General features: G+C 47.0%; 4 protein-coding genes across 28 annotated transcripts in view; all 4 read right to left on the reverse strand.

The window, feature by feature from the left end:
- Nucleotides 1-3,475, reverse strand: part of PCBP2 (poly(rC) binding protein 2) — a 24,736-nt gene extending 21,261 nt beyond the window's left edge. For all 21 annotated transcript variants that reach the window (XM_035100526.3, XM_035100517.3, XM_035100461.3 and 18 more), the window contains exons 1-4: nucleotides 3,210-3,475; nucleotides 775-912; nucleotides 294-317; nucleotides 170-202 (exon numbers count right to left, since the gene is read on the reverse strand). In XM_035100526.3, the coding sequence (XP_034956417.1) occupies nucleotides 170-202; nucleotides 294-317; nucleotides 775-843 (126 nt within the window). In that variant the 5' untranslated portion in view covers nucleotides 844-912; nucleotides 3,210-3,475. The remainder of the gene's footprint in view (nucleotides 1-169; nucleotides 203-293; nucleotides 318-774; nucleotides 913-3,209) is intronic.
- An 8,509-nt stretch (nucleotides 3,476-11,984) lies between these two features.
- PRR13 (proline rich 13) lies at nucleotides 11,985-21,043 on the reverse strand. 2 transcript variants are annotated; one of them, XM_035100604.3, is made up of 4 exons: nucleotides 20,989-21,043; nucleotides 18,440-18,486; nucleotides 15,423-15,838; nucleotides 11,985-13,706 (listed from the first exon to the last, which is right to left on the reverse strand). In XM_035100604.3, the coding sequence occupies exons 2-4, from the start codon at nucleotides 18,456-18,458 to the stop codon at nucleotides 13,668-13,670; spliced, it is 474 nt and encodes a 157-aa protein (XP_034956495.1). In that variant the 5' UTR covers nucleotides 18,459-18,486; nucleotides 20,989-21,043; the 3' UTR covers nucleotides 11,985-13,667. The 2 variants fall into 2 exon arrangements, with proteins under 2 accessions (XP_034956495.1, XP_034956486.1); XM_035100595.3 differs by having other exon boundaries at nucleotides 20,979-21,043.
- An 8,620-nt stretch (nucleotides 21,044-29,663) lies between these two features.
- On the reverse strand, nucleotides 29,664-59,951 carry AMHR2 (anti-Mullerian hormone receptor type 2). 3 transcript variants are annotated; one of them, XM_088661317.1, is made up of 10 exons: nucleotides 59,444-59,951; nucleotides 55,237-55,380; nucleotides 48,526-48,606; nucleotides 46,481-46,620; nucleotides 44,132-44,359; nucleotides 42,781-42,895; nucleotides 41,308-41,468; nucleotides 39,924-40,071; nucleotides 34,541-34,677; nucleotides 29,664-33,063 (listed from the first exon to the last, which is right to left on the reverse strand). In XM_088661317.1, exons 1-10 carry the CDS (start codon nucleotides 59,697-59,699, stop codon nucleotides 32,935-32,937), a joined length of 1,539 nt encoding a protein of 512 aa, XP_088517443.1. In that variant the 5' UTR covers nucleotides 59,700-59,951; the 3' UTR covers nucleotides 29,664-32,934. The 3 variants fall into 3 exon arrangements, with proteins under 3 accessions (XP_088517443.1, XP_088517445.1, XP_088517446.1); XM_088661319.1 differs by lacking the exon at nucleotides 55,237-55,380; XM_088661320.1 differs by lacking the exon at nucleotides 39,924-40,071.
- Nucleotides 59,952-62,939: 2,988 nt separating this feature from the next.
- On the reverse strand, nucleotides 62,940-93,305 carry SP1 (Sp1 transcription factor). 2 transcript variants are annotated; one of them, XM_035100617.3, is made up of 6 exons: nucleotides 93,152-93,305; nucleotides 90,476-90,564; nucleotides 88,169-89,606; nucleotides 73,970-74,138; nucleotides 72,304-72,503; nucleotides 62,940-70,398 (listed from the first exon to the last, which is right to left on the reverse strand). In XM_035100617.3, exons 1-6 carry the CDS (start codon nucleotides 93,156-93,158, stop codon nucleotides 70,085-70,087), a joined length of 2,217 nt encoding a protein of 738 aa, XP_034956508.1. In that variant the 5' UTR covers nucleotides 93,159-93,305; the 3' UTR covers nucleotides 62,940-70,084. The 2 variants fall into 2 exon arrangements, with proteins under 2 accessions (XP_034956508.1, XP_034956517.1); XM_035100626.3 differs by lacking the exon at nucleotides 93,152-93,305 and adding an exon at nucleotides 92,580-92,799.
- Nucleotides 93,306-143,224: the final 49,919 nt, after the last annotated feature.

Here is a 143,224-nt window from a genome sequence, read left to right on the forward strand (position 1 = left end):
TTGATATGTTCCAAGGTGATACTGGGCATGAATAACATCTTATCTTTCAAACTGACTGGTATTGCCTCAGGAAAATTGCCTCCCCACTTCTACCAGGTGGGGAGCCCCTTACTGCCATATGAAACTTTCTCTTGATTTGTTTTCACTCCTCTTATCCCCAAGAACCTACCTCCTCACGCATCTTCTTTACAGATTCTCCTTTCTACAAACACACAGAAAAAAAGAGAAACTGGTTATTAGTGTCACTAATCTGAATTAAGGAAAGAATATAATAATTACACTAGACCACTCACCTTCCCAATGATGCTTCCAACCTCCTGAAACAGCAAACATAAGAAAGATGTAGTTCTCAATCATTCTGACAGTCCAATATAAGCCCACCCTTCAGTGTATACACCATATTCTGCTTATACCCACCCTCTACAAACAAGCCTTCATCTGCATAACAGTGCAAACTTTGACATTTAAAAGTTGAATGTAGCATCCCCACTAGATGGTGCTTAGGGCAGCTTTATATATGATTGAGCAAAATATTGTAAATCTCTAATTAATTATATTTTAAGGAGGCAACTTGGTTGTTTTTCCAAGACACACCCAACCAACTTATTACAATATTATATTCTCCACTGGGGTTAACAGAGCGCTCTACTACAAAGAACATGGTACGCCAAGAGCAAACTGATGTTTTAATTTGATCAGACAACTGGGTTTTCCAAGGCATTTACTGTGACCTAGTTTCAGTCTGACGCAACCAAGATGAAGAAAAGCAAGTACCTTCCCATGCATAAGTAGGCGAATAGTAAGTGTGACATTTAAACCTCCTTCGATAACACCAGTGTCCATCTTGAGCTGTATTCAGTTAAGTCAGGCTTGAAAGTGGTCAAATCTTTGGTCGCTGGAAGGAAAATCAACCTATAAAATAAGAAGATTATCTTGTATGTACTGTCGCCACACAATAATTAACTCATCAATACTGTTTTCTGGCAGCATCTGAACACTGATGTCCTGTATTTGTATTTGTTCTCTTCTCCACACTGTACAGGCCTCAGCATTACATGTACAGTATTTTGCAGAAGATTTAATCTGAGCAATAGGCCCAGTTGACTGTCACCGACAAGTTGTCAAAGCCACAGATTTGCATGTGCTTACTGTCACTAATCAGTTGATGCGCCGAAGTTTACACCTCCTATGTATTTATTCACAAAATGGTCAGGTAGTACTTAGTAGCCAAATGTGTTAATGCCCATTGGAGACTACTGGTTAAAGACGATCCCCTGAACACTCATGGCACAGAACAGACATATCCCCTTGAACAACTTGACCTCCTCCTTCCTTTGCTAGGAGGCGATAGAGATCAATTGTCACTTTCAGTTTCCAGTTCCATTGCTCAGCAAACTACAAATAGCTTCAGCAGAAGCACTTCCCAGTCACTTTCACAGCTTCATCTGCACTACTGTATTATTATTTTAAAAAATCTGTCTATATCTGACAAGATGTATGCCTGCTGCTGAACTTCATGGTTCTTTTTGTTAACAATAAGTAACAAGAACCCATGCCACAAAACTTAACTTTAACCCTGTAAAGTAACAACTTTTAAGCATGAGCAGTGTTTTTTCCATACTACTGAACAGTGACAGGAAGTCACCTTTTAAGTACTGTAGGCTTAGGGATAATTGACTAACTAGAGAACATGAAGTCATTTTCAAAGCAAGTGAAAGTCATATATATGAAAGTCATTTTCTTTCATATATATGAAGAAAAAAAATAACAGCAAACAAAGCTGAAAACTATGAATCAGGTTAAGAAAATAATATTAACACTAGTCTAAGATCAAAAAGCAAAAATCCAAATAAAAGACAGCTCTTAAAAGTCACCAATAGTTTGCTGTTTCTGCAACATTGCACAAGTTGGTACTGTACCTATCTTTTAACAATGTAAACACTGAATTCTTATTTATCTCAACTAATCTATTTAACATCCAATATTCAATAAATTTATTTACTGGGATTACAACCTACAATAACACCTTAAACCATGCCATCGATTTAAAGTTAAAATGTATGGAAAGGAAGGTTGTCAACCCTAAACAGATTTTGGTTTTATAAAGAAGCCACACAGGCCAATCCTCCAGCCACCGGAAGCCTAAAGTTACAATTTTTCTTTAAGTTACCAGTGAAGTTCCTATTTACAGTATTTTACCTTCCCCAAGGTCTCAAACAATCTCCCACCCTAAAGCTGCCCACTCTAACGAGCAATGCACCACCTAGAATCAAACCTATTTCAAACTCGAGGGTGAGGGGAACGGGCAAATTAAACAGATCCCACATCCTCATACTAAAACTACTTTAAAAAAAAAATATCTCATTCCACCGGGCAGTTTAAAAGAAACAGGGCTCTATTTTAATTTTTATACTTTATTATTATTATTAAAGCTGCGCTATAAAGTTCTCAAAATGACTTTCCGCCAGTGTAGAAGAGCTGCCTAAAAAGAATTGAAGGGAGAGAACGGGGAAAAATAAGAAGGGGGCGCTGTATAGCTGGCGGGACGCGTTTTTAAATAACACGACGCAACTGTCCTGTTTTCTCTTCCCCACCCCTCCGCTTCCCACCCGCTCCGGCATGAGATCTGCCCGCCCGCTGCTGCTGCTGCTAAGGCCGCCGCCGGTCTTGCGCTTGGGCCCGCGAGCCAGGCCTCCTCCATTCTCTTACTCACAGCCGGCCGCGTTAGCGTCAACCTCCTCCTTCTCCTTCCCCCCCCCCGCGCTCAAAGAGCAATCTCCGCCCCTCTCCTCCTCCCCCCGCCATCACTCTCCCTCGCGCGCAAGAGGCCTGGGCCCACATCCCGCTCGATGTGACGCAGCAAGAGCGCCCCCCCCCAACTACATACATACACACGCACGCAGCCATCCAGTCCACTGCGCCCCCCCCCCGCGGCCGCGTTCCACGCGGGGCCCGCTCCTCCCCGATACGCAAATGGCAGCAACAGCGCCACCCCTCCCCCCACCCACCGACTCCAGGCGCTTCACACGCACTCGGGTGGGACCCGGCCGCAGTAGGCCGCAAGCGCATCCTCGGGCTCGCGTAGCGACCCGGCCCGGCTCGAGGCGCAGGGTCGGCGGAAGAGTGCAGCTACTCGAGGCCGGGGATTCGGAAGTAGGGGGGAGGAAAAAAAAAAGAGTACTTTCCGAGGGGCGGTGGGAAGCCCTTACCTGGCGGGGTGGCTGGGCCCGGCCGCTCACGCGTTCGTTCGCTCCCTCGCTGGGGCGGAGGAGGGGAAGGGGACGGGACGGGGGGAGCGGGAGGAGGGAGGGCGGGTGGTGCGCGGGTCTCCGGGGCGGGCGGAGGGAGCGGGACGGGGGGAGGGGAGGAGGAGAGAGCCGGGGCGGGCGGGCGGGATGGCGGCGGCGGGAGGAGGGCAAGGGCAGCGGGAAGGGGCTGCGGCAGCTGCTCTTGCGGCGGCGGCCTCGGCGGGTCTGGGAGGGGGAGCTGGAGAGCGGGGCGATTTCAACCCCGCCTTGACCCGGAAACGATAAGAGCCCTCCCCTCTCCTCCCCCGTGCAGACCTCTTCCGCGCTGGAACGACAGAGATGCTCCGGCCAGCGCGTCTTTTCTCCAGCGGACGTTGCAATGCCGACCATAGAGAGGGGGCCATTGGAAGCGAGCCGGGGGCGTTGGCTAGAGCGTCGCCCAGCGAAAGAGCGGCGAGGTACCCCCTGCAGGCCGCGTGCTGCGTAGTCTTCCAAAAGCAGCGTGGCTCTAGCAGGGAACTATGGAGAAGAGGAGGAGGAAAGGGATGGAGAGAGGAAGAAAGAAAGGAGGCAGCCATCTCTCGCGCGCTGTGTTTGTGCATATGTAGATACAAAGGCTGTTCCCAACATCCCTGCAGCACTGTAGCATAATTGAGAGAGGGGAACCAGGAGGAGGTGGAAGCAGTAGAAGCGGCTCAGAGTAGATCCTGTTAAGTTTTATAGGACAAAGTAAACTGACAAAAAGAGCTGGGACGGAATCTGAGCGGGGGCTGAAGAGTCCCTCGCCCCCGACCCTGTTCTCCAGGGCGCCCGTCAGTGCATTTGCTTCCGTTAGGACATGTGCTTAGGGACGCCTTTGTGAGGGGGAAACCTGGGACCCCACCGACTCGCATCCCCTTGTGACATATATTCCACACCCATCACCATGATGGTGTCTCTAGCCAAAGCACACAAGTTTTACCACTGACTTTTACACATGCGATGTATCTGAACTGTGTGTGTGTAGATGTAGCCTGGCTTACTCAAAAGGTTTGAGATTGGCAATGTGATCTAAACAACATAAAGAAGCATCCGAATAAAACGATACAGTAAAACTCTACCACTGCCAGCCCTTAAAAGCAGCTCTTCAATAAATGGGTCTTGCAGTGCTCCTGAAACATGCTTAGGCTCTGGCTAATCTCCAGGAGGAGAGAGCTCTGCCTTTTGGGGAGCAGGCTGCAAGAGTTGGCTACCAATCATCACATTTTAGGAGGAGAAGCCACGTTCTCTAAAACTCATCTTGGAATTCCACCCACAGCCCCACAGTGTGCTTTGAATGGGATTACTCAGTGACAAATGAGTTTGGGCAGAATCCTGGCATTTGGAAACATAATCCAAGTCATGGTCTTCATGACAGACTTGACAGCCATTCCCAAAATACCTGGTCTTGTAGCCTTGTTCTGCTGGTTTAGTACACAGATGGTACTGTATTCAATTTTACACAAAAATATGGATGGGCTTGAGCCATCTCTAGCCATCAGCCCCTTTGACCGGTAATTGAGATCATTACAGCTAGAGAGCTTTAAACTTTGAAGGATTTTTTTCAGTCATGATGCCCCAGGAAGGCCAGCTAACATAGTTGACTATTCCATGCAAATTTTGAAGAGAATTGAAGCTGCTGCATCTTAGATGGCTCCCCACCCCCACTTCTTATAGCATTTTAATGTTTTAGGAAGAGCGACATAATTATTTTGTTGTGTTTCCATTCAGTAAGTACATCACCTCAGGCAAGTGTAAAAAAATAAAATAAAACTAAGCAATTAAAGAATATTTGGTTGTATCCAGCATTATCACACTCACAATAGACCCAGTGGAATTAATGGACATGACGATTTTAGATTCACTAATTTCAATAGGTCAAGTCTAAGTAAATGTTAGTTGGCTACAGTTTTATATGAATCAGTTTGACGCAGAAACACTGTCCCCAAATCCCATATTTATGAAGGGCAGCAATGATTATTCAGTGATGAAGAAAATACTCTTTTTTAAATAAAAAAACCCTAAGGGACATTGCAAAGAGGCAAAACAGAATCTGAATTAGCCCTAAGAAAAAGATAATTTGTCCATACAATGGAACAAACACTCCCTTTGGCTCATAATAAAGGGTTCAGTAACAAAGTACTGATGGAAGTGGGCTCTGATCCACAAAAGCTACTGTCTGTTAGTCTTTAAGGTGCTTTTTGTGGCAAGCACCTCAGTGGTTCTTTCTTTTTTTTGGAGGGGGGGACTGAAAAAAGCCTCTGTGTTTGATTGTGCTGAAGACCTTTGTGTGAAATTGCAGCAAAATAGACATCCATGTGATCTGTACTCTTGCTGGTATACATTCGTTTCCCTGTGTGAACACTGCATCCTTGAAAGTCCCCAGTTTGCTTAGTTGTGCAAACCCGGGGGTGAATGTGTAGAAATCCATGAAGGAAACTAACAGTGACATAAAACTGAGATCGGAGTGTGAACAGCCCTCTTTATTTTAACAGGTGTTAACTCTCACTCTCGCACAATGTCGGTGCTATTTCAATTTGCTAATTTATTCTCAATCTCACAGGAACATTCAGCTATTCAAGGATACAGAGGTAAATCCTGGCTCTGCTCTGTGCCCTTGTTGCTAAAGAAAGGCTGTACCTGTTTTTATGACAAGGATATGAAAATTATCCATTAAAAACGGCTAGGAGGAGAAAGAAGTCCATGTTTCATAATGTGCATGCAAACAAGCCCTTACTATGTCTGCATATGGAGAAAATTATTTTAAGTTGACACTTGAGAGACAAAGGGATCTAAATAATAAAATTGCAACAAGTGCAGTTAAAAAAAGAAAACTATGGTTGTGCACTTGCTTTTACTTTTAAAGCAGTTTCAAAGCTCAAAGAATCCTGGGCACTAGTTCACCTCTCACAGAGTTGCAATTTCCAGGTACCCCTAAAAAAAAATTTGAGGGGGGGGGAAATGTACTTTTAATCTGCTTTAAATGAATAATGTGTAAGAAACCTAAGAGATAAACTCAAATCAGTCCCTCCTTAGCAGCATGTATTCATTCTGATTTGTTTGCAGGGAGATTAGCCAACGTTGGCTTATTTAATGAGCATGCACTCAGGGAGGTGAGGTTATTTTGCAAGTCCATTCCAGTACATTTTCCGCAGAACTTTACCTATCGCAAAAAGTCCAATCTTTTGAGGAGTGGGTTTGTTTCACAAGACTGCCTTATCAACTGTAATTGCGTAACCTGACATTTCCAGTACTGTATGTGGCTGAACCCCAACTGAAAATAGTGAGAGTCTGGAAGCAACCCTGTTTGGCAAGAGCTTGTCCAAATCAGTGCATCTCCATCTTTCTGAAAAGCAATAGTATGAACCTGATGGACCTCTGTGGAGTGTGAATACCACAACAAGGGCACAACTGTCAATAAAGATTAAATTGGTTAAAAACGGTATGTGCAAAGATAATGTGGTTTTATTTTAAACAGGGCTCGTAGAACCCAGTCTTATGCATAAAAAGGTAAAGGGACCCCTGACCATTAGGTCCAGTCGTGACCGACTCTGGGGTTGCACGCTCATCTCGCATTATTGGCCGAGGGAGCCATCGTATAGCTTCCAGGTCATGTGGCCAGCATGACAAAGCCGCTTCTGGCAAACCAGAGCAGCACATGGAAACACCGTTTACCTTCCCGCTGTAGCGGTTCCTATTTATCTACTTGCATTTTGATGTGTTTTCGAACTGCTAGGTTGGCAGGAGCTGGGACCAAGCAACGGGAGCTCACCCCGTCACAGGGATTCGAACCGCCAACCTTCTGATCAGCAAGCCCTAGGCTCAGTGGTTTAGCCCACAGCGCCACCTGGGTCCATAGTCTTATGCATAGCTGTAGCCAAATCGATTCCAGTCTTCCCTGTTGTGTGAAAAGATAGTTCAATTGACTCAGCTTCCCTTTTTTAACATTCTGGGTGGAGGGTGGGAGAAAAAGAAGGGGCAGTTCTTTTCAGAGCACTTGAAAACAAACTCCCATCCCACCAGCTTCCTAAACACCCAGGATTGTCGCCAGCAAGATCTCGCAGTTTCCAGACAGAGATGCACAATCAAGCCGGCTAGAGAACACCCCCCACCTTGCCTTCATTTGCAACACCTGGCTGGCAGATTACAATGCCTTGCAGGTGGGCTCTGCTTCTATCTTGGATGGTTTTCAAAAGGTGGGTGGGGAGCCTTTTTTCCACTGCAAAGGTTGCATTCCCTTCCAGGCTGTCTTCAGAGGACCACATGCCATTCATTGGTCAGCAGGGACAATTAAAGCAGATTTTACATTTTTTAAAGTGAGCCTTTGTCTATATACACACTGTGCCCCCCCCCTGCATCCTCCATCAAGACAATGAGTCCTCCAGAGAAGCGGACACAGAACAATGGATTCAAACTACTGTACAAGAAAGAAGATTCCACCTAAACATTAGGAAGAACTTCCTGACAGTAAGAGCTGTTCAACAGTGGAACTTGCTGCCAAGGAGTGTGGTGGAGTCTCCTTCTTTGGAGGTCTTTAAGTGGAGGCTTGAAGGCCATATGTCAGGAATGCTTTGATGGTGTTTCCTGCTTGGCAGGGGTTGGACTGGATGGCCCTTGTGGTCTCTTCCAACTTTATGATTCTATTATTCTAATGAGAGGCATTATCAGAGAGTTCAAGTACACATTCCAGCCAGGCAAAAACACCTGGAATGGAGCAGCGTCGGTGAGGGAGGGATCAAGGGTCAGACAGAAGCCGGTGGGGGCTGCCTTTGACCCCTTAGGCCTGAGGTTCCTCACCCCTGCTTTAATAGAAAATTCCTGATACAGTTTTGCCAATAGCTGCTAACAACGATGGCTATGGAATATAGAATACAGTGGTACCTCGGTTGTCAAACGTAATCTGTTCCGGAAGACCGTTCGACTTCTGAAACATTCAAGAACCGAGACGCAAAGGGCAGTCTTAAATAAATGGAGAAAATTGAAAGAAATGCAGCAGAAGCCGTTCAACTTCCGAGGTGCATTCGAAAACGGAAGCATTTCCTTCCGGGTTTTCGAAACCCGGGTGTTTGAAACCCAAAGCGTTTGGTTTCTGAGACAATCGAAAACCAAGGTACCACTGTATACATTCAAAGCACCGTAACTAACAGGAAACTTAAAATACTGTCTTAAAAGATGTCAAAATAAAACATAATTGAAGGAGGTCAAATATAGAATGCACCTTTAAAACAGCACAGTGGCTCGTGCCTTAGTAACCTCAAGGCTTGATTGCTGTAACGGGCTTTTTGTGGGGCTGCCCCACTGTCTGGTTCAGAAGCCTCCATTAGCCAAGGTGCTCACAGGAACAGGGGGCTAGCAACATTTTATTCTGCTGATGAGCCAGCAGAGCAGAGCAGGGGATGTGGGGTTCCCCACACGCCCCGAGGGTCACTTGGCCGTCACTAGGGATCGTGACTTGAGTGACGCAGACCCTGCAGTATGGAACTCCCTAAGAGTTGAAGACGTGGGTGGCGCTGTGGTCTAAACCACGGAGCCTCTTGGACTTGTTGATCGGAAGGTTGGCGGTTCGAAACAGTCACAGTCCTCTGTGCACCAGTAGCTGTTTAGTCCTGCTGGCCACATGACCTGGAAAACTGTCTGTGGACAAACGCCGGCTCCCTCGGCCTGAAAGCAAGATGAGCACCGCAACCCCATAGTTGCCGTTGACTGGACTTAACCGTCCAGGGGTCCTTTACCTTTTACCTTTAGCAGAAACCATCCCTGTCTTGCATGCCTTTACAGCATGCTCTCCCCAGAGAAGCTCGCCTGGTGCCATTGTTACATGTCTTTTTAGGCACCAGGCAAAAACATTCCTCTTTCCCCAGGCCTATGGCCGTTAAATCATCTGTGGCCTCTGAAAGTGTGGGACAGAGGTGTGTTATTATTTTAGTATCTGTCTTCCTGTCAGTATCATTTTTATTATTGATGTTCTGTAATGCGTTTTTAATGTTGTGCAACGCACTGGCATCTTTTGAGAAAGGGCGGGGGGTATATAAATTGAATAGGTAAAGGTAAAGGGACCCCTGACCATTAGGTCCAGTCGTGACCGACTCTGGGGTTGCGCACTCATCTCGCATTATTGGCCGAGGGAGCCGGCGTATAGCTTCCAGGTCATGTGGCCAGCATGACAAAGCCGCTTCTGGCGAACCAGAGCAGCACATGGAAACGCCGTTTACCTTCCCGCTGTAGCGGTTCCTATTTATCTCCTTGCATTTTGACGTGCTTTCGAACTGCTAGGTTGGCAGGAGCTGGGACCGAGCAACGGGAGCTCACCCTGTCACAGGGATTCGAACCGCCAACCTTCTGATTGGCAAGCCCTAGGCTCAGTGGTTTAAGCACAGCACCACCTGGGTCATAAATTGTAATACCTGATAATAATTATGATGATTTTCTAATTAATTTTAAACCAATCATTATTGATGTTCTTAGGGTTGTTGTTTTGAAATAGCCTTGTATGTTGTACTGCACAGCTTATATGAGCACCTTGCTATTTTTTTTTAATAGAAGTACAGATTATAAATTTGTTAACAAACAAATAAAATGGGTCTGAATCTCAAGCAGGAGTTTTCTGTTGCTAGGGGTCTCAAACTGAGGAGGCCTGCTTTAGTCACTTGGGTGTGGTAGCAGAAGAGCCTCTCAGCATGCTTTTCTATTTTCATCCTGCTATTTAAAGGTATATATATATATATATATATATATATATATATATATATATATGCAGCTCATCCTGTCATCAGTCCCTTAATGTGACTTAAAAATTTAAGCCGCTCTAGGGAGAACGGTTCAAAAAATTGGGAATTACCCATCCAAGAGAGTCCATCTTATGACAGGCTCAAGTCAATGACCCGTCTTTCTAAACAACACAAGTCACGGGGGAGCAGGTTTTTGAGCTGGTGGGCCGCTGGGCTGGGCTGGGGAAAGAGGACAGCTGTCTGCAGCGAAGAGGCGAAGGTTGGCAGCCAGCCATATATATATATATGGAGATTGTACATCCATGCCACATATTTTGATATTATATCAGTTTAACAATCATGGCTTCCCCCAAAACCTTGAAGTTTGGTGAAGATGTTGAGACTATTCTGCTAGAGATTTGTTAGCTTCTACTTGAAGGAAGAGGGAAAGGGAACCTCATAACTAGGACCCAAACGCAGGACTCCCTATGTCTGCCTTACCTGGCCACTGGGAGTCTCCCTAGGTCACCCTCTCTCCCTCTTCACACCCCTCACCCATCCCAATTTGCACCCTGCTTGGCCTGTTTGGCATGCGTCCTTTGCCACTCATCTGTTTATTCTGCTGCTGCGCTGATGGTTTGGCCTTGCATTTTGCCTGAACCCAGACCCACAGTTTAGCTGTCTCCAGACAAACCACAACCAAGGTTTGTTCCATAGTTTACCGCTCGTGTGGTTTAAAGGGAGCTAAACCACGAGTCTAGAACCAGACCACGTGCTAAACCAGGCACCCCCAAACTTTGGCCCTCCAGATGTTTTGGACTACAATTCCCATCTTCCCCGACCACTGGTCCCGTTAGCTAGGGATCATGGGAGTTGTAGGCCAAAACATCTGTGGAGGGCCGCAGTTTGGGGATGCCTGTGCTAAACCAAACCATGGCGTAGCCACGCCGAGGAGGAGCAAGCCAACAGCCACCTCCTGTTTGGGAGCCCACAAATTTGCAGCTTGCTCATATTAAACCATGGTTTGCCTTAGCATTATCTGCAAACAAGGTGGTGCAGCCAGAGCCTTTGTTTTCATAAACACAGTGCTTTGCATCGGTTATGTTAGAACAGCAGCAGAGGGCTTTGGGCATCCCTGCCATTCCCCTTCTCCGATGTCTGACTTGGTACGAGTATCTTCTGGAATGGGCCTGCACAAACTGTGCCACATCAGGCCTTGCACAGCCACATCCACAAAAGGATACTATCCCCAAATAAAAATGCTTATTAGCCTGCTTACCTACACATATCTGTGAACCTAAAAGCAGGGGGGTGGGTAGAGAGAACAAATGTCTCCCTTAACAAAAGCTGAATAAACTTGCCGGGTTACCTCGAGACAAGTCTAACTCCCCACAGGTGATTAGGCAAATTGACTCTTTACAAGCCTCATTTTAGGAAGGGAAAGGGGATTTCAACTTTCACGTTGAAATATTCTAGCCTTCCTACTGCTGGACCTTTGGATATAAGGCGGGATCGGAATCTAAACAAATAATTATGCACTTCCCATTTTGGCTCCACAAACGAGTCCAGAGGGTGACATTTGCATTTATTGGACCAGTTTTAAGAGACTGACTTGGGGAAGGCAAATGTACTTTTTAACCACAAATGTTGTTGTTTGCCAGCAAGATCCGAGTGTGGAGATTGTGTCAATGTACAAAACAGTATCTGCTTTACACCAGCACAGGATCAGGCCCAGGATTAGCCTAGTCATTTTTCTAACTGCCGTTATTCAAATGCTGAATTATAATAGCAAAATGTCAAAAAGGAAATAAGCAAGCAGATGATTCATCCCGATACACAGTAATTAGCATGTTGACAATTATCATCTACTAATGTGCACTGGATATTGCAGAGCGATGCTCCCCCATTCTTTGTTGAACAATCTGGAGAATCCCCAACACGCTTAAACTTGCTGTTTATACTCCACAAAGCTTTCCTTCGCACTATCAAAACATGCACCAAGATATTAAAGAACCTTTTAAAAAATTATTTATTTGGAACTTTTGTAACCCGTTCTTCCTGCAAAGATCCCAGGGTGGCCTTTAATATGTATTTAAAACATATTAAACCAAAATACTAAAACACTAACAATTGTCAGAACAAGGAAGAGTTTTAAAGGATAGCTGTGTGAAGCCATTTTGCTTGTAATCTCTTTGCACTTTTTCACTGGTTGGTCAACTTTTATTCTCCAGGCACATCTGGTCGTTCCCTAAGTAGCCCCTTTCTGCAGGGGGGGAAAGCAATTGCGAGTTAAAAAGAGAACATGCTCCCTCCAAGTGCAATGGCTTAGAGCAGGCATCCCCAAACTTCGGCCCTCCAGATGTTTTGGACTACAATTCCCATCATCACTGACCACTGGTCCTCTTAGCTAGGGATCATAGGAGTTGTAGGCAAAAACATCTGGAGGGCCGCAGTTTGGGGATGCCGGGCTTGGAGCATTCTATCATTACAGGGGAGGGTGTGCGATCCTAGATTTTATGCAATTCATTAAGATACTCCAGCCATCTTGGATCAGACACCCCCTTTAATCCACCCAAAATTGTGCCCATGGTTATAGCATTACAATTAAACATGACGCAAACGATCGATGTGTTATTTCCCCATGTTGAAGTATTTAAGCTTTCTGAAACATGCCCCTAACAAGATTTTCATCCTCAAGTTATATTAAAAAAATGAATCATGCCTCTGAAATAATATAATAAAGCTACTGAAATGTTCACACAATGGAGCATAATCATTCCTGATCATTTTATCTGCAATATTAAGAAACCTATCATTCAACCTTATATTAAATAAGCAACACACACTTTCCAAATCTCTTTGCTTCTATCTGCCATTTCCCCAGGTAGCACAGGAAATATGATCATATTGAGGAGCGGGAGCCATTTTTTGAAAGTGCTCGGGCCAATTTGGATCCATCACCTCCCGTCCAACCTCAGCCTAAACTAAGGGTGTCTATGCTTTGGCACTCTAGATCAGGGTTTCCCAAACTTGGTTCTCCAGCTGTTTTTGGACTGCAACTACCATCATCCCTAGCTAGCAGGACCAGCGGTCAGGGATGATGGGAATTGTAGTCCAAAAACAGCTGGAGACCCAAGTTTGAAAAACCCTTATCTAGATGTTGTTGCAACTACAATTCCCATCAGTCCCAGCCAGCATGGGATGATGGAAGGTCTAGTACAGCACCATCAAGGCCCACTTCTTTGTCACTTCAAGCACATCTTATCCATTCAATTGGGCCCCAACTGCCTGAGGAAGCCAATCAGAAAGCTCCGGGGTGCCGAGAAACAACCTGATTGGTTGCCATTTTGAACAGCCTACATTTCAGAAGAGCAAAGGCTGGAACGAATTTTCAGATGAACTTTACTTAAGCCAACTGGTGGCCTCGCATTTGGACTTTCTTAAGACTCATTAGCTGATCTCACCAACCCTGTCTATATCATCAACACCAGAGTTCCCATCAGACTTTGAAGGAGGTTGCACATGCCGTTGGGATAAACTTTGGCCAAACCCTGCCAATAATGGGTGACCCGCAAGCAGCCCTCGTTGTTATCTGGTGACAGTTAAGTAGATCAGCGCTTGTTGGAAGCAGGAAGTGTGGCGCAAGGATCAGCGTTTGCGGGAAGACGATACGTCTGGGAGGCAGGAACAGGCCTCAGTCGGAGTCGCTGCTGCTGGAAGAGGAGGAGGAATGCTGCAAACAGAAGAAGAGGGGGGGGCTCATGAGACTTCAGTTCTGACTCAGTGTTACTGCTACCGAAATCTAATCAGGGCTTTAATCTATCCCAGAGCTCAGCTCAAGAAAATGTCAATTGGGGATATTAATGCCCCATTATCGGCTAAAATTACCGTTTCCTATGCACGCAGATTGGCTGAAGGAAAAGACAGACTCTGAACATGTACTGCAGGGGAGGGGAAACCCCCCACCCCACCCCACTGCGAAGGGCCGTTTGCCATGGACAAAGACAATTGGAGTTTGTAGCCCACGGTGGGAGAAGCCAGAGTTAACGGTAGGTGGAACTTGCAGCGTTGAATAGTGCTCCCCCCTAGTGCCACTATTCTCTCTCCCTCACTGCGGCTGCTTGGTCCATCTTGGTCCATTTCACTGACCCATCCCCAATTAACAAGCGGTCCAAACTGACTACTTGCAGAGGGCTTTCCCCACCCTTTCCATCCCTCTGTTTGGGATCCATTTCCATTTTGCAGAAGGCTTTCCCCCACCCTTTCCATCCTTTCCGGTTCCATTTTCTTCTTCTCCCATTCTCTCTCTCTCTCTCGGGACTCCTTTTCCCACCAACTGGCACAATGGCTGCTTTCTGAAGACGGCCAATACACATGTCCATAGTTTGACTGAGGACCGGGCTGTCAGAAGTCAGAGCTCTTCCCCGCAGAAAGGAGTACCTCTCCCCAACCACGCTATGTACCCTCCTCCAGAATAATTCACAGCTACACCCCAAAATAATTCTAATTACAAACCCCACAGACCCTGTCTAGTTCAGGGTTGAAGGCCCAGTGACCATTTACCTCAGACCACCAGGCATTCTCTCCTCTACCTCCATGGCAGCCTCCCTCAACATAATGCCCCCTAGTAGGGCTGGGCAATACCTGGTTTTCAACACTGTGATCAGGGCCGTCTTAAGCATACCTGGCGCCATGGTGCGACGGATCCTTCCGGCACCCCCACCCCACCCCGTTTCCCAGCGCAGCGGGCGGGCACAGCGCGGCTGCCGCCTGGAGGGCCGGAGCCCTGCGCAACCCAGCCTGGCCGTAGGGCTGGCCCTGCGCCAGGGGGAGCTGCCCTCCCCCTGTTGTGACGCCCCTGCCCACGGCGGAGGCGGCCCCGGGCCCGCGCGCCTCCGGAGAGCGGCCTGAAGTCACTGAACAGCTGAGAGGCGCGCCTGGGGCGGGCGCAGCGGCGCCCCTGGTGCCCTGGCTCCCCGCACCACCGGACCCGGACCTAGAGACGGCCCTGACTGTGATATATTGCCAGCTAAACATCACAATATACTGATATACTCACAATGCCTGTAATACACACACAATCACTATTCACAATGTATCACCAGGTCAAATATTATGCAGCTGATACCATGATATGGAATTCAAACTTGTTTTGGACAATATATTGCGCAGCCCTAACATACATAACGATTCAGGTCATATCGCAAGGTCAAAAATTATGATGCTGATATCACAATATGGAACTCAAACCAGTTTTGGACGAAATATCACCCAGTCCCGAATTCCAACTCCCACCAGCCCCATCTAGCATGGACAACGGTCATGGATGATGTCAGTCCAGCCAACATCTGAAGAGCACCAGATTGGCTAGCTTCTTGAGGCACAGCAACAAGTAAAGAAAGTCCAAGTTTCCTGTTCTTCCCCAACCCTCCCTTCCGCTTTCACACACCTTTCCATGCATCTTGTGGTGCTTGTGTGGCTTGTTCGTCTTGTGTGCCTTCTTCATTTTCTTCTTCATCTTCTTTGCTGCCTTCTTATCCATCCCGTAGGTCCCCACGGCAACGGCCCCGGGCAGCAAAGGATTCACCCCCATCCCTCCAGGCATACCCGGGGCAGGTGGTGGGTAAGGTCCCCCAGGGGGGACAGGGTAAGCAGGTTGGTGTCCAGGGTATGGGGGCAGGATAGGATGGCCTGGTGGGTATGCAGGTTGCCCGGGGATCCCTGCTGGGGGGCCAGGATATGAGCCAGCAGGTACTGGACCTGGGGGGAAGGCAGGATTCACAGGAGGGGGGTGGGCAGGGTTGAAGCCCGCCGGGTAAGAAGGGTTGGGAGGATAGGCAGCTCCTGGGTAGGTGCCTGGCTGGCCTAAAACAAAAAAGGGAGAGAGAGAGAAAAAAGAAAGTCTTATCAGTTGCAAGGCTAAATGAAACACGCAGCAACATGAAGCATCTTACCATTCCGTCTATATGTATACTAGGCAACATGAGCAAGACACCATCTCTAAGACATAGGAAACTGTCTTATACCAAGTCAGTAAACAAACAAACCCCCGTGTTGCAAAATATGACTCAGCAAAATCGAAAGCAACACAATGGCCGATGTGGGGATTACACGAGGAAATGGCGCTGGCATGTGTGGGAATGACTGAGATCTGGTGCTGGCAAGCCACACCGATCTTCGAGAGTGTGGGCATTAGCGCGGCAAACCGGCTAATGTCAGAATGGGAAACACGTGAAGAAGGACAGGTCAGAGGCTCAGGTCAGCAGGGCAACAGGTCACAACAGAGCTAGAAGGATCTAAGAGGATCTGGACGGAACTGGATGAATCAGGACAAACCAGATGGGTCAAGCCAAGGAGGGCAACACAATGGGAACGAGGAGGGGTGTTTACAGAGTGACATGTGCTTGGAGCATGGACAGAGGGCATGGCAAAACAACACATGGGCTATGGAGGATGTCTTAGGGAGTGACTGGTTGTGACGTTACAGGAAACATCACCTTGTATGGGACTGCACTGCTGTAATTGGCTAGAAGATTAACTGTCATCCTGAGCTTTCAATAAAAGGAAGCGCTCGAGCTCTGCTCTTGGTCGCTTTCCCATTGAGTTCAACCTGCCTTGAGTCGTGTCGTCTTTGCCATTACAACAGGCCAGAAACAATTACAGTATAGAAAACTTCATGAAATAATGCAAAACATCAAAACTATCAAACTGAAGTCTCTGAAAGTCCTTGAATAAGTCACGGTGCCAGACGTTACCCGGCAGAGATCAAGCTTGTAAAGCTTTGTATAATCGGCAAATGTCCAATACTGGTGTCCAACTCTGAACTCTGCTGAACAGTGTTTCCAGATAGCAAGTACTGTTTCGTTCAGTTCTTCACCAGCCAATTAGTTCAACAAACACTCGTAAGTAGAAAGATGTGTAATTTCTTCATTAACCAATCTTTTTTCTCATATACATGATAATGAAAAATACTCTGGAACAGTGCTCATGCGACGGTAGTTGCTATCCGGAAACATTGCTCAGCAGAATTCAGAGTTGGACATCAGTATTGGACATTTGGGGACCCAGGTGGCGCTGTGGGTTAAACCACAGAGTCTAGGGCTTGCTGATCAGAAGGTCGGTGGTTCGAATCCCTGCAACGGGGTGAGCTCCCGTTGCTCGGTCCCAGCTCCTGCCCACCTAGCAGTTCGAAAGCACATCAAATATGCAAGTAGATAAATAGGGACCGCTCCGGCGGGAAGGTAAACGGCGTTTCCGTGCGCTGCTCTGGTTCTCCAGAAGCAGCTTGGTCATGCTGGCCACATGACCTGGAAAAACTGTCTGCGGACAAACGCTGGCTCCCTGGGCCTATAGAGCGAGATGAGCGCCGCAACCCCAGAGTTGGACACGACTGGACCTGATGGTCAGGGGCCCCTTTACCTATTGGACATTTGCCGATTATACAAAGCTTTACAAGCTTGATGTCTGCCGGGTAACGTCTGGCACCGTGACTTATACCAAGTCAGAGCAGTGATCCATCCAGCTCAGAATTTTCCAAAACGAAGGGGTCTTTCCAAGCCCTACCTGGAGGTGCCATTAGGAGGGATGGAACCCGGGATCTTCTGTTTGCAAAGCCTGGGCTCTGCCAGTGAGCTATAGCTCCCTCAACTGGGCACATCCACACATGTTCCACTCCCAACCTCAACCCATCAAGCTTGCAAGGAGAAGCCCTTCTTCTTCCTTCCACATTTCTGCATGTTCTCCAGAGGAGCAGCCCCTGCGCTTTTGGCTACACAAGTTTCATCCTCAATCAACCCAAGGACTTCCAACCTTCGGATTTGCAAGTCTCCACTAACGGGAGAAGGAACTTCGGATTCAGGAGGTCCAAGGAGGCCATGTCCAAGGAGGCCACAGGGTCTTTCGAAAGCAACAACAGATCGCTTGTAACAACCAGCAGTATCAAACTGAGCCTTCTGCTGAATCGCTGAGGACAACCCACATGCAGTGAGGTCAGGCCAAACAAATGGCTGTCCCTGGCTTGAGGCAACCTAGTTCTGTTGCAGAGAGCAAGACCGGTCCAAGCCAATTGTGACTAGTCTTAAAATGCCTGCTGTTTTTCCTCTCGGCAGGGCTTCCTTCACAGAGCACTTGCAAGATCTTTGCCATGCAGGTGAGTTTTAATGCTGATCAGGTACACCAGCACAATGGCATGAGAGTTGCCTTGGGAGTTACCAAGTCAGCTCACTCTCTTTCCTTAAAAAAATAGTGTGGCAGCTATTTAATTGCATCGATACAAGCACATGACTCAGTAGAAAGCACTCACGGCCCTTTCTAGAGGCAGCCAACACCTATCAAAAAATGCCCTCCTGCCCAAGGGGAGCTCACATGCAACGTAATAGTTGCCACCTCTGTGCCCATCCCTATGCATATTCCCTAGAGAGGTCCCTAGATTGATGGATAAACCCATCAACCCTTCTTCCCACTTACCTGCATTGGGATCCCACATGGTTCTCTAGGAGGGAAGAATGTGTCACCTGGGTAGGGAAAGATATTGTTAGCATAAACTACGTAAATGCCATCAATTACTGCATAAACAAGCTCATAAATCAAGTAGGCGGGAAAGATTTCTACTCATAACAAAGTCCATACCATAAGGTCAAATTGCAAAAAGACAAGCGCTACAGGCTACACAGACAGAGCTACACAGATTCTACTACAGACAATTTAATTTAAGGCAATGATTATCCATGGACAATAATATGCGGTACACAGACTGAAATTCAAGTTTCTGACAACTTGTTTTTTAAAATAATAAGTCCCTAGCCGTCATGAATATGGATCTAGTTATGTATGTTTGAAAGCATGCAAGGCCCCACACTACTGGAAGGCAAGTGAAAAGTATACCGTGTATTTAATTTTTCCCTTCCAACTCACGTTTTTTTTCTAATTTGATTTTTCCATCTTTAAAATCAGTATGAAATTAGGTTTCTCTGCATCTTAAGTATCCAAATAAGGTTATTTTAGAAATCATCAGTGTGTTACTCATACAAAATTCAAGATTCAAAACTAGATAGGTCAATTATATCATTTCACATTTATAATTTCCAGGCTATCTTTCCATCATGCAACCCTCAAGGTTTATCTACATTTTAAATATGAAGTTTTTAAGATAATACTTTAGCTTCCTGTTAATTAAGTTGCTTTGAATGTATGCTTTATATTTGACTTTCTTTGGTAATGTTTTATTCCATATTGTTTTATTTGGTGTTTTAAACCTCTCTTGAGTTTTTTCCCCTTAAAAACATAAAGTGGTATAGAAATGGAATTAGTTAATAATAATAAATAAGGTTATTTTACAAAACTAAACAGTCCATCATCAGTCTATCATCAGTCAGATTATCAGTGAGATTATAATCAGTGAGATAATCAGTGAGATTAAAGCATTCAAACAATGTTACAAAGTTACTGTTATTAGCTCCCTTTCATAGGGTATCTGAGCATGCCTTTAAGTGGTGGGCCCTGCACCACGGGAGAGGGCAAAACCCAACACTTGGGTTTGTTTTATTTCAAAAAATGAGTGGGATAGCATTGCTGTCATCTCCACTGGCCATTAAGATCCACTGCCCTTCAACACACCCTCTCCTGAACACCCAAGTTTCACCTTAATGGTTCTTCTTTCCTCTCACTTATCAATATCTCTCTTCCCCCCCCCCTCTATCTTCTCTGCCTAACATTAGAGTCCAGTCACACTAAGCAAGAAGGCACCCAACATAATTTGCATAGCCTGTACAGATAAATGGGAACAGCAACCAAATGTTGCAGTGTTGAGTGGTCCTCTTCAGGGTTTCAACCAACCAGCTAGCTATTCTTTTTTTCCAGGATACTCTATTCCAGGCACCCCCAAACTGTGGCCCTCCAGATGTTTGGGCCTACAACTCCCATGATCCCTAGCTAACAGGACCAGTGGTCAGGGGTGATGGGAATTGTAGTCCAAAACATCTGGAGGGCCGAAGTTTGGGGGTGTCTGCTCTATTCCATCCCCCCACCTGTTTTCCAGTCGTCGTTCCCCCAACAATCAAGTCAGCAATGTGTTCTATGCCTACTGAGCATGCTCATTCATTGAGTTGTTTGTGGGTGTCCACATCCCCATTTATGGTTTCCCTCCCCCTTTAAAATGCTTGTACTCCTGCAGATCTTGGTATTTCCCCCACAGATGGTGCCATTTTGGCTACAGCCCAAATTCAGAGGATGAGTCTGCTATTAGTATATAGAATTTCAGCACTGACTAAAAGCGAAGAGTCTCCGAAGTGGTCCAAGAAGATCCTGATTCGAGTCTCACCTGGATCACGAACCCACCAGATATCTCAAGCCTTAACACCGCTGAGGCAAGTGAATGAAAAACGTTCCCACGCTACATGCAAACAAGTGATCTGCCCTTTTATTTATATGCTATTGATGAGCATTTTAGGAGGCTTTTAACTCTTATTTTTAAAAGGCCTTCTCGGTAGCGGCACCCACCCTGTGGAACGCCCTCACGTCAGATGCCAAGGGGATAAGTAACTATGCAACCTTTAGAAGACATCTGAAGGCAGCCCTGTATAGGGAAGGTTTTAATGTTTAATGTTTCATTGTGTTTTTATATATGCTGGAAGCCGCACAGAGTGGCTGGGGCAACCCAGTCAGATGGGCGGAGTACAAGTAATGAAATTGTTATTAATGATAATGTTAGTTTTTGTAAGCCGCTTTGAGTTCACCTCAAATAAACAAACTAATAGCAAATAACAAATGAAACAACAACAATAGTAAAAGTAGAAATGGGAGGCTGAAGATGGGATATAGCTCCAACCGTACATTAACTGCTGTGCAGCGAAGGCTCCAGCAAGAATACCCCTTAAAAGTTGCCTTTCCCTTTAAACTTTTTAGAGCCCATTTATACGTACATCCATACATATAAAATCCTTCCACAAATTGCAAAAAATTGCAAGAAATCCTACCAGATTGCAAGGACCCCGTCCCACCCACCTACCTTCCTTCACCTTTGCAACCTCTCTCCGCCTTCTGCCCTCACTCCCTTCCAAGTTCTGCAGCAGCGGCTACTTCCTGGAAACCTTCCTGGGCTGCTGAGCTCCGTTTCGCATGTCCCTCCAGCCCATTGGCTCTCGGCTGACGCCGCCAACTTCCCATAGGAGAGGCTGCGTGTCCATCAAAAGCTGCGGCTCAAGCAGGCGGGATAGGCGGCGCCTTCCACCAATGACTGTTGGGCTGCGCGGGCTGCAGATAAGGAGGGAAGGAAGGAAGAGACCAGCCTTGTTCTGGGATTATTGCAGACCCTCCAAGTGTCCCTATTTTCCAGGGACATCCCTTAAAAGAATATTTCATTCAAGCTGAGATTCTGTTTCTTTTCATATTTGTAATAATTGTAATAATTTTGGCATGCAGAATACACTTGGTTAATATATTCGCATGCGTTCATCAGAACGTTTACTTTTTAATTTTTGACGAAGATAATTTTTAATTATTATTTTAATTATTAATTTTTACTTATCTGACGAAGTGTGCATGCACACGAAAGCTCATACCAAAATAAAAACTTAGTTGGTCTTTAAGGTGCTACTGAAGGAATTATTTTATTTTGTTTCGACTCAGACCAACACGGCTACCTACCTGTAATTTTAATTTTTATGTAATGGTTGCAGTCAAAGATAGCTCTCAATGCAACTAGGCTAAACAGTTTGAAGATGAAAGCATTCTGTCTTACGGAGTAGAAGTATACATATTAACTGGGTTGTGGAGTTCTTTAAAAATGCTGCAGCAGTTTGAAACTTTCAAAAGGCAGCAATGGTTGTCTCGGGGCACCTCTCTTGACTGTCTCCCACCACCCCCAGGGATTCAGGCACTTTTGGTTTGCTCAATTACATTGGATTTATTTAATATTTATTGAATTATATACTGCCCTATACCCGGAGGTCTCATGGCAGTTCACAGAACAAAATCAGCAATGACTTGCCTTAGCACATGGCACAACTAATCCATTAAAAAAGGGATCAGAGTTGTTTGCGGTTTGAAAAGTGATGGGAGGAATGCACTGAAAAAGTGTGGGATGAACAATGGTGGGAAAATATATGACTACCCTAGAAGTAAATTAGGCTTATTGCCTTAAAACCGCCCCAGGACCCAAGGAACCCAGAATGGCAACCGACAGCAGCTTCTCGCCATTCAAACCAGCATCAGGAGACTGGGAAGGGTACGCCGCCCGTTTCAACTTCCTCCTGCAAGCGAAAGAAGTCACCAACGATGCCATGAAGAGGGCGACATTCTTCAGCGTCTGTGGAGAGGAGACGTTTGAAATCGCCCGGGCTCTCCTTGCACCTAGAGATGTCGCTACCGTCTCTTACAAAACAATAATGGAACGGCTGAAGGAGCACTTCTCACCACAGCCCTCGGTGGTAGCTTGCCGAAATGCCTTCTACGCAAAGCGGCAAGCCCCGGGGGAAACCATAACTGGGTTTGTGACCTCCCTCCGCCAAGCCGCCCGGCTATGCAACTTCTCAGAGTTGGAGAACATGCTTCGTGACCGCCTCATCGGTGGCCTGAGGGACGAGATGTTGCAACGACGCCTCTACGCAAAAAAAGACCTCACGTTCCAGATTGCTCTGGAGGAAGCCCTGGCAACCGAAGCCGCCGAGAGGTCAACGCAAGAGGCACGACCGGCCCCGCCATCCCAACCGAGGGTCTACCACGAAGACCTCACCGACGAATCCGAATCTGACAGGGAGGAAGTACACCGAGTACAGCGGCGCACTCAAGCAGCACACACACCACAGCAGCCTCGACGAGAAGGAGGGAACTGTGCAAGCTGCGGGGAGAACCACGAGAGGAGGACCTGTCGATTCCGCAACGCAGAGTGTAGGCAGTGCCGAAAATTGGGACACATCGCCCGGGTGTGTCGGGCTCGACTCACCCGTCGACAAGCATCAGATGACCGACCCAGGAGCCCCAGGTCACACGGCACCATGCACCAAGGCAACTCGACGGAGATCACGGACTACCAGGTATTCCAGTTACCCCATCCCAGCACAGAGAAAATTTATATAGAGGTACAGATAGAGGGAGCCCCATGCCGCATGGAGCTGGACACGGGTTCAACTCTATCCATAATCTCGGCCCGAACATTAAGGGAACTGTGCCCTAATGGGGGTCCCAAACTAAGGCCGGCCCCATTCACCCTCCGGGACTTCCAGAAACGTAAGGTCCCTACAATGGGGGTGGGGACCTTCAGGGTGCAATATCGAGGGCGAAAGCAACAATTGGACTTGCTGGTAGTTAAGGGCCCCTACGTTAGCTTACTGGGACTGGCATGGTTTGGACCTCTGGGGCTAGCCGTTACCGGGGTGAACCGCACTAGCTTACAAGTGGACGTGGACGCCATATGCAAAGAGTTTCCAGGGGTTTTCGATGGGGCATTGGGACGATATACAGGACCCCCCATTGCCCTACAGCTAGACCCCGCTGTACGACCCATCAGGCACAAGGCCCGCCGGGTCCCGTTCGCCCTGAAACCCCGCATAGACGAGGAATTGGACCGGCTCGTGGAGCAAGGAGTGCTGGAGCCGGTGCCCAACGCCCCCTGGGAAACTCCAATTGTCACACCCGTCAAGCCTAACGGTTCGGTCCGCATCTGTGCAGACTACAAATGCACCATAAACAAGGCTCTCACGGCCCATGCATACCCAGTGCCAGTGGTCAGCCATGTCCTCGCCACCCTGGCTGGGTCAAAAATCTTTGGCAAACTGGACTTGGCCCAAGCGTATCAACAGTTGCCTGTGGACGAAGCCACAGCAGAGGCTCAGACGATTGTGACGCACAGAGGGGCATTCAGAGTAAAGCGGCTGCAATTTGGCGTTAGCGTGGCACCAGGCATATTCCAGAATCTAATGGACTCTCTCCTTAAAGGGATTCCTGGCGTCACCCCCTTCTTCGATGATGTACTGATCGCCGGGCCCACACCAGAGGAATTTGAGGACCGCCTCCGCTCCGTCCTGCACCGTTTCCAGACGGCGGGCCTCAAGGTGAAGCGGGAAAAGTGTTTACTGGGAGTGCCGCAGGTGGACTTTCTGGGATTTAAGGTGGACGCAGAAGGGGTCCATCCAACCGGTGACAAGGTACGGGCCATTTGTGAGGCCCCAGCGCCCAAGAGCAAGCCCGAACTTCAGTCATTCTTGGGACTATTGAACTTTTACCATGCCTTCCTTCCCCATAAGGCAGCGGTAGCGGAGCCCCTACACAGACTCCTAGATAAAAGGGCCCCTTGGGTGTGGGGCCAGCGACAAAGGGCCGCATTCCAGGCAGTCAAGGACTTGCTCGTCTCGAACTCGGTCTTGGCACACTTCGACGAGAGGCTGCCAGTGGTGCTGGCATGCGACGCCTCTCCCTATGGCATCGGCGCTGTCCTGGGACACCAACTCCCGGATGGAAGAGAGGTGCCGGTGGCATACTTCTCCCAGACGCTTGCTGCAGCCGAACGAAACTACTCACAGATTGACAAGGAGGGTCTGGCAATCGTGAAGGGCGTAAAAAAATTCCATGATTTCTTGTACGGGCGGCCCTTTACCATAGTGACTGACCACAAGCCGTTGCTTGGCCTGTTTGCCCCCGAGAAGCAGACCCCCCAAGTGTTGTCTCCACGTGTCCTCAGGTGGTCAATTTTCCTTGCTGGCTACCAGTATGCACTAATCCACCGCCCTGGGAAGGCGATGGGCCACGCAGACGCCCTCAGCAGGCTACCACTACCAGAAACAGGACCTGACCCAGCGCCTGCGCAAGAGGTTATGACCCTGGAGCTGCTTCCCGACCGACCCATTCAGGCACAAGAAGTTGCGCACCATTCCACAAAAGATAGGGTCATCTCCCGGGTCCTGGACTGGGTGTGGCGAGGATGGCCCAGCAGCAGCCCCGGGCCAGAATTCGCTGGCTACACAAACCGCAAACATGAACTGTCGGCCCACAAGGGGTGCCTGTTATGGGGAAGCAGGGTTGTTGTTCCCCAGCCCCTCCGCAAAAGGGTCCTCACAGCCCTACACGAGACACACCCAGGGGTAGTGAGGATGAAGGCCCTTGCCAGGAGTTATGTGTGGTGGCCGGGGATTGACAGAGAGATAGAGGCCTGGGTCCAACACTGCCAGACCTGCCAAGAATCCCGCCCGGATCCCCCAAGGGCCCCAGTCCAGCCCTGGGAGTCCGCCCGACATCCATGGTCACGCTTGCACGTGGACTTCGCTGGCCCCTTCCAGGGAAAAACATTCTTCATAGTGGTGGATTCCTACACCAAATGGCTGGAGGTCGCACTGGTACCGTCTACTTCTACGGCGGCAGCCATCCGGGTACTACGTAAGCTTTTTGCAACCCACGGGCTCCCTGACACCCTCGTCTCGGACAATGGAACCGCATTCACGTCAGAGGAGTTCCAGACCTTCACAGCGCAGAACGCCATCCGCCACATCCGCTCAGCACCATTCCACCCTGCCACCAATGGCCAAGCGGAGCGCATGGTGCGGACCACCAAGGACAGCCTCCGCCGCATGACACAAGGGGACTGGGAATACCGCCTTGCCGCATTTCTTCTAGCACAGCACAGCACCCCAAGCACAACGACGGGCCGGAGCCCAGCTGAACTACTAATGGGCCGGCGCCTTGCAACTAGACTGGACCGACTTCACCCCGACAGAGCTCAGGATGAGGTAGTGGTGGGGAAAGGCAGGAACCCCCGGACATTTGTGGCCCAGGACGCAGTGTACGCAAAGAATTTTGGGGCAGGCCCAGCATGGGTACCCGCCACAGTCACCAAGGTGACCGGTCCCGTGTCGTACGAGGTACTAACGGAAGGGGGGCAATGTTGGCGCCGCCACTGCGACCAGCTACGGCGACGATTCCCAGGAGGAACCCGGGAGGAGAGCGGGACAGAGGGGTCCCAAGGGGACAGCAGGGCAGTGAGGCCTGTAGAGCGAGAGGGGTGGACAGGGGAAGCAGAAGCAGTAGGCACAGAGGGGCGCCCCGAGGCTGGAAGGACACCGGAACCAGAGCCACAACCTAGTGGTTCAGTGGCGCCAGACCAGACAGCCCCGGCACAGCCAGCAGCCTCGGAACACGAGCCAGAACCAGAACCCTGACCAAGGAACACCCCAGGCCACAACGCACACGGAGGCGGCCAGCAGACCTTGGGGACTACGAATGCAACTTCCCGGGCAGGACTGGAACTTAGAGGGGAGGGGTGTTATGTACTGAGCTGAATCCTAGAACAATAGGATTCAGAATCAGCAGGAGCTACCCAATCCAACTCCAGGTGGAAGTGAATCCGCAACCTGATTGGCCTGCTGGAGCAGCCAATCAGGCGGCTGGCAGAAGTGAATCTGCTACCTGATTGGCCTGTAGGAGCAGCCAATCAGGCTGCAGGCAGAAGTCAATCCACAATATAATTGGCCCACAGGTGTAGCCCTGAAGTAGCCAATCACGCAAGGCCCATTGTGTAAATAATGTATATAAGCAGATGGTTTTGGGAAAAGAGCCATTCTTCTTCTCCTTGATGACTATGAGCTGAATAAAGAGCATGAAATTCACTCTCGACTCCGAGTACATTTCACCGCCCATCAATAAAGGTTGGATATAGCGTATCCAACTCTATACATTATACATACTGTACACAATAAAAACCATGCAAGAAAATTAAATCACAGATCAACAGCTAACTGTCACAGATGTTTTCTTAATTGCAATCATAAGCCTGGCAGCATAGACAAATCTTTGAAGGTTAAAATGCAAGATGCCTTCTGAAACTTTATCGAGAGAGCATTCCACAGGACTGGGCAAATAACACTAAAGACTTGGTTTTCTGCTGATGTGAAATGAGCTTCACCAACTTGTGGGATGGCCAATGGTGCTCCAGATTGTTTCAGTAATTGAGCTAGGATATGAGGGCTCAGGCAGTCCCTAAGGTACCCCAGACCTAAGTTGTTCAGGCGGTTGTAAATACAATACACCCAACGGCAGGGCTCATGGGATGCAGTTGAGCCACCCACTTTGCATCTGGCTCAAAGCCCAGTCACTATTTTGCATGTGGGTGATGGGTTCTATTAAAAGAACAGGGACAAAACTGGTTTTGCAGTCCTGAAGTCTATCCAAACCTCTCATGTTGCTTTCAGGATGGGCAGCTGTACACACCAATATTTTGTCTGTTTGTTTGTTTAAAAGATTAATAAACTGTCCTTTAGAGTAGCTACCATAGAAGGTAGCTTCTAAAAAATAACACCACAAAACCTCACAAATCCAAACAAATAACAGGAACCAGATAGCAAAAAGTATTATACGTACTAATTACCCAGAAGAAGAAAATCCAGTCGTAATAATACTATTTAAAAAATTTATTCTGAGTTAAAACATAATATAACCACAGTAAAGGTAAAGGCAGGGACCCAGGTGGCGCTGTGGTTAAACCACTGAGCCTAGGGCTTGCTGACCAGAAGGTCGGCGGTTCGAATCCCTGTGACGGGGTGAGCTCCCGTTGCTTGGTCCCAGCTCCTGCCAACCTAGCAGTTCAAAAGCACATCAAAATGCAAGTAGATAAATAGGAACCGCTACAGCGGGAAGGTAAACGGCGTTTCCATGTGCTGCTCTGGTTTGCCAGAAGCGGCTTTGTCATGCTGGCCACATGACCTGTGCCGGCTCCTCGGCCAATAATGCGAGATGAGCGCGCAACCCCAGAGTCGGTCACGACTGGACCTAATAGTCAGGGGTCCCTTTACCTTTAAAGGTAAAGGTATCCCTGACCATTAGGTCCAGTCGCAGCTCTCATCTCGCTTTCCTGGCTGAGGGAGCCGGTGTTTGTCCACAGACAGCTTCCAGGTCATGTGGCCAGCATGACTAAGCCGCTTCTGGCGAACCAGAGCAGCGGTAAAGGTACCCCTGACCACTAGGTCCAATGGTGACCGACTCTGGGGTTGCGGTGCTCATCTTGCTCTATTGTACCCCAAAATATCCACAACTGGAATTGAAGCTCTGGGGCCAGCAGGAGGTTGGAACATGCATGCAGCTGCTGCGCTACCCCACACTCCAACTGGTAGGTGGGGAAGCTCAGCAGCCTAAACAAAACCCCACTGCACCTCTGGTCTTTGGGGGGTTTCCTCCGCCCTCACTGATGTCCTCTTCAGGCTCCTAGAAGGGTCTTCTCACGAACCACAAGAACTCCCCAACTCTTTCTTGCCGTTTCCGGGTTTGAATTTAATTATTTCCCAACGCCACGTGTATATGCAGTCGCACACCAGTTGATCACACGTAAGTTGGCGGGGAGATGCCTGTAATAATGCAAAGGTGGCTCCCATGTTAGGGGAGGACTCAAAAGTGGGTCCCAAGTCCGAAAAGTGTAACACAGGGTGCTGCCGGAAAGGCAATCTTCCCCTTCCTCTATACATGGCATCATCACAATGTCCCAATTCCCGGTGGCACACTAGGGCTGGGCGATATATTGATATATCGTCTAAAACCAGCTTGAAGTCCACATTGTGGTATCAGTTTCATAATTTTTGACCTGGCAATATACCACAAATCATGATGTGGGTGTGGGCGTGCTATGCAAAAGCCACAACGTGGGGGAAACCGTGAAGCCAGCGAATGCTTCCCTTGATTCCTGCAGCCCCTGTTAACTCTGCCTTCTCGGCTCTCCCCTGCCTCCTGCAGGGGCCAGTGAATCACAAGAGCAGGTGCCGGCAAAAATCACAATGCAGGGAAAAACATGAAGCCAGCCCATGCCTCTCTATAGCTCCATCTTTATTTCAGACATTGTGATATATTGGTACATCACAATGCTAACCTGGTGATATATCACAATCTTGAGAACCAGATATTGCCCAGCCCTACTCCAGCATGTGGGTTGGGGGAAAAGAAATGGGTGACATAATGATGCCAAGTGGCATGTTTCCCTAAGTTCACAATGCGGGATGAGGAGGGAGAACATGACACAGAGCTGCCATTTTTAGTAGCAACCTTATGTTCGTTCGTCATTGCGTCTAGTTATGCCCTTAGAATATGCCCTCTACATCACTCTTGATCAACTTCCCGAACAATATATATATATTTAAAATGTCCATATGCAACCTTTAAATAATGTTTGCTTAACATCGTCCCAAAGAGCATCCATTGGGGGGGGGGGAAATCACTGTGTGGAAAAGGCTCCAAGTCAAGTTTTGTTTAAAAAGTGACTAATCGACCTTCCCAGCTATAAATAAAGACACCAGGCTCCAGTGTGCAGAGCCAAGCCTGTGTGTGCAAGTGAGCACCTGTGCCAAGGACACAGGCCCTGTACTTCTGACAGATTCTGGCATGCAGCCAAGCAGCTCGGTGCATAATGTAGGAAAAAGCCACCCTTTCTCTTCTGATGAGGCTGCAGGAATGCAATTCCGCTTGACAGCTGAATGTCAAAAGGAGAACATCGCTGAGCAGCAGAAGCTTCTGCTCTCTTTTATTTCGAGCGCTTGAAGGAGCTCACAAACAGATCCTTTGTTTGATTCCATTTGTATCCCCATTCTCCCACCAAGGACACATTGTTTATTTGCACAACAACCCTGAGAGTCAGATTTATTGCCGATATTAATATTCCACACTTTGATGCATGAAAACGGACTCGTTTTGTTGGAAATAAAACATTGTCAGGGCCCATAAGTTTCATAAAAACTTTACTTGCAGAACATTCTTCATAACATAACAGAAACATCCAAATAATTCCACAAGACATATGCCGGTTCAATGCATATACGTTCAGCATCTTCTTACAAAATATGAAATAATTCCAAACGACCTAGAAGCAGAGGTCTGTCTCTCCCCACAGCCTGCATCCTGCCTTAGGTTGTCTGTCTCCCCGGAGAGCTTCATTTTCACCCACACTCTCACAGAGTCTGGGAACCAAGAACTCCTTCCAAGATGGCGAATTTGCAATTTAATACCTTTCATGTGATCTAAGGTTAAAACACCACGTCATAGCTCCCTGAGAACAATAAGAGTTAAGTATCAACCCATCAATGAGTTCAGAGAGTCCTTTTTGCTCTTAATTTAGCTGCAATGGAATCTTCCAGTTACACGCTTTCACCGATATACATAGCCATTCCCATTTTAGTGTTAATTAAACCAATTATACTTATCAAGATTAGGCTGACCTTCCCAAAGCTACTCCAGTGTGGTTCTTGAATGTGTGAGGATTTGAACCCAATTATTTCCTTTGCAAGTTTAAAACTCAATCCAGCACACCAGTTTTTACTTCCATTAGAGTCCAACTTGAAAGCAACTGAATTTCCATGTAAAAGGGCTGTCTTTGGGAAAATGTCTACCGTATTTTTCGCTCCATAGGACGCACCTGACCATAGGATGCACCTAGTTTTTAGAGGAAAACAAGAAAAAAAATATTTTGCTTTCTTGAATTGTCCTAGGCATAGCAGCCAACTCCTAGAGGCCTAGATGCCTTTGACTCCCCATTAAATATTTGATGAAGCTTCTTTTGCAATGGGGGAAAGCTGCATTTTTTTGAGGATCAGCTCACAGTTGTGCATCTTTTTTTGCAAAGGGGTAAAGCTCCATTTTTTAGGATCAGCTCAAATTTGATGAGCTTACTTTGCAAAGGGAAAACCCCTGTTTTTATGGGGTTCAACTCACAGTTGTGCAGCTTCTCTAGGAAAGGAAAGGGACCCATTTCTACAGTTTCCAGACAGATCAGCTCAAAGTTGTGCAGCTTTTTTACAAATGGGGAAAGCCCCTTTTTGGGGGGGGTCAGCTCAGAGTTGTGCATCTTTTTTGCAAAGGGGGAAAGCTCCATTTTTTTAGGAACAGCTCAAAGTTGCTGAGTTTCCTTGGAAAGGAAAAAATCCTGTTTTTATGGGGTTCAACTCACAGGTCTGCAGCTTCTCTAGGAAAGGGACCCATTTCTACAGTTTCCAGACAGATAATCTAATCAGCCAGTCATATGTCTCCCTCTGCAGACAACAATTGAGGCGTAGACAAGGGGCCGGGAGGGGCCGAGAAGGGAGCTAGCTCTCTTATCTCTCTCCCCAATCTCTTGCAATCAGCTGCTGAGCAGGTTCCTTTCAAGTGCTCATTCCCTCTTGTTAGCCTTTAGCTCTTTCTTAAAATAAAAAAGCACGATCTGCCTTTAACCCCTGGGCAAGTCTGCTCCAGGGACCACGCATTCGCTCCATAAGACGCACAAACATTTCCTCTCACTTTTTAGGAGGGAAAAAAGTGTGTCTTATGGAATGAAAAATACATACAGTATTATCTTTGCTCTACTTGGTACTATGTTTATTGCAATTATTGTATGGAATAGTATTGTACAAGTGCCGCAGCCACTTATTGGCTAGTGCCTGTAACATCAATATGACAAGTTAGCACATGCCCACACCATTTTACGTACTTTCTTAAAAGTGTATTGCCATTGTGAATGTAGTATAGTGGCCATGAGACTGAGCTATGAACCAGCTTCAGGCTCACCCGACCAACCTATGGTACAACGGAAGGAATGCGTTGTAATTTTCTTACTTAATTTCATTCCGGGAACATAAGCTACTAGCTGGCCATAAAATATATATATTTAAATAAATAAGATGATGCATGTGAAGGACTTTGTATATTTTATATTTTATTGATTTTGTTTTAAAAAGTGCAAACATAACAAAAAGAGGGAGAAAACAAAGAATAAAAAATGTAAACCATAAAAACGTCACAGCCAGGAGGGACAAAAGCACAAAGATGCAGCTCAGTTTCAGAGGGATAATAATAAAGTACTGGCTCATATAAAGATTCCCTTTACAAGATATATAAAAATAAAAGTATTCTCCACCTGGGAGTTCCATCATTATTAAGAATAAAGGTTCTACAAAGTCTCAGATGAGCCCGGCATTTTGCATATACCAGTGATACTGGGGGACAATGTGCCTCAATATTTGTATAAGAAATAAAATCATGTCGTATAGCAAAAAATGGTCATTCGAGCTCTGCCCTTTAGACACGTTTAGCTTACGAGATACCTTTTCAAAGAGGGCAGTTTGCCAAACCTTTGAGTACCAGCAATATGTGAAGGACTTTGAAGTCCTGGCAGCAGTTATCTGGGGTTTCACGCCCAATGGCTTGTATATTATTGTGTGTGTGGCAAATTTGCATTTATTTGTTTTATTTCTGCTGGACAAAGAGCGGCCAGAAGCTCCACTGAGCACTGAAGCCCACTCATCAGCCCTCCCTTAACTAGCCATTGCACATATCCTTTTAACTGCATGAAAGGATAGGGACTTGTATTTTGCTTGACCGAAAAACAGGCATTCAGGTATCTGAAGAAGTGTCCACGCACACGAAAGCTCATACCAATGACAAACTTAGTTGGTCTCTAAGGTGCTACTGGAAGGAATTTTTTTTATTTTGTTTAGACATTCTTAGGATACTGAATTCTGTGCCCAATACCAGTTTCTTCATTTGGGCGTCTTACATGGCAGTCCTATGTAGATCTACTAAGAAGTTAAGTCCCAGTGATCCTTACTCCTAGGAAAATGTGCCTAGGATTCGCAGCCCAAATCATTGTACTGTATATAAATGGCCTTTGCAGTGCTGCAGGAAGTGGTGTAGGAATGGGAAGATTTGAGTGATTGAGAGCCCAAGAATGGCTAAATGAGACAAGAGAGGAAGGTGCAGGTTGGGACCCCCTGGTAAACAAGTGCAATTCAAGTTGACTAAGTGGACAGAGCTCATTGAGTTGATTAAGTGGACAAGGTTTATAAAAACCAAAGGAAAAGAAACACATCTATTCCACTCTGATGAGGTCCAAAGCCATGGTGAGAAGCCATGCTTGGTGGGACTTTCCTTCGTGGCCGCTTATTCTTGACAAAAGGCAAAACAACTATTTTAAGCAAAGGATGATGTCTAGGTAAACAGACTGTGAAGCATAATGCGTTTCAGCCTCGTCACAACTCTTTCACGAGGCCCTCAGCATACAGCCTCTGCAGCCTCTGCTGGGCACATTCAGCTTGCAAGCGAGCCTCTGGTTCAGGATCCCAGCAGTCCTCGAGGAGCTCCTGTAGACAGACAGCAGCCTAAGGAGAAACACAGAGAAGTGCCAATTGGGGTCAGGAGACACAGAGAACTGGAAGATTCATTAGAGGGGCTGTTTGTGCTCCAGAAGATGAAATGTTGCCTTTAAACAGGCCTGCCCCCCCAAAAAAACACCATTTGTTTGCAAGTGAGATGTGCCTCTTCACACACACCCCACTGGCTTTCTTCCTCTTCTCACCTCCAGCTCTACAGTCCTTGCTTTTGCCTTCAAGGTTTTCCTCAGGCTTGTCCCACCCTCTTCCCATTCTTATCTCCTTACATATCCCTCCTTAGACCTTTGCTCCCAGATCTCTGCCAGCTTCAGCTTCCAAAAGGTCTCTGGCTGTCTTAAAATGAATGCTATTTGTTGAATCGTGGGGGAAAATGGACGAAGACACAGCTCTTAAAACAACCAGCTCTTTATTTCAGCTCTGAGTCCCGGACTTGCACAATAGTTTAGCCGGCTGGCTTATATAGTACTCAGTAACTTGCAACAGTAACAAACTTCCCCTAGCTACCCAATCCGTGAACAGCAGTGTCAATCCTTCATTTGCATGTTGTGGACCTGAGTGAAAACTGCAGCCACGGTGGCCGGAATGAGTACTGCAGTCAAACTTAATACATAATACATAACACTATTGTTCTCTTTTTGCTGACCTCAAGCTGACTCCAAGGTTTTGTGTTGGCCCCCCCTGCCACGCAAAAGGCTGGAACAGGAAATCGCTTAAATGTCCGGGAAAATCTGGTCATATGGCAACCGATGTCACAAGTCTAGATGTCTAGACTTTGGTGGATTTCGAGTTTTGCTCAACAACTTTGTGTCCGGATTTTCACTTTTGGAAATATGACCACCCTACTTTAATGGCTAGCAAGCAGGCTTATAAGTAACACAGCGGCTGCCATTTTATATACGGTATTTAAAAAGACTGGCAGCCATTTTGTCATACCCCTTGCAGTACCATAAACAACTCACATACCTCCATGTGGGCAGACGTTTTAAATAATAATAATAATTTATTATTTATACCCCGCCCATCTGGCTGGGTTTCCCCAGCCACTCTGGGCGGCTTCCAACAGAAGAATAAAATAATCGATTAAAGATTAAAAGCCTCCCTAAACAAGGAGTTTTTGTTTCAATCAGCTGCTAATATCGGTAAGCTGACTCGCAATGTTGCTATAAACTGTAAAAGATTACAAGTCTTTCTGCCTCCGTATTAAAAAACCCTTCCCTCCCTCCTCTCCCACCCACAGTTCGAGTTGTCATTATCATTCCTTAACCAAACACTGGGGCAAGATTTGTTGCCCTAGAACGGCAGAGCTCTTTGAATCCACTTTAATTGCGCAAACCCAAAGTTCTGGTTCGCAACTGAATCGCTCCCACAAAATACTGACGTTCTGGAGGTGCCCCAAGATTTCAAAACCCTTAGCAGATTCTCAAGCAGGACCCTTTGGGAGAGCAAAGACCTTTCTTTACCTTACCTGCCCAATTCTCCTCCAAGCAGCTGGAATGGCCGGCCGACCCCTTTCCACGACAGCCAGACTCCGCAGTTGACCATATGTAGGGTTGCTGCCCAGTTCTGCTTCATAGGCCAGCTGGAACTCAGGGACCCTGTTTTCTGGAGAGAGGCAGAAGCCAGTGAGGTCGGAGACAGGGGATTTCCGTCTTGTCGGCACAACAGGCTCACTGCACTACTAGCACCCCAAAATCTAGAACCTGTTCATACTTCAGGGGCCCCGCTCAGAGACTGCTAAATAATAAGAATAATAAATAATAATAAATTTTTATTTATACCTCGCCCTCCCCAGTCAAAACCAGGCTCAGGGTGGCTAACACCAATAAGATTACAATAAAACCTAAAAAGCAATTAATTAAAATACAGATTAAAATACAATATTAAAATTTAAAATGCAGCCTCATATTAAGTAGTCCATAAATCCAAGCCACGAGGGAGGAGAAAACAGGGGTCAGACTAAGTCTGACCCAAAGGCCAGGCGGAACAGCTCTGTCTTGCAGGCCCTGCGGAAAGATGACAAATCCCGCAGGGCCCTGGTCTCCTGTGAAAGAGCGTCCCACCAAGTTGGGGCCAATACCGAAAAGGCCCTGGCCCTAGTAGAGGCCAATCTAGCCACCTTATGGCTCAGGATCTCCAGAATATTGTTGTTTGTGGACCTTAAGGGCCTCCGCGGGGCATACCAGGAGAGGCGGTCCCGTAGGTACGAGGGTCCCAAGCCGCATAGGGCTTTAAAGAGATATTCTTTCCACATGGCAGCTGTAATGTCTGAAACGGCTATCAGTGAGCTCAGCCTAGCTGTGTGAGGGCGAGTGAGTGCCCATGCCAGCATCTCTCAGCCCTGCTGTGAGTTAGGTCAAATCACAGAGGTTATCCAGTGTTATAGTTACTGTGTTGAGTGCCACCAAGTGGAAATGATTATTTTAAAAAAAGCTTTCATGCAGGAGCTGCATAAAGTGCCTGTAGTCTAGATTTGGAGGCTTAATCACTCTACTAACCCAAATATCAGTGGTAGGTACAGGGCTGGATTTATGTTTGATGAGGCCCTAGAGCTACTGAAGGTAATGGGGCCCTTTATATGTCCAGCTGTCCTTTGTCAACAACAAATTGTGTTGAATATATGCTATATGGTAATTTATGGACCTAATAGATTTTACTTTCTTGGGTTCCATGATCACTGCAGATGGTGACAGCAGTCACGAAATTAAAAGACGCCTGATTCTTGGGAGAAAAGCAATGACAAACCTAGACAGCATCTTAAAAAGCAGAGACATCACCTTGCCGACAAAGGTCCGTATAGTTAAAGCTATGGTTTTCCCAGTAGTGATGTATGGAAGTGAGAGCTGGACCATAAAGAAGGCTGATCGCTGAAGAATTGGTGCTTTTGAATTATGGTGCTGGAGGAGACTCTTGAGAGTCCCATGGACTGCAAGAAGATCAAACCTATCCATTCTGAAGGAAATCAGCCCTGAGTGCTCACTGGAAGGACAGATCCTGAAGCTGAGGCTCCAATACTTTGGCCACCTCATGAGAAGAGAAGAATCCTTGGAAAAGACCCTGATGTTGGGAAAGATGGAGGGCACTAGGAGAAGGGGACGACAGAGGACGAGATGGTTGGACAGTGTTCTCGAAGCTACGAACATGAGTTTGACCAAACTGCGGGAGGTAGTGGAAGACAGGAGTGCCTGGCGTGCTATGGTCCATGGGGTCACGAAGAGTCGGACACGACTAAACGACTAAACAACAACAACAATAGGTATCTAAAACTATTTGCACGTAAAAAATATGCATTTTATCAAAGTAATTGTTGAACTGAAATACAATTGGAAATGTGCATCCAGGTTTTTTTTCCTTTTTTGGGGGGGGGGCAAGAGAGTGGGGCCCTAAGCTATAGCTTGTTTAGCTTATACGTAAATCCTGCACTGGGTAGGTAGGTAGAGCCAAAAAACACAGACATCTTCCCTCACGGAAGCAATTCAGCTTGGAGGATACGGCATGTTCCCAGCATTCAAGCTCCAACATATTTACTGGGATGTGGGGTGTGAGGAGTACTTCTTTGCCCCACTAGTGGAGCTGCTGTGTATTGCGGTTCCTGTCTTGAATATCCTTGGTGAGTGTCATGCACAAACATTGGATGGTACCTTTGATAGTTGTGGCCTGAAGCAGGGTAGTGTTGCTTACTGCTGGTAACCAAGAGGGCAAGGAATCCGGTGCGGTGTGGACACAGCAGCAGACCCAGCTGGGTACTCCTGCCACTGCGCTCACACCACACAGACACCCCAACCGCCACTGCTTTTGGGCCCTGATCCCTCTTAGCTACTGGCAGCAACCTGAACGTGGGGGAGCTTGATGAGCGCTACCATACGACTGGCCTTTGACATCACTGGTGCCATCCTTGGCCCTCCTGGGTACACACTCTGGGCCAGCTCCAGTTTTGAGAGGACAAAGTGCTCTCTTGGGACCCCTCTCCTTTGCCAGTGAGCAGGCCCAATGGCAGGCTTACCTGGTAGTGACGGGCGGCAGCTCACCAATGAGAACCAGGCAGTGCGGAGCGGCCGTTTAAATTTTCTACAATGCCCTTCCCATAGCAATCATTCTGGGTCACTGTAGGAAATTTAAGAGACCTGCAGATATAGGGCAGTATAGAAATTTAATAAATAATAAATTTAAATGGTGGCTCCACGCTGCCTGGTGCTCCCTGTGTGGGATGGGTTTTCATGGGCAGAAGAGGATCTATTAATTGCAATTTATCGCTTCAGGCACCTATGTGTGTGGGTTGAATAGTTTCAAAATCCCATCCTTGGCAGCAAAATTAAAAGCACAGGAACTGTTTTGAGCAAGTGAAGCTAAGAAAGTAATCTGGTTTCCTTCCCGCTTCTCGCCCTGCTTAACAAAGAATCAGGAAAAAACTCGTAAAGTAAGTTTAAAAGTAAGATTTACTTACTTTGTGCATTGGTTCACAGCAATGGCAGCAGTAAAACCTATGCAGGCAAAATACTTACATTTACAGTATAACCAGCTTCAGGCATGTGCCTGGAGATGGCGCAAGCACAAAACATGGCTGCCCTCATGGCTGGTCAAAAGGAAGTGAGAGAGGAACAGGAAGTACTATGTGCTCCTTCCTTTCCAGGAGAGAAGGGGAAATGGCATCACACAGAGCCCTCTCTACCAATTGTACTTCTATAGTCTGAGTAGCTGCCTATCAGTAAAACAGCTCTGCAGAACTAACCCCTCCTCATGCTAATAAGCAAGAATATGCATTTCTTAGGTTTGACTGATAATCTCCCACACCTTAAGCACTGTAAAACTGAGGCTCAGGGCAGGCTTTAGCGGAGGAGCCCTAGCAACAGGCCAGGGACTCCAGGTGACAACCACGTTGTGACTCAGCAAAGCCATGATTCACCAAGGCTGCTGAACAGGACAACTCTCAAGGTAAAGTGAGGAGAAGGCTCTTGTCAGGAACAATATGAATGTCTGAAGAATAGAGAGAGGGAGAGGATCAAGGAAACTGTGCGAGAATGGGAGATAGCATGAATACCAAGGTATAGGGTTGCCATATTACAAAAAGTGAAAATCCAGACACAGCTATTTTTAAGGAAATTCAGCAACATCTACACTCCCGACATGGCGATTTCTGATTTCCGCCCAGACACTGTTTCCGGCTATGTCCAGGAAATTCTGGGCGTATGTCAACCCTCCCAAGATACCCTCACGCCAGGCGCTCAATCCTCTCCCAAAAGCTGTGTGCGTGAGCAGAAAACGCTTGTTTTTTCCATCAACAGCATGCCGTGCCTTGGAACTGTCACCAGGTGGTAGCACAATCCACACCATCGCCCTCACTTCAGAAGCCATCCTGTTTCCCTGCATCTGGCAGTGGGACCTCGAGGGGGAAGTTGAGGCCACAGTCACAAGGCGGGAGCATCTGCAAGGCAGGTGGCAGTATGCCTCAGCGAGCAGAACCGCCTCCTAATAGTGCCAGCGGATCAAATAGCCGACAGTGCCAGCGGATCAAATATCTGTGGCCCTCTGGGTGTTGCTGGAGCCCATCATTCCTGCCCATTGGCTCTGCTGGTTGGGGCTGATGGGAGATGGAGCCCAACAGCATCCAGAGGCAGGGCTTGCTCTACCTCCAGGCAGAGTGAGGCAGCTGCCCGAAATTTTGAGGGGTCGCGAGAAAGGTGCGTCATGTGGTCTGCCCTGCAGCCCCTAAGCTAGCTTGCTGCCCTGGCATGGCCAGTGAGGCAACCCTCCTCGGGCAGCGTACTCCTCTCACCCCAGCAGGGCGTGGCCCAAGTCTTGCAGGTTCAAGCTTGCCTCAGGCACCTAAAGGTCTCAGACCTGTCTGGAGGGTACACAGGCTTGTCGCCGACGCTGCCGATGGCCAGTGTGCAAGAAAGCCAGACCACTCTGCAGCCAAGGCAAGGGCTTTAGGAGTTAAAAGAGCACTTGCCCCATGAGAGGTTTTTGAACTCCCCACGTGGAGCAGAAGCTGCCAAAACTGTAATGCTTTGTGTTCAGCCTCACCATTTGTTGGTTTGTTGCACTTGCGAAGAGATAAGCTACAAACAATTTTTGTGGAAGGACAGAGGCTGCTTCCAGATGACCCTTTTCCTTGGGCCTTCACCCAGACTTCTTTGCAGGGAGATTAGACAACAGTCAGCTATTGGATTCATTTGCAGTGAGGGTAGACGATGTGTTATCCTCCACTTTCCTGCTTGTTTCCCTGTGACTTTCCTTATTGCAAAATGTCTAGCCTTTTGGTGGCTCTGTTGTGACATACTCCCCAACTCGAATTTGCTGGTAAGTGACTGAATCCCACCCAAAAATAGAGACAGCCTGGAAGCGCCCCAAAATAGGAATATATTGATGATAAAAAGATGCATGGGGTGATGGAAAAAGGTAAAGGACCCCTGGATGGTTAAGTCAAGTCAAAGGCGACTATGGGGTTGCGGCACTCATCTCGCTTTCAGGCTGAGGGAGCCGGTGTTTGTCCCCAGACAGCTTTCCGGGTGATGTGGCCAGCAGGACTAAACCGCTTCTGGTGCAACAGGACACCATGATGGAAACCAGAGCACATGGAAATGCCGTTTACCTTCCCACCGGAGCAGTACCTATTTATCTCCTTGCACTGGCATGCTTTCGAACTGCTAGGTTAGCAGGGGCTGGGACAGAGCAATGGGAGCTCACCCTGACACCTGGATTCGAACTGCTGACCTTCTGATTGGCAAGCCCAAGAGGCTCAGTGGTTTAGACCACAGCGCCACCTACATCCTATAATGGGGTGATGACCTTTGGGGCTGTGGATGAGCAGTGCTAGGCTGCTTCTCTCATCCTCTCTCTCTTTTGCTCACCTGGGAAGAGTGCAGAACATCTCATCAGGCTTTCCCACAGCACCAGTGCCAGGGAATAGACGTCAGCCTGTCTCAGCGCCGAGCCCAAGTCTTGCAGGTTCAAGCTCTCGTCCAGAATTTCAGGAGCCATGTAGCGTGGAGCCCCTGCCTAGGGAGAATGTGGGTGAATTATGACACCAGCTGCTTTAATGCAAGCTTTGGATAGGAAATGGTTATGCTCAGAGTTGGCACACCCTGGGCCAAAGCTAAATGGAAGGAATTGAGGGAATGCTCTTCAAATTTGCAGGTGACACCTAACTGGGAGGGGTAGTTAATGCCGCAGAAGACAGAATTAGAATTCAAAATGACCTTAGCAGATGGGAGAACTGGGCGCAAGCTAACAAAATGAATTTCAATAGTGACAAATGTAAGGTTCTGCACATGGGCAGGAAGAATCAGATGCACAAATACAGGGTGGGGGATACCTGGCTTGCTAGCAGGATATGTGGAAAGGGGTTTTGGTGGACCACAAGCTGAACATGAGCCAACAGTGTGATGCAGCAACAAAAAGGGCTAATGCTATTCTAGGCTGCATCAACAGAAGGATTGTGCCCAGATCAAGAGAAGTAATAGTATGGCTCTATTCTGCCTTAGTCAGACCACATTGAAATACTGTGTCCAATTCTGGGCACCACAGTTTAAGAAGGATGCTGACAAGCTGGAACGTGTGCGGAGGAGGGCAACCAAGATGATAAAGGGATCCTGTTTCAGAGTTCTGTCTTCCAGCCAGAGAGAGACTTGACTTCAAACCCCTGCTGAAATGAATCACATGGCGATGATGGGCCTGTTCTGCTCTCTCAGCCTAAACTACCTCACAGGGTTGTTGTTGTTGCTGTTATCACTCCAATTTATTACCTGCCCTTCACCCTCAAGTCCCAGGGCAGGTTGCAGCAATTAAAATACAACAGAAGAGAAAACTGGGGCAACCCTGAGTGGATTGGAGGAAAGGTGGGGTGTAAATGTGAGAAGGAAATACATTCTGTGACCTGAATAAAGGAAGCAGACTTTGCACATTTTGAGCAATTTCCTTAGCCAGGGCAGCAGGCAATAGGTTTTTGCAAAGCACTGAGTACCCCCTTGCCCTACGCAGCCCAGTTCTAAGGCAGCTAATAGGTATCAATATTTACCGTATGTCACATGGCACAGAGCTGTGTCCTCTATCGCTTTGCTGCTGCTTCGTCCCCGCAACATCTCCCGCATGAAGCAGCTCCCTCTGTCTAATGGGTTGAGCAGTCCTGCAATTGCCACCCCCACTATCTTCTCGTGCCCCGATATTGCCAAGCCTTGATGCTCCTCCTCTCCAACCTGCTTCTCGTTCCGTTCAACCCCTTAGCGATGCGTGTACCTTGCGGACAATGCCTTCTGCGGGGCCCTCTCTCCACGCCTGGTGGCGCGCAGGCAAAGTCATGGCGAGGCCGAAATCCGTGATGACGCAGGTCCTGTCCTCCCGCACCAGCACATTCTGGCTGCTCAGGTCTCGGTGTGCCACCCCAGGTTTATGCAGGCCTGGTACCAAGAGGAAGGGCGTTAGCGGTGGTATGGCTGACCGAAAGCTCAGGCTTTACCCACCAGGAACTTATCAAGACAATGAGCAGCGGGGACAAAGGAGAGATAGAAAGAAGGTCGATAGCAGAGCACATGGGAAAAGGTTCGACCTCCAAGCATTCCCACTTAAAAGATCTCAAGTAGCAGGGGAGTGGAATTTTCTTTCTCCTAGACGGGCTACTTTCCCAGGTTGATGAGTCCCATCCGACTGTTATAAGAATTTTGAGGTCTCAATTATAGAATAAATATTCATAAATGGACACATATCTAAATATATGAACCATGTTTCTGAAATAGTATGGGAGAGCAATCCTGAAGCCATTTTGACTCTCCCAATGACCTCAAACATTCCTCTGCAGCAAGGGAGGCGAATGGGGAAAGCCTTCCCATTGTCTTTTTTGCTTGGAAAGCCTGTTTTAAGGGCGAATTTGTGTATGAATAGGGTGAGCCTGTGACCTGGATTCAGGAACTAAAATATTAACCATCACAAAAGAATGGCCAGTCTGCCCAGGCAATGCAATCAGTGACCATTATTAGGTATCCTGGCAAGAGGATTTCTGCTGTAGACCACCTCCTGTTATGTATTTCTGCTGTAGACCGCCTCCTTCTGTGATGTATGTATGATATTAGGGGGTGTGTGGTCTTGGGCTACAGGGTGGGCAATTTCAAAAGTCTATATAAGGGCTTGCGCACCATTGTTCAGGGTTCTCCTCCCTCCTGCGTGTGGTGAGTGAGCACCCTGTTGCAACAGTTCCTTTAATAAAGATCAGGCTTACTAGCCACTTTGCTTCTCAACATACTCTGGTTGACCTGTGTTATTTTCTCCTACCGATAGGGAACCCACTTAATAACTCTATGTGGGCTCCGGAATACCCCATAAGGGAAAAGCAGCAGTTTTTCTTATAACACGACCCTCATTTTCCTCTACAGCTCGTGCAGAAAGCGCCTTCTTGTCCATTGGACTCACTATTGGTCCCGCCCGCTCCTTCCACTGGAACCTGTCCTTGCATGCAGGGGAAGTCCCTAACTCACCATTTAAGACCCATCAGTTGCCCTCACCTGGTTTAGCCAGCTAGTCAAAGCTGTTCCCATGGGATGGCTGCTGTCGCTCACAGCTTTTTGGAGCCACAGATTAGAGCAATGAGAACATTGGTGGACGAACTACCCACAAGGAGCACGACATGTTCCCCACCAGAGGTACTACTACCCCTTCCCAATAAAACACATGATGATGAGGATGAGGAGGAGCACCCCCAGGCCCACTGCCTCTTACCTTCCTTCCACAGCTCCTTGTGTAAGAAAGCAAGGCCCTTGGCAAGGGAGGACCCTAGCTTGAGAGTGACGTCCCAGGAACAAACATGCTGCATGAGGAAATGCCGGAGGGACCCCTGTGAAGAAAGCACCATGCAACTCAATGCACGTAAACCAGAGCAGTCCAACAACTGCAAGCGTGTGAGAATTGCAGAACTGATTGGACTGCTGACTGTGAGAATAAGGCCTTAGCTGGGGACCGCTGTACTTCTTTAACTGCTTTCCCTGGCGTAGAGGCGTAGCAAGCCCAGGGGGTACCCGGTGCAGAATTTTTTTGTCACCCTCTCCCCCCACGCTGCTTTGCCGGGGTGCTGGCAAAGCTGCGTCCTCTTGGGAGCCACGGCTCCCGTCCGCCCCCCTCCCTCCCTCCCCGGGTAGCTGTAAAGCAGCAAAGCAGGAGCCACTTATGGCAAGCCAGGGAGGGAGGGAGGGGGAGCCGTGGCTCCCGCCCGCCCCTCCATGGCTCGCTGTAAAGCAGCAAAGCAGGAGCCACTTACAGTGAGCTGGGGAAGGAGGGAGGGGTGGGATGCTCTGCTCACGGCTGCAGCCGCGAACGGAGAATCCTCTACATGCAGCTGCAGCAGCATGATGGCTGCTCACGCCACCGTGGCGGGGCACCGCCTTGTCACCCCCAAGACGTGCCACCGGGAGCGCACCGCCCCCACCCCACCCCCGTTGCGACGCCACTGCCCATGCGTGACCCACAAGCAAGACCTGAGGGCTACAGCCGAGTTGCAGGATATGACATCTACAGCACAGAATTAATGATGCATACTAAGCAAAACCCACAGGATTTGTCTGCGCAACCATACATTCTGCTTCCGACATTCAGGCTCTCAGATAATTCGGGGTTCTTGTTTTGGTTTTGTTCTTTTGCAAAGCCTTGGAAATAGGCGAGGGATTTATAGAGGGTATGAGTGGGGGGTTACTGCTCATGGTTGAAGAGGAGATCCTGCAGCAGATCTCGCTATCCCTCCTCATTCTCCTCTGGTATTTGGAATTTCATGAGACACGGCCAACACGTTCCCAAACATTTCCCCATAGTCTTACGGTCTAGAAATGTGATTTTTTAGAAAGAGCAAGGTGAGAATTTTGTCCAGGAGGGATTCCAAACTTCCAACTTATAGAACAAGAAGGTAAGCCCGTAAAATGCACCGTGTTGTGCTTGTAATCAGGCAAATGATGTTTGTGCATTACTACGTATATGCAGGCAAATATTTGCTCCAGACACACATGTATAAATTGCCACTTGTGTGCACCATTGCTTGGGCACAACCTGAATCACATCACTAGTTCCTGCATGTGGCACTCACCAACGGGTACAGCTTCAGCACCAGGAGGCCCCCCTGTTCTCTGTGTGGTCCTCCACAGCCGGCAGCCACAAACTGCACCACATTGTCATGGCTCATCAGCGGGAGGCTGTGCACAGCCCACTCGGAGGCAAATTGCCGGTAGCACAAAGCGGGGAAGGCTTTGATGGCCACAGGCTGCTGGCGGAATGTTCCTTGCCACAGCTTGGAGAACTGCCCCTCATGAAGAACCTGTTGGGCAAAAAAGAATTTGGGTTAAGGAGCCTTCCCCAACCTGGCGCCCTTCGTGTGCTTTGGAGGACAATTCCCATCACCCCCATCTCGCATGAGGAATAGTAAGAATCGACCTTGTAACGGGGAGGGCTTATAGGGAACAGCTCCCTCCCCTCATCAGGAGCAGCCCATCTCCCAGCAGGAATGAAAGCGAAGGGTCGGAAGGGGAAAGTCAGGAGATGGAGAGGGAGTGCCAGAGCTCTGGCAACATCCAAGAGCCACTGCTCCTCATACAGGAAGAGAGGGACGGGGAAAGAGAGGATGGGACTCAGACGGGCCGGAGACCTTTCCCCCCCTACACCGGGATTAAGGAGGAGGAGAAAGGGGAGGAGGTTCGCTGTCCCGCGACTCTTATGTTGGTCAAAGTCGCAAAAGGGGGCAGTGCCGGATTCTGATTCGGACTGATGAGACATGAAACCAGCAGCTCACTTCACTGCAAATAATGTGCACCAATAAAAGTTCCTGAAAGACAAGCATGTGGAGGGTCGTTACTCAAGAGTAGTCGCAAAAACCCTGACAGACCTGGACCTTGCGATCATCATCTGAGGCCCTTTTTCATGTGCCTCCTCCCTGGGAGCAACAAGAGAACGGGCCTTTTATGTGGTGGCTCCCTGGTTGTGGAGCCTTTGTTAGATATTTTTAGGTGCCAGGCAAAAATATTCCTCTTCTTCCGGGCCTTTGTCTAATTAATTGATTTTAAATGGGGTGTGTGTGTTATTGTTTTAGTTTGTTACTGTGCTATGTATTTTTGTGTTTTCTTTCTTTTAACATGTTTATTGAAAGTTCAAAAAGTACATAATTATATGTGCGCTAAACATGGTGAGACGTTAAAAAAAATAGAGAAAAAACAAAATAGAAACAAAAGGGAAAATAAAGGGGGGGGGGACACCCAAAACTATATATTTTACAAGGTTGTTATTATACTTCACCTGATCTTAACCTATGACGGTATTTGTAAGAATGGATTCCAAATGTCACTGAGTTTGTCCATGGCAAGCCTGCGCTTATATGCAAGTGGTTCAGATGTTGCAAATTTGTATAAGCCTTTAATCCCATCGTAGAAGGGAGCCGCATTTTTATTATTTCCATTTCATCGGTATCAGTCTTTTCGCTGTGGTAAAGGCATGGAGATTGTCCGCATTTTCAGTTTTTGAAATACGGCAACCGTACTTTAATGTCGCTTGAAGCAGTTTGGATTGTAAGGAGAAGGCAAAAATGACACAGGTGCGTGTGAGAGAGATGTAGCATGGTCAGAGGCAAAAGAGAACAGGGCTACTGCTCCAGGGCCTGCCCACCTATGAAGCAAAGCGAGGCAACTGCCTCAGGCGGCAGGATCTACATGAGCAGCAGATCCGGCCTCCAAGAAATGCATCGCCTGTGCTGCCATGGTGGCAGCAACAGCTGCAGCACACGCCTTGGAGGCTGGATCTACCATCTCCTCAGTAGTGTTCCCCCCAATGCCGCCTCTACAATGGCCTCTTGGAATAATAATAATAATAATAATAATAATAATAATAATAATAATAATATAAAAATTTATTATTTATACCCCGCCCATCTGGCTGCGTCTCCCCAGCCCCTCTGGGTGGCTTCCAACAGAAAAACGAAATAAAACAATCCATTAAACATTAAAAGCCTCCCCAAACAGGGCTGCCTTCAGATGGCTTCTAAAAATCTGGTAGCTGTTTTTCTCTTGGGAGGGCATTCCACAGGGCGGGCACCACCACCAAGAAGGCCCTCTGCCTGGTTCCCTGCAACTTGGCTTCTCGCAACGAGGGAACCGGGAAAAGGCCCTCGGTACTGGACCTCAGTGTCTGGGCAGAACGATGCGGGTGGAGACGCTCCTACTGGACTCGAAAAGAAGAGATGCTACTGGTCTGCCCCCACCCTCTTCCTCGTGTTTACATTTATTGCCTGCTTGTTACTGCCGTAGATCTTCCCTCATCCCTTCTTCCCCTGTGGGGAGGAGCGCCATTTTGTGTTTCGCCTCAGGTGCCCAAATGCATTGGCGTTTCCCACGGATAAAGCAAGCAAACTAGGGTGACTCTCAGTGGGTCCATAGTCCCCCACAACTGATACCTGAAGGAACTGGAGATCTGGAAGCTCCTGTCTGGGCACTTGCCTCTCGGTTCTTGGCTCCGAGCTCATAGTGACCTCGGTGAGCTCACAGCTTTCTTCTGGGCTCAGGAGCACAGCAAGGACTTTCCACCGTCTTAGAACTACAAGGAAAGAAAAGTATATTTGCCCCTGCAGCAAGATACACGTCCCAAGATTATCAAAGTCCTGCACAAATGACGCAGGTGTTCATATGTTTGCCTAATTTGTACTGCGGGTCATAGGACCTGGGAGAAGCCAAGGTTCAAATCTTCACTTGAGAATGAAGGTCACTGGGTGACTTTGGGCCGGTCACTGCTTCTTAGCATAACCTACCTCACAGGCTTGTTGTGGGAATTAAAAGGGGATGGGGAGAATCACGCCCATCAACTTGAGCTCCTTAGACAAAAAGCAATCAGGGCTTTTTTTCAGCCTGAACTCACCAGAACTCAGTTCCGGCACCTCTCAGGTGGGTGCCACTGCCTTTATAAGACAACAAGTTCATGGTGAGTTCCAGCACCTCTTTTTCTAGAAAAATAGCCATGAATACAATGCATTGCTCGCATATCTTGGCTACTTTTAAAGGTAAAGGTAAAGGGACCCCTGACCATTAGGTCCAGTCATGACTGACCCTGGGGTTGCGCGCTCATCTCGCATTATTGGCCGAGGGAGCCGGCGTATAGCTTCCAGGTCATGTGGCCAGCATGACAAAGCCGCTTCTGGCAAACCAGAGCAGCACATGAAAACGCCGTTTACCCTCCCGCTGTAGCGGTTCCTATTTATCTACTTGCATTTTGACGTGCTTTCAAACTGCTAGGTTGGCAGGAGTTCCAGCACCTCTTTTTCTAGAAAAATAGCCACGAATACAATGCATTGCTCGCATATCTTGGCTACTTTTAAAGGATCACATTTGGTGAAGTCTTGGCTTGTGGCTGCCACATGAGAGTGTGTTTGCTTCTTAGAAAACTACACACACATACTCATCCTAGTTTAATGCTTGTAATAACGACAAGCACAGCGTGAGAGAGATCCTTTGAGAGGATCTAAGTGCGACAGTGTTCGGGATCATGCCAGGTTCCAGATTCTGTGGGAGCCTTCGTACATACGTTTGTACACTCGAAACTCCTCTCGATGCAGACTGTTTGACTGGCCGTAGACACAGATATCGGAGTTGGGGCTGGTCAGCACTCCCTACTGGTCTAGTCAACACAGCCCTGCTCCTGCCTCTCTCAATAAGAACACCAGAACAGCTGCTGGATCAGGCCAATAGTTCACGCAATCCAGCAGCCTGTTCTCATGGCGGACAACAAAATGCCTGCGGAAAACCCACAAGCAGGACCCAAGCATTTTGGCGGCTTCCAGAAACTAGCATTCAGAAGCATTGCTGCCTCCCATAGACTTCTCTTCCACGTGTTTGCCTAGTTCTCTTTTAAAGCCATCCAAGTTGGGAATAATCACTGCCTCCTGCGGGAGGGAGTTCCATAGTTAAGCCATGTGTTGCAGGAAGGAATACTTTTATCCAGTCCATATCACTAGCATCGCTACCCAGGAGAGAGCAAAGCAGAAGTCACTGTTTACATCAGGCACCCCCAAACTGCGGCCCTCCAGATGTTTTGACCTACAACTCCCATGATCCCTTGCTAACAGGACCAGTGGTTGGGGAAGATGGGAATTGTAGTCCAAAACATCTGGAGGGCCGAAGTTTGGGGATGCCTGGTTTACATGCTTGGAGAGAGCTGACAGGAGGAAGTGCAAGGCCAGTGGGCTTTGGGGAGGGTCGTCATTGGAGCCCCTGCTGAGTTTTGGGCATCGGCAGGTGCCCAGCAATGCTGACTCCTGGCGCCCGTTCTGTGTGTTTGGGTTTTCTATGCAAGAAGGCAAGCAGAGAGTCTGCTGTCGCCATTCTCTGAGCAGCCTGCAGATGTGCTCCCTTCTTCCCTCGCCTCTAGCTGAATGTTGCCGTGTAGCATCCCTTATTGCAAATGCCTTGCCCCCACCCCCGCCCCCACCCTTCCTCAAAGTCACAATACCTAGAAACGCCAGACAGCCCAGGAAGAGCAGAAGAATGCAGGAGGTAATGATCCAGATGTTCCCACTGGACAGAGGCGCAGCTGCAGAGATAAGAGGGGAAGGTGATCACAAACATCTCCATTGCGGTGGGAGAATCGGTTCAGCGCGTTCCACATTTCAGAGGAGGAGGAAGGAGAACAAACCATTTCTCAGGGTGTGCACTTCCAAGCCTCTTGGCTCCAAGCCTTGGGCTTCGATCCCATCAGACACTCCTCCATCCCTCCAGGTGCTCACAGGCCTCTGGCATGTCCATCTCCTAGACCTCTCTCTGCCCAACCCTGGCATCAGCTTCCTTCCATCTCCACGGCACTTTCCTCTGATGTTTTAATTAAAATTAAAATTGGGCAGGGGGGAAAGGACATCTCCCACTCCATAGGCAGCCCCCTTCTCATCTCAACAGCCAACATTCCTGCGTCCTCCCCGTTGCCTTCCCACGTTTGAAGGCCTCGCTGTGGTTACTGCAGTGCTCTGGCGGGAGGCAGCAGCAAGAACCGGGAAAACGCAGCCGCTGCAACACAGAACTTTGTTGGATTTTGCTTGTGCAAAAGAAGCAACAGTGCAAGGCCCTTACACATTCTGTCTGAGGCTGGCGGGAGTTGTAAAGGTAAAGGTAAAGGTAAAGGTAAAGGGGCCCCTGATCATCAGGTCCAGTCGTGTCCGACTCTGGGGTTGCGGCGCTCATCTCGCTTTATAGGCCGAGGGAGCCAGCGTTTGTCCGCAGACAGCTTCCGGGTCATGTGGCCAGCATGACAAAGCTGCTTCTGGCGAACCAGAGCAGCGCACGGAAACGCCGTTTACCTTCCCGCCAGAGCGGTCCCTATTTATCCACTTGCAGTTTGATGTGCTTTCGAACTGCTAGGTGGGCAGGAGCTGGGACCGAGCAACGGGAGCTCACCCCGTTGCAGGGATTCGAACCGCCGACCTTCTGATCAGCAAGCCCTAGACTCTGGTTTAACCCACAGCGCCACCTGGGAGTTGTACATGGTCCCAAATAGCTGGAAGGGACCTGCTAGCAAAGGCTTCAATTGATTGTAAAGCTTCTCGAGGGCAGGGGCCTGTCTTTTCCTTACGCTATTCTGCAAAGAGTAGAACGTACACTGTATAAAATAAAATGCAGCCCGGGTTGCACTCGCTGAAAAGCTATCTTCAGTTTCGCAAAGCAATGCTTACAGTTTCTTTCCTTTCTCTATCTCGCCAAGGCCTAGTGTAAGCACCCATGAGGGGAATGGAGTGTCTGTGTAATCCAGTTTCTCTGAGGGAACCTGGCTGTTTTCTTTTCTCATTCTTTTGTCTCTGGGGATGTTTGCAAAGCAGATTGCTTTCAGCAAAGCTATACTGCCAAGACGAGAGAGCCAGGTTCAGTTCCTCCCTCAGCCATGACCCTCAAGAGGATGGTTTGGGGTCAAATGCTGTATCTCAGCCTAAGCCGGGGTGAGCAAAATGTCGATCTGCTGCTGACATATTTCAGGGTGATTCGTAGTCAGTGCTTTCTTCTTTAAAAAAAATTTTTTAGGGGTACTCTCATTTTGACTCAAGAAAACCACCATTTTATTCTTCAAATCAAGGGAAATAAATACAGTAAATGGACAAAAGTACAAAGATTCACAAAATGTTTAGGGGTATGCGTACCCCTGCGTACCCCCCAGGAAAAAAGTACTGTTTGTAGTAGTGCCGTAATTGTTTCTGCACTCCCACTTGTTTAACAATAGCAACAACAAAAAGATTGGGTTTTTTTATTTCCAGAATTAGGTGGCTGAAAGGAGGAAAAATTGGGAAGTGGAGAGGACGAAGCAGGAGTGGTTTGTGTGTGAAAGAGCTGGGAGGTCAGTTCTGGTTGCAAAAACAAATTCCTGGGCTGAGCATGTGTTGTGGGACACCCTTAATTCTAAGCATGCAGAGCTCCCCTGTTCCATTGTTTTGCTCCTGTGACTGGTTAATGGATTTAAAAGTTTTAGTAAAACAAAAAACAAAAAAACACAAAACAAACCCAATGTAGATACGTCAAGCTTGAAATCTGCCTACTCCTGGCTGAACCCACCTCACAGGGTTGTTGCGAGGATAATATATTAGGCCATAACAATGCACACCTCTCCAAGTTCCTTGGAAGGGCAGGATAGAATTATAACAAATGAATAAATACTCAAAGATTCCCTGTTTAAAGCTTTCTGTTCATTTGCGTACATTATACTAGATTTGGTTCAGTTAAGTCAGGGGTCAGCAGCCTTTTTCAGCCGTGAGCTGGTCCACCATCCCTCAGACCATGTGGTGAGCCGGACTATCTTTTTGGGGGGGAAATGAACAGATTCCTATGCCCCACAAATAACCCAGAGATGCATTTTAAATAAAAGCACACATTCTACTCATGTAAAAACACACTGATTCCCGGACCGTTTGTGGGCCGGATTAAGAAGGCGAGAACTGATTTAAGTCCATAAAAGTAGTGGCTTTGTTTTGGCCTGAAGAAAAAAGTGTTCTCCATTTTCACAAACTGTAAGTCTACATGTTAAAATGGCACAAGAACAAGCTAGGACATTTTCCCTCCTGCTCTGGGGGATAGTATACAAACCAGTGGCTTCAGGTTACGAGAAAGAGATTCTGGCTGAACATCAGGAAGAACTCTGTGGCAGCAACTGTTGTTCGATAGTGAAACGGTCTCCATCGGAAGGTGGTGGACTTTCCTTCCTCGGAGGTTTTTAAGCCGAGGTTGGGTGGCCATCTGTCATGGTTGCTTTAGCTGAGATTCCTGCATTGCAGGGGGTTGGACTAGATGACTCTTAGGATCCCTTCCAACTCTACGATTCTGTGATCCTAGTCAACTGGCAACTCTAAGGCCTCTAAATATACCATGAATACCCTTATTTATCCCTTCACTCTCTCCATCCGCCTGCTTTGAACAGCTGACCACCAAGAATCATAGAATCATAGAGTTGGAAGAGACCACAAGGGCCATCCAGTCCAACCCTCTGCCAAGCAGGAAACACCATCAAAGCATTCCTGACAGATGGCTGTCAAGCCTCCGCTTAAAGACCTCCAAAGAAGGAGACTCCACCACACTCCTTGGCAGCAAATTCCACTGTCAAACAGCTCTTACTGTCAGGAAGTTCTTCCTAACGTTTAGGTGGAATCTTCTTTTTTGTAGGTAGGAGAACATCGTGTGAGGCAAACAGTTTGTTGTTCTATGATTGTTACATTGAGTGGATGTTTTATGAATGGATGTTTTATGAACAAAGGAACCAGCTTTGAAAATCCCTGTGTTACAAGAGTTCAAGGTCAAATTCAGGTTCAGAAGAACTCCGAGGAAGCGACCCTTTCAGGATTAAATAGCAAGGGACACCACATCTCAAGGAGTGGCTGTAATATGTTGACGTTTGTTTATATCAACATATTTAATGAATACTGTTATGGACCCCCCTAAACCCTAGAAAACCCTGGTAGGATTTTCGATTAATTGGGATATGGATGAAAGTACAAGCTGCAGAGCTGTGCCAGAGAAGGAATCTCTGGGCCGGCTCATGCAAACCAGCCCAGCTGGCCTGGTGAAGAGGAAATCTGTTAACATGACAAAAGGGGTTGGTGGGCCATCCAAGAGGAATCCTTTGGCCTGGGGAGACAGATGTTGCCAAGGCGATGGGATGTGTGTTTGAAGTGGTAGGAAAATAGAGTTTTTAGCAGGATGTTCTGGAAAGAAGGAGGAGGAAGAAAGACTGGGATCCATCTTGGGCAGGATGGCTGAAGGCAGGCTGGGAGAGATGCTTTTGACTCTAAGGCTGTACGACTGTCTCAAATACCAGAGTAGGACCAACAGTGAAATTATGTGCTTTTGTCCTGTGCATATGCTTGCCTGGGAGCCATGGCCAAGCCTAGCATTCTGTGCCTTGATCCCATGCAGGCGTTAAGCACTGTTGGTGTTGTGTGCACATCAAATCTGCAGGATTACATCAAACGTAAGACCCCCATCTGCCTTACCTTCCAAGTCCCGGACTGCAGAATTCGGGACCGGCAGCCCTGTGACACCGGAAGTTGCGTCGACGTAACTTCCGGTGTCACTTTGCCCTTCTATGGGCACCAAAAATGGCCGCCGCCGGCTTCGCTTCTACGCATGTCAGGAAGTGCGTCGTCGCAACTTCCGGTGTCGCTCTGTCCATCTATGGGCACCCAAAATGGCCGCCGCTGACACTGGAAGTCGCGTCTATGCACTTCCGGGCATGCGTAGATGCAACTTTGAAGCCGGCGGCGGCCATTTTGGGTGCCCATAGAAGGGCAAATCAGAAAGAAAAAAAATGGCCGCCGGCAGGAGAAAATAACGGAGAAAAACGGGAGACGAAGTGATATGGGGGACCACCGGGAAAAGGTAAGTAAAAACGGGGGTTTCCCGGGGAAAACGGGGTACTTGGCAGCTATGCCATCTGCACCATGCATTTCATGCCGAATCATACCACTTTGTGAAGTCATAGCTTCCCCCAAGGAATCCTGGGAATGTAGTTGAAGGGTGCTGAAAGTTTTCAGAAGACCTCTATTTCCCTCACAGAACTACAGTTCCCAGGTTCCCCGGGGAAGAGGGGTTGATAGTTAAACTACTCTTGAGAACTGTAGCTCTGTATATGTCTAAAAAATGTCATGGACGAAAAATGCAGGGCTGGCCCCAAGTCATTTTGGCACCCGAGGCAAACCGCAAAATGTCACCTCCCTCCCCGACAGGGAAGAAGGGGTGAGTGAAGATCTACATTAGGAGCAAAGGGAGAATAAAGTTCTACATGGGAATATGTAGCCCCTTTGTATCCTGCTGCCTGAGGCAGGATACACTTCACCTTGCCCCATGGCTGGGCCGGCCCAACCATGGTTCTAGGTTCTAAGACTCAGGCTTAGAATGTGTGCTCCTGCTGTGCTTACCCATAGACATCCCTGTGCTTCCAGCAGTAGAAAACCAGAGAATTAGAGCCAGTTCTGCCCTCCCTTCCATGAGAACCCCCCCAATATGGGTTCAGGACATTTCTTGGAGGAGATGTTTTGGAAGGGAGCCTTAGTCCCGCAATCTGATGGTTCCCATCGGAGCAAGCAGCTCCTGCTTCTCCAAATTGTAGTTATCGGCCTGACTCAGAAATGTGGTGTGCTCCCTCCCTGCGAAACTCTCAAGGTCTTTGCTGAGTGAGTGGGCCACCCCCACTCCTGATACGCAGGAGTGCACCTGTTGGTGGGATGCGGGAGGGGAAACACCATTTTTCTCACAGGGGTTTGGAGAAAGCCTTGGATGGAAGGAGGAAGAAAATGATATGGGGAGGGAATATTAGAGTTACACCCCAATGGCTGCAAGCCTAACTTCTCCAAAAGAATCACAGGAAGGGAACTGTAGTTTCAATGCCAAGCATCCTTAACAAAGTATGTTGTCCCGATCTTTTGTAGGGTACGCAATGTGCTTTCATGCATGTGGTTAGGATTGTGCTGTTAGCTTCTATTCTAGGGTTGCCATACGTCTAGAATTCAAATGATGGAAGTAGTCTTGTTTTTCTGGAGCTCCCTGGTGGCTGGGGGGGGGGCTTTGGGGCGGGGGAGAGGGGGGGAGGACAAACCCAATCATAAAATGGACCACCTTTGACTGCCTACTTTCATGGGACTCTCTCGTGGCAGGAGGGGGTCTGTGGGGGGGGGGTTGGAAGAAGGTGGATATATGTTATGTATGCTTTGTTCTTTAAATTTTTTTTTATGCAAAAGGAAAAGGAAAGTAGAACTGCGTCGTCCGCATATAAGAGTACTGGAAGGGGGATACCTGCCAATTTGGGGGTGGGTGGGAGGGCATTTTCCATCAACATATTTTCTGCTAGAGAGTTTATGTAAAAGTTAAATAAAATTGGTGCGAGGACGCACCCCTGTTTTACCCCATGGTAGGTTTGGATTTCTTTGGTTAGGTGGCCCAAACGGTCACACCTTACCCTGACCCTGGTGTTTTCATATAACCCACGAATAAGACACAATAAGCGTTTATCAATGTTTGTGGCACCAAGCTTTTCCCAAAGTCTGTCCCTAGGTATTAGATCGAAGGCGGATTTGAAATCTATAAAAGCTGTATAAAGTGACCCCCCCTTTTCTAGAGTATTTGTCCGCCAGATGTTGGAGGATCAATGCCTGGTCTATAGTTGACCGCTTAGCTCTGAAACCAGCTTGGACTTCTGCTAGAATATGCTCTCGTTCCATCCACTCCACTAATTTATCACGTAGATGGGCAGCATACAGTTTACTGATAATACTTAGTAGACTGATTGGTCTGTAATTTGCAGGCTCGGTTCTGTTTCCTTTCTTGAATATTGGAATGATAATTGCTAAACCCCAGTCCTCGGGGATAATAGCCGCTTCATTTATCAAAACTTAATAAAATTATTTTTTAAAAAAATCAAATGATGGAAGTAGTATTTTTTGGGGGGGGGGACGACGACGACTGGGAAAATGTCTGAAATTCCCCCCCGAAAAAGCTCAGCAACTTCTTTTGTGTCCGGATTTCCCTCACTTTAATTCTCGCTTTAATGGTTTTAACATTTGCCGCTCAGTTGCAATCCATGCCCTGCCTCCTCCTCCTCCTCCTCCTCCTCCTCCTCCTCCTCCTCCTCCTCCTCCTCCTCCTCCTCTCGACTTTCTATCCTGTAACTCCCCACCAACGCCCTGATCCCATAGCTCCTTACCCTGCCTCTTTCCAGGCCCAACATGGCTGATGTTAGCATTACACAAATCAGAGCTGCAGCTACAGGTCAAAATAACCGTTTTGGCATCCCTGGAAGATTGACACTCACTGGCTGCAGAATAGCAGGTATCTTTAAACCAGCAACCTGGATGGGCAGAAGACAGGGACAAGGAGGGGGAGGAAGTTCAGAGAAACAGTTTAATCAGGGGAACATCACATCTCCGTAACCTTGAGAGCTAGATTCCAAGCGGACCCTCCTTGTGTGCCAGTTTTATCTGCTTTGTTTGCATAGTTTAAATGTTATTTTGTTTTTCTGGTTTTCATGGATTTGCAAGCACCCCAGACAGCTATAAATTTAACAGATAATTATGGAAGGGGGGGAACATTAGAAGAAGAAGCATACAAATATAGCAAACAATGAGAAGGAAAAGGGGCTTCAAGTTCACCCTGCAGGTCCTTCAGTGTCTTAAAAATATATACTGTATGTCACTATGAAAGTAACAGAACGCCTTAGTAAATAGGAAAGGGACTAAAAGAGAACAGCTTCTTCAAGGCTATCCCAGGAAATCCATAGTGCTGGGATTTGAATTCAGGATCTGATTTCCGCAGCGTTCCTCCCATTTCCCCCAGCCAACCCTCACTTAGTCCTTGTGGGACCTGGGGTCCTCCTGCCACATATTTCGTAGGGACTAGAATTCAAATAAATTGATTTTTTTTGCATCTTGACTCCTAACCATTGGCCCATATCCTGATTCTCACCCTGCATTTGGACACCGCATTGTGGGCATGTCTCTCTCATCTCCAAGCATCCACACTGGTTTTCTTAGTGCTCAGCCCTAAGAATCACGAGAGAAGCCTTGAAATAACCCATAGCAGCATTCTGTGGAAACCAATAGCCCAGGCCCAAAGAGATGGGTGCAAAGTTGTGCTCAATATCGGTTCTCCCCAGAGCTACTGCTCCACCTCCTTGGGTTGCTGCTGGCCCACAGCCTGCAAAATCTGCCTGTACTTTTAAAATGTGTTGGGGAGAGGGGGGATAATTGGGAGGTTCTTGTTCTTGTTTTTATTACCGTATGCATTTTGTGATTTTATCTTGTGATTTTATCTTCTGAACTGCCCTGAGATCTGTGGGTATAGGATGGTATACAAATTAAATCCATCAACCCATCAAATATAGTAATAGTAATAGTAGTAATAATAATAATAATAATAATAATAATACATTAATAATTTCACTACTGCCCCCATGGATGCTAACAAAACTGAAAAAAGCTCAACAATTATGGTGCCCCCCCCCCAAAAAATCCTGGCTACACCCATGTTCCTCACTGGCCCTATTTTGCATTCTGTCTATTTTTGCTTGGCTGGAATATGCCCTTGAACTCTGATAGTACCTTTTGCTTCTCTGGATGGAGGAGGGATGGAGGAAGAGAAGAGAGACAGAAAGTTGTAGTAGTCTACTGAAAAAAGATATAGAGTGGCTTCGGTTTACAAACGCTGCAAAACCGGAAATAGTGTCCCGGTTTGAGAACTTTACCTCAGTCTAAGAACGGAATCTGAATGGTGGAAGGGCACTGGCGGCGGGAGGCCTCATTAGGGAAAGCATGCCTCCATTTAAAACCGGTTTCTGTTTAAGAACAGACTTCCAGAATGGATTAAGTTGGTAAACCAAGGTGCCACTGTAATTTACACCTAGTGCTTTGCCAACCAATTGCCTCTGGCCCCACTCACTACTGGCATGTGGCCCTTGGAAGGCTGCCTAGCAAGAAATGTGGCCCTCACTTAACCAGCCCTGACGCAAGGTTTTCCTTCAGGCCTGCTCTCTCTCTCACCTGCCGTCAGCTTTAGGGAGATGCCCCTCTTTCCTTAGATGCTCCCCCCGTAACATCCTTGGTAAGCCTGGGGTTGTTGTTTTTTTGGCAGAGCCGAGCAGGAGAACATTACACGTGTAGCAACGAAAGGCTTCCTCTCCCGGCCGAACTGCAGGAGGACAGGTGGGAGTTGCTGCTCTTTTGGTACACACTCGCACAAGGTGCGCTCTGACCTCATCTTCCTCGTCTCTCCCCATAGCAACCGCCAGCTCCCCAGCCCTCTTTGGAAGGGAGGGAAGAAGGGTCACCGTGTGTGAGAAAGCTGGCCGAGAGCTTTCCCTTCATCTTTTAAAACTTCATTTTTATCTTTTCAAACAGCTACAATGCGGGACTAAAGGCTTGCAGCCATACATTTCATAAACTGGGTCTGATCTATGTAGGCTGGGAGCGATTTCTAAGGCAAACACCCCCAGCTATCTGTTCTCCACTAGTTTTTTTTCTTCTCTCTCATATTCTGAGGAAGGAAGTGTGGAATAGTGGTTAAAGTGCTACTACAGCAGAGGAGAACCCAACTTCAAATTCTCACTCAGCCCTGAAGCTTCAGCCGGTCACTGGCTCTTAGCCTATAACAGGGTTGTTGTGAGGATAAAACGAGGTAGCTGAAGAAAAATGATGTTCTTGGAAGATAATGGGATGGAAAATGCAATGAATAAATAAATGAGGACTCCAAATGATCACTGGGCAGATCCACACCACACTTTTAAGGTTCCATTCAAAGCACACGACTTCCCACAAATATTTGTGGGAACTGTAGTTTTCCCTCACGCTCCTCGGCACCCTTAACAACCTACAGTTCACCGGATGTTTTGGGGGAAGCCACATGCTTTAAATGTGTGTTGAATGTGTATTAAATGTGTGGTGAAGTGCAACTCCTTCTGAGCATAACATGGTTAATGCGCAGTTTGTTTTGGGAAGCCTAGGTACCAAAATCACCACACAATGTAAAACTGAATACGAACGCAGGAAACGTTGGGCATGCTTGTAACCTGCCATATGTCAAGGTGGGTGAGTCCGGACAAGCATGCATACAAATGGAAAAGCCTTTTCACATTTTTAGTTAATCCGAAGGCTCTGTCTTAGCCCCTCAGCTGTGATCATTTGCCCTGACAAGCCATTGTGTGACGGTTGCGCTCATTCCTACATTGGATGCTTTTGCCGAGATTCCTGCATTGCAGGGGGTTGGACTAGATGACCCATGGGATCCCTTCCAATTCCATGATTTCATATCTTCTCACTTATTATCAAGCAGAGCACTTCGACCGGGTGGTGGTGGAAGCAATTCACTCATTCAGCTGCAAATCATCCGGATGATGAATATGCTTGCAAATCAGCCAGCAGAATCTACTACGTACACACAGAAACAGGCTGCACACACACATTTGAAGTGCATTCCCCCACCCTAGAAAACTGGAAATTGTAGTTTACCTCCCCCCCCCCACAGCTACAATTCCTAGCACCCAGCCGCAGAACTATGGTGCAGGACTGTATCTCCACCTCAACCCCTTCTCCAACAAATCAGCCTAGGAAATCCATCAAACCAGATTATCCCAGAAGCAGAAGGCAGCACCCCCCTCTGAAGTCACTAAATAAACTCTCAGATCTTTTGCGCTACAGTCCATGCTCCAAGGAATCGGTTTTGATGAATCTCCGTGCCTTTTAATTTGGCAGAAATCAACAGCAGCGAGTAGAGGCTGCTGTTCAGTTTCTCCCTTTCCCATGGTGCTAATTTTCCAGGTTTCATTTCCACCCCGGTGCCCATATATTTCTGCTTGAATATTAATTCTAGCACAGTAGTTTTTAAGGGATGGCAGGGAAGAGATCCTGCCTTAGGGACACTCAGGTATACTTGATGACCCTTTGATCTCTCTCTTACAGGCTTTTGGATCTAGAGATGAAATGCATGCATCACTGGGGAAAGCTGTAGCTCCATGAAAGCGCATCTGCTTTTCTTGCAGAAGGTCCCAGGTTCAATTTCCAGGATCTCCAGGTAAGACTGGGAGAGAACCGTGTCTGAAATCATGGAGAGCTTCTGCCAGGCAGTGTAGACAATACGGAACCAAATGGACCCATGATCGGACATGGCATAAAGCAAATTCCTTTGTTCTAAGCTTGTAGAGTCACCTTAGGCACCAGCTCATTCTCACACCATGCAGCCGAGTCCTTGTCTCTAAAACCTATGTGCTCTAAAATCCCACCTCCCTTTGGATCCGAAATCATGAGAGCTTTGGGCTGCTTTCCGTCTTCCTGCCAAACCACCGCATCCATTCCTGCCTCCTTTCCCACCCGACCCCCTAAGGAAGAATTGTAGCAGCTCCTCTGTCCACCTTTGGTCCTCACCTTGCAATGTGGCTTGGAGATGTCCTTGGGTCAGGTTCCAGATACCAAAGCAGCACTGGTTGGGAGGGCACTGGATGGTTCTGTTGTGGCGGTCCTCCAAAATCAAGCCCTTGAGAAGCTCAATACCATTCATCCGGGCATCAGATCGATAGGAGATGCAGCTGCGGTTTTTACTCAGGGCACTGGTGCTCATCTTTTGGCATCTCAGGACTAGTAGCCAGGCAGAGAGTCTCCAAAGCAGGCTGCAGGGCCCCATCTACCCTCCAAAGCACCTGGACTGGATATGCAAACCTAGCTCGCCTGCCTCGGAGTTCCTCCTCCGGGCCCAGGTGGGAAGGACTTGGCTGGCTCCAGCGTGTGGGATGGGGCTGGTTGCTTCCAATGCCACCATACAAAAACACCTCCCACGAGGCAGCAAAACAACTCCCTGCAAACTCAAGGAGGGAGATCTCAGATGCCCTGGCCTGGGGTAACTCCTAGGCAGCTCAAGGACAGTGTTTCAGATTTAAAGAATATTGGTATTTGGGCGGGGGGGGGGGGGACAAGGTGGTTTTCAGTCGGTGGAACAAGATTCTCAGCAATATTCATTCAAGGTCCACTCGAATGGGTATGTTCAACATAAAATTGAAAATGTGCAGAAACACTCAGCACTGCATGTTAAGATACTGTTGGGGTCATTTTTGTGCTTCGTTAAAAAAAAATGCAGAAAAGAGATCACATCAACACCCTCCTCCCCCACGCCAAGGAAAGGGATCTGTGCTATAGGCATTAATATATAGTGTGCATAATAGTTAAGGTGGCGAGAGGTGGGAACAGGCAGAATATTTTACTTGCACCCCATTGAATTTCCAAGAGGACAAAAAGTTTAAAAAGAACGGGGAAAATTTATATTTTATTTAAAGAGGCCACTGCAAGCAGATGAAATCATAAGGATTTTAATCTCACTTGTAATGTAACAAAATTATGGACATTATGGATTGATATAAAATATGGAATAAAATGTAATTGTAAATGTTGACAATAGGACCCATGACGGGGATTTTTTTGGAGGGGGGAGTCCCAAGATTTAGAGTAATCTCTGTATATGGATATGCATTTGGATTGTTATAAAATTATATTTGTAAAATCAAATAAAAATGATTTTTTTAAAAAGTATTTCCTTTGGGGGGGGCATATCGACATCCTTGAAGCCTTCCTTCCAGATGTTCAGGAGAGGGCTTACTTTTTATTTGTGGTGGTATGACAGCGCTAGGACAGAGCACATGCTTTGCATCCGAAGTTCAAACATCTCGAGTTCAAGGATCTCAGGCAGTAAACCAGGAAAAGATCCTTCCATCTTGAGAACTTGTGAGAACTGCTACCCATCAGAACAAATTATATTGAGCTGGAAAGGGGTTGAATCAACAGTCCGACTCAGCAAAACACAGCTTCATATAATCACAGCACAACACACTTGTAAATGCAACCCTACCGTATGAATGAGTGGGCTAAACTTTTGTGGGCTAAGGCACCCAGGGGGCAGTGGGGTGGGGGACTCACATGGGGCCCAGTAGGTGGAAGTTTACATCTCATGCAGAGTGTCTTGCCCTCTATGTCATCACCCCTGGGCTGGCTGCAGACTGCTGTTTTGTTCAGAAGAGCACCTTAAAACATTCTAGTGTCTCCACCAAACAATATCGAGCAGATGAAATGATAAAAGCTTCCGCTTTGACGGCATAGATTAACAATCATTTTGCAAACTTTTTCACCCAGGGCAGAGCAATTAGAATATGCAAATGCTCCTCAGCCTTCCGCTGTTGGTAGAGCATGAGACTTAATCTCAGGGCTGTGGGTTTGAGCCCCTTGTTGGGCAAAATATTTCTGAATTTCAGGGGGTTGGACAAGATGAACCTTCATGGCCCCTCCCAACTCTACCATTCTAATGATCCTATATTTAACTACCACCAGTACACGTCAGCAGCACTGGCAGTACTTGGTTGCGTAAACACTTCTGCTGGTGGCGTTGAGACTGCCAGCACCACCGCCAGGACTGCGGTTGACAACTTCAGCCTTGTTTTCAACATCCAGGCTGATAAAGGAGTCTCTCTGTAGACATAGCAAAGTCCACTTGCAGTTCTCAGCACAAGCGCTTCCTGGTTGCCTCTTATCTGCTCAGAAACAAGATAGATGTCAAGTAGGTGCATTAGCAGTACAGCAGATATAGGCTAGAGTAGACTCTCCCCCCTTCAAATCTTCATGGTCCATGACTGTGCTGTAAATTTAAAGCAGGAGTGTAGACTCAAGATGCTTGGTCACAGATTAGCTATGCTTTAGCTCTTAAGTGACCCTGCCTGTGCATTATTGCTTAAAAGCATTAGCACCATGCTCATGCATACAACAACATCTCACATTTATTATTATTATTACCACCCAGCCCATCTGGCTGGGTTTCCCCAGCCACTCTGGGCAGCTCCCGACAGAATGCTAAAAACAGAATAAAACTTCAAACATTAAAAATTTCCCTAAAGAGAGCTGCCTTCAGGTGTCATTTAAAACTCAGATAGTTGTTTATTTCCTTGACATCTGATGGGAGGGCATTCCACAGGGCAGGCACCACTACCAAGAAGGCCCTCAGAGCTGGACCTCAGTGTCTGGGCTGAATGATGGGGGTGGAGACGCTCCGTCAGGTATACTGGGCCCAGGCCATTTAGGGCTTTAAAGGTCAGCACCACCACTTTGAAATTGTGCTTGGAAACATACTGGGAGCCAACGTAGGTCATTTAAGGACGGTTATAATATGGTCTCGGTGACCATTCCCAGTCACCAGTCTGGCTGCTGCATTGACGCTCAAATATTCAAACAGGCTTTTGGGAACTGACTGCTTTTAATGGAACGGCTAGTGCCTTGTTTTTATTGTAATTATTTATATAGTTTTAATAGGGTTTTTTGTGTGTGGTTTTAATTCTATCAATGTTTAATTCTTAATGACCCCCCCCCCATGTTTTTAACTGTTATTTTTATTTGTAAGCTGCATATAAAAATATATCCGCTGCCCTTTTCAGTTAATAAGAATGCAGAGAAGCAAGCCACAAAAGGTTTGTGCTGAGTGCCCACAGATCTGGATACATTGTTGAATGTGGAAGGTCAGGCTGCAGCAATGGTCAGAAGTGATTTACGTCAACTTTGTTTTGCGAGAAGGTCACAATCCGCCCACTCTCTCCCATGATTTTCACTAGTCCTTTTAACACTACATGGGTCTTGCAGGAGGAACATCGAAGGGCAAGGATGGAGCTAAAAGGATAAGAGTCTCCTGCTGCCAACATGAATCTTGGCCTAACATGTGAGGACTGGAAAAAACAGGGCTAAAGAAGTCTGAGAAAAAGGTTAGAAACCAGTTATTCAAGGCGGAAAGTTTGGGGGCTAAGCATGCATACCATAAAATATTAAAGGAAGACACATATTTATGTTGTGTGTGCAATATATACTGCTCGTGTGGCTAGGCAGATTAAAAACAAACTCTGTAAATACTTGTTTTATTCCTTTCATTTAAAAAAAAATTGTAATCAGTATACAAAGGAGCCAAACTACTTTAATCTTTGTACAAAAATAGCACTTTTAAAAAGTGTTTCAGACATCATTACATCGGGAATTGGATTTTTTTTTTAAAAAAAGAAGCACATACATTATTATAAGATAAAACAAACAGTCTTTTACACAGCTAGACAAGAATTATTTTATTGCCAGTGTTACAGGTTGGCTTAAGTGTCTGCAGAACTGTGCTGTTAAGCACCAAAGAAGACTTAGATCGCTACCCACCTTCCCCCTTCCTGGGAGAGGCGACAAGAGGCAGCCAGGTTACTGCGGAAGAGGATTACAAGCCACTGAACATAATGACAAACGTTTATGAAACATTAGCGGAACCTGGGAATGGCAACTGGGCAGAAACTCTTATTCCCCTCTACAGCCGCCCCTTTCCATTGCAGAGCATGCAAAAAGTCAGCGCTCTCATCCTTTCACCTTTGGACCAGGGTGGGTGGGGGAATAGGTTAACTGCTGAACTCCCGCTGCCCATTTAGATTGGACTGTGATAAGATTAAAGCTAGACAAAGCTGTTCGAAGGCACAGAATGCTGACAGAAGAGCCACTGAAGGCTGATGGCACTGGCTTGGCTATATAGAACCCTTGTATATAAAGGAAAAGGCACGTCTGATTCCAGAAAGAACATTGTAAGTTATTTTAAGAAAATATAAAATAATAATATACAGTCACCCCCCCCTTTCACTTTGCACGTTTTGGATTTAGGGCCACTTTACACAAATCAAAGGAATCAAATAGTAAAGCTTTTCCTAGATCCACTTTGCATTTGCATCTCTGAATGATTCTCCACGAATAAAGCCACCCGAACTTAAAATTTATTTAAAGTAACAAACAAAAAGCCACAAATATCCCCAAACCCCGGCATGTCAGGTGTGGATTCCCCTCCTGGACATGCTAATTTCCTAAAGACATGGATCTTCCTCTGCCCTCAATTGGGGGAGCAATCAATAAGGCAATTTTTCAACACACACACACACACACACCAAACTCCATCAGCAGCCTGAAGAGGTAGCCCAGAAAGAGAAAAAAACAACAACCACTTGTGACTTGTTTCGAGTCTTTTGTTTTCAGTGTACGTACAGCAAGGGATGCTTCTATCTCAAGTATTCCATCAGGCAGTGTGTGTTTGGGCTCAAGCAGTGACCAGCACAGACAGGCAAGAGTCACGGTGCCATTCTGGCATAGGTCATAATCCTGCACTAGCCATGAAGCGATCTTCAGCCTTCAGGTCCCTAGATGATGTGGAGATTGCAACTTCCACCATCCCTGAGCGTTCGGCTACGCTTGGCTAGGGGCGGTGGGGAGTTACAGTCCAATATCGTACTGGGGATCCCAAGGTTGAAGAACACTGGTGCGGACGAAACCCTTTTTGAAACCCCACAGAAAGTTTAAGATGCTTCCGGTCTCTCCCCACCCCACTCTGTTGTGCCACAGAAGCAGGCAGTGTGAGCAGGGATGGCTAGGAATGAAGACGTCCAGAAACAGTGGGGGACAGGGAGTAGACCAGGGGTCGGCAAAGGTTTTGTGGCTTGGGCCAGTTCACGGTCCTGCAGACGCTGTGGTGGGCTGGAGTGCGCACACACGCAAATGCTATTTCCGGCATGGAGGAGGCGTGCGCAGCTTCCCATTAGCTGCGGGAGATTCCTGCAGCTAATGGTAAGCCGGCCAGCATCGCGGAAGGCGGTCCCCGCTCTGCTCCGTGCCGGTTTAGCGCGGCACACGGGAGCCAACCAAGCGGGCAGCGGGGGTCCATGGGCCGGTTAAACGACCCTCATGGGCCACTTGTGGCCCATGGGCCTTAGGTGGCCGACCCCTGGAGTAGACGCTAGGTAAGTAACACCAACTCCAGCTCGGCAACAGGAGAAGCAGGAGAGATGTGGAAGACACAGGTGGAAGTCCATGTCCCCTGGGCACCACTGGCACGATGCTACTAAAATAGTGCCACTCTGTCCTTTACCAGGCTGTCTCAACGGCCACTTCCATGAGAAAACTAAAAACTTTTTTAAAGCAAGCGTCATTTTAGAACTCCCCACAAAAGGCACTCATAATATGTCTTTTTCCTTACAGTAAAACTTTTGCTGCTGCTGCTGCTTTGCTTAAAGATGGGGCTCGATAGCACATTTCAGATAACTTGCTATATTGGGAGGTCAGGTAGGTGGGGTACTGCCTGAGTGGAGGGAGTTTTCTAGGGAATGGGGATGGATGGGTGGGTGGGTGGATGAAGGGTATTACTTGAGGAAAGCAACATAAGTCTAGTAAGAGAGCAACCGCGGAGGCTCTGCTAAATATTTGGAATACTGCCGCAGATAAAGCCACTTTGGAAGATGCCTAGAACACCTCAGCTTGTTTTGGACACTTCAGTTCTTGCAAACAGATGCACAGAGAGAACCAATGGCGTTCTGCAAGCAGGTGCAACAGCTGCTGCCCCTGGGGCATCTCAAGTTAAGGCACCGTTTGCAAAACTTTGGGAGAAAATTAATACTGCATTCTACCAAGGGACTAGAATTTCCGCTATTTCCAAAACATGACCCTTCCAATGCATCTAGTTTCTAAAGATCGTTAAGATTGTTGTTGTGTTTTTTTTAAAAAAAATACACGAACTTTCACTCTTGAGATAAAAATATATAACCTCCCCTGCCCCCACCAAAAGTGGAAAGAAATAAAGTAGAGGGATTTATAGCAAGAGCTACTTCCCTTCCTTAGGGTTATAGCCAATGCCAATGATACTCAGAGTAGAGCCACTGAAATTCATAAACATGACTAACTTAGGTCCATGCATTTAAATGAGTGTACTTTGAGCAGGACTAGTATTGAACACAAGAACCCTTAGTGTTCAAGTTTCATATTTTCCTATACTTCTGTCACGGGCTGAAAACACTTGGCATCTGCTTTGTGACCCTGTGGTAGTAATAAGCTGGACAATATTGCTCTTTAAAAAGAAAAAAAAACACTGCAAAGATTCAGCAAGTAAGACCAATATATCCTTTGGGATGGGCAATTTGCTACACAACACTCCTGATATAACTGAAAACATGACAAAATTCTAGCTATTGGCTACCAATGGATTCTTTTCCTATGCCACACTGAGCCTGGGATCGAACAAACCACACTCAGAATAAAGAAGAAAATGTCCTATGGATTTTAAAAGAAAGCAAGTTTCCTTAGCTGCAGAAAATCTGTACAAGTAGATGAACAGGCAAATACTTTTGTGCAGATTGATAAGGCAGCAGACCTATAGTGATGTCTGCAGTCCACAAGGATGACTGGGACAGACCACAGCAATGCTCACTGTTTTCTCAACAGTGAAAGTCTGAAGTTCCATTAATTCCTTAAAGAAAAGCAGCTTGAAAATGACAACTGATTGGAAATAAACACCTTCTGGGCATTCTAGAAGACACAACATGGCTCTCTGGCAAAAGGTGAAGCATTCAATGTACAACGTATTAAAAAGAGATCATTGCCATCTCTGTCAATATAAATTTGAAGCACTGGGACTAAAATGGCAGACCCAGAGAAAAACTAAAATTAAGGACCAGAGGCTTCTGTATTATTGCTTATCATGTGGTATTTTACTTACCTAGGACGTACCCTGCCTCCACCTTCCCAAAGCCTATGTTCAGTCATTTCAGTAACAACATGGTTAACCTGACTTTCATGGAACTGATCCATCACTGTAAAAGCAGACTTGCTCAGAATAAACAGCCACTCATACTTTTAAAATCCTTACTTCCTTGGGACAATCTATCTCTGACCTGAATGTACCCCCAAAGTCCTTTTGGCACAGAAAAACCTCTTGCTTTTGAAGCAACACTAGTTTGGAAAAGGTGCCATATAAGCTGATCTTGCAGCAAGATCAATCTGTTTGCCAGATCAAATCCAGCAGAGATACTAGAACGTTTTCAAGAGACAGCTTTCATTCACCCATGCTGAAATAAAACCCTTTTAAGCCATAACATTTACTCCTTACAATTTCACTGGTCTTTCTACAAGTGAGTGAATGCATAGCATGTAACAAAGTGATAATCATACTTGCGTTCACACTGGGGTGCAAGTTTTACAAGTGCAATTCTGAATCTTATAAAACTGACAGAAGGATGTTTCTAACAGAGGCTCATCAATTTATTTCGATGTGCATCTCTGAGGATACACATCGAAGTGAAAATCTAATCAAAAGTTTTTCACTGGTGTGGAGGAAGAAGCCAAGGAAGAAGCAGGCCAATGCCTCACTTTCTATGCTGGCACAGGAAGTTCCGTTTTAATAATGCTCAAAACGCGCACACAAAATTTTGGCACGAACTGTTTCCTATGTTACAGCCCTGCTCTTTGCAACCCAATATCCGCATGACAAGATATAGTGACTGAACTAAGAGTGAACTGATAAAAGGGGGTGGGCACCAAGCTTCACAGAACCATTAGCAAGAGGGGGAAGTCCTTAATACTTCTGTCTCAATGAAAAGAAAGCTAAACTGAAGAGCAAGCTCATAGGGCTAAAAAACTGGATAATTCATCCGTGCTGCAGAATTCACAACATAATCTCAGACCAGTTCCTTTTTTTCCTAATATGGACAGTTTCCTGTCTTATACCTTTGATCTAAAGACAGGTTTCCATTCTCCTTCAGCTCAACAAATACTGCAGGCCATGCAGGAGATGTCCTTATGTTCTGAAATGGCAGAAGACCATGAAAGCATGACTCCATGCACTAGGGGCCTTGCAGACACAGCCACCCGGTCAGCTGTAGCAACCACAAGCTTGATTCTGGCAAACCCCTGAGGAAGTGAGATAGCAGAGTCATTTCCTCCACCTCTGCCCAACAGAAACACAGCTCTATTCCAGTCTTGCTAAAACACTGCATCAAGATCTGATGGCTGGATTAGGGACAGAAGAGACACTGGCTGGTAATTTAGAGCATAGTTTGTATTTCCTGGTGCTACTGGTGTGCAGGGGGAGGTGACAAAGTGAAACAAAGCTGGAAGACAGAGGTAGAACAAGGCAGAGAAAGGAAGGCAGCTGGGGGTGCCGGTGAGTGGAAAAGCATGTAGAAAAGATGTGACCTGGCTGCTGCTCTTGAAAAGCAGAGTTTAGGCAGGACTTGGGGCCATTGCAGTGGCAGCCAAACATAATGGCTGGCTACCAAGTCACGGACCCCTGTGAGCACTTCTAAGGCAAAGAAGGATGGCCTAGGCACTGCAGTAAGCATTATTCTCCTGCTGAAGGATGTTAAAGAGACAGGATGCCCGCAAAAGCTGTCACCTTCCTGAAATTCAGCATTTGCTATTTTCCCTTCACTACTTGAAGCGAAAGCAGTTTCCTTCAATAGCCCAGGGGGGGAAGACATGACTTAATTAACAGCTGGGTAAGATGAAGAGGAAAAAGAAAAAGAAAGGGTAAGGCACTGGCAGAGTATGGCCAACTGTGGTACTGCATAGAATGTCAGGCTGGTTCACACTGAAGCCCAGGCATCTGGGGAAATGTTCAAATACTGCTAAGTACAGAAGATCAAAAGGCCCCGTTGCTCCTCAAGAGGCAGCTCCCCAAGCCACCCTCTTCCTTCTTCATTTATTTTGGCCCTTACACATCTTCTGCAGCTTGTTGATAGCCAACAACACCCAGTCCACCTGCTGCATTTCCTATTGATACTGCACCCACATGGGAATGCACACTATTACAAGGGAGCACTATGGCTGGAGCACTGAAAAGCAAATGCAAATCTTGGGTGCATGCACAGGACAAGTGACGATTCACTCTTGAGGGAAGGGCAGCAAAAGCCAAGAGTTAGGCGATTGGCCCTGCAGCTTAACTGAATGCTACCGAAGGCAGTTTAAATAGAACTGGAGAAGTGCAATGCATTAGCTTGAGGTTTAAAAAAATAAACACAAATCCAAGATACCCATCTTCCTTTCCTATTTGGGTATAGTATTCCCTTACCAAACAGACAAAAACGCAACGGGATACAAAGCTCTAGATCTATCTTGTCCCACAGTACATGCTTCCTTGGATGAATAAAGACCTCACCCTTTCAAAACACACACCACCATAAATGTAACATGCTTGGCACATCATCTACGTGCGTACCAGCTTACTTGGGCCTCAGTTCCATTGCAGGTTTTTTCACATGAGATTTTGACTGATTCAGATCAGAAAGTGAATAGGGTTTGTGCCAAATGTACAGGCCTAGAAGTGACTGCAGCAGCAGGATACATCTTAATTGCTTAACTCCCGCAACAAAATCAGAATAGAACATGTTTCGGGTCATGGACCCTACCACTTGGCGGAGGGGGGGCGGGGGGGACAGCTGATGTGCACAGATGCACCTCTCTCCAAAAGGAGAAAAATAAGAATTAAAACCAAACAAAAAAACCCAGAGGAAATAAAGTTAAACAAACAAACAAACAAACAAAAGTACCCAAATTGGTTTTTTTAAATGGGGGTTGGAGAGAAGAAAGACAAACCTAAAAGCCAAGCATACAAAAAGCTAAATTTATGTTTTTATACTTACAATGTAAAATGCAATATAGCATCTGAACAGAGGCTTGAGCACCACCTAACAGCTCAAGGAGTTCCAAGTTAAGGCATCTGAACAACGACCAAAGACTTTGGTCACAGCAATTTTAACCTCTCATCAAAATGAACATATTTTATAGCTTTATATAATTACAATAATAATAATAATAATATAGATTTTTTTCTGCTAAAAAGTATTTCAATGATCATATACATTTAGAACCAAGGCATGATGGCATCTGGGGTACCTAACAAGGGGGGTGGACTTTTATGGGGTAGGGGGGGGGGAGAGAGAAACAAAACGAGTCAAACAGCTCAGGGCCATCTCCATCATTTCTCCAGGTAATCACATCAGGCATCTGAGGGTTGACCTGGACAGCAAGCAGGCCTTATTTTGCAAGCAGTATTCCTGGGAGACCACAATGGGGCTTGGAGGCTGGGTGGTGCAGCTGAGCCCCTAATCTTTCACCTTTTGTGTAATGAAAGATATCATCCCTTGGACCCATTGCTACCTTGAGTATCCCACATTTGCACAACACCTCCACCACGCAGTTCGCGGTGCCTCAAAATCCATTGCCACTGATGTTGATTGACTGGAGATCTGCCACTTGCATGACGTTGATACCGCTGCCAGCAAGGCGTGCAATGCTTTCGGAGCAGATTGCCTCCATGGCCACCATGTTGGTCGCAATTAAGGTTGAGGGTGTTGCACCACTAGTGCCCTCTGCTGAAGCACCAGTGTCCATGGAGACGGCAGAGACGTCCATGGCCACGTTGTTGGGCCCCTTCTTGTTTTGGTGGGTCTTGATGTGCTTGGAGAGGTGGTCGCTCCTCATGAAGCGCTTGGGGCACTCTGGACAGGCAAACTTCTTCTCTCCTGCAGAAAGGAAATGAGGATGAGACTGCGTAGACCCCCCTCCACACTCAAAAGGCTAGATATCGAAGCCCTTCCACCAGCAAGCACTTGCTTATAGAAACCGAGCAAGTGGTACTCCAAACCAGCTGGAATCTGGCCCCTACCACCATCCATGCTCGTGTCCTCGTCTGGATTACTGTAAGAGACTCACAAAGTGGCCTTTGAAGATGGCTCTAAAGCTTCAACTAGTGTGGAATGCAAGTGCTTGTGTGTTGACAGCACACAGCACCTATTTTAGCAGATGAAATGGTTGCCCATTTCCTTCTGTGTCCAAGTCAAAGTGCTGGTTATTACTTTTATAACCCTAAATAAGTAAGACCCAGCGTTATCTCAAGAGAAGCCTTCTCCCAGCAAACTTCCTTAAGATGTGCAGAGAGGGCTTCACTTTGGGGAACACCCATGTGCAAAGTGAGATGAGCTAGCACACAAGGCATGGCCTTCTCTGAAACAGCATCCATTCTAACAGTCTTTCTCGGTGATATCTGCCTTATGCCATCTGCATATGCCTGCTGCTAGGTGTGTTTTTTTAAAAGAAGAAGAGGAGGAGGAGTTTGGATTTGATATCCCGCTTTATCACTACCCAAAGGAGTCTCAAAGCGGCTAACCTTCTCCTTTCCCTTCCTCCCCCACAACAAACACTCTGTGAGGTGAGTGGGGCTGAGAGACTTCAAAGAAGTGTGACTAGTCCAAGGTCACCCAGCAGCTGCATGTGGTGGAGCGGTACCACTCTTAACCACACCACCACACTGGCTCTCATAATCTTTTTTTCATAAGTACTTCTAATTACGTTTCCATTATTGCTCAAGTTTATTTGCTGATTTATAGTAACTTTCATCTGCCATTATAGGAAACACGTTTTTAGTAGTGTTTATTTTAGCTTTAAATTTTTGAAGGCAACTGTGTTTTTACAAACGATATGCAAAGCAGCATCTGAAAAAGAAGCTTCTAAACGAATGTGTGTATGCAATGTTCTGGCATACAGTTACTCCACTAGCTGTAGTTCTTAATGTGTTATATTTCTGCTCTAATTGGGACACAGCTGAAATGCGGAGCGAGCAAGGGTACAGATGCTATAAAAAGAACATCTCCCCATTTCTTAAACCTGGGCAATATCCAACAAATGTGTTCTGTCAGCACAATGATTTCTGCTTGTGCAACAGAACTTCCCCCAAATCTGTTCTAGGGGATCCCCCAAATCTGCCACAGTAATCCTTGTGCTGGCAGGACACATTTCCTGGATACTGTTCCTGTGTTTGTGAGAACAAAGCCTGAAGACTTCAGGTTATATTTTACTGAGTAAGATCTAATCCAGACATCCCCAAACTTTGGCCCTCCAGATGTTTTGGACTACAATTCCCATCTTCCCTGACCACTGGTCCTGTTAGCTAGGGATCATGGGAGTTGCAGGCCAAAACATCTCGAGGGCCGCAGTTTGGGGATGCCTGATCTAATTTATATGTTTTAATTGCTGCTATATCTGTACTGTCCCTGTTATATCAAACAGCAAATTTAAATGTATCCCTATTGTGTTTCATGACTTCCCTGATTTTGTATGTGAGCTGGAACTGGTCTGTGACCGAAATAATAAATAAATAAATTCATTCATTCATTCATTCACAGCCTGAAGAAGGGTCTTCAATCCACAGCAGAGAGAATGACTATCTGCCCTTTAGCAAGGACTCGGCAGCAGCTGGAGTCCGGAGTTTATAAGAAACACATCACTAGGGAATTCTGGGGTTCCGCTGGATGAGATCAGCCCTGCATTCACGAAGGGTTCCAACATTCCTACAACACTTGTTCCAATTCTTCCTTTGCCCTGAGCTGATGGTGCTGCTTGTTCAAACCACACCAGATCCTTGCACTTACCTGTATGTGTCCGCTTGTGTCGCTGCAGTTCATCACTGCGTGTGAAGCGCTTGCCACAAAACATCCAGGAACACACAAACGGCCGCTCTCCAGTATGCCACCGAAGGTGGGCACGCAGATGAGATGTCTTCCCATACACTTTCCCACAGCCTGGGATGTGGCAGATATGCTGCTTCTTTTTCCCTGGATCCCCAGTGCCCCTAAAAATAGTTCCATACAAAGAATCCTTTTAATATTTTTGGAAATACTCGGTGTATTTTCACTTGACTTATTTTTAAGTGAATAAATCCCAGTTATATTAATGTGCTTTCTCAGTCTCTTTATTTCTTCTGAACCCATTCCGAATTCTCAGCATTTAGCTTGAGACCAGCATCATGTTACAGCCTGCATGTCTCTAAAATGTGTATGTGTGTGTGTGTTTTGTGTATTTCTAGCCCACTTTAAACCAATAAAATAACATAACAGGGACCCCTCTTTAAAATTAGAGGCTCTACAGCTACACAAATAATAAGACCCACAATACCACTTACTATCAGCCTCACATTCAGATTCTCACATTAGCAGTTATTTTTCAATTCTCTTGAGCAGATTTATAGACCAGCCTGTTCTAAGAGATCAGGAAGAGAGTCAATAGCTCCTGTAACTACAAGGAGACAATTCCCTATCTCAAATATGTGTGCTTTAAATTTTTCTTTGCTGGTTTAAGTGATGGTTATTTCAATTGCAAGCCACCTTGAGAGGCCTCTAGTGGGCTGAAAGGCAAAATGCTGAACAAACATATCTAAGCAGGTGCTCTCTGCTCATCTATGGCCAATATTTTAAAGAATGGCCATAAATCACCTCATTCCCACCCCTACCTTTACTTTGCACTAATTGCTTGTGCAAGTTTCATGTCCTGAATACAGGCAGTTTATGTTTAATTTCTACTACAAGGAAGTTGAGTTTCTGTAGCAGGTGCTACATTATTTGGCTTTGGAAATGTGATTTATTTATTTTAAGCCCAGATCCATAATTGGGCTAGGAAATGTAGGAAAGAAATGGGAGAGCAAAATAAATGCAGGTGGTAATGGAGGAATTATGCTGGATAAGAGGCAGAGGAAAGAATCCACGGGTACTGTTGGAAGGCTCACCTTTGGTTCCTAGCACCCAGAAAATGAACACCTCATTTCCCATGAGCACCAGGAGATTTATTTGGTTAGTATTGCAATATGAAGCAAAGGCAACATAAGCCTGATTGTAGCTCCCCATCACGTAACCCTGGCAAAAACTCTGGTCTACATGGAGCTACAAGATGCACAACTTCACCTGAAACCACCGACATCCCACCCAGACAGCTCAAAGCACTGAAATCTTGCAGCAGGGTGAATGTGGCTAAGACTCTCATCACAGAAAATAAACTGGTGGAATAAATCATTCTCTCCCACCCCACCCACATGGAACCCAGGAACTGTAATTTTGGGAGGGAACAAGCAGGGCTGGTTTCCCTCCTGCAGATATTTCTCCACCTCCTCAAAACAATTCCCAGTATTCTTTGAGGATGTTTACTTGCTGCTATGAAAGTCCTGGGTGCAAAAGGTAACCAAAGAACTCCAAACCAACTCCATCTCTCACTTGCACCACAGCGTACAACACATGAATGACACATGCTATGCCTGCACCACCTTACCTTCCTTCGTTGTCTTTGCAGTAGGGGCAAGTGCAAGCTTCTCTGCGCATTCTTCGACCTTGCTGTGGCTGAGCGTCGGGGCTGGCCTCTCCTTCTTCAACGGTTGCCCCATCATCAGCCAGCCCATCGCCACCGGTGCCATGAAGGCTGAGGTGGGCGTTATGATCACCTGCGGGAAAACAATTTTGCTTTGTATTTCACTATCAAAATGGCAATGGTACACACAACCTACAGAAAAAGGACAATCAGGTTAAAACCGACAGCACATTTGGCTTTTCAGTTTAGCTGTCTGGGTAGTTTCTCTCGCCATCCCGCCCCAAAGGAAATGAGAAAATTACTCTTTGGAGTAGTGAGCAAATGGAGAGCTTCCACATTTTCCGATGAGGAACAGTTCCTGCATCTCCTACATCTCCAACTTCAAAAAAAATTCCCATCCGCATGTTGCCCTAGCCCAGAAGAGAGCGTACACTTCACTATCCTGGTAACATGGAAAGCTGCCCTTTGTCCAGACTCAGCTTCATCTTAGGATGGCAGCTATACCAGCATGATCACAGTTGGAGAAAACACCCTGGATCTAAAGCCTCAATGATTTGGTTTCCTGTATATTCAGACCAAGAATTATTTTATCATTTGGAAACTTGCACCCAGAAATTTTAACGCAGGTCAAGCAGACTAAAATATGCTCTCATCTCTTCTGCTCTGCCCATGTGATACTGGGTACCCAAGAATTTCTACATACAGGCTGAATTAAAATGTCATGATAAACAGGCTTATTCCCATAAACCAGGGTGGCTTCACTGTGGCTCTCCATATGTTGTTGGACCACAACTCCCATCATCCATGACCACTGATTATGCTGACTGGATTTGATGAGAGCTGCAGTCCAATGGCATATGGAGGGCCACAGGTTATCAACCCCTGCTCTATGGGAATGCATCCATGTGAGCCTCAGGGTCACGTGCTCATCCCTCCTAGTCTGGCATAGCTGCAAGGCAGCGATGTGGAAACTTTATGGGTCGTATCCACACTGCTGTTCCGCTAGCAGAATTTTGGTTGCACAGTGGTGCTTTCCCCTCCTCTCCCCTGCAGCCCCTTATGCACTCTCAAAAACTGCTATAGGGGCTTGGAGGTCCCTCCAGAGCAGATTCTGAGGGCATGTGCAAGGAGGAAGGCAAAGTCCTGCTGTGTGCATAGTGCTTCTCTGTTTTGACTAACTGCAGTTCATCATTAAACCCGAAACTGTGGTTCATCTTAACTATGGTTTGTTGAAAGCTAGCTACCTTCATTTAAACCACGGCTGAGATTAACCACAGTTTGTTGGGTTCAGAAGATACAAACCGCTGCTGATCCAAAACGAATTGAACACTTCCTAACTCCTTGTAGCCACCCTGGAGGACAAAGCAGTACTTACTCAGTACTGTTGTCTATGAAAAATATCTGAAGCTACTAAATCCCCACCACTTCAGTAGGTTGCACTGGGGCCTAGATTCTTTTGAAGTGTAAAGTTTCTACCTTATGTATTACACATTATAGCTTTGTTCAAGTTTCTTTGTTTGGGAACTTACAAAGTGCTGGGCTTAACAGAAAGATTTTTTAAAGTATCCGTTTAACGGGAAATGATTGTAGTAGCACCCGGGGAGCTAATCTGCAAAACAGATGCGAACCATCCCAATAATAGAGAGAGAAAAGGCAATAAATACAGCAGGCTGGGAGAGAGAATAGTTTAAGTAGTGCTTCTCCTAAGGAAGATATCAGGGTTTTTTTCCCTGGGAGCTGGCTAATTACTATGATCACAGAAAGCATACATAAAGTTGAAAAATCATCTGTTAACAGCCCATGCACCATATTCTCTCTTCCTCTCTCTCAAAAGCCAATATCCAATTACAAAAACCATAGGAATTATAGCACAACACTGATGAGTTTTCAAATGCAGGCAAGGATATAAAACATTTTGTAAAGGGAGGGGAACCCTGAATGAGTGGGACACTTTCAAGCCTATCAATTTTAGTTTCCCTTTTATTGGGCCATTCTTATGCTGTCATCTAATTGCTTCTTCCATAACTCCCCGCTACACTTCCCAAATAGTTTATTTTCCTACAAGCTTCGCTGCTTGATTATTTTCACGCATTGGGGGGAGTGAGGGGGGGGGGAGAATATCACGCAAATCGTAACAGATGCAAAACGCAGCAGGCTGAGCAATCTGTTTTCAGAGGCAATTAGCATATGCCAGTAGTATGGTCCAGCACACTCATTTCCATCGGACCAAGGCATACATAAAGCCGTTAGGAGTCTGCAATACAAATTGCACAGTTAGCTCTGCAACACGGCTTCCATTTAAAAGAAGATACACAATTGCTCCTTAAAGCCACTGCTGTCAATCAACCTGCAATGCATATGCCATCGCAGTACTCGGAGTATGGGACAAAAATGCAGCATTTTCTAAGGTGGGTGTGATTCTCAGGTAATGCTGGGGGGGGGTACTATGCCATAGGGGCTATCTAGTAAAATGCATGCACACTCTGGTCCCAGATTAGACACTCAGCATTTTATATAGTGCTTTGAAGTTTTCAAAGTACAGTATTTTTCGCTCCATAGGACACACCTGAACATAGAACGCACCTAGTTTTTAGAGTAGGGAAACGAGAAAAAAATATTTTGCTTTCTTGAATTGTCCTAGGCATAGCAGCCAACTCCTAGAGGCCTGTGTGCCTTTGCCCCCCTCCCCAAAATTAAATATTTGAGGAAGCTTCTTTTGCAAAGGGGGAAAGCTCCGGGTTTTTTGAGGATCAGCTCAAAGTTGTGCAGCTTTTTTTTGCATATGGGAAAAGCCCCATTGGCGGGGGGGGGGGGGGTCAGCTCACAGTTGTGCATCTTTTTTTGCAAAGGGGGAAAGCTCCATTTTTGAGGATCAGCTCAAAATTGTTGAGTTTACCTTGCAAAGGGAAAAACCCTGTTTTTGTGGGGTTCAACTCACAGTTCTGCAGCTTCTCTAGGAAAGGAAAGGGACCCATTTCTACAGTTTCCAGACAGATAATCTAATCAGCCAGTCACATGTCCCTGGGGAACAAGGAGCCTCTCTCTGCAGACAACAATTGAGGCCTGGGCAAGGGGCCTGGGTGGGCTGGGAAGGGAGCTAGCTTCCCTATCTCCCTGAGCGGGTCCTTTCAACACTCTCTTCCCCTCTTGTTAGCTCTGCCTTTGGCCCCTGCGCAATTTGGCTCCAGGGATCACACATTCGCTCTATAAGATGCACAAACTTTTTTAGGAGGGGGGGTGCGTCTTATGGAGCGAAAAATGCAGTATTTCACATGAATTATCTTGATAATCTTGAAACAGCACAGGCCAAGGCTAGTATATTATTCTACACTGAAAATGGGGTGGAGGACTGAACACCCTCACAAACATGCATTATATGATTGTGAACTAGGCGTTAGGACATTCATCTCCACTGCCAGCTATCAACGACTATCTCTGACAACCCTTTGTTGTGGAACAACAGAAAGAGAAGGCTGCTGCCCTCAATAGGTCTTTGATCTGACCCAGCAAGGCCTGGGGGTCTTTTTTTTGGGGGGGGGGGAATTAACTGAACACAAGGCAGTGTTGGAAACATAGAATTGTAGAGTGGGAAAGGATCCCCTGAGGGTCATCTAGTCCAACCAGCTGCACAAACCAGGAACCCTGAGCACAGCCATCACTGGGTGGGCTTGAACCACCAACTTTCTGGTTAGTAGCCAGACACACTGACCTATTGCACCACTGGAATTATTTTATCTCTTCACTGCATTTTCGTCTAAGTAATATGTTCTCGCCCCCCTATTAACAAGCTTATGTGTTGCCCTGAGTACATGCCGTACAAGGAAGTTCTGACATCAGTAACACCGGGTAGTTGCGCAAACATGAGACCTGCTAAACCAGTATGTCTGAATTGTAAACTTGACTAAATTACAACTCTCAGGTTTTTGTTTATTAGCTCACCACACTAAAGAAAAATCTGCTTCCAGGTGGAAATGTTAAAATGGTACAATATGAGGACTGTAAGCAAAGAGACATGGAAGAAATGTGAGGAAATGACATATTAAAATAAATGAAGTACTGGTGATGAGGCACAGGATTTACATTAATACACTATTTTAAGAAGAGGCAAGCATATGAAAGAAATATTTATTGCTGTGTAAAACTTTATTCTGTTTACTTTGTGCTTCAAGTTAATGAATAGTAATAATGAGCTTCAAATCTAGTTGTGATTCATGTGCCAAGCAAATTGCAGTACAGTATTAGGTACTGGGATCCAACACGAGTTAAAATGTGCCCATTCTTTTATGTATTTGCTGTTTCTTGTAGCCATAGAAACATCTGAAAAAAACTAGTAGAGCTGGTTCTGAGTAAGATTACTTCAGTTTAGTTACTGAACCTTTTTTGAGGACTACACTGAGATTTGAGACCTACTGAAGACAGTGACGTTGGCATACACCAGTCTTCAAAATCTGTGCTGGGGTTCTAGTCAGTCTAAGGAGGGTTTTCTCGCTCTCTAGAAAACTTATTTGTGTCCAGATGCCTGACTTAATTTGCTTGAAGTTAGGATTATGAAGTTACTCAAGATTGCGTATCTTATTTCTAACACCAGGGGAGAGTTGGGGGGGGGGGGAATCTATGGAATACGAGAACCTGACGCTGGCTTCTAGGAATCTGAATTCTGCCTTCCAGAGTCTGTTGCTGTACACTTATAAACAAGTTGCATTTTAAGGTTTATTTGCCTTGCCTTTTGTCCCCACATTACCTTACATTAGAGACAGGAACCTTTTTCAACTTGAGGGCTGTATTTCCTTGTGGGTAACTTGGGGGGGGGCTGCATGCCAGTGGTGGGCGGGCAGGGCCAGAATAAAGGCTGCATTCCAGCCACAGATGTTTCTACACACCTCTCCATCCAGGCAAACAAGAGGCATAATCCAGGCAAGCAAAGCACTCAAGGAGGGCTGGTAGCAGATTTGGACTGGAGAGAATCCTAAATGCCACATACAGAATTGTGGAGGGCCGTGCCTGTTGCCTGCTCTTGCACCTAGTGTTCTCAACCCATGCCTTGCAAATTGCTCCTGGATTGTCTCTTTCTTTAATTCTTATTTTGTTGAGAGTTTATCTTGATGTCAAAACCGGCAATGCCCTCTACCAGCCAAGGGATAAAAGTGCAGTCTCTGCACAAGCCCTGGCATGCCCCAACTCTTGTTTCAATTTCCAAGCATCAAAATAAGATACACAAAGAGGGGTAAGGGAAATTCTAGATCCCAATTACACGACTACCTTCCAGCACTAAAGTAGAAGTCACAGGTGTTCTCTTATCAGGCACTTGCTCTTCTGCTTTTCACTTGGAATGCCTGTGTACATCTGGACAATAATACACCTCACTTCCTTAAGGTTCCCTGTACCAGCTCACAATCCAGGTCCCTTTCATCGCAAGTAGCAGAGATGATGGCTGAAGAAAAAATATTATGAATCAAGCTTTAAACTGCAGATTAATCAAAGCATTGGCTGATTCATCTGCAGGGGCAATTCTAAACAAAGTGAGGCTGAGAATTAAGGGCACACACATTTTAATTTCTTTAGGCTATTTCCATTACATTACATTGCATCATCATTAAATAAAATGAAGGAGTAAATATTAAAGATGCCCCACCACCACCACAACACTATGTGATATTCTTTGCTTATAAAGTTCCCAGTTCCCTTTCTAGTATCTCAAAAGGAACCTACAGTATATTGAAGTGTTCATAATACGAAAGTCTGACATAAGAGGTAGATGACAGATCAGTTAATTCCCCCCCCCAGGTGACAGCTCTATGGAAAAACTCCAGTGTTTATAATCAATGAGAACAAGAGAAGCTACCAAATGAAATTATGTTTTTGCCCAAGTCAATTCATGGACTTTTCAAAACCCTCTGTAAAATTCTGTGATAGCCAGAATATTCTGATGGCAGCAGATTTTCTACACCCATCAACCTTGTATTACCTGCACCATCAAGACAAAATGAGTGGATACCACAGTTTGTCAACCAGAAACATTTAAAGAATAAAGAAGCTAGGAAGTGCCCATATGGCTATCAATTACAGGCCAACCCTTCCAACAACAACGTCATGGATAGTTTTTGGTTAGCTAGACCAAAGTACGGTACTAGCAAATGGCTAATTGGATAGAAATCAGATTCAATGCAACTGGAGATGGAAGAGAAGCAGGATGCCCTAGGGAAGTCTGAACTCTAACCTCTTAGGGTGAGATGGGGCTACCATCAAATCCAAAAAGGATTATCTCTAGAGTTGGCAAAGGTGCAGGGAGGGCTGCGCCCCAAGGCCTTCATAGGCTACAGCTGCTAGCTTGGGGAGGCCAGGAACAAGCAACTTCCCAAGCACTGAGGCCTCTTCTCTTGTTGGGCAAGCTGAAACCAGCTAATCCTCAAAACTATAAGCCTAATTCAGCTATCCTCCCTCTCTCATGGTGTCTTTCCTGCTTATCATTGACTGAGTAGAGAACTGAAAGGAGAAAATGTGGGCATGCTGCAGAGGGCAGTTCTTGCCCAAGAATCCTCTGGTCAAAGTTCACAAAGTTGCTAAACACTGATCTCCCTACTTTATTGCATGCATACACAAAATTAACATATTCTGCATGAAGTGCTAGACTCTAAGCCTCAAAGTTTGCAGAGTCATCAATAAGAAAAATTTGGTAACTTGGGACTAAAAGCCCAAAACCTGTCAATGCTGTCCTCCAAATAAAGTGAGTTTTGCTCAACTGCTTTATTTTAGGGTTGGTGCCAGCACACATATTCACAAAGCAGACTGGAGTGTTAAAACAAAAGAAGCCAGTATTGCCCCATACTTCAAGTATGAGTTAAGGAAGAATACAAGAGGAAGGATTAAAAAGTGTCAGGTTGTTGTTTTTACCATGTGTTACCAGGATTACTTTAATTTTTTATTTAATGCGGTGATCATGGCCAGCCGTTTTTGGAAAGTTTGCATTGAGTGAGATACCGGTAGCACCAATTCAGTGCTTGCTGTGTTATATATGAACTCCCCCCCTCCCGGCCAACTGCCATCCAAGACATCAGGAGAGAAGGTGGGGGCAATTCTGTGTCATTGCATAGCTCATGGGCCTCTCTCCTGCACTCCAATCCAAGGGAACCATGTGGCTTCCCATTGATGAACTCACCCAAAGCACAACCTTTACAGAAAGCATTGAATCATAGCGTTGGAATTGACCCTGAGGATCATCAAGTCCAACCCCCTGCAATGCAGGAATATGCAGCTGTTTCATATGGTGATCGGACCTGCGACCTTGGTGTTATCAACACTATTGCTCTAACCCAGAGGTTTTCAACCTTTTTGAGTCCCTTAACCAACTGCATTCTTTCTGTGGCACCCTGTGGGGCTCAGGAGCCCAGCTTTGTCACCCCTTGCCTGCAGAGCTGGCAGCCTCTCACCCTTTTTCAAACACCCTCCCTTGTGGAGCGTTCCCTCAGCCTCCTCTCCCCTCTTCTCTGGGCAGCTGCCGCCGCCGGCCCTGGTCTCCGAACTGCACCCCCACCCCAAAGAGAAGTGCCTCCCAGAGACAACATTTGTCTGTGGAGCTTATAGCCAGGGCTGCTGCAATAAACAGCTGTGCAAGCTTTTGGGAGGCAGAGATGTGAGAAGGCATCAGAAAAGGGAGGGAAGGAAAGAGGGACAGAGGCCAGGGTTGCCCACGGCACCCCTGACCATCATTCAAGGCACCCTGGTTAAAAACCACTCGTCTAACCAACTTAGCTATCCAGCTGTGAAGAAATATCTATGCCGAGATAACTTTTTAAAGTTCCTCCCCTTGCACAACAGTTTTACAAATAAATGTCTTCCACTGGACTATCAACACGATCAAATGCCAATATACCCAAATGCCACCTATAGTTAAAATGCAGGCATGGCCCTTCACCTGTTGTTGGAATACCTCTAACCATGGGCCATGCTGGCTATAGCTGATGGGAGTTGCAGTCCAATAATATCTGGACAGTCACAGATTCCTACCGGTAGTCACCTTTGGGTTGAAAGGAAGTAAGCACCCAAACTGGAACACAGTCATGCAATTTGCCTTAGTGTCCTGTTCATGGCCTAATGGCACAATGAACGTTTGTGCAGAGCCACTGAAAGAACAGAGTTGTCTTCGGGCCTAGACATTCTGTGTACTAAAACACTCTTTCCTTATTTAAAAAACACTTCACTTATTAAATATCTTGTGCACTAAAAAAGGCAAGAGCCCCACATCTCACCACAGAGACAGGGTAAAGCAAGTAAGTTGAAAGATGCAGTTAGCTCCTGTGCAAACAACTTGATTTCAGAAGCTCAACTTTCTAGTTTGCTTTGTTTGAAGAACCATGCTAGAAAGAATTAGGACACAATGCATATGTGTTGCAATCTGCAAAGCTTACTTATTTGTTCACAAGCATGATGAACTGCAGCTCATATATATGCTCCCTTTGATATATATTTTTAGTTTTTAAATAAAACAATGATTGTTCTAAATCTCACACATGACTACCATGAATTATCCTTTAGAATACATTTGCTCTCTAGTTGAGCAGAATGAATTAAAGATACGGTAATTTTCGCCTTTTTGCTCACTGTTCTTTCTTTAACAGACATCCTTGTCTCTCTTCAAACTTGCCTTTCAGAGTGTTTAATTTTGCAAACTAGCTCAGTGTTGGCTAATCACCATGCTGAATATTAGTAAGCCATACTCAAGGTGCCGTTCTATCACCAGAAGTGGCCTGGTTTACACTAAAACAGTAGTTTGACTAGTCTCACCTACATGATGAAAGGCCTTAAAGTGGCCAAAAGTGACAGGTGGATGAGAGCACAGCTTAGATGTCAGACTTCACAACTAATGTGCTTTCTAGCCATTCTTCTGTGCTGCTCTTAAGTAACTTTATGTTAACGGCCTGTTACTATCTTAAGGTTTCTAGTCTCAGTTCTAATTGATGCAAGCTTGTAATAATATATAAAATCTACTGAAATCTACTGAACATGTGTTATATAAAAGCCTGAACAGACACCTAGAACACGAACACATGTAGTTCCACTGTTCTTCGTACAAATTCTTCCAGAGAAGCAGACACAGAGCAATGGATTCAAACTACAAGAAAGAAGATTCCACCTAAACATTAGGAAGAACTTCCTGACAGTAAGAGCTGTTCGGCAGTGGAATTTGCTACCAAGGAGTGTGGTGGAGTCTCCTTCTTTGAAGGTCTTTAAGCAGAGGCTTGACAGCCATATGTCAAGAATGCTTTGATGGTGTTTCCTGCTTGGCAGGGGGTTGGACTGGATGGCCCTTGTGGTCTCTTCCAACTCTATGATTCTATGAACTTCTCCTTTGTCACCAATCACCATGAAATGTCAGGCCAACATCAAAACATTAGGGCAAGGTTTCCCCAACTTTGGGTCTCCAGCTGTTTTTGGACTACAATTCCAATCATCCCTGCTAGCTATGGATGATGGGAGTTGTAGTCCAAAAACAGCTGGAGACCCAAGTTGAGGAACCCTGCATTAGGGCAATAGGATGCTGGCAACTCCAATGGAAGTCAAGAGAAGAGGAAATGAACGGCTAAAAGCAGCTGTAACATGAAAGACTGGGTCAAAACAAGCATTCAAAGAAACCAAAATAAGGCATGTACTGGAAGCACGACAACCATGCCCTGTTCCCAACTACCCCACACTCTACCATCACATTCAGTAGGCTCAAGATGGGCAGTGCACATGCAGAAAAGTGGAATGCAGAAAAGTGGCAATGTGGCACTGGGCATTGAATTCAGCTTTGTAGGGAGCTGAGCTTCCCTCCCCCCTTTTTTTATATAAAGAAGGTGTTTTAATCTACCCCTTGCGGCTGTGAAGATATGTTTGAAGTGTGTGGGCAATGTCTGCTGAAATCTCAATAAGGAATTGCTCAATAAGGCTTCCTGTGGTCAGAAGGCAGAACTTTACTGCCCTGTAAACATCCTTGCCCACGATTTGCAGAATGAGAAACTGTTAATCAAAAATAAATTAAGTAAATATGCCATTTTTGTGGGCCACAGAATTTCACTTTTCTTGGTGCAGAGTTCAGACTGCCTCAACATATTTTTGAGGACACAATATTCTTCTAATAATCTGAATATGATCTAGCCTTCTCAGCATGAAAATCTGATACACCACAATGGGAGAGAAGCAGGATGTACACTAAACCATGACTACTAATGAGGGAGACATTTGCAAACAAGCAGCTATGTGGAAAGATGCCAAGAACAAAAACCTCACCTGCAGCTCTGCACATTACAAAAACAGTATCTCCAAAGCAGCTTAATTACCCTTTGTGAAAGAAAGAGAAGCTAAACTAGGCAACACTTAAAAATCATTCTGTTTCTCCAACTCACTGGAGAAACTTCTTTTCAAATGCACTACTTAATGTTTAAACATGCACCATTCCCAGAAACCAATGCAAAATAGGAGCAAGAACAAACAAGAGAGGCTTTCCAAACAGAATTACTTTTTCCAAGCAGTATTAGATCTCTTTCAAAACAAGGCTGTACATTCTGAGTGCCAACAGCTAGTTTTAGAGTACCTTTATACAAATCTATGGTCTTGTTTTTAATCTGCTGTCTTAAGAGTACAGACTGTTTGCAACAGAATCATACTTTTTGCTCACCAGTGGCCCTTTGTAACAAATAGCAGCCTTTGTGGCATTCTGAATGTTACACATTTCAACAGTGATATCATAGCCATACTACATCCTTCCTTTGTCTTTCTAAATATACATTCAAACTAATCCCACACTGTATAGCTGTGTAAAAATCTCCTTTATCTTATCTATTTATTTACAGCATTTGTACCCCACACCCTACCCACAGGCTTACAATAAAAAAGTGACATTAAAGAGAAGAGGTACAGGGAGGGAAGAGGAAAATCTAAACCTGAACTAAGGCACCAATTATTAAACAGCTGTTTGTATGATGACCAGCTGTCACAGTTCAGGGGCAGGAGGTGCCTGATGGAGCTGGTCTCTCACCCCAGAACTGATGGAGTTGACCTGTCCAATATGGTTCTGGGGCTGATGGGAACTGTAGTTTGAAATATCCGGAGGGCACCCAGTTGGCAAATGCTGCTGTATGCAATGCCCTGTCTGTGCTGGACTGATTATGAATCTAAATGGTTAATGTCACCATGCTGTGGGGGTCAGTTATGAGCCAGCCGTTCCTAGTTCAAATCTCAGTTTAGCTCACACAATTATCCTTTGCCCAAGAGACAAACTGCACAGCTCAGGACGAAACTGCACAGCTCAGGACGAACACTTAGCAGTGGTGTCCAAACTTTTTTCAAAGAGGGCCAGATTTGATGAAGTGAAGGACTGAAGTTGTTGAGGTTTTTTTAGGATTTTACCCCAGGAAAAAAACTGCCACAGGAGCCGGATTAAACCAGCCGGCGGGCCGGATTAGGCCCCCAAAACAGACTTTGGACATGCCTGTACTACTGGAAAACTTAATGTCAGACACTTCAGTGGTGGCCAAACTTAGCCACCCATCATGGACTACAACTCCCATCATCCCTAGCTAACAGGCCCAGTGGCCAGGGATTGTGGGAATTGTAGTTCCAAAACAGCTGAAGGGCCAAGTTTGGCAACCACTGCTTTAGGGTTTCTTTTGTCTACAACCAAAAGGGCTAAAACACTTTATTCTCATTTTTAAGAAATGCAAATGCAAAACAAGGGTTGTATTTGCAGATAATGTGACACAAAAACCCAGTTATTACCCACAACCTGACATCTGTCATATGTAACAGGCAAGCTGAGGCTGGGCTGTACTGCAACCAAGTGTTATACCCACATCAGCATTCATGAGGGCAATGCAACTACCAGCTACATCTTAGCATAGCAAACTTCCTTGACTTTTGTGCATGTCTCAGAGCAAGGGTATGGAACCTTTGGCCCTCCAGTTGTTACTGGGCTCCAGCTCCAATCACAGCACTAGTCAGAATGGCTAACAGGCACTGGCGATGTAAGTTGGAAGTCCAGAAACACCTGCAGATGCAATGATTCCCCATCCCTGTTTAAGCATTACAGATCCTGGGAGTAGTCATGGCCAAAACCAATGAGCTGTTGGTTCACACATTATTTTGCTTCTATGACTGCAGACATAGGTCAGACATCTACAACAACAAAGAGCACAGCGACATGTGATCTATCCTTGGACTGACTATCAAGGTCTGGTGAAGGACATAATCTTTTTTCAGTAAAAGCAGCACTCCCCTCCAACCGTCCCCCTGGAGCTCCTCCTCCTCCTCACAGAGAGGAAAACTTCTCCCATCATCTCCCATCATCCCTAGCTAGCAGGACCAGTGGTCAGGGATGATGGGAATTGTAGTCCCAAAACAGCTGGAGGGCAGAGTTTGGGGATGCCTGCACTAAGGGATATGGGAGATTATATCCCCCTCTCAGCAGCCCATACCTCAGACTTTAGAAAAGGGGAATTATGTTAGGAACTCTAAATACTAAGCTTCACTGTAACATGTGGTTTAGCCCTGTGTCAACAGCACACAATTTATTCATTTGCTGCTTTCAAGTCCCAGAGGTCTCACCCTAAAGTTAATGTAATAAATATCTATTATTTTATGCTTTCAGATCTTTTGAATTTATTTAGGTTCCAATTCCACATCACGTCACAAGAGTGAATGTAACACAGCTAAGCTACAACCCTGGACACACTTATTTGAGAGCTACTCTGAGCTCATTGGCATTTGTGACTCAACACAACATGTTTATTCTTTTCCCTCACCACTCCTCTTCTGCTTCTGGAATTTCTCCTATTCCTTTTCCATATGTGCAATCCTGAATTCCCAAGCCACAAGGGTTATACTTGCACATTCTTTGCCATCCACTGATATCACTGAGCAAGGGAGGACTTAACAATGCATAAAGCATCCTCAGTGAACTTTGAAAACAGTGATCTCAGAAAGCGGGAGCACAGTGACTGGATCCCTAACCAGTGGCTGTATTTATAAATCTTGTGTTATACTGTTACGCTACATGAACAAATGTAGGGAAATTCCACATTTAAATGACTGATTGTACACAGGGAGCCTCAAAAAGAATAAATAAATCACAGCTTGGTTAATGCAACCAGATGGAGAGCCAATCACTTATGGCATCAATTTCTCCCCATCCCCTCAAACCCTCCAAACATGGCAAAGCCTAAGTCATTCAGCCATCTCTGTAGATCTTGGGGGCAAGGGTTTGCTTTAGGACATTTTCTGCAGCTGGGTGGAAGTTGTTTCCCTGTAGCATTGCTTAATCATGCTGTGGGGTGTGTGTGGGTGTAGGTGTGGGTGTGCGCGCTGCAGCTTTGTGGATCCAGGCAAACTTGAGGGTCTTTTCTATCCGGTCATTACTCCACCAGGAAGGAGGGAAGTGACTGGATGGAAAAGATCTACGTGTTGGGTTCAGATTTGATATTTACACATTTTGCAGCTACATGAGATCATACTACACAAAAGCAGCTTATGTGGAGAAAGAAATAAGAGAAGCATTTTTACACTCCTTCACAACTCCTGGGAGTGTGCCAGATCTGCTTTGCCACTTCGCTGGTCACTCCAGAAATGGCCAGCTCTCTACATAGTCACAAGCATTATAAAGTATATTTATAGGCAGCCAGCCATCATAGCATTAGCAGTCATCTAAAGCTACCTAGAATATTACTGGGGAAACCCAGCCAGATGGGCAGGGTATAAAGAATAAATTATGATGATGATGATGATTAGTGAAAGAAAATGAGAATAAATAGTCTTCTGCATGGAAGGTCCCAACATAAATTTATGATGTTATTATAACTGGCATTAGTGCCATAGTATACCGCAAGATATGGACATTCTAAAAGTTTAAAACTTTCTGAAACAGTGGCCCTCAAATATGACACAACCCTCAACTGGGCATACTGTAATAATACGGCAAAGCCTTGAAAATTCTGATACACTGAATTGGACATTTTCAGAACTGGAAATGCAACTGTACGTTTTGTTATTTGTGTCCTCATTTGCAATCTTCAGCATGTTTGCACTGACACTTCCAATGCATTTCCACTAGCAATGAAGGGCAGAAACCTGCCCTTCTAAAATAGAAACTGATCTCAACCCCAACCATATGCCTTGCTAAAATCTCCCACTTACCTGTGGCATTTGTTATAGTGAGTGGAAGCCCTTGCAGCTGATGAAGCTGGATCCCAGATCCCAGGGCCCCCAGGTTAATGGTCTGAAGGCCTGGCACAGAGGAAAGCTGAGCGGCATTTACAGTGACAGTGCCACTGGGCAGAGAGGCAGAAGCGATGGGGGTCAGCGTCGTGTTGGTGCTCCCTGTCTGCCCCAGGGAGACTCCTTGCACGGGAGCCAAAGCGATTGTCTGAGCTTGTGGGTTCTGAACCTGAAGATTCTGCAGCTGAATCGTCTGCCAGCTCACCTGCCCGTTTGGCCCCATAGTGGGTGTTCGAATAAAGATTGGACCAGCGTTGGGGAGAGCCTGGATCTGCAGGTTCTGCAAGGCATCTTGGGTAGTAAAAGTCTGGCCAGCTTGCCCTCCTTGAACAAGCTGAGGCTGCACCAGAATCTGCTGCTGCTGTTGCTGCTGGTTTTGATCAGCATCTTTCTGCTGCCCTTGCTGGACTGTCACTCCAGCCAACTGCAGAGCATCAGTATTTTGAGCACTTCCTGTCCTCTGAGGCGCCTGCACCTGAACGTTTGTTCCCAGAGTGCCGCTGGTGGAAAAATTCATGATGCTCAAATTACCTGTTGTGGTAGTGGTATTGTAGCTGTTGGCATTGGTAAAGAAAGCGGCAGAATTGGCCTGGGACACAGCTGTGCTGGAGGAACTGACAGAGGTGCCAGATGTTGCTGGTTGAGAGCCACTCTCGCTAGAGCCAGAGGTGCTTATAGTAACCGACTGAGAAGTGGGTGCCAAACTGGCTGCAATGCTATTGACAGGCAACAAAGTGATATTGCCATTCAAAGCCAGTGGCACATTAGTGACATACTGAGTCTGCCCTGACAGGGCATTCACTCCCTGAATGGGGACAGCCTGCTGCAGAAGATTTGGCATGGCAGCCAGGATATTGCCTGTCCCCGACTGATTCGTAATGAGCTGCTGGTTCGTCCCAGGGATGATCTGCAATTGGCCATTAGCATCCTGTTGGACGCTGACTTGGGTAGGGGTGGTGGCAAACTGCAACTGTTGCCCATCCACAGTTTGAAACTGGGGGATCACCCGGTACTGAATACTGGGTATCATTCCTGGCAAGCCCGTGAGGACTTGCTGGCCCTGCATGTTGGGGGTGGTAGTAACCACATACTGCCCAGTGGTAGCAGGTCGGTTTTTGGATGATGAATCATTCTCCTCATTGCTTGTGTTCCCTTGGTCTTTGGGGGAGTCAGAAGTCCCAGAGGGAGTAGAAATTAGTTGCCAACCATTTGCATTCTGGGAGATATGAGTTGCAGCAGCAAGGTCCAGTTCATTTGAGCCTCCTTGTTGTCCCTGTGATCCATCAGCATTCTCATTGGGAGATTCAATCCTGCTGCATGTTGCAGCCAGCAGAGCCAGAGGGGAAGGCTGGGACTCCTATCAGGAAACACAAGACAGAGAGAGGAGGAGTCAGGCACTTGCCTCACTTTCTGGGGGTTTGTACAAAACAAGGAAAAGCTAAGGAGGAGCATACAAGCAAGACAGCCTATTGGAAGCTGTTGAACCACTCACTACAAACAGCAGAGACTGCAACCACTGGACTCACAAGCATAGTACGGATCAGCTGGGGGAAGAACAGCTTTCACCTCCAAGAAGATTTCTAACAAATACATCCTTCACCACAGTGTGACTTCCAATCACAAACAGCCTTCAAAACCCACAGGAGGCAGTGATAGCCACCAACCTAGATGGCTTTAAAAGAGGATTAGGCAGATTCATGGAGGATAGGACTATCAAAGGCCAAGATGGCTATGCTTTGCCTCCACAGGAGGCAGCAATACTGTACTTCTAAATACCAGATGCTGGAAGCCATCTTCTTGTGCTCAAATCCTGCTTGCTGGTCTCCCATAGCCATCTGATCAGCCACTGAACCCACAAACCAAAGGCACCCTGGGCAAGACAGCTGCACAGTCCAACAATTCTTAAATGAGGAGGTTCATATTATAAAGCTCACGGAGGCACTGCTAGAATCTGGACGAGCAGCCTTTAATTAACCCACCATCTTCTATCACTGCTGTGTCTAACAAAATAGATGCAAACATTGCTCTCTCTATTTCCCCCCTGCTCAGTCTCCAAGCACAAAAGGCTGCAAGAATTCTAGCATTTCAGAGCATGTTCATGAGGCGTGCGAGGGACTAACCCATATCATCCAATGAAACTGTAAACGAGAACATTTCATCATAATATGCATCAAAGCTCCCCGCATACACACAGAAACCGTTGCCTATTTTAGAGCCCACACTTACCTGGCCCTCACAGTTCCGTCCATCATTACTGCAGCTTTCTTCTACCTTCTCAGTTTTGACAATAACCATTTCTTCTGAAATATCATGGTCTGCATGGGAATTGAGGGTGCAGGAAGGAAAAAAGAAAAGAGTGAAGACAGAATGGTCAAACACGTACTACAAAGCAAGCAGCTCTACCAGGAGGAAGGACACAGTTTGAAAATACAGGTTTTTAAAAATAGGGACTTTGAGCATTCTAAGAAGTTACTGTTAAGTAATTCACTTCACTGCAGACAACTCAAGTCATGCACCCGGTGTTGTATTGGATAATGGAAAATATAAGTACCTTGCCTTTGGAAAATATGCTGAAAAGCATCTAGCACCCTGTAGAGCTAACCTTGAGTTAAGATCTGGGGGCAGGGGAGCAGAAGGAAAAGAGTGTGCATAGCTGCCAAGTTCTCCCTTTTTTTAAGGGAAATTCCCTTATGCTGAATAGGCTTCCTCGCGAGAAAAGGGAAAACTTGGCAGCTATGAGTGTGTTGTGGGGCAGATGTTAGAGAAAACAAAAAGCACCAGTGTAGTGAACAGTGCTGGGATTGGACCAGGAAGATCCATACTCCAATTCCTGCTTAGCTACGAAGTTTATGAGCGTCCCTGAGCAAGTCTCAGCTTGACATACCTTAAAGAACTGTTCAGAGGATGAGAAGGAATGATATCATGAGCTCCTTCAAGAAAGGGCAGGGTACAAATGCAACAATAACATCTCAGTTAGCCTTTAAAGGGCACCAACCAATATACCAGAAGGGGGTGATATGCATCATGTATCATCAATGAAAAATTAAGTCAGATGGGGGTGGCAGGGTAGTGGGAGAAGGAGCTGCTGTCACATATGTGAAAATAAGATGGCCTCTCCTCACTGAACCAAGCTGCTGTTAATCATAATTTTTGCCATACAAACTCACAACCACCACATAAAGCAGGCTAGGCAAAGAAATGGTGACTCAAGGATTGTCATATCCAAAACCTCCCTCTCTTGCTCCACAAGGGTCACTTCCTCCTCACTACTGGTAGAGAAGCAATTTTTCAAGCTCTAGAGACGCACCTAAATAAAGAGCAAATCTGGCAAATAACTCAGGCTGAAAGCCATGTGGGAAACAATCTTCTTAGCACACCCAATAGACTTTGAGCTCCCATACTATAATATACAACATGAACAGCTTTTTCCCTGTTTCAGTATTTAAAACTCAGTTGGAAATACGTACCACCCAGTATTTTCAGAGTGCCCTTTGGATCTGCATATTGGGGGGGGGGTTTGCCCCCAAGGGGAATTTCTATAAGCCTTCCCCACACCATGTCACTAAAATTTTAATTTTCAGTGGCATGCTGCTATAAGAAAAATGGTACCCCCCTTGCTGAAACACACTTCTTTATTTGGTAGTGATGTATCAAGATACCCTGGAACCGCCTTCATACCTTTCAGGTATGAAGCCATTTAAAAAAAATATCTGTCTGGACCTGGGGAAGCAGCTGCATGAGTCAGTCCCAAATGGCACAGGAGTTATGCAAATTTCTGACTCGCAGTTGACCCAACAAGGAGCTCTGCACCACTCTAAGTCTTGCATACTCTTAGTGTATAGCAAAGCTTGCCAAGCAAAGTTTCAAGTCCTAAGCAACAAAGAGTTCCAAGTGAATACAACCTTATTCTAAGGCCCCAAACAAAGTTTATGGAAGACAGCACAGGGGAAATTATGTGGAAAATCCAAGTGTACATGGTGTGTTTTAAAAAAGAAGACTGCCTTCCTATATTTAGGAGATGTGTGTCTGGCATATGGGCCTAGGCCTCTCTTGAGTTTCTGTCAACCAAATCGTAGAGTTGGAAGGGACAACGAGGCTCTCCAGCCCAAACCCCATTACAATGCAGGAATCTTTGGCCCAACGTGGGGCTCGAACCCGCCACCCTCATGCTCCACCTCGGAAGCAAAGTGCTTAGCCCAGCTATACTTATTCCTGCCGGCCTCCCCCCGCCCCACCACCACTCCATGCGGGCGACCTCGTGAGGGAAACCCACGCGCGAGGGGAAGCAACTTGCACATGCTCAGGAACGCTCCGCCGCTCCTTTACTAACCTCGGTTATTCTGATAATTAGCGCGGCTTGAGCCCTGGCTCAAGTCGTGCAGTTTAAGGAAACCTATTTTCCCTTTCCTTTAAACACGCACCCCAAGACACAACCGCCTGCTTCTGCCTCTCGGCTTTGGGCCGCACGGCGACGGAGGCTCCTCCGGTGGTGGAGGAGCTGCTGCTACGGCGGAGGCTGCTCCTTCCTTCCCGCCGGGAAATTCCCACCCCCAGCCGTATTCCTGCCCCCACCTGGTCCCGCCCTGGACACCCCCCCCTAGCACACCCCCGCCCCGCGCGCTGGGCCCTGCCCCTCCCCTGCTCCCTGAGGCGACTTGCCCTCCTCCTCCTCCTCCTCTGCTTCCTCCACCCCCCAATCCACTAGCCCCGCTCCCCTTTCCGCGGGCCCCTCCCCGAAGGGCTTCCCCTGCCCTCGGCGGCTCCCGGCTTGCCCTCCCCTCAGCCGGGCTCGTTACCCCTCCCCCGCCCGGGTCCCTCCGCCCGGGGGGCTGGGCGGGGCGGGGCGCGGGAGAGGGGAGGGAGGCGGCGCCCCCCGCCCGGCCGCGATGGTCCCGTCCTTACCGCTCATGTTGGCCGAAGGGGGGAGGCGAACCCAAGTGGCGCCAGAGGGGTGGGCGGGGCGGGGGGCAGCGAAGTCGGTGACGAGGCAGCCTAACCCCACCGGTGACCGCCAAAGGGTTGGCGAGGGGAGGGAGCTTGCGCCGACACGGCCCCGAACTCGAGGGCACGCCTCACGCCGAGGCACCCAATCACGGAGCCAGGAGGGGACGGCGGGAGGCGGGGGTTAGCCGTGAGTGGCGTGACGCCCGGCCATTAGGGCGGAAACGAGGCGGGGTTTGGCGCCCGCCCGCGCGCGGGGCGGGAGGGGGAAGTGAGAGAGGAGCAGGAGTGATTTACGAACAGCTCCGCGGCTGTAGGCCTTTCGGGAAACGCCTCTGGGTGAGGCCCCACCCAATGGCGGGAGGGCGTGGGAGGCGGGGCTTGGCCGAAAGCTTTTCTGAACTAGCTGTTGCGAGTGGAGAGGGCAGGAGGCAAAACTAATAACATCGTAGCCAATCGATGACTACGCGGGAGGGGGATTCTGAGGCCTGAACGGGCGTGATGAAATTGTGCAGCTTAACTCGTGATTGAATTGCCTGTAATCCAATCACGGCTGAGGCTCTCCCCTCCGCCCACAAGACCGTTTCGCAAGGTGGGTTTGGGGAGGCCGGGGATAATGCGGGAGATGACACGGAATGTAGCCAATCAGCTTCCGCAGAGAGAATGGTGAGGGAAAGACGCGTTTCAGAGTGATGGAACGCTTAGCCAAACAGCGCCAAGAAGAGAGAGGAGAAAAACAGTCTGCCCCAATGAGGAAGAGGGACCTCCTTAAATTGGCCAATGGGCGAGGGGGTCCCTGCGGGTTGTGGTGGTTTTTTAAGGAAAAGGTGACGGATGGCGCCATTTTAGCTCAGGCGCAGAGCGCGACGTCCCGCCTTTTTCCTCCATTTAATGAAGCGGTTATGTAACGAGAAGTGACGCGAGTGGGGTTTTTTTCTTCCTGGGAATTGGCGAAAAGGTCTCACATCCGGTCATAACTTTAGTGGCTGGGCGAGACGGTTAATTTTTTTGCGCTATTCGCCAGCGAAAAGAAGATGGAGACCCGGGGAGGAGGAATGGACAGGCGCTGTTCTTTTCTCACGTGTTGCGCATAACACGCTTTTTAAAGCAGCTGCCACAGAAATTAGAAACGGTGCCCTTCAGAAAAGGAGCGGGTCACTCTGCACGTGCTCAGAGGCACGTGAGTTTAAGGGCCAGGGTTTTTAGGCAGATCTGTTTCTTCTGTGTTATTTTTGTTACCAAAGCCAATAGTTAAAGGTGTTCGCTTTCCTCACAACCTCTTTTTCTCCTGGTTTCATACCTGTGTTGGTCTACACTGAAACCCCACTGTTGTCAGTGGAAGATGCATTTCAGTTCCACACATGTTTACCCAAATACCCAATGAGTCAGTTACAGGTGCCACTTAATATGTCATGCAATTGTAAGAAATCAATCTTGTAGTGTGGCAGCACCTAAACTTTGGAACTCACTGCTGGTTGACATCAGGCAGGCACCTTCACTGTACCCTTTTCAGCATCTACTAAAAGTATTTTTTGTTAGACAAACCTGCATTGCAGGGGGTTGGACTAGATGACCATCAGGATACCTTCCAGCTCTACAACTGTGCTGCTACACAGGTGTCTTTTGATCTGGTTTTAGTTTATCACTGGTTTTAATTTTGAATGTTGTTTTGAATAGCTGCTTTTAACTGTTTTACCAAGAATTCATTTGAGGTTTACAATAGTCATATCCAATCAGAGTCACCTTGTGCAATAATTTCCTTTTGATCATAACTTTGTGTAGGGTCAGTGTAGGGTGGAAACGTCAGCAAAATGAAATCCCCCTAAGCAAGTGTTTAGATAACCAGACTCTCAAGGATTGCAGAGTTTTCCATATACAGTCAAACCTCGGTTTATGCCTACCAAGGCGAGCGACTGCCGCGGACCCGAAAGTGTTTACATCCGGGTTCCGCGGCGTCGGATGCAAAGACATGATATGTGCAGTTCGCGATCTGCATGTGCGTGCACAGAAGCGCTTTATTGGTGCTTTGCGCACGCGCAGAAGCGTGCCTTTGGCGAGCGGCTGCTTCGGCGAGTGACCGCCTCCGCAGAACAGATTACGGTCGCAAACTGAGGTACCATTGTAATTGGAACAATATCTTCCCATAAAGCTTTAGTCGTTGGTCAGATACTCAGGTCTGAATCCTCTATCTCTTATCTCACCTTAAGAATGTAAGAAAACTGCTGCTGGATCAAACAAAGAACCATCCTGTTCTCAGTGGCCAGCCAGGAGTCCATAGGAAGCCCAAGATCAGGACCTGAGTAGAATAGCACCCTCTCTACTTGTACAGTGGTACCTCGACTTATGAAGACGATCCGTTCTTCGGCCGTCTTTGTAAGTTGAAGTCTTTGGTTGTCGAAGCGCCCGTTTCTGCGCATGTGCCAACCACGCACGCTGCTTCTGTGCAGGCGCAGGGCGCACACACAGGGCGTGCACGGCGAAAAGACTTCCGGGATTGTCAACTTCGGAAGTCGAAATCTTCGGAAGTTGAGTCGTTCAGATGTCAAGGTACCACTGTAATTCCCAGCAAATTTTATCCAGAGATTGTCTCAGGCACTAGACATAGAGCCATCATGACTACCGGTAGTAGTCATTGGTAGCTTTATCCTCCATGAAATTTGTTTAATCCTCTTTTAAAGCCATCCAAGCTGGTGGCCACCACATCTCATTGAAGCAAACTCTATGCACTGTGAAAAAGTACCTTCTTTTGTCTGTCCTATATCCATACCATGCATAGTCTTACAGACTTCTATCATGTCCAACCCCTTGTTGTTTTCCAAACTAACAAGTTGCAACCTTTCCTCTTAGGGAATGTTGCTCCAGCATATCCCCCCCCCCCTTTCTGAACCTGGTAATCCCTTCGTTCTTCCTCCAGATTGAAAGGAGGATCTGACCAAGTGTCCTGCATTAATCTGTACCTGGGATTTCCCTGGTTGGACCCACTTTGCCTTCCTCTTCCATTCCAGGGATGAATAAATCATTTCACATGGACCTAGAGAAACTTTGTATACCACAAGGTCAAATATTTTCATCCCTGGGTAAGTTAAGGGAGGAAATGTTGAGCTAAGAAATAAGTACTGTATCCATGCAGGCCTTCATTTCAACCCGTGTGAATAAAAAGTAAAAACAAATTAAAAGTGAGGCTCTGGTGGCCTTCAGCAAAAAGAAATATAAGCAGGATAGTCACTGCTTCATAAACTTGATAACACAGATGAAGTGAAATTATTTCCCCCCTTGGTGTTGGAAGCTTCAGGAAAGACGCAAAGGATAGGACAAAATTCTGCTATTCTTTCAGTGTTCCACTGGACATCCTCTTGGAGAAAGCCCAAAATGCAGTGTGAGAGCAGCTGCTTTCTATGTTAAACCAGCCGCTGGAAAATTCTGCCTCTACCAAGTATGACCTCACGCCCCCATTCCCATCCGAGGGAATTGTTTTCATTTCACTTCTGGAGATCAGAGGGCAACCTAAATAACAGTGTTTCTTAGTCAACCATTCAAGTTTTGAAGAGAAGGAAAAGCCTCTAGACAGAAATGCAGAGGATGCAGAACCCGTAAAAGTAAAGAAACAGCAGCTACAAAAAACAATATGGAAACTTCTGCTGCTGCCTAGTTTCATATCTAAGTGCTTTGAAGAGTTGCGAGGGGCAGGGCTATACTGTAGTTGCGGATCCAGAGACATCATCGAAAAGCTCTGCAGCAGGAACTGGAGCCACTGGATAAGTGGATATAAGCAGATCTGCTTGAGCTGCAGGCCAGAGTGATATTCAGGATCCACTTTACCCTGTTGGTTTCCTGGGTAGAGGGCCGTGTGGCGCAGTTGTTCTGTCCCCAGTTTGTCATGTTAAGATTACCTAGCCCTCCATCATGTACAATACAAGCAAAGCAGAGGAGTCAAGTCAGTCAAGTTTCCAATACACAACCAGAAGAAAGGCTTCTGTCTCACACAGTGACAGCCCCTACCTCCTGGCATTGTCGCCCTTGGATCCCCCCTGGACATCTTCCTGACTACCATAGGTGACTGCCTGGAAAATGCCACCTGTCAATCAGCGCCCACCTGGACCATGGATCTTGACAGTCACTTATCACCAAAATACCCATATTCTGGTACTGTGTTTTTATCTACCTGTACATCTACAGGTAGTTTTTATCTACCTGTACATACTTGCTATTTCTCCCCATCTTCCTTATTACCTATACTTTTGAATAAACTGATAGATTGTATTCTCATGGTGTACTGGTTTCTGGACACACTCGAGGTGGTTGTCCTCCCCCATTCCTTAGACATCTTGGGCTATGTAACTGGTAGTCTCACACAATGCTGGGAGAGCAGGAGGGGAAGTTGCTAAGTGGGAGATTTGGAATTCAGCTGTCTGTAAACCTACTCCCAAGGAGACCACCGTAACCCCTTGCTGTGTGTGACACATAAGCAGGTAGTGGCAGTAGCAAGAATATGATTGATTACCCAGTGCCGCTAGGCTACCCTGCAGGGTTGGTGTTGGAACAGGGGCCACCCTACCATTACAGCGCAATCACAATGAGCACTCAAGTTGGTTGGCCAGCTGGCATCCCATTACCATGCAGCTCTGGTTCAGTAACTGATCTTGCTAAACTTGCAAAGGGACTTAATTGCTTTTCTTTATTAGCTTACTTTGGACTCCCAGCTTCTGGTAGGATTGCAGTTTTAAAAAGTTTCGGTAGAATGCTTGTGCCAACAGCAGCATTGCAGGCAAAAAGCAACAGCAGCTTTTCCTGGCATTGCATGGGGAAGGGGGAGTTCAACTTCATGTCGGTCTGTCATGCAGCTTTTAAAGGAACAGGACCCTTGTTTTTGGAAGGACGTTTCTAACACTTCAGTACTACTGCCACAAGAACTAACTGAACCAGTTGCTGCATGATCCCAGGCTGAGGCCTAACCAGGCAGCTAGAAGCAGGTGTGCTTTGGTCCCAGAGCTTCCTTTGGGTACAGAAAGGAATATAACATCATCCAAGAACTGGAAAGGAAAATGAGGATCTAGAAATTGGAAAGGCCTTATATAAATAAGATTTCTTCTGCCCTTGCCTTGTCAAAATGGCAAAGTTCTGCACTTCAAGCGCCTAGAATGATGAACGTATACCCTAGGTCCATTACCTGGTATGGCCCTAGCTTGGACTGGCCTGGATCTTGACCAAAGTAATTTTCTATCCAAGTTTCACACTGATATAAGTAAAAAAAAACTCATTTTCCCTTATGGGGTATTGAGAAGCAAAGCAGCTAATAAGCCTGATCTTTATTAACTTGCAACAGGGTGCTCCCCCACATGCAGGAGAGAGGAGGAGGACCCAGAACAAAGGTGTGCCTGCCCTTATATAGACATTTTAAATTGCCCGCCCTAGAGTCCAAGACCACCCCCAGAAACATCATACATACATCACAGAAAAGGCGGTCTACAACAGATATCTGAGTGCATTGTTTATCTCCTGTCTGGCAAGTTACCTGATTGCATTTTCTGGGTTTGGGCCACTCTTTTGTTATTAGAACTACTTAATTCCTGAATCTAGGTCACAGGCTCACAGCCTGATCATACCCTATATTGAATGTGCCCTTAAGACAGGATTTGTGAGGAAAGAGACAATGGGGAGGTTTCCCACTTTGACCTTGCAGAGAAATATTTGAGGTCAATCTGTTCAGGACCTAATCTCTGGGGTTTCAGACATGTGGTTTATATATACAGTTATGAACATTTATTATATATATATATATATGACCTTAAAATTCTTATACAGTGGTGCCTCTACTTATGAATTTAATGCGTTCCGAACACACATTCGTAAGTAGAAAAATTTTTGTAAGTCGAGTCCCATAGGAATGCATTGGGAGAAAAAATTCGTAAGTTGAAGCAATCCTATCTAAAAATTCGTAAGTAGAAAAAATCCTATCTAAGCCACATCCAAGATGGCGGACGGAGCTCCATTCGTAAGTAGAAACATTCGTAAGTAGAGTTATTCGTAAGTAGAAGTACCACTGTACAACTGGCTGCAACTAGATTTTTGCTTGTTTCATAAGAGCCCCACTGGATCAGACTAAATGCCAATCAAGTCCAGCATACCTTCCTCAGATGAAAATAGGGACATTCTATTCTCCATCAGTAATATTGGTGGCATCCTGTTCTTATGATGGCCAACCAGATATGCATGTCAGTGGTTCCCAAACTCCCCCTTCCCCACAGGCCATCTGAAAAGGGCTGAGGGTCTTGGTGGACCACTTAATGGTTTTCCTGCTCGTCGTAGCAATTGCAATGTGCTCTGCTAGACATTGCATGATTTTTAATTGTCTTTTAGCAGGTATGCTGCAAATCATGCAAATGAAGCTCATGAAACACCAGCAGACCACAGTTTGAGAACCCTTCACTGAGCGGAAGCCTGCAAAGCAGAACATGAGCACAACAGCACCCTCCCTGCTTGGGATCTCCCAGCAACTGGTATTAAGCAACATAGCAAGCAACAGAAGGCATGAGAACAGATCATTCTAGCATCATCTGGGCACCAGGACTGGTCGGGGCTGCTGCTGTCTCTTGTCTCTGGGTCAGATCTTGTAATTCTGCTGTAGAACTGCCCCATTGACAATTCCAGCTTGGGAATGAGACGCTTAAAGAACATTTTGTCATCTAGCTTGCGGTTAAGTAGCTTTTTGATTAGTCTGGAGCCGATGAGTCATAATTACAACTAATTGCCTGTTTACTGAAAATGCAGATTTTACTCAGCATCTTCCTCAGCAACTATGGTAGTTCTCACTGGGAAGGCGGTTCAGAAACTTTACTGATTTCAGTTATCTTCCTCTGTTACTATTACATTAAATAAATATACTGTAATTGAGCAAAGGAAGGATGCCGTCTGTGTAAAAGAAATGGGAATCAGCGGACCACATCCTGTTCATTTTTATAGAGGTGAGAGGGAGATTAACACATGTATCTATTTTTATTTAAGTTGTACTGTATACCAACTTGGTATTTCAAGAAATCACAAAGCAATTTACATCTCAACAAAAAAGTAGATTACATATATAAAAATACAAATTCTACATATCAGGTGCCAATAAGAACAAAAACAGCATTATACATTTTAAATAACAAAATTGAGCAATAATTCTCTAAACATTGAGCTGTATCCAACTTTTTCTGTCCACTAGCATGGATAGGTGAGTTTTAATGTTCTGCTAGTGGAAACTTGTGCAACCTTTTGCACAATTTATTGTGCAACAAAGTTACCAGCAAACTGCTTATGCAGTCCCTTGCACAACACCATTCTGCTGGCACAAAAATCCACAGAACACATTTACCATTAAGTGACTTTAATGTAGCACTTAGGGAGGCGCTCATGGTGAGTTCTGTCACCTCTTGTTCTAGAAAAATAGCACTGGATAAATCAATGGAAAACCAGCTCTCACAGCATCTCCGTGAAGTTTTAAAGAGTTTATTGCCCTAGGGCAGCACAATAGCCCCCCTTCCCATGATCCATGCAATCAGTGACTATTATCAGGTATCCTGACAGACAGGATTTCTGCTGTAGACCACCTCCTGTGATGTATGTATGATGTTTTAGGGGGGTGGTCTTGGGCTACAAGGTGGGCAATTTCAAAAGTCCATATAAGGGCTTGCGCACCATTGTTCAGGGTTCTCCCTCTTGTGTGTGGCGAGTGGGGACCCTGTTGCAACAGTTTAATAAAGATCAGGCTTACTAGCCGTTTTGCTTCTCAATATACAGTTGTACCTTGGAAGTCGAACGGAATCCGTTCCAGAAGTCCGTTCGACTTCCAAAACGTTCGGAAACCAGAGCGCAGCTTCTGATTGCAGCCAGTCAGAAGCCGCGTCAGACATTTGGCTTCCAAAAATAGTTCACAAACCAGAACACTCACTTCTGGGTTTGCGGCATTCAGGAGCCAAAACGTTTGAGAACTAAGCTGTTTGAAAACCAAGGTACGACTGTACTCTGGTTGGCCTCTGTTGTTTTCGCCTACCGATAGGGGAGCCACTATATGGGCTCTTGGATACCCCATAAGGAAAAGGAGCAGTTTTTTTCCCTTATAACACATGCATTGACTCAATGAGCCAAAGGGAAGCAGCAGCATGTCCACTGACCCCATCCCTGACCACCACACATTCCGCAGAAGGTGAGGTTCTATATGTGCCCATCTGTCCATGCACAGAGTCCTCTGTTTTGCCACCTTCCGCTGTGCAGAGATGGGACAAGGCAGTGGACAGAGTCTATTCCACCTCCATGCAAGGGCGTACCCACCACGGGGCAAGTTAGGGCAGCTGCCCTACTCTAGAAGCAGGGCTGGTGGGCAGAGGCGGAGCACAGCCCGGCGGAGCGCGAGTTCGCCATTCCCGCCGCGCCGCGCCGCACCCTCCCTCCAGCTCCCCGGTGCGCCCTCAGGCAAGGCCAAGCGCGGCGGGGAACCAGAGAACGCGGCGCGGCGGGCGGGAACACCGAACCCGCGCTCCGCTGGGCTGGGCTCTGCCTCCGCCCACCAGCCCTGCTTCTAGGGAGGGGCACAGCCCGGCGGAGCGCGAGTTCGCCGTTCCAGCCCGCCGCGCTGCGCCCTCCCTCCACCTCCCCGTCGCGCCCTCTGGCAAGGCCAAGCGCGGCGGGGAACCAGAGAACGCGGCGCGGCGGGCGGGAACGCTGAACTCGCGCTCCGCTGGGCTGGGCTCCGCCTCCGCCCACCAGCCCTGCTTCTAGGGAGGGGCACAGCCCGGCGGAGCGCGAGTTCGCAGTTCCCGCCCACTTTGTGGCCCCTCCCCTTCCGTGCCTTGGCCCCTCCCCTTGCCCCCCCCTAGTTTTGATCCTGGGTACGCCCATGCCTCCATGCATGATGACAGAACTGGAGAAGAAGACTAAGTGGTCTGCTTTTGAGGTGGGACTTGTACCCGGATCTTTCAGATATGAGCCCAGCTTCCTGCCTCTTCTCAGATCCTAGAGAAATAAATTCTAAATTCTCCCCAGTCCAAGGGAACACAAACCAAGCTGCTGGCTTCTCCCTTCAAAGCGTCTGTAATTTAAACCAGCAGTTCAGATCTATGGCAATTCTCCGCTAAGGAAGAAAACAAACCCATGCCAAAGCAGAGCCAGCCTCGTTTAGGGGTTGAGCTTTCTCAATAAACTACCCTGGTGTGCCCTGAGTTGAGCTTAGGAACATCCCTCTGGGGTGTGGCTTGTTTGCCCGATCTGCTCCAACTTGCCCAGAGAGAGGCTTGCAGATGCGGGCTGGCAGCTACTGGGTGGCCTAGGAGCTATTTTAGGGAGGCTGTTTTGTTAATGTTACCTTTCAGAATGAGGGAAGGGCGTAGACAGCACGCCAACCCCAGCAAAATGCAGGCATAGAATGTGCTTGGCAGCCAAACTCGGATTCCTATCTGACAGGCATAGGCTTGTGTTTGTCCCCATCCACTAGACTAAAGTTACCAGATCAACAATCTGAAATAAGCGGAGTTAGCCCACCATAGCATTGCAGGAGAGGTTCTCCAGGCGGCAGTCCTAACCCCACTTGCCTGGGAGTTCATCTCCTTGAATTCAGTGGAATTTACTTCTGAGTAGGGCACGCACCCTTAAATCCAACTGGGAATCACTGGAGTCCAGCCTGGAACAATTCCTTAAGGGCTGCGAGCACGTGAAAAGTCACAGGCTTTTTCATTTTGTGTGGAATAACTTTTCTGCTCGCCTTAATCACACATACAACAGACCCACCCGCTTGTATTTGCTCCTGGGCCAAGTAAAACAAAGCTTGCCTCCTGGACTCTGGCCCCTTACGCCAAGGGCTACATTTCTGAAACGAAGGGCCAACTGCCCTACTAGCAGTGGTGGGTTAGCAGTCAGGGGATGGAGCTGGTGGAAGAGAGTGCAGCCAAACCCCCAGGTCCAAAGCATAGCGTGGGAAAGGGGCTTGTGCTGGGCTGGCAGGAGCAAAGGGGAGCTCAATTTTAGCTCACTGGTAGAGCATGTTTTTCACACAGTAGGTCCCAGGTTCAATCCCTGGCATTTCAGAGGCTAGTGGCGCGGGGCACCAGGGCACCAAGTTCTGGAGGGCGCCAGGGAAGAGGCGGAGGCTGGATGTGGCATCTCACAGCTTCAGCTTGCTGCTCTCACCCGCCTCCACCATGCCGCTCCGAAGCACCGCCGTGCCCGGAGCCTTCGTCTGCCGTGGCCACTGCAGCACGAAGCGTCCAGCTGAGCCGGGAGGTGCCGCGTCCAGCCTCCGCCTCTTCCCCACTGGAGGAGCCGGCCTCCAGCCGCTGCCCGCCTCCTCCAGCCCCACCAGCAGTGCCATCCTCCCTAAAAAAACCTCTGGGAAATGGGGGGGCCCCTCTGGAGGGAGCTTTGCACCATGGTGCCGGATATGCTTAAGATGGCCCTGCTTACATTGTGCTTTTCAGAATTGTTAATGTTTTTAACACAGTAGCCTACTTGCCGTATTTTTCTGTCTATAAGACGCCCCCATGTATAAAACACCCCTTATTTTTGGGGACCCCGATTTAAGAAAATACGGGGAGATACTATCCGTGTAAAAGACAAGCCTAGATTCTGAATGTTATTTTAGAGTAAAAAAACATAGTCTTATACATGGAAAGGCATGGTAATTGTTTTTAAAAAATATTTACAACTGGTGTGTTTTTAGTTCTTACCTGTTTTTAATTCAGGTTGTCAGGCACCTTGGATCCTGTACGGGAAGAAAGGCAGGATGTAAAAAAAAAAAGCACATGTACTGAAAATTCAGGTTTTCAGTTTCCCCCCTTTAAAAAATAAACACAGGTTTGAAAATTGTGGGGAAATGCACTGATGCAGTTTGGAAATGATGGGGAAATGTATGTGGGGCAAGCAACTAAGAGGAAGTCTATGTATAAACGCCCTGCAAGCAAATCAGGATGAGTGCTCAGTAAACAGGTCATCAATGGTGCTTTAGCCGAAGGCTTACAGAAATGACCCATGTTGTTTTGGAGGGAGGAATTTGTCAAAAGAGAAGTGCTGGGGTTTAGCCTGTGTGGACTCAGGTGCATCCTGACTGCTTCAAGGTGGGCTTCACACCCAGTCTCCTCCTCCTTCCAGTTCAGGCAGGGCATTTGCCGGGAGTTCAATCTCAGCCTAAGGGATGTTGCTGATGGGCCCCAGAGCATGCCCTCTTCTGGAGGTGTGATATTTTGTGGGTTGGCCACTTCACTGCCGTTTGTTGCTCAGGAGTCCCTCACGTGAACCACTCTGGCAACTTTCTCAATCACTGGCTTTATAGCTCTCTCAGCCACTCCTCTCTCCTGTTAATCAGCAGCAGGAAGGGCAGGCAAGAGAACGGATCCCGCGGTCTTATCTTCCCCCAGCACAGGACCAGGGTGTGGCGTGGAATTCCCCTGTCTGCGGAGGCTGAACATGCCCTCCCCTTGGCCTGAAGAGAAGGAACCAGGGAGGCTGGCTCAGAGAGAGGCGTCCTGCCCACCAGCCATGTGCTGTTCCTTCTTCTGCGCTCTGAAAAATGACGAGGCCTGCTCACGCTCCCTGCTGGATTTCAGAATCTTAAGCACTGTTGCTCTGCCCAAACATCAAGTTCTCTGTCCTTGAAGCTTGGGTGCTCGACCCGGAAAGGGGAATGAAGGTGCCCAGCACAAAAACACTCCAGGCATGCTCAGAGGAGCTGGTTTTCTTAGTGTAACTTTCAAAATTATTACCGCATTACATTTTTCAAGGCTGCTCCTAAGCTTGGAAAAGAGGTATGGTGGTTTTCCAGGAGAACTCCTACTTTGCATACCTCTGCTTCAGTTGCAGAGTGGGAAGCCAGGCTTTGGGAACGTGGCAGGAGGGCTCTTGGACCCTGTCAGAGCATCGCACATCCCTCCCGAAGCTGGACAGAAGCTTCCTGGGCTTTGGGAAGGAGGTGCCAGGGGAATGTTTAGGTGACTAGCCTAGTCCCCCTAGTCCAATGACTACACGCCACTGTTTTAAAGGATGGTATGCAAAGTGGAGTGGACTGTATGGTGGCAAGAGACATTCCGTTACCAAAAGGTTATAAACTGCACCCTAAGGCAGGTGTACTTTATAAGGTGTACTAAGACGCGGGTGGTGCTGTGGTCTAAACCACAGAGCCTAGCACTTGCCAATCAGAAGGTCAGCGGTTCGAATCCCTGTGACGGGGTGAGCTCCCGTTGCTCGGTGTCAGGAGTATGGGCAGGAGTCAGGCTCTGGGGCCTGTAGTGCTTTGCAGGACTGGGGCCTGCCTCAGCTTGTGCTGGAGAAGCAAGGCGTTGGCCACACAGGTGAAGACCTCAGCTTGTGCTGGAGAGGCAAGGAGTGGTCACTCAGGTGAGGCCACTTGATACTTCACTGCACCTGGTGGCAGGAGCTGGGAGGGATAAAAGCTCAGCATTTCCCTTCAGCTTTTTGCCACAGCAACGCTATCCGTGCCTGGTTGCATCTGGCCTCTTGATCCTTGCTCCGTGGACCCTTGCCTTGCCGACGTCTTGATCCTTGCTCCGTGGACCCTTGCCTTGCCGACGTCTTGATCCTTGCTCCGTGGACCCTTGCCTTGCCGACGTCTTGATCCTTGCTCCGTGGACCCTTGCCTTGCCGACGTCTTGATCCTTGCTCCGTGGACCCTTGCCTTGCCGACGTCTTGATCCTTGCTCTTTGGACCCTTGCCTTGCTTCTTGTTCCTTGAACCTTCGCCTTGCTTCTTGTTCCTTGAACCTTCGCCTTGCTTCTTGTTCCTTGAGCCTTCGCCTTGCTCCTTGCTCCTTGCTCCTTGGACCTTCGCCTTGCCGACACCTTGCTCCTTGACTCCCAGACCTTCGCCTCTGCCTTGCTCCTTGACCCTGCGACTGCCTGCTGCTGGACCCTCAGCCCTGCACCTGTTCCTGTTTCTACACCACCATCTTGCCTCTGGTCCTGACGCCCACCGACCGGACCGTGACACTCGGTCCCTGCTCCTGCCAACCTAGCAGTTCGAAAGCACGTCAAAGTGCAAGTAGATAAAAAGGTACCGCTCCGGCGGGAAGGTAAATGGCGTTTCCGTGCGCTGCTCTGCTTTGCCAGAAGCAGTGGCCACATGACCCGGAATCTGTCTGCGGACAAACGCCGCCACCCTTGGCCAGTAAAGTGAGATGAGTGCCGCAACCCCAGAGTCTTCTGCGTCTGGACTTAACGGTCAGGGGTCCCTACCTTTACCTTTAAGGCAGGGTAGCCAATATGGTAGCCTGGAGATGTTTTGAATTACCACTTCTATTTGCCCTATTCAGCATGACCAATGATCAGGGATATCTGGAGGGCAACATGCCCTGAAGCAAGGCTTCAAATTTGCAGGGCCTACCTTGCTTTTTTTTTTGCTAGAAACCACCAAGTCCGACAAGTGGAGCCAGGCTCCTTGGCCACACCTCTCACACAACAAAGGAACTGTAGAACTGCTCCATCCAACATCTTTAAGAGATCTTTCCACTTTGAATGGCAGACTATTATTATTATTAATCACCTCCCCTTATTTCCATTTTGAAGCTTCCGAGCAAAAAAAACCCCTTTAATCTAACTCCCTCCAAAATCTGTTTTCTGGATGCTGGCCATTCCTGTTCCTCCCCCCCCAATTCCATGTCCTCTCCAAAACAGTAATCACTGTTTGCGGCCATGGAATGCCAAGTGGCCTGATTTGTTCTGCCGCGCGAATGGCTCACACAAGGCTAGGCTCTAGCTGAAGCCACCGCGGAGTTCCTGGTCTGCAGCAGCAGTGCGTTGATGGGGATCTCTCTGGATGGGGAGTGATGGCAGGGGAAGCAACTTCAAGGCGAAAAGGACGAGTCTCCCGCTTTGATCTCTCGCCAGAGTTGTAAAGCATCTGGGGCCGCCTTGTCAGCTTCCTCCTCTCCCCCTGCCATTTTTTTGTGTGGCTCTGTTCAGTCTCAACTTAGTTTTGTAGCCACTAAAGTGCTGGCAATATCAGGGGAAGTTGCCCTGGGACTGAACTACGTGTGAACTACGGCCTTGGCAGACCTGTTGTGTGTCTGCATCAGTTAACGCTCAGTGATGAGGGGGTTTCATTTAAAGAACAGAAGGGGGGCATTGAGTTCTTGAGTTAGGGGGGGGACCAGAAGTGACCTGGCTCCCTTATTTATTTATTTTTTGCAGTGGTGCTGTAATAAGCAAAAACCTGCCCTTATGGGGTTCTCCATCGGTCGGAGAAGATAACAGAGGCCAACCAGAGAATTTTGAGAAGCAAAGCCTTTTATTTTTGCTGTTGCAACAGGGTCCTTCCCCTCACACAAGAGATCAAGGAAGGAACCCAGAACAAAAGAGAACCTCCACTTTTATCAGTTTTCCCATCACCAAGAAACACCCCCAAAATACATCATTCCTACATCACAGCTACATAATCAATACCTCACGAAAAGGGAGGGTTCAAGGTAGAAATCTGAGCACCTTTGACACCTCTCCTAGTCCTCCCAGGTGTGAATTCCTAAACACAAAGAGAAATTAACAGTTTCCTAAAAGTTGATCACTATCTTTTGTTCGGAGGAGTCTTCCATTGTGAATGAGATGGCTAGTAGTCTGGCACCATTTATGGGGAAATGTCCAGTTGGCAGAGCCTTCGGCTTACAGGATTATGGCTCCCAAATTGATAAATCATGTGGAAATGTGTGTGTGATTCTGGTCAGAGAGAGTCAAAATGGTGTCAGTCAGGCCTGTCTTCCTGTGCTGCTTCAGACATGTGCCTGTACATTCATGTGCATGTTTATGAACAATTATATATGGGACCCAGGTGGCGCTGTGGTTAAACCACTGAGCCTAGGGCTTGCTGATCAGAAGGTTGGCGGTTCGAATCCCTGTGACGGAGTGAGCTCCCGTTGCTCGGTCCCAGCTCCTGCCAACCTAGCAGTTCGAAAGCACGTCAAAATGCAAGTAGATAAATAGGAACCGCTACAGCGGGAAGGTAAACAGCGTTTCCATGTGCTGCTCTGGTTTGCCAGAAGCGGCTTTGTCATGCTGGCCACATTACCTGGAAGCTATACGCCGGCTCCCTCGGCCAATAATGCCAGATGAACGCGCAACCCCAGAGTCGGTCACGACTGGACCTAATGGTCAGGGGTCCCTTTACCTTATATATATATATATATATATATATATATATATATATATATATAACCTTAACATTTACAACAGTGCCATCAAGGCAGGAGTTTGGAGCAGACATCCAAAATAGAAGGGCCCCCAAACACAGCAGAGCTGGCTTATCATACTGTGAGGAAGCACACATTACCATCTAAAGAGGGTGACCCTACAGGATAATTAAAAACAGGGGTTATCACTGTTCCCATAGGCGCCAGGATATTCATGAACACCTCCTACGGCTCCTGCAAAATGTTTCAGTGAATATCCTCTCAAAAATCCACAATGCCCTACCCTATAACACTTCTCCAATGAAAATTGGGACATCCTATTCATTCATCATCATCATCATCATCATTACCCTGCCCATCTGACTGGGCTGCCCAAGCCACTCCGGGCAGTTTCCAACATACGTATATTAGAACATAATAAAGCATTAAGCATTAAGAAACTTCCCTACACAGGGCTGCCTTCAGATGTCTTCTAAAGGTTGTATAGTTACTTATCTCCCTGGCTCAGGGGTCGCATAACTCCCTACCCGCCAACTTTTCTCCAGTGAAAACGGGGGAAAGTGGGGCATTCTGGGATCCAATCAGAAACCGGGATGGCTTCTGTAAATCCGGGACTGTCCCTGGAATATAGGGACACTTGGAGGGTCTGCCATGCATGAGAGACTGTTTGCTCTTCCTGTTCAGTTTCTGTTAGCTTAGCAGGGACTTGGTCTCTCCTACATTGAACATGAATGTGTCCTTTTATTTAAAATGCATCTCTGGGTTATTTGTGGGGCCTGCCTGGTGTATTTACATGAGTAGAATGTGTTCTTTTATTTCAAAGGCATCTCTGGGTTATTTGTGGGGTATAGGAATTTGTTCAGCCCCCCCCAAAAAATATAGTCCAGCCCCCACAAGGTCTGAGGGACAGTGGACCGGCCCCCTGCTGAAAAAGTTTGTGTTCTACAGGAATAATGCTCCAGAGCTGAAACAGACATTGTGAAAACTAATTTCCCCCTCCCACATTGGTAAAGAGTAAATTCAATTAACTGTGGGTGTAGCCACGAAAACACGCAATTTAAATGTTTGGTCACACCTTGAAACCGAGCAAATGGGTCAGCTGAGCCTCCAATTATTTTTGTCCAATGGGAGGAAGCCTCGAGGCTTAGTGGCTGGCGCCCTAGGAAGGGACGCAGAAGATTTGTCTCCGGCACTGGAGTACTGAATGGCCTGGGGCTTTCCTCCTCCTCTGCTTAAGCTTCACACTGCTTTCGTATTTGTCACTCCAGCTCTGCTTTCACGAAGCTATAAAGTGAACAGGCTGCAGATTCACGAAGCTTAATCCAAACAGCTCTGTTGAAGACAGATCTGAGTTAATGGTTATCCACAGTTACCTTTCCTCTGCTCTTTCCAGTCCATGGTTTAAAGCGCCGTATCCGAGCGCCTCCCCCCCTCTCTCTCCCCACAAAAACCCACTCTCTAAAGCTCAATTGGAGTTCACATCAATCCACGGAAAACCCGAATACTGTAGACGTTTGCTCTGATTCAGCTTTAAAGAGCGAATTTTCGCAGGGAACGCTTGAGCAGAAAACCACACGCTCAGACATGGAGTGTTAAAGTGCAGGCCTCTGCCTGGAAAAAGAGGGGCAAATGGTTAGTGTGAATAAGGCATGAAATGATTTGCTGCCACCTCGGGTATTGTACGTTGCTATCATAGGCAAGCCCCTTCTGGTGCCTGGCATTTGGGTATGGCTAATGCTCCCTTTCAGAACAGGCTGAGTGTGGGGAAACCTTCAGGAAGAGAGCGTCATCACCCAACCACATTTATAGCGTGTCCTTCATACGACAATCACAGGGCAGAAATACATAAAAGCAAAGCAAAATGGTAGTACTATTAAAACATGCGTAAAGGTAAAGGTAAAGGGACCCCTGACCGTTAGGTCCAGTCACAGACGATTCTGGGGTTGCGGTGCTCATCTCGCTTTGCTGGCCGAGGGAGCCGGTGTACAGCTTCCAGGTCATGTGGCTAGCATGACTCTGGCAAACACGGAAACGCCATTTACCTTCCCGCTGGAGCGGTACCTATTTATCTACTTCATGCTTTCGAACTGCTAGGTTGGCAGGAGCTGGGACCGAGCAATGGGAGCTCACTCCGTCACGGGGATTCGAACCGCCGACCTTCTGATCGACAAGCCCTAGGCTCTGTGGTTTAGACCACAACGCCACATGAATTCCATACAAAACAGCAGCAGGAATTAAAAAACAACAACAACCAACAGCCCAATATACCTCTGAAAGCAAATATTGCAAGGCACCAATTAGGGGGCATCTGTGAATGTCATTGTGCCCACAGGCACTGTTATGTACTGAGCTGAATCCTAGAACAATAGGATTCAGAAACAGCGGGAGCTACCCAATCCAACTCCAGGTGGAAGTGAATCCGCAACCTGATTGGCCTGCTGGAGCAGCCAATCAGGCGGCTGGCAGAAGTGAATCTGCTACCTGATTGGCCTGTAGGAGCAGCCAATCAGGCTGCAGGCAGAAGTCAATCCACAATATAATTGGCCCACAGGTGTAGCCCTGAAGTAGCCAATCACGCAAGGCCCATTGTGTAAATAATGTATATAAGCAGATGGTTTTGGGAAAAGAGCCATTCTTCTTCTTCTCCTCTTCTCCTTGATGACTATGAGCTGAATAAAGAGCATGAAATTCACTCTCGACTCCGAGTACATTTCAGGCACCATGCTGGGAACCCTCAATTCAAGTTGTGCCTCTGCCTCACCTGTATTTTTGGAAAGAAACTCAAACGTTACAAAATGCCCATAAGCCTTCCGTGAGCGAACTCCTTCCAAAGGGAACCGAACCTGGATGAATGTGACAAGCCTGCAACTTCTCGGGGCTTGGAGGTGAGGGGTCCACATAACTATGCCAGGGGTGGCCAACTCCGAAGAGTCTGCAATCTACTCACAGAGTTAAAAACTGGCAGTGATCTACCCCCTTTTGGGGGGGTTCAGATTAAGATTTTTTAGGGAGGAGGAAAGCCCCGTTTTTTAGGGGTTCAGGTCAGAGTTGTGGAGCTTTTCTGAGGTGGGAGGAAAGCCCTGTTTTGGGGGGGGGGTGAAGGGCTGAAATGTTGAGCATTTTTAGGGGAGCCAAAGTTGTTGAGCTTCTTTAGGGGGAGCCAGTGATCTACCACAGACTTCCAGAGATGATGATCTACCTGTTGGACATGCCTGCTATATGCCAAAGGTTTCTTCTGAAATCTGTGGGACTTAAAAGCGCTTAATACGGGCTGGATTGTGCGCTATGAAGAATTGTGTTTCTGCTATGAACAGATTTGGCTAGAGGCTCGTGTTTGTTTTCCTTCAAAACTGAGAGGGAAACAGTTAATCTCCCTGTTAATTTGGGAAGGGCATGTGCGCATATATATTTGCATTGTTTGATCTCTAGTCTCATCCATTTTTTTTTGTGTTATCCACTTCATCTCACAAAATCCTCCCCCCTCCGACCAAAGAGTTTTGGAAGAGCTCTTTGAAAGCTGCTTGCTTGAGCTCCCAGACACTCCTCCCCAAAGCTGGCAGGGGGATCAATGAGCTACTCAGCCCTGCCAGATCGATGGTTGCATTCATGTGTCAGTGGTGGGACGGAGGCCCGCTTGCGCTTGGCTCACAGAGTGGCGCCACAGATGGATCCTCCTTCAGAGCTGTCTGCGCACAGCCAGTGTTTATGAAAGAAGGGCAGGGGGAAAACTCTCCTGGAAATAGTGCAGAAAATGAATTTGGCGCAAGAGGATGTGCCACCGTGCTTCTTCCAGGCCAATCCCTGGCTCACATACAAAGTGGGCAGTGCGGTGCCATCTTCCAAATAGCCAGGGCAACCCATAAATTCGTTGGCGGGAAGAGAATTGATCACCTGCCTCTGTCTCCCCGACTTTCCAAAATGCTGACCAAGTTCAGGAGAGAAACGAACCAACCGTAGGAAAGGCAGGTCAACTGAGCAGCGACATTCCTCACGCGACAAAATGGCAGCTATCTGCCGTACAATAGCTTGGTTGTGCGAAATGGCTGTCACAGATAAGCCCTCCTGGGCAGAATTTTCTTATCAGGGCAAACATATTGGCTTTATTTGTCCTGTTATAGAAAATTATAAGGGGGTTGCAGGACACCATTACTAATGAACAGAGAGGGGTGACCGAACCTGACAGCTGCACTTACCCAGAATCCCTCGCAACACCACCTTCTTCGCCTCTGCTCCACTCCAGAGACCCTCACCCCTCCCGCTTGGACTCAACCCTGCCTTAAGGAAGGCTTAAGGATCAGCATATGCACACATTTCCACATGACTAGCAACTTGGGAGCCACAATTCCCTGTCAATGGTATCTCATTCACAATGGAAGACTCCTCTGAACAAAAGACAGTGATCAACTCTTATGAAAATGTTAATTTCTCTTTGTGTTTAGGAATTCACACCTGGGAGGGGTGATAGGAGGACTAGGAGAGGTGTCAAAAGTGCTCAGATTTCTACCTTGAACCCTCCTTTTTTGTGAGGTATTGATTACATAGCTGTGATGTAGGAATGATGTATTGGGGGCGTTTCTTGGTGATGGGAAAACTGATAAAAGTGGAGGTTCTATTTTGTTCTGGGTTCCTTCCTTGTTCTCCTGCGTGAGGGGAAGGACCCTGTTGCAACAGCAAATAAAGGCTTTGCTTCTCAAACTTCTCTGGTTGGCCTCTTGTTATATATTCTCCGACCGATGGAGAACCCAATAAGGCTCTTGTGTACCCCATAAGGGAATAAGAGCAGATTTTTGCTTAGAACATCCTAAAGATCTAAGGAGAGCCCAGCTTACAAGGCAGCTGGTTCCCCCTGTTATTTGTCTCTTGTGCCTGGTATTCTTCTCTTGAGCATGGAGGTTCTACACCATGAGGCCAGTCGCTGTAGCATAGTGATTGGAAATAGCTGGGTCCAAATCTGGACTCAGCATCCATGAAGCACACTCAGGAAGCCATTATCTGCCTGAGCCACCATGCCACTCTTCATCCTCTTCCTGTTAAACAGAGAGACGGAATCTATGACCTTCCAGCTGTTGTTAAATTCCAACTCCTATCCGCCCCAGCCAGCATGGCCAATGGTCAGGCAAGGGAGGTTGGACGGCCGTCTGTCATGTATGATCTAGCTGAGATTCCTGCACTGCACTGAGATTCCTGCACCCCAAGGACCCCTTCCAACTCTACAAGTCTATCTTGAATTTGTAGTCAATAATAATAATAATAATAATAATAATAATAATAATAATAATAATAATAATAATATATTATTTAGACCCCGCCCATCTGGCTGGGTTTCCCCAGCCACTCTGGGCGGCTTCCAACAGAATAAAATAATCGATTAAAGATTAAGAGCCTCCCTAAACAGGGCTGCCTTCAGATGTCTTCTAAAAATCTGGTAGCTGTTTTTGACATTTGATGGGAGGGCGTTCCACAGGGTGGGTGCCACTACCGAGAAGGCCCTCTGCCTGGTTCCCTGCAACATGGCTTCTCGCAATGAGGGAACCGCCAGAAGGCCCTCGGTACTGGACTTCAGTGTCCGGGCAGAACGATGGGGGTGGAGACGCTCCTTCAGGTATACTGGACCGAGGCCATTTAGGGCTTTAAAGGTCAGCACCAACACTTTGAAACGTACTGGAAGCCAATGTAGATCTTTCAAGACCGGTGTTATGTGGTCTTGGCGGCCGCTTCCAGTCACCAGTCTAGCTGCCGCATTCTGGATTAGTTGTAGTTTCCGGGTCACCTTCAAAGGCAGCCCCACGTAGAGCGCATTGCAGTAGTCCAAGCGGGAGATAACTAGAGCATGCACCACTCCGGTGAGACCAGTCTGCAGGCAGGTAGGGTCTCAGCCTGTGTATCAGATGGAGCTGATAGACAGCTGCCCTGGACACAGAATTGACCTGCGCCTCCATGGACAGCTGTGAGTCCAGAATGACTCCCAGGCTGCACACCTGGTCCTTCAGTGGCACAGTTGCCCCATTGAGGAGCAGGGAGTCCTTCACACCTGCCCGTATCCTGTCCACCACAAACAGTACTTCTGTCTTGTAAGTATTCAACCTCAATCTGTTAGCCGCCATCCATCCTTCAACCGCCTCCAGGCACTCACAAAGTCTATCAACATCTAGAGGGCTACAGGTTCCCACTCCCTGCTGTTAATGTCTGGGGCCACCTCTAAAAGGGTTTATTCTGCCAGATTCCACAATGTCACAGAAGACTATTAACACACTTGTAGCATAACCTCTTGAAATGTAACTTCTGGTGTAAGTCCAGTAGACTGTTGTGGCTGTTTTGCTTTTAACCATTAGACACTCCATTAAAAAAAACACCCTGCCACCAAAGGGCAGCAGCATAAAAAGGTAAAGGGACCCCTGACCATTAAGTCCAGTCGTGGCCGACTCTGGGGTTGCGGTGCTCATCTCGCGTTATTGGTCGAGGGAGTCAGCGTACAGCTTCCGGGTCATGTGGCCAGCATGACAAAGCCGCTTCTGGCGAACCAGAGTAGCACGCGGAAATGCCGTTTACCTTCCCGCTGTAGCGGTTCCTATTTATCTATTTGCATTTTGACGTGCTTTTGAACTGCTAGGTTGGCAGGAGCTGGGACTGAGCAACGGGAGCTCACCCCGTCATGGGGATTCAAACCGTCGACCTTCTGATCGGCAAGCCCTGGGCTCAGTGGTTTAACCCACAGTGCCACCTGCGTCCCTTAAAGGGCAGAATAATCATTGCTATTTTGAAGAAAGAGAGTAATACTAATGAACGTAGTCTAATGGGTTTCTGAAAACTGTATTGTGTTATGCGTCACCTTGATGATAGCCTTCCCTTCAGATCAGTAAAAGTTGGCAACCAGGCACCAACATGAGTCCTAAATGCGGTGCTGTGCAGTGGTGGAGGCAAATAACATTTGACTCACACTGCGTTGGGCAGAGGAAACAGCAGTGCAGTTCAAACAAAAACAAAAGCAAGGTCTGGTGGGGAAATATGGTTTTCTAGCCATATCCCATGGTTACAGTGACATCTACTGGTCAGGTCTAAAACTGGCTCTGAACAATTGAACGTCTCTGAAATTCCTTCTTGTTTATACATCTTGTGGAACTTGAGTCAAGAAAAATAAAGGGGTGGGGGAAAAGAAACAGAGAATGCCTGAAACAGAAGGTCAGCATTTGCTTTTGTTTTTAGTAAGACATTTTTGAGGAAGAGTTTACTGAAGCAACCGAGAGGAAATAAGCTGGACACTTCTGGAAATAAAGTGATGCAAGACAAGCCAGCAGTTTGCTTCCCTGCCCAGCACACACTTTAGACCAGGGTCCCCAAACTAAGGCCCGGGGGCCGGATGCGGCCCAATCACCTTCTAAATCCGGCCCGTGGACGGTCCGGGAATCAGCATGTTTTTACATGAGTAGAATGTGTCCTTTTATTTAAAATGCATCTCTGGGTTATTTGTGGGGCCTGCATGATGTTTTTAGATGAGTAGAATGTGTCCGTATATTTAAAATGCATCTCTGGGTTATTTGTGGGGCATAGGAATTCGTTCATATTCTTTTTCAAAATATAGTCCCGCCCCCCACAAGGTCTGAGGGATAGTGGACCGGCCCCCTGTTGAAAAAGTTTGCTGACCCCTGCTTTAGACAAATGTTTTTCCTTCCTTTCCTTAGCCCCTGCCTCAAGGACTAAACCAAGAGGTTGGAGAAAGAGGGAACCAAAAGTAGTTTCAGACACAGATAAAAAGGCACAAACATTTTAAGGATAAACTGGCAAAGGTTCTCGGGAGAAGCTAGAGGTGCTTTTCAGCTGCTCAGAACCAACTCTTCATAGTTAATTCAGCCATTGCTGTCTTCATGGCCGGCCACAAGCATCTCTACTTCTTCCTCGGTCATCTTCTCCCCTAGTGTGACAAGCACATGGCGTATCTCCGCTCCCATGAAGCGTCCTGTTGTCCTCCTTGTCGAAGACCCTCAGCCCCTCCACATAATCCTCAAAGCAGCCTTGATCCTTGTTCTTGGCAATGGTTTGCATCATAGGCAGCAACGGGGGGAAGTTCAGGGTCTTCACATTCATTTCATCACTCTTAGGGTTCCCCAGAACTTTCACGACTTCACCAACTACAGTATAGATGAATGGCAAATGAAGATGATGGACTTTATGGAACTCGCCGAACTGATTGGGAGACTCCGCGACCAGAAAGAAGAGAAGGTGGAAGAAGATTGGAAGAAATTTAAAGTATATTTGAAAAAATACTGTAATTTTTTTTTAAAAAAATTGAAATTCCTAAGGAAGTCAATATAGGCTATCAGAATAGAAATAGGTGTTATATGTTGTATTTTAATTTAAGTGTAAGATTTATGATGAGTTTTAATATAGTTAAGATTTTGGGTATAAATATATTTAATTTTTAAAGAAACTCTTAAAGATGATTAGAAGTGGAATTCAGAGAGGGGGATTTGGGGAAGTCACATAACGATGATAAGAAAAAGTAGAAGTTAGTAAGAATTGTGTTGTTTGTCTTTTTTTGTATACAGTGGTACCTCGACATCCGAATGCCTCGACTTCCGAAGGTTCCGACTTACGAAGTCAGCAAACCCGGAAGTATTTTCGCCCCACACACGTTCTGCGCCTGCGTGGAAGCGCCACGCGCGGTCCACGCATGCGCAGAAGCGCAAAATCACGCTTTGTGCTTGCGCAAAATGGACACTTCGACAACCAAAGGTTTCAACTTATGAAGAGCGCCGTGGAATGGATCGCCTTCGTAAGTCAAGGTACCTCTGTATTTGTTTGTTCTTATAAAATGAATAAAAAATATTATTATTATCTCCAGTTCTGTAAGCCTCCTTGAGCTCAGCGGTCTGATCTTCCGAGAAGTCACACATGATTCTGGCTGCTCGCAGTTCCTCTCGCCTGGCGCTCTCACACTTCCCTCCTTCCACCCTGAACGGGTGCAAAATCTTTCTGCTGGTTGGGCTCTGAGGTCAGCACGCAGGCACTCGCCTCAGATTGGCTGGCGTGGAGCAAAAATGGATCGACCAACGGTTAGCATCTGTGTAGTTGCAGAGAACGAAGAACATGGCAGTACAGCGCAGAGATAACACCTTCCGTTTGACACCTTGATGTCGCTGAACGCCCGACTCCATGTTCAGCCTGAATAGTGGGGGGCCCTCACGAAAAGATTGAGGGGGCCTAAAGAGCCTCAGCCCCCTGGAGCTGGTGCCTATGAGCCCCCTTCACCTCCCTCTCTGAAATCATCCCCACTGCTTTACAGCAGTTCAACAACACAGCTTACATATTAAGAGACATTTCCTTTGACGGTCATGTATATTGGTTACCCAACTGAACAGCTTTTTCCCGACCCGGACCAATAAGACACAATTCCCCTGTGACCTGAACTAAGCATCCCTCCATTATTTAGGAGACTACATATGAAGTGGCATTGGGAACAGGCGCATGGTGGCTGCAAGCCTAGACGCACCTGAGAATAGGGCCCGTGGGGCGAAATGGGACTTATTGCTGAGTTAGCAAGGATGGGATCAGGCTGCACAACTATTTGGTCTGGTAAATGGAGATTTGGGTTCAAACTCCACCTCTGCCCTAGGCCTCTTGGGTAAATCGTAGCTCCTTGGTTCCCCATCTGCGAAATGGGAATAATGGTGATCCACCTCAGAGAGTAGGTAAAAGCCATAAAGACCGCCAATTATCTGCGGGATTAAAGGTTCTATATCAGAAGGTCGGCGGTTCGAATCCCTATGACGGGGTGAGCTCCCGTTGCTTGGTCCCAGCTCCTGCCAACCTAGCAGTTCGACAGCACGTCAAAATGCAAGTAGATAAATAGGAACCGCTACAGCGGGAAGGTAAACGGCGTTTCCATGTGCTGCTCTGGTTTGCCAGAAGCAGCTTTGTCATGCTGGCCACATGACCTGGAAGCTATACGCCGGCTCCCTTGGCCAATAATGCGAGATGAGCGCGCAACCCCAGAGTCGGTCACGACTGGACCTAATGGTCAGGGGTCCCTTTACCTTTACTTTATATAAATGGCTAGAAAGGATAGAACTATCCCAAACTTTATCCTGCCACTACAGTACTGTACAGTGGTACCTCGGTTTATGAACACAATTGGTTCCAGAAGTCTGTTCATAAACTGAAGCATTCATAAACTGAAGCGAACTTTCCCATTGAAAGTAATGGAAAGTGGATTAATCCGTTCCAGATGGGTCCGCGGCGTTCGTAAACCGAAAATTTGTAAGCCGAGGTGTTCATAAACCGAGGTTCCAGTATTTGCAATTGGAGAATGGGTTGAAAAGTAATCCTTTGCTGCCACCTAGTGTACAAATCCTCTTGTTTTCACTTGAGAGCATACCAGACAAAAACATACAAAATACTTTGCAGACTTTAGAACGTTATAATCAAACTGCTCGTCATTGTGATAAGTGGAGCTTGCAGGGGAGAAAGTCCTGGGTATTACATGATTCCTGGAGGGTTGTTGCAGTGCCTAGGAAGACACCCCAACCCACGTGGAAACAGCTCAACAATGTCAGGGGTGGAAAGCACATTTTGCCCTTACTGCAGTGCAGTGATCTATTTACACCCCCCTAAACTGATACCGGGTGCCCCCCAACTAGCTCTCCTGCCCACCTAGCAGTTCAAAAGCACGGCGTTTCCTTGCGCTGCTCTGGTTCGCCAGAAGCAGCTTTGTCATGGTGGCCACATGACCCGGAAGCTGTCTGCGGACAAACGCCAGCTCCCTCGGCCTATAGAGCGAGATGAGCGCCGCAACCCCAGAGTCGGACACGACTGGACCTGATGGTCAGGGGGCCCTTTACCTTTAAACTGATACCAGTCAATATGAGTGGCTGCAACCCCAACCCCCCAATAATTAAAGCACATTTAGGCTTTGTGCACACTATACTGTATCTTTAAAGCCCACTCAAATCCCATTCTTTCCTGCAAAGAATTCTGGGTGCTGTAGTTTGTTAAGGGCTGCTGGGGTGAACTGCAGTGCCCAGAATTCTTTGAGGGAAAGAATGGGTTTCTGGTGTTCTTTAAAGGTAATGGTGTATTGTGTGTAGGCAGTTTAAGGCTTCTCTCAAAGAGGTAAACTACAGTTCCCAGGATCCGGTGTGTGTGTGTGTGTGTGTGTGTGTTTGTGTGTGTTTTAAATGTATGCGCTGTGGGTTAACACTGAGCCTAGGGCTTGCTGATCAGAAGGTCGGCGGTTCGAATCCCTGTGACGGGGTGAGCTCCCGTTGCTTGGTCCCAGCTCCTGCCAACCTAGCGGTTCGAAAGCACGTCAAAATGCAAGTAGATAAATAGGAACCGCTCCAGCGGGAAGGAAAACGGCGTTTCCATGTGCTGCTCTGGTTCGCCAGAAGCGGCTTTATCATGCTGGCCACATGACCTGGAAGCTATACGCCGGCTCCCTCGGCCAATAATGCGAGATGAGCGCGCAAACCCAGAGTCGGTCACGACTGGACCTATTGGTCAGGGGTCCCTTTACCTTTACCTTTATGCCATCAGAGTCAAGTCTGCTTCCTTTTACGTAGCAACATCCCAGATTCTGCCTCTTGGTTTGCCAAAAAGTGGTGGCATGTTGTGGAAACTAGCTTTAGATAACAAGCTCCCTACTAGTACAGTACTAAGTTCTAGACCACCATCAACATACGTTTGCTTTACAGAGCAACATGAAATAAAAAAAGATGCATGTTCAGTTGGTCCTAGGAGCTTCCAGGCGGGGGTGGGGGGGAGATGGACAGTCAACAGGAGATATTCTGTGCACCTCTCAGTTCAATAACTGATTGAAAAGGCCTCATGCAGGCCAACTTCAGGGCAATGCATGTGCCATACAGCAAACACTGGATTGCTTTTAGGGTTGCCAACTGACTGTACAAAAACAGGCCTGGCCTGTGCTTCTGCTTTAAACAGCAGCTTGATTTGGGGGGTGGGGATAAAAATCCACAGACAAAGCTTTTCACAGCCTGGAAAGAAACTTTATTGCCTGCTGACATCTATAGCCATTCAGCAACTTTGAGGCAAGGAAGATGCCATTGGTAAAAGCCACACATTGTTTCAAGCAATCAGAAAGGTGACCTGGAATCCTCTTATGTGGGTCGGAGAGTATCGGAGCAAGGAAGTTTGCTGGGCTAATATTTATGCCTCGCCTTGCAGTTTAGCATGGGCTAAAATCCTGCCTGTTCCTCAAGAAACTCAATTCCTGACAGCAACAAGTTAACATCTCAGGCTTCTTTCTCTTGGCCTCAGATGGTGACCAGAGAAAAGAGACTGAGGTTTCTCTAGGATGTAAAGATGATCTAATAGGATTAATCCCACAGGCTTGGGGGTTATGTCACTGCTCAGCAATTGGAAGGAATTCCAAGCTGAGGCCAGAAAGATTAGGCCGCGGGGCAGATTTAGGGGAGAAATGAAGTGGCCCTTAGCCATCTCTGAGTTGTCCTCAGCAGTGGAATATGTGAAGCTTGTCGTGGTGGAAATCAGGATGCTGAGCAGGGAACTTCTCATGTCAGGACCTTGCTGAAGCTTTGCACTTTTTAAAGAAACTAGAGACCATCCGGAGAAACTGTGGGATGCAGAGCAAATGGGGGGTAGCTAGCTTTATTTGCTGATTTTTATGAACAGGGTGGCCAGAAGAGCTTGGATTTGATATCCCGCTTTATCACTACCCTAAGGAGTCTCAAAGCGGCTAACATTCTCCTTTCCCTTCCTCTCCCACAACAAACACTCTGTGAGGTGAGTGAGGCTGAGAGACTTCAGAGAAGTGTGACTAGCCCAAGGTCACCCAGCAGCTGCATGTGGAGGAGCGGAGATACGAACCTGGTTCCCCAGATTACGAGTCTACCGCTCTTAACCACTATACCACACTGGCCAGGTGCCCCACCTTGTGCAGGACAGTCCTCTGTGTTGATGGGCAGTCAGAGGGGGACTCCTCTGTTTGAACACACCGTCTATCGAGTCCAAGTCTGTTTTAAAGATGGGGAATGATAGAAAGTGAGAGCAGGAGCCACGAAGTTGCGCACCGACAGTAAGGCTGCATAGACACCAGACATTTTATTCTAGAATCAATGGAAACTTCTTGTTTTGTGTGTGTAGTCCGCACACAATCTAGATCCATTGTGTACCCTCCAACATTTCTCCAATGAAATGAGGGACTTCCTACTCAATAGTTATCATAACAATTTTATTCTTTATACCCCAACCACTCTGTGCAGCTTCCGACATACGGTATATAAAAAGATAATAAAACATTAAAGACTAAAAAAAGCTTCCCTAGACAGGGCTGCCTTCAGATGTCTTCTAAAGGTTGTATACTTACTTATCTCCTTGGCTCCGGGGTGTGTGTGTGTGTCACATAACTGATATATTCTATAATTTAAAATCCAGGAATCATAGGGGATGTGAGTTTTAGAGGAAGCATCAGCTATAGTGGCTTTACAGAGCAAGACTGTGATGGGCTCTGCTGCCATCCGCCCTGGGGGGAGGGGAGCTCTTTCCCATAACACCGGGCTCCTCCAGGTGACCTATTTAGGGAAGAGCTATAGTTCAGGGATAGAGCACCAGAGATAGAGCACCCGTTTCAATTCCTGGCATCTCCAGGTAGGGCTAAGAAAGATTTCTGCCCGAAATCCTAAAGAGCTGCTATTAGTCATTGAAAACAGTACAGACCTAGGTGGACCCAGTGGCCCGACTCTGTGTAAGGAAATCCCCTATGTTATTATGTTTATTGAGCTTTCATCCTGATTTGCTTACTTGAAGGATATATGAAGCCTTCCTTCCATCCTTCCACTGTTCATCCATTCATCCCGCACTTTTCAGTGTGTTTCCCCATCACTTTCCTAACCTCAAAAAGTCCATTTTTATTTTTTAAGGGGATTTGTTGAGGTGGCAGATCCCTTTAACCCACTTCAACTGCACAAACCTACATTTCCGGTATGTACATGTATCCCTCCTGCAAAAATACTGCACGCGACCTCTTAAGGGAATGGGGACTGCCTGTAGTAGCTCAGTGGTCAAGGGAAAGCCACTCTGCACATGCTCGGAAGTACTTTTCCTCTATGTACGGTAAAAGGAGGATCTCGTGCTTCTTTCTTTCTTTACAGAAGTGGTGCGCCCGCAGACGGAATTGAGTTGCGATAAATGGGTGTGGCTAGAGGAGGAGGGGGCGGGGCTACAAGACAAAGACTGACAGCCCTTGCCAGAGATGCCTCTTACCCAACCCACTAATAATAATAATAATAATAATAATAATAATAATAATAATATATTCTTTATACCCCGCCCATCTGCCCGGGTTCCCCCAGCCACTCTGGGTGGCTTCCAACAAAACATTAAAATACATAAATCAAACATTAAAAGCTTCCCTAAACAGGGCTGCCTTGAGATGCCTTCTAAAGGTCTAGTAATTGTTGTTCTCTTTGACCTCTGGTGGGAGGGCATTCCACAGGGTGGGTGCCACTACCGAGAAGGCCCTCTGCCTGGTTCCCTGTAACTTGGCTGGTTGCAACATGCATGCATTCTGTATATATCGCAAGGCATGCACCTCTGATTAGAGCACTCTCTGCAGAGGTTTCTCTCGCTGGCTGCCTTTGCATTAGCGATTTCCTATGCGTGTCGAATATTAGTGCCTGCCTGCCTCTGTGTGTGTGTGTGTGTGTGTGTGTGTGTGTTGTCGTACAAGCATGTCCCCCTCCCTGTCGTCTCCCTGCCCAGCCCACCATCTGGCTTTGATCACTCTCCCCTCCCCGCTGGCGACGGAGGCCCTCTCCTGTGGTTTCGGATGTAGAAAATGTTCCAGGAAGTGGCTTCTCTCTTTGGATTGATTCAGGCAGCCCAATCGGAAATTGTTACAAAGGCAAAGGGGTGCAGAGCGTGGCCTGCTTGGCGGGCTCTCCCCTGCTCATGCACTCCCGATGGCTTGTGGCCTGGGCTGCTGGTCTTCCCTGTTTGCCCAGGGATTGTGGCTCTGGAAAAAAAGCTATTCCCTTTGGCGTCAGTGCAAGGGAACTCAGGGGAAGGGAGCAGAGCATGGTTGCAGGACCCAGACCAAGTGTGGGGTGGGCAGCGCTGGGTGGCAGTCCTCCCTGTTCTCCCTCTTTGGGTGGTAAAGCAGCACTACAAGGCCAATCTGTTCTTTTACCACGTTTGGATCTTATCGGCTACCACCCAGAAGATCTCCGGTCAGCAATTTATTCTGCTGGCTGCCCATTTTGCATATTGTTATAGATTGAAGTGGGGATGACCCCCTAAACCAGGGGTAGGCAACCTAAGGCCTGGGGGCCGGAGGCAGCCCAATCGCCTTCTCAATCCGGCCCGTGGACGGTCTGGGAATCAGTGTGTTTTTACATGAGTAGAATGTGTCCTTTTATTTAAAATGCATCTCTGGATTATTTGTGGAGCCTGCCTGGTGTTTTTACAGGAGTAGAATGTGTGCTTTTACAATGGAACCTCGGTTTATGAACACCTCGGTTTATGAATTTTCGGTTCATGAACGCCACGGACCCATCTGGAACGGATTAATTCATTTTCCATTACTTTCAATGAGAAAGTTCGCTTCAGTTTATGAACGCTTCAGTTTATGAACAGACTTCCGGAACCAATTACACCTATGCTTCAGTTTATGAACGCTTCAGTTTAAGTACTCCGCGGACCCGTCTGGAACGGATTAATCCACTTTCCATTACTTTCAATGGGAAAGTTCGCTTCAGTTTATGAATGCTTCAGTTTAAGTACTCTGCGGACTGTCTGGAACAGATTAATCCACTTTCCATTACTTTCAATGGGAAAGTTCGCTTCAGTTTATGAACGCTTCAGTTTATGAACAGACTTCCGGAACCAATTGTGTTCATAAACCGAGGTACCACTGTATTTAAAATGCACCTCTGGGTTATTTGTGGGGCATAGGCATTCGTTCATTCCCCCCCCCCAAAAAAATAGTCTGGCCCACCACATAGTCTGAGGGACAGTGGACCGGCCAATGGCTGAAAAAGGTTGCTGATCCCTGCCCTAAACCACAGAAATGAATAAATGTTAGGATTTTGAGTTTTGATGATGTGAAGGAACGAAAGAAGTTGCAGAGGAATTCCTGGGCTAGCCTATGCAAAATGACCTGGGTGGTGGAAACAGAAGAGTTTTTATCATAGGCCAAGAAATCAGCCCTTGAATGCTAGGATTTTGAGTTTTGGAGATATGAAGGAACGAAAGAAGTTGCAGAGGAATTCCTGGGCTAGCCTATGCAAAATGACCTGGGCATGCTAGCGCCATTAAGGGCCACTGAAGGCCATTGACAATGCAAGAGTCCTGAAGTGTGAACAGAGACTCAGTTGGGAAGGTTGCCAAGGTAACTGAGTGTGACGTGACAGGAAAAGAGAGTTTTGAGGAAGGGTTGCTGGGAAGAAGAATGAAGAAGGTATGGGATCCATGTTGGGCAGGCTGGCTGAAGGGCTGGCTGCATGGCTGTGGTGGACAAGCCCCTCTTGAAATGACCATGCTGTAAGATAGTCTGTTTGTGGTCAAATGAATAGGTAGCTCTCTATAATTGGTGGTCTTATGAAGCAGATGGAGGGCAGATGAAGACACACCCATTATCCTAGGTGGCAGGATATGATAGTTCACCATGGGTATGAGAGTGCCAATGTTACAAGCCAGGCGAGTACTCTCACAAAGTGGAATTGCTTTTTCTGAATTATAACCAAGATACATAGATGGTAAATGGTGAGCCAATTTGCATGTAAGCCAAGAGGAATTCGCCCACCCTCAAGTTTCATAAAAGGATAACTGTTAAATGTGTTGAAGAGTAGCTGATTGACACTGACTGTTTCATTGCAACAACAACAACAACAACAACATGCTTTGCTACTGCTACTTCCAGCATGGATTCAGGAGTAGCTATGCTGCACTCTGCACAGGAAAGAAGGTTTCAGGCTGAGTTACGTCATCAGCAAACTCCCTGGATGTCATTGTTGCTAGACTCCTTATTGCTATTGCTATTGCTATTGCTATTTATTGTTACAATTATTTCTTGCCCACCCTTCTCAGTCCAGCACAATGAATAAAGGAATAAATATAGTTTATATACAAATATAATAAACAAGTAAAGCAATTCCAAACAAAAGCAACGAAGAGCCAAAACAGAAGTCTGCTTCTGACTGCAGGTGTCAGAGTCCAGGCAGTCAATAAATACATCACAAGATTTTGCTGATCATGTAGCTCAGGTCATAAGGATTTGTTAAAATGTTGTTTACAGTCCATCAAGTCCAGATTCAAGCTTAGAGAAGTGTTTTCATGTGCAAGGGCTTAACTTCTTGCTTACTGTTCTTTACTTTTCACACAGAAAGTCCTTTCATATTGATTGACATGTGGATATCTAACACACACACACACACACACACACACACACACACACACACACACACAAATGCTGGAACCCTTCAGCTGAGAGAGCTTCCAGACTGTTCCTACTTTTGGGTGGGGGTTAGTAAGATACTGGCAAATGCAGGCTGCGCAAGTAGAGTTGACCGGGCCTGGGGGTGATCTTGCGCAACAAACCCACTTCCTTTTTGCGATAAAGGAAAGCGGCAGAAGCGTGCGCTGGAAATTGTGGGGTTGCGCTTGCCTCGATGGGACATCAGCTGACTTCCTTGCAAACAAATCAGAATGGGATGGGTGGTAGCTCAGAGGCAGAGCATCTGCTTTGCATGCAGAAGCCCCCAGGAGGGCTGCTGCCAGTCAGAGTAGACAAACTGAGCTAGGTGGACCAATGGCCAGATGGATGAATGCTCAATATATAGAGGATGTTTGGAAGCGCCCTTATTGTGGCTTGCAGGCCTGCGACCAATGCATGCACTTGAAGAGAAGAAAAGCTCCCTGGTGTTTATTTACACTGCACATTTAAATGCAAACATTAAACATCATTGTCACCATTTAGGATTCCCTGTACCCTTAGACTCACCTCCACCCTTCCATGGTTACCATTTCCAATCTTTTTCAATTGTTTCACATGTTTTCTCTATTTTTCTTAAATAAACCATTTCCCCCTTAGTTTTTAGTACATTACAAGCGTTACTCAAATCCTGCCAAAGTTTTTAGTTGTTTACAGTGTTCTCTTAAGTACAAGGTAAAACTTTCCCATTCCTTCCTACAGTTCCTCTCTTCCTGGTTTCTGATTTTTTGGTCATTTTCGCCATTTCAGCGTAGTCCATCACCTTCATCAGCCATTCGTCTCTGGTCGGGACTATATCTTCTTTCCATCTCTGGAAAGATTCCATCTCTGTTGGCGCATACATAAATAATTGTTTCTGCTCCTTTGGTATCTCTGCACCTAAAAAGCCTAATAAGAAGGCCTCTGTTTTTTTCACAAACGTTATTTTAAACATTTTTTTCAACTCATTGTATATCATTTCCCATAATGCTTTTGTTATCTTGCACGTCCACCACATGTGGTAGAACATGTATGCAAGGCAGTTCTTAAATTCTTGATAGCTTTGCATCTGCAGTGCCAAAAGGAAGAAACTTTTAGCTTTCTTGGTTTAAAGGTAAAGGTAAAGGGACCCCTGACTGTTAAGTGTAGTCGCGAACGACTCTGAGGTTGCGGCACTCATTTCGCTATCCTGGCTGAGGGAGCCGTCATTTGTCCGCAGACAGATTCCAGGTCATGTGGCCAGCATGACTAAGCCACTTCTGGTGAACCAGAGCAGCGTACGGAAACACCATTTACCTTCCCGCCAGAGCGATACCTATTAATCTACTTGCACTTTGACGTGCTTTCGAACTGCTAGGTGGGCAGGAGCTGGGACCAAGCAACGGGAGCTCACCCCGTCACGGGGATTCGAACCGCCGACCTTCTGATCGGCAAGCCCTAGGCTCTGTGGTTTAGACCACAGCGCCACCCGCTTGGTCTAGCTAAGCGCATAAACAAAGGAGCATGTGCATGCCAGCCAATCCCCCACAGAGGCGCATCACTCACAACCACTCGGTTTTAGGCTGTTAACCTATGACCCTCCAACTCTCATCAGGCCCAGCCAGCATGGCTAATAGCTGGGGGGAGCTGTCATTCGATGGGAGTTGTCATTCGACAGCTTAGTAACCACCCTTAATTCACAGAATATACCTGCACAGCTGAAGAGGCCGGTTGCAGACATGTGCCCTTGAGCTCCTTCTCTGGTGCTGCAAGGAGAGGCAAGGCGGCAAGCACACCGAGGAGGATTCACAGTTGCAAACTGGGGGACCCTTTCCCGTTATTTGAAAAGGAGCCTGGGTTGGGAGGGAGGGTGAATGCCTGGTACTGGGGCTGTAACCACCAAAGGCTGGGCCGTGGGCAAGGCAGCGCCATTGGGCTCCGCCACTTGGTTCCAGCAATTTTGGTTAGAACCACAGAAATGCAGTTCCTGGATATATCAAGAGTCAGAACCCCTCCCCTATGCTGCTGTTGGCAAGAGTTTCGCAGGGGGTTGCGGAGAGAGGCAACCCTGAACCCAATCACTTTAGCTTTCTCTCTCGTGAGCAGAGAGAGGACAAGGCCTCTCGCACATCTGGAGACCAAACAGCAGTCTAGAGAGGGAACACCTCTCCCAGGTTGGAGGCCCGTGGGAGGAATAGTCACTGTTGCTGCACATGCAATGGAATTTAGATATGTGCATCTTTAATAGGACGGAGGGGAGATAGCTCTGTTGGTTAGTGTGTGGTGCTGATAACGCCAAGGTCGCAGGTTCGATCCCTGTATGGGACAGCTGCATATTCTTGCATTGCAGGGGGTTGGACTAGATGACCCTCAGGGTCCCTTCTAATGCTACGAAAACAGCACCACCAATTATTATTATGGCATAGGATGTTCTCACTGGAGTGCTCACTGGAAGGACAGATTCTGAAGCTGAGGCTCCAATACTTTGGCCACCTCATGAGAAGAGAAGACTCCCTGGAAATGTTGGGAAAGATTGAGGGCACTAGGAGAAGGGGACGACAGAGGGCGAGATGGTTGGACAGTGTTCTCGAAGCTACGAACATGAGTCTGACCAAACTGCGGGAGGCAGTGGAAGACAGGAGTGCCTGGTGTGCTCTGGTCCATGGGGTCACGAAGAGTCGGACACGACTAAACAACTAGACAACAACACGGATGTTCCTCTTTTCGTTGGAGAAATGAAAAGGGTAAAGTCAAACCTCAGTTCCTGAATGCCTCCGTTATTGTACGTTTTGGCTCCTGAACGCCAAAAACCCAGTAAACGCTCCGGTTTTCAAACGTTTTTCGGAACCCAAATGTCCACGTGGGCAAGAAGCTCTTGCAACCAACCGGAAGCCGCGGCTCGGCTGTTGAATGTTTCGGAAGTCGAATGGTCTTCCAGAACAGATTATGTTTGACAGCCGTGGTTTGACTGTATGCTGAAATGGCCTTTCTTTGCGCAAAGTTAGCTGAGCACTTCTTTGCTCCTGAGATCTTGCCATGCACACTCCCTCCTCTTCCTCCTCACCCCAACCCCACACCATCACTTGTCAGGCCCATCTTGGGGGCTTGAAGAGCTGGGAAATGTGCTTCCTTGAACGTGAAAGCTGAGATTCTTGGGATGCTGGGTTTTGCACGCCTCCGCACCCCCTTGAATCCCAGTTCCTCCTGGGAAGGGGCCTGGCTCTCGCTGACAGGCTCACAGAAGCAGCCCATTGTCAGAAGAAAGGGTGGAAAGCTGCCAAGGAAATGCTGTCTTGCGAAAGGAAAGTTGCAAAGCGTTGGGATTAACACGCTGGAGAGGCGCACGCACGTGCGGGAGTCTCTGCCTGTCAGCATGTGGCTTATAATTGCAGGCTTCACTCTCCTCCTGACATCGGCACTCCTCTTAGCCCAACCCTTCAGGCTGGCTCTCAATCCAATGTGTTACAGTGCGAGCGTGCCTCAGCTGGCGAAGGCAGCTTTGGATGCAAAGGGTGTCAAGCCTTTGATCGCACGGCAGTTGTAAATAAATGCGGCGGCACTGCAGAGGGGCTAGAGAGGCTCAGGGGATTGCCACGGTCAGGGCCGGCCCTACTGTTAGGTAGAGTGTGAGGCTCTCCAATAACATATGCAAAATAATTGGTGCCCATGTACTGGTATTCTGCATACGCCCCTCATTTGAGAAAGCTTCTGGGTGCTTAATCTACATAGAGAGATAGAAGGGGAGACACAGGATGAATCACAACAGCAAGAGTATAAGAGAACCCAACCATTTAATGTACCTACACCATCTAGCTGAGGAGTGAATAAGCTTTGGCCCTCTGGATGTTGCTGAACTACAACTCCCATTTGATGGGAGTTATAGTTCAGTAACATCCAGAAGGCTAAAGCCTCCCTGCTCCTCATCTAGACAGTGTAGGTTCAAAGCCATGTGGTGCAGATTCAAAACCAGCTGGTCCTGTATGTACATGTACTGTATATGCAAAAAAAACCTCAATCCATGCTTTATGTGCACTTCTGCCCTCTAGAGGAAGTTACTACACTAGCTCAGCTGGGTGCAAAGGAAACAGGCAGGCATGCACCAATGTGAGAGACACCAGGGCCGTCTTAAGCATATTGGGTGCCCTGGCGCCGTGGTGCGAAGATCACTCCGACGCGCCCCCCCCCGCCCCGTTTCCCGCTGCGGCTGTCTCGGCTGCTGCGGGTGCAGCCGTGAGACACCCCCCTGGCGGCCCTGCACCCTGCGCCACCCAGCCTTGCCTTAGAGCCGGCCCTGTGAGAGACAGTGCATTTATGAGTGGAAGTAGACTTCTAAAAAAAGTTGGAACAAATAGGGGTCCGCCCCCCCCCCAAGGATGCAATGTCCCTTTATGCGGACAGTCCTGGCTCCCAATGCAAATCGTTTGCCGAAATGAGCCTAGGTGTGCCTGACCACATGGAGTAGGACAAAAGGCTGCAGACTCTGGAAACGCTGTATGTCAGGTGTGCACCTGGGCAGGTGTTCAGAAGCTAGTGAGAGGCTTGCTTGCCCCGCCCCGCCCCGCCCCACTCCACCCCACCCCCCTTCAGCAACAGGCCCAGGACCCAAATACAGTAGGAGCAGAGCCAGGGCAACACGAGAGGCAGGAAGAGGGAAAGTGGCGTTGAATGCGAAACACCCGTGCCAAGAGGAAATGATTTGATTTGCACAGCTTAGGGAAACCTTCACATTTTGCCAGAGTAACTGACTAGCATGCACACAGAAGCACTCATTTCTTTATAGTTTCTCTACTTGCTCAGGATACAGTGCATCTTGCTCTAGTGAGAAAGGCGGCGAGCAACCGACCTCCTCCGTCGCTTGCTCAGGCACTTTTGATGGGCAACCTCAAAATCTCCCTGTTCTCTCTTTGTATGCTGTTGATCTTTTAACTGGACTTGGACTAGTTAGGCAGCAGCTAAAAAAGCCAATGCAATTCTGGGCTGCATCAATAGGAGTATAGCATCTAGATCAAGGGAAGTAATAGTACCACTGTATTCTGCTCTGGTCAGACCTCACCCTGAGTACTGTGTCCAGTTCTGGGCACCACAGTTCAAGAAGGATACTGACAAGCTGGAACATGTCCAGAGGAGGGCAACCAAAATGGTCAAAGGCCTGGAAACGATGCCTTATGAGGAACGGCTTAGGGAGCTGGGTATGTTTATCCTGGAGAAGAGAAGGTTAAGGGGTGATATGATAGCCATGTTCAAATATATAAAAGGATGTCATATAGAGGAGGGAGAAAGGTTGTTTTCTGCTGCTCCAGAGAAGTGGACACGGAGCAATGAATTCAAACTACAAGAAAAAAGATTCCACCTAAACATTAGAAAGAACTTCCTGACAGTAAGAGCCTTTCAGCAGTGGAATTTGCTACCAAGGAGTGTGGTGGAGTCTCCTTCTTTGGAGGTCTTTAAGCAGAGGCTTGACAGGCATATGTCAAGAATGCTTTGATGGTGTTTCCTGCTCGGCAGGGGGTTGGACTGGATGGCCCTTGTGGTCTCTTCCAACTCTACGATTCTATGATTCTTGAAAGGAAGGAAAGTAGGGCTGCCCTATCTTCCTTGCAAACATAAAAAAAAAACCTATGACAAACTTGGTTGGTCTCTAAGGTGCTACTGGAAGGATTATATATATATATATATATGTATATATATGTATATATATATTTTTAAAAAGCCCAGGAAAAACTGCAGGGAGAGAAAGTTCTGTCTCAGCCCTTTGCATAGTTGCTTTTCTACCTGCAGAGCATTTTTAACCTGGTGGGGAATTAAAACAGGGCGAAGCAATACACCACCCGTTCTGCCACCTCAGCACTTTACCATGTCGTCGGCTTTGCTGTGCTGATATTGTGGCAGTTTAATGTATTTTGTATTTGTTTCGTTTAAAGCTGTGATCGCTAGCCCCTTGCGATGGAGGGCGTTCCGTCCATCAGTGCCAGATTAATCCCTGTGGAGGCCCCTGGGCAGTTGAAATCCAAAGAACGTTCGCAAACCAGAACACTCACTTCCGGGTTTGTGGCATTTGGGAGCCAAAACGTTCGGCTCACAAGGCCTTCGGGATCCAAGGTACGACTCTAGTATGTTAATCAACATAACTGTATTGTATTTTTATTTCAAGATCAAATCAATATTATTTTGATCTGTTGCCACGGGGCCCCTAAAAAGGCATGGGGCGCATAAGTCTGTGCCTACTCTGCCTATTTGGTCATCCAGCACCGATGTCCATGTTTTGGAACAGAAATGCTTTAACAAATAAAGAAATATATGTCTCCACATTCAGTTGCAAGGGTGGAGGCCAAGGTCAAAGCATGGCATTCATGCTCATCCTCAACATTCCTCTGCAGTAAGGGAGGCAAATAGGGAAAGCCTTCCCATTGTCTTTTTGCTTACAAATCCTGCCTTAAGGGCATATTTGTTTATGAATAGGGTGAGCCTGTGACCTGGATTCAGGAGCTAAAGTATTAAACATCACAAAAGAATGGCCAGGCTGCCCAGGTAAAACAATCAGTGACCATTGTCAGGTATCCCAGCAGACAGGATTTCTGCTGTGGACTGCCTCCTTCTGTGATGTATGTATGTTGTTTTGTGGGTTAGTCTTGGGCTAAAAGATTTTAAAAGATGATGCTGTTAAGGTGCTATACCCAATATGCCAGCAAGTTTGGAAAACTCAGCAATGGCCAGAGGATTGGAGAAGATCAGTCTACATCCCAGTTCCAAAGAAGGGCAGTGCCAAAGAATGCTCCAACTACCGCACAATTGCGCTCATTTCACACACTAGCAAGGTCATGCTTAAAATTCTACAAAGCAGGCTTAGGCAGTATGTGGACGGAGAACTCCCAGAAGTGCAAGCTGGATTTCGAAGGGGCAGAGGAACCAGAGACCAAATAGCAAACATGCGCTGGATTATGGAGAAAGCTAGAGAGTTCCAGAAAAATGTCTACTTCTGCTTCATTGACTATGCAAAAGCCTTTGACTGTGTCGACCACAGCAAACTATGGCAAGTTCTTAAAGAAATGGGAGTGCCTGATCACCTCATCTGTCTCCTGAGAAATCTCTATGTGGGACAAGAAGCTACAGTTAGAACTGGATATGGAACAACTGATTGGTTCAAAATTGGGAAAGGAGTACGACAAGGTTGTATATTGTCTCCCTGCTTATTTAACTTATATGCAGAATTCATCATGCGAAAGGCTGGACTAGATGAATCCCAAGCCGGAATTAAGATTGCCGGAAGAAATATCAACAACCTCAGATATGCAGGTGACACAACCTTGATGCAGAAAGTGAGGAGGAATTAAAGAACCTTTTAATGAGGGTGACAGAGGAGAGCGCAAAATATGGTCTGAATCTCAACATCAAAAAAACCAAGATCATGGTCACTGGTCCCATCACCTCCTGGCAAATAGAAGGGGAAGAAATGGAGGCAGTGAGAGATTTCACTTTCTTGGGCTCCTTGATCACTGCAGATGGTGACAGCAGTCACAAAATTAAAAGACGCCTGCTTCTTGGGAGAAAAGCAATGACAAACCTAGACAGCATATTGAAAAGCAGAGACATCACCTTGCCGACAAAGGTCCGTATAGTTAAAGCTATGGTTTTCCCAGTAGTGATGTATGGAAGTGAGAGCTGGACCATAAAGAAGGCTGATCGCCGAAGAATTGATGCTTTTGAATTATGGTGCTGGAGGAGACTCTTGAGAGTCCCATGGACTGCTAGAAGATCAAACCTATCCATTCTGAAGGAAATCAGCCCCGAGTGCTCACTGGAAGGACAGATCGTGAAGCTGAGGCTCCAATACTTTGGCCACCTCATGAGAAGAGAAGAATCCTTGGAAAAGACCCTGATGTTGGGAAAGATTGAGGGCACTAGGAGAAGGGGACGACAGAGGATGAGATGGTTGGACAGTGTTCTTGAAGCTACGAACATGAGTTTGACCAAACTGCGGGAGGCAGTGGAAGAGAGGAGTGCTTGGCGTGCTATGGTCCATGGGGTCACAAAGAGTCGGACACAACTAAACGACTAAACAACAACAACTTGGGCTACAGGGCGGGCAATTTCAAAAGTCTATAAGGGCTTGCGCACCATTGTTCAGGGTTCTTTCCTCCCTCCTGTGTGTGGTGAGTGAGGACCCTGTTGAAACAGTACTTGTCTATTACAATAAAGATCAGGCTTACGATCTGCTTTGCTTCTCAATATTCCCTGGTTGGCCTCTGTTATTTCCTCCTACCAACAGGGAACCCACTTAAAGTGGGTACCCCATAAGGGAAAAGGAGCATTTTTCTTCTTCTTCCAACAAAGCGATAGCAGCAGATAATCCCAGTTCCTAAGAAGGCAGATGGTAGTAGTTCCTTTAACCCTTTCAACTGAACTGCTTGGATGTTGTAGTCATCTCTCTCTCTCTCTCTACCCCCGCCCACCCCAATTCCCCCTCTCTGCTGTGTATGCAGCTTGTTGTGCACTGGGACCATGGCTTTGATGAGGTCTTGCAACCACAGCTCAATCACTGCCACATGACGTCTGCGATGGGGGGTGGGGTGGGGGCCACGAGCCAGACCCGGAGAGCCTCCGCTTACCCCAGTGTCGCTTCTCATGTGGCTTGCAGAAGCCTGGCCCGGCCGCCTCTCTTTGGAGCCTGCAATTAGGGAACCATTCTCAGCATGCGGTGAACCCTGCGATGGGGCTGAATGAGTGTGGCTTGGAAGCTTTTTTTGCTTGGGGGGGGGGAGAGAGATTGCCTCAGCTCTAAGTGACATGATCTCACTTCTGCTCCCCGTGTGTGTGTTTGCACCTTTTGAAAGTCGATGGTCCTAAGTTCGTCGCACACACACAAAAAAGAATTGCAGCACATTTAAAATCTGTAGCTGGTTTGTGAGAGATCGGATCGCAGTGCATACCCTCCAACATTTATCTGATGAAAACAGGGACATCTTATTCCATAATAGTAATAATAATAATAATAATAGTAATACTATTTATACCTCGACCATCTGACAGGGTTGCCTCAGCCACTCTAGGCAGCTTCCAACACATATAAAAAACATGACACAAACATTTTAAAAACTTCCTTAAACAGGGCTCCTTCGGATGACTCAGGGGTCGGATAACTCCATCCCTCCAACATTTATCCGATGAAAATAGGAATGTCCTAAGGAAAAGCGGGACATTCCGGAATCAACTCAGAAACCGGGACGGCTTCTGTAAATCCAGGACTGTCCCTGGAAAACAGGGACACAAACCCCTGTCAGTGGAGCCAAACCCCCACCCTTCTAATGTAGGGCATCTCAGGAGAAAGAGCAGCTTGAAGGTGTCCTTTCGGGGGGGGGGCACCTTTTGTGAAAGAAATTTGGGGAGAGAAATTAGACTTCTGTGTGGATGGTGGCAAATGCCAGCCTTTTCTGGAGCTCAGTGTTTTGGGGGTGCTTTACACATCCTTATATATTCTTTGTCTTCTCTGTACTCAGTGACTGGCGACTGAATGTGTGAATTGACGCCAGTGAAATGCACTGAATCTCAGGTGCTATGAAAGTTTTTTCTGCTGTATTGGATCAGCAACAGCCAATTCATTCAAGTCATCCCCTGAAGTTGGCAAATATTATTCTGTGACTCAGCTCAGTGTCTTTCCCTCATTCATCCTAATTCTCCCGAGCAACCCTTTTGAATGACTCCATCATCTTGTCAGCTGGCAGCAGCTGGCATATCAGGCTGTTAGCAGCTCTTGGTGGCTCTTCTCCTTGAAATGTTTCCATCCTGGCTTATCATTAAGACCATGTGTAACTAAGACCTTGAACCCGAGTTTTCTCATCTCCTCCTCCCTCCCTAATCATTTTCCTTTTGTGCTGTTTCTAGATTGTGAACTTGAGGGCAGCAGCTACATTTCCCCCCCTGGCAAAACTCTCTGTAGAAGGGTCTGTCGCTGGGACAGATGATTTCAGGGCAGGTAAAAAGGACGGAGGAAAAGAAGTATTTCTTCACACAGCACATAGGGTGGCAAGCAGAGCGGGGAGGGGCAGCAGCCTCTAGTTTTGTCATTAATTGTAATGATTTTATCTGTTTAATAATAGTAATAATTTATAGACTGGCTTATATGCCAAAATGCCAAAAATTGCATTTTCCATTGGTATGTTTCCCTGGGACCTTTTGGTGAAAGGCAGGTAATAATAATAATAATAATAATAATAATAATAATAATAATAATAATTTATTATTATTATTTATACCCCGCCCATCTGGCCAGGTTCCCCCAGCCACTCTAGGCGGCTTCCAACAAAACATTAAAATACAGAAATCAAACATTAAAAGCTTCCCTAAACAGGGCTGCCTTGAGATGCCTTCTAAAGGTCTGGTAATTGTTGTTCTCTTTGACCTCTGGTGGGAGGGCATTCCACAGGGTGGGTGCCACTACAGAGAAGGCCCTCTGCCTGGTTCCCTGTAACTTGGCTTCTCGCAGCGAGGGAACCGTCAGAAGGCCCTCGGCGCTGGACATCAGTGTCTGGGCAGAACGATGGGGGTGGAGACGCTCCTTCAGGTATACTGGACCGAGGCCATTTAGGGCTTTAAAGGTCAACACCAACACTTTGAATTGTGCTCGGAAACGTACTGGGAGCCAATGTAGGTCTTTCAGGACTGGTGTTATGTAAGAAATCTAGCTAAATAAAGTGGGTTATAGAATCTTCTCCAGGAGGAAAAAGAGTTTGCTTTACCTTTTTCATTTCTTTAGAAGGATAGACGTACAAAAACTTATAAAGGGTGTGGAGAAAGGGTTATATAGAAATGTGCCTCCCTCTCTCATAGTACTAGGCTGTCAGTCGCCCAATGAAACTAGCATGGCGGGAATAATAGAATTGGAAGGGAGCACAAGGACCATCCAGTCCAACCCCTTGCAATGCAAGGAATCTTTAGCCCAATGTGGGGCTCGAACCCTCGACCCTGAGATCAAGAGTCTCATGCTCTGCTGACTGAGCTATCCAATGAGCAGCAGCAGCAGTGCAGCTGCAGCTGCTAACTATGAAATGCACGGCCATTGGGTGAGATGCCTTTCATAGGGCTGCCAGTTAGGCATGATGGTTTCATTGCGCCTCCATATTCAGAGGCAGTGTACATCTGAATAACAGTTGCCGTTTGGAGAGGGGAGTTGTTGCCTTCATACTCTGCTTACTGGCTTCCCAGAGACATTTGGCTGACCCCTGTTGGAAACAGGATGCTAGGCGAGATGGATCCTTGAGTCTGTATGTTTTCAGGAAGAACAGGCAGAGAATGAGAGAGGTGGTGTCATTCAAGGTGAGTCGAATTTCCGCCAGCGGAATGACAGTCTGAGGTCACAGCCACACCATACATTTATAGCGCTCTTACCACCTTAACAGTCATGACTTTCCCCCAAAGAATCCTGGAAGCTATAGTTTACCCTGCACAGAACTATAATTCTCAGCACCCAACAAACTCCTGCCCCCCCCTCTTTCTCTACTGTATCAGAAAAGGGAAATTTACGAGCTCCCAAAGCAGATATACCAGTCTGGTACTTGAAGGAATCTATCGTCATTATCCATAAAGGAAATAAAGCCTTTCCAAGTTTTAAGAGTGCTTCAAATGTACGATTTGGGTGTGACCTGAGTCACTTTAACTCACTTTGGCCCCAAAAGCAGCCTGCAATGTGTTTGCTGAGGTAAATCCTCAGCTATTCCCCTACCCCATCCATTCCTCCCAGAGTCCAAGACTGAGGAGCCAGGATGAGCTCTGCTTCTGACTTCTCCTCAGAGGGAGAGATTCTGTCTCCACAGAGGCTACGCTGAACAGCCAAGCATCTCCTCCTGCGCCGCCATCTCTCTCCCAGCTTCTAAGTCTCATAAATCTCCCTCAGCTTTATTTAAATAACTGGAAAGTGAAGTGAAGCCCTTTGTTCAGAAAATAGCTGTGTGGAGCAGCCCGGGTGCAGATAATGAGCCGGGGAGCTATATTGGTCAGTAACATTCGCCGAACTTTCCATATTTATATTCCAGAGCTAATTATGGTTTGTGTGTTCACTCAAAATGATGATTCATCTAAACCAAGCCTAGGCCACAGAGCGATGGCAGGACCAACACAGAAAAGGGACTGCCCTGGCTTCTCCACCAAAAGAAGAAACAGACCCCCTCCCTCCCCTCCCCCCCACTCCCATGTCTGCACAATAAACACACCCACTTCAACACATCCTGCTTGCCAGTTTCCTTGTGCTGAAAATTAGAAGGGTCCCAGGATTTAAAAGAGGATCAGACTGATAAATAACAGCAATTTGATAACATTTTTTTGTTGGGTGCCTAAAACAACTTTCATATATTATCTCAATCTGTACAACAACCCTGTAAGGTAAAAACAAAATAATTTTTTTTCCAGTAGCACCTTAGAGACCGAGTAAGTTTGTCATTGGTATGAGCTTTCGTGTGCATGCACACTTCTTCAGATACACTGAAACAGAAGTCCCCAGACCCTTATATATAGTGTGAGGGTGGGGGGGGGTATTCTCAGGAGGGTGGTGGGAATGAGTGTTTGACTGATAGGTGTGGAAACTCGTTAACGACTGCAATTTGTCTTACAGGAAAAAGCAAGGGTGAGATGGCTAAAGATAGCTTTATCATGTATAATGAGATAAGAATCCAATGTCTTTGTTCAGGACAGGTCTCTCCATGGTTCCAAGTTTGTAACCCTGTAAGGTAGGTTTGGTGTCCATATTATAAAGGCAAGGAGCTGAGACTAAGAAGAACAGTAGTTTTTCCAAAGATAACATGAACGCCTGAGATAATATTTGGCAAGCTCTCTCTTTTTTCTGTTTAAGCATTTCCCCAAAACCTATCTATCAGCTCAGATGAAGAGGGATAGGAATCTAAAAACAGCTAAACTGCGAGGTGCTTCCCTGAAAGTCATATTTCTTTATCAGAAGCCTTTTCCCTGGACATTGAAACCAAATTCCAGGGTGAAGCTGTGATGAGCCCTGGCTCAAAATGATAGACAAATAGATAGATAGGCAGATAGGCAGATAGGCAGATAGGCAGATAGGCAGATAGGCAGATAGGCAGATAGGCAGATAGGCAGATAGGCAGATAGATAGATAGATAGATAGATAGATAGATAGATAGATAGATAGATAGATAGATAGATGATAGATAGATAGATAGATAGATAGATAGATAGATAGATAGATAGATAGATAGAAACACTATTCCACAACTGATGTAATTTACTGCTACAAAATGTGCCACAGGACCAGGGGTGCCCAACCTATCTGGGCATGGGGGCACATTTGACAATCAAATAAACTGTTGTGGACACCACAAAATACCAATTTCACAGAAGAAAGGCTAATAACACTCACTCCCATCCCCAAACAATAGGTAAAACACCTACATCTCTCCAAAAAATAAATAAAACACAGGCAAAACAAGCACAACAACCAGACAAGCTCCCCAAAACCAAATACAGTGGTACCTCGGTTTAAGAACAGTCCAGTTTAAGAACGATTTGGTTTACAAACTCCACAAAACCGGAAATAGGTTTGAGAACTTTACCTCAGTCTATGAATGGAATCTGAATGGTGGAATCTGAACTGGCGGCGGGAGGCCTCATTAGGGAAAGCACACCTCAGTTTAAGAACGGTTTCTGTTTAAGAATAGATTTCCGGAACGGATTAAGTCTGTAAACCAAGGTACCACTGTAGAAAAAAAAACGCCTTTCAAAAATGAGGGGCGAGGAGCCTTGGCTAGTACCATGGGTGCGTGGAGCTGGGTGTCTGAGGCTGTCTTGGTGCCACATTGGGGCTCGCAGTGCTAGAGAATGTTGCATGTTTTTGAAACCCAGGGGCAAATTTGTTAATAGGCACAATCATATACAGCAAAATGTTCTCTGCTTGATGGTTGTGGGCAATTATCCATCCATCCATTCCACGGAAGGGATTCTCAATGGTTGCCAGCATTTGATTGAAGGACTTCTCAATTCTTTTCTATCTGGGGCGGGTGGATTCTTAATTCCTTTCTATATGGAACATCTGAGGCCACTAGTACCAGAATGGGGCAGTATTTATTCCACTAGTAGCAGAATGGGGCAGCAGAAGGAATAATTTCCCATTTCCCCCCCATGGTGCAATGGTGCATGGATTCCCTTGATTTCTCAGGACCATGTTTGGAGTGTGCAGGGTAAAAATGAGACACACGGTCTCTTCCTGTTGTTTTGTAATAAAGAGGACTCATCCTATTCTGAAAGGAAGCAGACACAGATTTTCTGATGGGGTGTCTGTGTGTGTGTGTGTGTGTGTGTGTGTGATTTCTCATGATGTTGTCAAGCTGCTTTTCAGAGTCCTGTAAAACAGTGGGAACCAAAGGTTATCCATCGATCGATCTTGCTCCTGTAAGCTTGTTCACATGTTATACTGACTACATGTGCAAGCTGTCACCACACACAAATATGTTTTTTCTTTGCGCAGCTCAGCTACAGTGTACACAGGCAAACAGACTGCACACTCCTGAACACGTGAACAACTGCACGAGTGTGTAGCTCAAGTACCTGTGTGCACAGTTTGTACGCTTACTGAATGCAACGTGGGAACGCCCTTCCGGACAGAGCTGCTTAGTAAGGCGCACCGAGAGCTCTGCAGCCTTTGTCAATGTGCCTCCTGAACCAGGGCTGGAACCCTGCAAACACCCCAGGCTGGAGGGCAGCGAGAGCCAATGCAAAGGGACAGAAATAACTTCAGTGGTGCATGGCTTTGTGGCCAACGTTTGCAATCTGCCAGGTTGGCATGGGGAGGGCTGGGCGGGTCTCACCCACTCCCCGTGGTGACCACACAGCCTGCAAAACAAGAAAGGAACAGAGAGGAGCTTGCCCAGCCCTGCGCTCAAAGGTATTTTTAGCCCCAGGCCTTGGTGCTAATTAGACAGTAGGTCAGAGGGAATCAGGGAAGGGGAGCAAACCACAAAGCTCCAAAGCCCAGCTTCCAGAACTTCAGAGGCTGCATCAAACCTACTGACGGACAAGTGTGGCAGCTGCGAAGCACGGGGAGTTGGTGAATCTGTCCTGGGCGTTGGCAGACGCCGAGGCTGTGTTTCGAGTGTGCATGGTTTGTGCCTGACTTGGCACATGAGATGCTGCAGCCCAATGAAGCGGTGGTTCAGAACAGGGAGGGGGAGAACACAAGACTTCCAGTGTCTGCTAGGCCAGCCTAGGCTCTGGAGCCTGCCTCAAAACACCCATGGCGCTAGGGCGGTTGGCGAGCTGTTCAAGGCCTACCAGTTGCCCACGTTTCTACTTTTATTTCCAGAGGTTACACGGGAGAATAGGAGGCATGTAAAAAAAGGAACGCTTTTTTAAAAAAGCAACAGGGCTCTGCTTGTTAATTAAAGAGGGAGTTGAGCCAGAGGTTTTGGGGAAAGATCCGAGCCAAGCTCTGGCCAAACCATCTGCGGATTTGCCATGGGAGGGGCAAAAAAAGGGATACATTAGGAAAAAGCAAACAAAAAGACTCAGTGTGGTCTGGTGGTCAGTCCCCCCTGGCCCTAGGCCCCCGGAGTCCGACTTTATGGCTTTGCCCCTACCCTCCGGGTTGACTTTGGGGCTCCCTCCTGTGCCAGAGGACACACAGCCACAATTTAGGGTGTGTGTCCACCCATACGACCTTGACAAGTGCACACTGGTTTTGTGCATCAGCCATAGTCAAACCATGAAAAAGGCAAAGGCCTTTGGGGACATGATAAAGAAATAAATAAAGGGGGGGAATTAAGTGACTTTCCCCAAGACGCCAGCATCTTTCCTGCTGGGGATACTAGACAGCAAAACCCCAAAAGACGCCTCAGCGCCAATATTTATGTATCTGACTACAGTGACAAGGAGCACAGAAATGGAAGGAGGAGAGAATGCGCTCAAAGGAAGAATGGTTTATGAAAATCTTGGAATATGCGGAGATGGCAAGATTGACAGCATTGATCAAATTTAGAAACTTTTAAAGGAGACTGGGAACCCCTTTCTAGTCTAGCTAAAATGTTATTTTCCATATGTGAAGACCACCACGGGGTTTGAAGCGCAAGAAAACAGCAGAATATATGAAGAACCATATTTGAGAGGATGAAATGAGTTAAGACGCAATTGTACGCAATTTGAGTTATAAACGTCAATGTTGGGTAAGTGGGAAGGTCACTCGTTTTGTTGAATTGGAATATAATCGTTGAGTAACAAATATAACTTTCTCTATGGAAAAAAAGAATAAAATATTATTACTTTTTTTAAAAAAGCCTGCAAGGGACTATACATTGCAATGTGCATCGACTTTGCATCATCATCTCAGTATCACAGAATCATAGAATTGGAACACCTGCAACTTTCTCAGGTGGAATCGCTGCAGAGCAGCACTGGATGGTGTTGTCATCTCCCATCAAACTGCCTTTGAAAGGTTCAAATGCTCCCAAAAGAGCAGATAAAGGAATTGGGGGTCCAGTGAGGTGCAGGGCAAAGAGCACTGAGTGGTGGGAACGCGGCCTCCCAGGCCTATCTCTCCGAACCCCAAGATTCCTAGCCAGGCCACGTACCCTCCCAAGCCCCACCACTACCCACCAACCCTTGGGTGTTTTCACCTGGCTGGAATGGGTCCATGAACTCTAATGATGCTTCTTGCTTGCCTGGATGGCGAACAGAGACGGCTGGGGTGGCGAGTGCAAAGAAACCAGCCTACTGTGCAAATGGGGAAAGCCGCATCGGTTGCAGACCCTCCAAGTGCCCCTATTTTCCAGGGGCAGTCCCAGGATTACAGACCAAATCCCAGTTTCTGATTTGATCCCGGAATGTCCCGCTTTTCCTTAGGACGTCCCTATTTTCATCAGAGAAATGTTGGAAGGTATGGAATTACGCAATCCCCCGAGCCAAGGAGAGAAGTAACTATGCAACCTTTAGAAGATATCGGAAGGCAGCCCTGAATAGGGAAGGGTTTTTTTATAATAAAAAATGTTTAATGTTTAATTATGTTCTTATTTATGTTGGAAGCTGCCCAGAGTGGCTGGGGCAGCCCAGGTATAAATAATAAAATTCTTCTTACTGTCATTATTTTGAAATAGGACACCCCTATTTTCATCGGGGAAATGCTGGAGGGTATATGGTTGCCACAACCAATCCCACCCACCCCCAGCACAGGCCTGGGATGTGGCCCCTGGAAGGCAATGTGGCCCTCGGGTAAAGAATCGTCCCGGTTTAGGTTGTGATAGGACAAAAAAAGGACAGCTTTGCGCAGCCAGAGCCTTCGAGCCTCTCTTGCGTGTGCTGTTCATGTGCACAAGTTGCCGGGCTGTACCGATCTAGTCCTCTGGGTCAGAGGGCAAATGTGTGCGTCTTTGTTTACAACTTAAGCCCTGGCCCAGGGCTGTAGGCGAACCTCCTTAAGCTCCTTTAGGGATCCTGTCAGCTCCCACACGGTACATT

Source organism: Zootoca vivipara, chromosome 2 (genome assembly GCF_965207765.1).
Source record: "Zootoca vivipara chromosome 2, rZooViv2.hap1.1, whole genome shotgun sequence".
NCBI classification, from domain to species: domain Eukaryota; kingdom Metazoa; phylum Chordata; class Lepidosauria; order Squamata; family Lacertidae; genus Zootoca; species Zootoca vivipara.

Bases quoted from the DNA above. Each gene is read 5' to 3' on its own strand.
- AMHR2 (XM_088661317.1), bottom strand. From the start codon at position 59,699: ATGGGGCCCTGCAGCCTGCTTTGGAGACTCTCTGCCTGGCTACTAGTC. The intron at 46,621-48,525 runs GTATTGTGACTT...CTTTCCTTGTAG, and splicing joins GGGCTGTCTGGCGTTTCTAG to TTCTAAGACGGTGGAAAGTC. The intron at 34,678-39,923 runs GTGAGCAAAAGA...GCCTCTCTCCAG, and splicing joins ATGTTCTGCACTCTTCCCAG to AAAACAGGGTCCCTGAGTTC.
- PRR13 (XM_035100604.3), bottom strand. The intron at 13,707-15,422 runs GTGTGTGAAAGC...TTCTGTTTGCAG, and splicing joins ACCACAAGATGCATGGAAAG to CATTCCTCCTCCTCTTCCAG.
- SP1 (XM_035100617.3), bottom strand. The intron at 89,607-90,475 runs GTAAGTGTGGGC...GTTTCCTGATAG, and splicing joins GACGGAACTGTGAGGGCCAG to GAGTCCCAGCCTTCCCCTCT. The intron at 74,139-88,168 runs GTAAGTGGGAGA...GTTTTCCCGCAG, and splicing joins CACTATAACAAATGCCACAG to GTGATCATAACGCCCACCTC.